Source organism: Terrapene carolina, unplaced genomic scaffold (genome assembly GCF_002925995.2).
Source record: "Terrapene carolina triunguis isolate 2854851 unplaced genomic scaffold, T_m_triunguis-2.0 Scaffold62, whole genome shotgun sequence".
Lineage (NCBI taxonomy): Eukaryota > Metazoa > Chordata > Testudines > Emydidae > Terrapene > Terrapene triunguis.
In genome coordinates this window covers 23,393,894-23,538,072 of record NW_020664413.1, presented here as the reverse complement: position 1 = coordinate 23,538,072, position 144,179 = coordinate 23,393,894, and positions in this window count along the sequence as shown.

Below are 144,179 nucleotides of genomic sequence, written 5' to 3'. Positions count from 1 at the left end.
CTGATAACAGTTGCATCCAATTCTGCATGCCTTGCACACCCTAGGTCCCACTGACTTCAATAGTTTAAGCTTAAAGGATGAAAGCATCTAAGAATACTGTGGACAAACAAAATAAATAATCAGTTGAAAAAATAGTATTGGTGGCAACTAGTTCATTTTGCTTTAATGAGCTGAATATCTTTCAAAATACTTTCTAAAGAATGTTTTACTTATTTCCAAATTTCATCACAGTTGAACCCCAATTATCTCTGTTGGCCACATTTAGATTGTCTTCTTACGTCCATTGGTTACATTAAAATCATCTTTACTTTATCTGAACTACCTATTTTCTTTAAAAAAACAAAACAACCCCACCCACCCCCTAAAACCACAAATCACATCCCCATTCCTTATGAAAGAACAGCATTCTCATCTGTTATTTTTCAGTACTTTGCCATTAGAACTTAAAGAAACTGATCAGAGTATGTGTAACTAGAAAATCATCTGGAATGTGATAGTTGATTATAGTCTAGACCTTATTTAGAATAGCCAAGGTTTTTTTATTAAGATGAATCTGATCTATAGAAGTGTATTAATAACAAGTCTGCCTGCTGCAGAGTGGTGAAATCTTAACTGTACCAGCAAACGTAATGAGGAATTAAAATAATAAATTCATTATTAAAATATTGCTAGTGTGCAACCATTTTGACATAGCAGTGGAAAATGAGATGATATAAATCAGAAGTACATTTGACATTAAGGAGGATACAAATAGACCGAATTTCATAAAGCACCTGATAAAAACTAGAGTTGCTAAAATATTACTCATGCTGAAAATGTGGATGATTCGGCAGCTTCCAGCCATCTGGTTATAGTCAAAACACCCATTTCCAAACCCTTTAGATTGAACAACTGGCTGGAAGGCTTGGAGACAGAATAAGGAGGTATGTTATGTTCAGATTCTTTCAGTTCTTACGTATATTTCCATAAACAAAATATTTTAAAAGAAATGCTGGGAATTACAACATTTTGCTATATTGCAAAATGTTAATGAGCTGGTTACTTTTAAAAAAAAAATTGGACAATACCTTATTTAGATATGTTTCTGAATCACTCAATAGCCTGTTAATATCACTTACAGCTGAGATTTTTCAAAGGCGGCTAGGGTACTTAGGTGCCCAAATTCTCTTGAAAGTCCATGGGAGTAGCCTGATTGCCTTAGGCTGCTTATGAAAATCCCAGAGTAGATTTTTACTATGTAGTTGGCAATATTATGACCTGGGGTATGCAGGTACCTATTACCATGTACCTTGCAAAAACAGTTAGCTTGCACATGAGCAGGTTTAAATATATAGGGCCTGATTCTGATCTTACGTTAGTTTAACTCTATTGACTGTGATGCAATTACTTCTTATTTTCAGGCCTTATTTACACCTGTTAGAGATCAGGCCTAACATGTTGTTCATCTGCGTTCAGAATGAACTCACCCTAGGTTAATAAATGTCTCATGAATAGAATTACCCATTAGAGAAAATAATACCTTTATTGTAACTTGCTTTAATGTTGAAAGCAATTTTAACACAATTTGTTACTGTAAACCAGTTTAACAATTAAAATGTACATACTCTGCCTGTCACCTGCTTTATAATGTATTTAACTCCTTTCTTGATTTCTCTAGACAAATGCAAAGTGACACTTAGAGGAAGAGCTGCTATTGGAAGCACTCAGGACTTAAGGGAGTGACCAGGTATGCCCTTGATGACCTTCGCAATATCAGACAGATTAGTAGTTCAGTGCATCTTTCTGTTCAGCTTTATTTCATTCTGGATATAGCTGTTGCATTTACACACCTTGCAATCTGCGAAGTTAAAATTAAACAGTTTGCCAACCTGTCTAGCAGTGAGAAACTGAAAATCACACCTTCTCTGTGCATCAGACAGTGTTTTGTATTGGTGTATATTTTTGATGAAGAAATTTTTAGTAGGAGAGTGAGACCCTTGAGAAGACAAACAAATTTAAGGAACTTCAAACTTATACTTTGTGAAAAGAGTTAACTGTAATGCCAAAGCAATAATTAGAAAACAGGATATGATACACATTACTTCAATACATCAACACAAACATTTCTGAAACTATGACTTCAAATGCTCCTGTGCCCCATAGTCATAATGGGACATGTGGAACAATCTAATGAATAAGACTCTTTCCAGTAATAAGTACAGCATCTTCCTTTTTAGGCCAATACTACAACTGAACTAATAGTTATCTCCTGCCAACAGCTTAAAAAGCTGCCTAGCTAATCTGCTTCTCTGCTTTCTGTGTCAAAGGTGAAATCTACCTTGACTTCTGCAGGAGTTTTTATGTTTGTCAAAGCATGTTGACCGCTGGCATTTCCTGCTGCAAAAGTACTCTAACTGAAAACTTCTCACCATGTTTCATTGTCGCATCAATTGGGCTGGAGCCTAAAAAGATGATAGGAGAAGAATCAGAGAAATAATACAAGAATGTTTCCTGCCCCATCATTCAAAGGGTCTAGCACAATAGATATTATTTCCTGTTGATCTCAGTATCAGATCTGGAATTTTTCTGTACTGTTTTTTACTACATGATGTTAAGAGGTGACATCAAATAAAAACATGTGTATGGGAAGCAAATTTAGTAGTACGGTGTCAGTCTTCTTTCCACCCTGCTGCCATGACTATTGTCACCAATGCGCTTCTTCTCTTCAAGGATTTCTTTTCTTCTTCCATATCAGATTTAAATTCATAATCCTCCCCTTCATAGTCTTGCACAACTCTGCCCTGCTCTCATTTTCTCTTGCTCTTCTCAGGCATCTTTAGTTTTACATCCTCTCTTTTGTCTGTTCTCACACTCTTAACATCACTCCTTCTGCGACCATACAATTTGGAATTGTCTCACACGTCTTGTGTGCCAAGCAATGTCCCTTTTCTTTTCTGAATCCCTCCTTAAAACTACAGAAGGGTGAATTCATTGGGGCTAATTTTGAATAATCAATTCAGCCATAATCGATTCAGGAGACTGGGGCCATGTCTACACTACCAATTTTTGTGAATAAAAGTGGTGATGACACCTGAAAGTCGACGTAATAAAAATTGGAATTTCATGTTCACACTTGCTCCCTCTGTCGGCAGATCGCGTACACTTTGGGGGCACCAATCATCAGTCCAGCTGTTTCGCAGCGCAAGCGCTGGGAGGGAGGGGGGAGAAGCAGGACGTGGCGGCCCGCTCAGGGGAGGAGGAGCAGAGGCAGAGGTGAGCTGGGGCGGGGCGGGGAGCTGCCGGAGGGTGCTCTGCACCCACCAATTTTTCCCTGTGGGTGCTCCAGCCCTGGAGTCGGCACCTATGGCAGAAGCTATAAAAGGTACTGGAAACCTCTCTATCTTGCCTCTTTCCTGCTCAAACCTCTGGACTATGGACTTATACTAATGGGAGCATTCTAACCAAGGGACTGAGGACCTTCCAATGATTTGGAAGCAACCAGAGACTTGACTTAAGCCAGCAGTTTATTCCATTACTGCTACAATAAATGCAAAGTTCTTGAATCAGGATTGTATGTATTTGATTCCTTTACCAATTTTAACTATTGTCTGTCTGTCTTTTAAATAAGCCTTTAGATTTTAGATACTAAAGGATTGGCAAAAGCATGCTTATTGGGTAAGATGTGAGTTGTATATTGACCTGGGTGTGTGGCTGGCCCTTCGGAATCAGAAGAACCTTTTATTTGATTAAATTAATTTTAAAGAACCACTCATCTTTAAGTCTAGTGTTTTTGGTGGTGATACAAGGACTGGAATGCCTAAGGAAACTGCTTTTCTGACTTCTTGTTCAACAGTGTGGTGAAACAGAAGCTTACTTCTGTTGCTGGTTTGGTACATCTTATGGGAGAATAACCACCAATTTTGGGGTGTGTCTGGCGTATTTCTCAGCAGTTTGTCCTGAATTTGGTATTCTCAGTTGTGACCCACGAAGGCACGGTTACACATGGATCCTGCACTGCTCTTCTATGCTCTGTTAACTGTCATGAAGACCTCAGGGATGGCAGTGCAGTTAATCATCAAGTTCCTAACTAAAGAAGACTCGCAGGCATCCAACATTTTGCATGATAAGGATAGGAGCAACTTTAGATTGCTTTTGGCATTCACAGAGCAGCTGCATAGGGTAGACCATAGCCTTTGGGCTCGGGAAACAAGCACTGAATGGTGTAATCGTATCATCATGAAGGTGTGGAATGAAGAGCAGTGGCTACAGAACTTTTGGATGCATAAAACCACCTGGATCTATGTGCGGAGCTCATCCCAGACCTGCGGCGCAAGGACACCAGAATGAGAGCTGCCCTCTCAGTAGAGAAGCGTGTGTGGAAGCTGGTGACTCCAGACTGCTAGTGGTCGGTCGTGAATTAATTTGGAGTGGGGAAGTCAACTGTTGAGGCTGTGTTAATGCAAGTGTGCAGGGCAATAAATCGCATCCTGCTACGAAGGACTGTGACTCTGGGAAATGTGCGTGAGATAGTGGACGGCTTTGCAGAAATGATGTTTCCTAACTGTGGAGGGGTGATAGATAGCACACACATTCCAATTTTGGCATCAGACCACCTTGCGACAGAGTACATTAATAGGAAGGGGTACTTCTTGGTGTTGCAGGCACTTGTGGATCATCGAGGGCGTTTCACTGACAGCAATGCTGGGTGGTCCGGGAAGGCTCCTGACACACGCTTCTTCAGGAACACCAGCCTGTACAGAAAGCTGCAAGAGGGGACTTTGTTTGCAAACCAGAAGATTACAATGGGGGGATTTTGAAATGCCCATAGTGATCCTGGGAGACCCGGCATATCCCTTACAGCTGTGACTCATGAAACCTTGCACAGGACACCTGGACAGAAGTAAGGAGCAGTTCAGCAACAGGCTGAGTGGGTGCTGGATGACAGTTGAATGTGCCTTTGGCAGATTAAATGTGCGCTGGCAATGCCTTTATGGCAGGGTAGACCTAATGAGGATAGTATTCCCATGGTCATAGCTGCGTGCTGTATGTTACATAATCTCTGTGAAGCTAAGGGTAAAAGGTTTGCTCAGGGGTGGAGTGTTGAAGCAGAGCGCTTGGCCACTGATTTTGGGCAGCCAGATACTATGGCTGTCAGAGGAGCTCAGAGGGGGGCAATTAGAATCAGGGAGGCTTTGAGGCAGCACTTTGACAATGAGCACCAGTGATATATATCTCTGTCACTGGTGTTAGTTTTCCTAGGATGCAGTGGTGTCATTTTGGGCCTTATATTCCTGTGAGACAATGATTAAAATGCCTGTGCATGTATTGGCAGTGCCTGCAATCTGAATTTGTAGGGAAAAAAATAAAAGTGATTCACCATTAAAAAACTTGTTGCTTTTATTGAGCAACAAACAGCACACACAAACACACAGATGCCTACTGGGAAAGGAGGAATCAGGAAAGGCCAGACTTTCACAACTATGTGTAGGTCCAGCTATCATTGTGACAGTTGTACGAGGGGTGGAATGAAGGGGAAACTGAGAAGTCCCAGAAAGTGGAAAGGAATGTGCGGGCGGAGTTTGGGGGGAGGGGGCATGGAAAAGTGTTCTGAATGTGCTGTAGGGGAGGGTGAGCATGGATCTGCTCAGTCTGCAGCACTATTAAGGACTGCAGTATCTGCATTTGCTCCTCAGTTACTTTAATCATCCTCTCAGTTGCGTCCTTAACAAATGCTTGATTCTCTTTTCTGTCCTGCCGTTCGGCTTCCCAGCACTCTTTACATTCCTTTTTTCTGCATTGGAGCACTACAGTACCTCCCGAAACATGTCGTCTTTGCCACGTGTTGGGTGCTTACTTACCTGGCAGAGATGCTCAGCAGTGGTGCGTGGGGTGTACCTGAAGGCCACATCTGGTGAAGCATAGGGGACAATGCACAGAAGTGGGATTGTTAAATTCACACACAGCATTGTAACATTTCAGTTAAATACACCTTTTGCAATCACCTTGCAATCACTTTCTCACTGAGCCTAGCCAGGCACACGTCTCCGCGAACAGCCAAAGCATGGTGAGTGCTCCACATGGGGAAAATAGAGCAGACTCTTTGCAAGGATCGTGGTGCAGCATTCTATGGAAACATTTTAAAATTCTCCCGCACTTTTCCACAGGTGGGGGTCATTCTAGCAGACATCTCACTGCTAAGTGTAAGCAGGGAAACAAGGGTACATCTACTCCATGCTTGTGGCTTCCGCCCTGCTCCCTATGCTGAACGCCTATGTGCCGCTTTGGTCCCTGCAGAATGAGTGATAGCAGAATGGTGCAGGAAAGTTTCCTACAGTGCGGGAAGGAACAAAGCAGCTCTGCCATGGAACCTTCATCAGAGGATTACCGAGTACCTCCAGGAAACTTTCCTGGAGATCTCTCTGGAGGATTCCCGTGAGATCTCGGCGTGCATCAACACCTTGTTCCACTGTACTGATTAGCTACACAGGGAAATGTCCACCTCACAGAAACACAGCCAGCCTCCCACATTTCCATACTCTGAACCCAGCTCCTCACTACACAAGGCACTTACCAGGAGTCTCATCTCATGCTTCTTGCTCCCCAGAGAGTGATGGCTGAGACTGGCTAGACACCTCTGGAGTGGAGAACAGTTCCTGGCTGCCTGCCCCAGCGGGCGACCCCGCCAGGAGCTGCACTTCCTCGTCTAACTCCACCTCTTCATCAATAACTTCATCCTCCAACTTAGGTCATCTTTCCGCCGCATCCGTTCCCTCTGAAGTAGCCACAGTGCTCTTGGCAATGGAGGTGGGGTTGCCACCGAGGATAGCATTCAGCTCCTTACAGAACCAGCAGGTCTTAGATGAAGCACCAGAGTGACGGTTTGCCTCCCTCGCTTTATGGTATGCCTGTCTCAGCTCCTTTTATCTTTGCTCTGCATTGCATGTCCCGATCATAACCCTTTTCGCACAAGCCTCAAGAAATGTTCCCGAGGTATCCCAATTCCTACGGGTGAAGCGCAGCTGGATCTGCACAGCCTTCTCTCCCCATATACAGATCAGATCCAAGAGCTCTGCAGTGGTCCAAGTGGGAGAGCATTTGGTGCAATAACCTGCCATGGTCACCTGGGAAGATGTGATGAGACACCTCTCCGAGCCAACAGGAAATGGAATTTCAAAAATTCCTGGGGCTTCTAAGGGGGAGGGCGGATGTTCCTTTACCTGGCTGCAAGGCCGTGGGGTTCAAACTGCTGACCAGAGATGGGCATTGTGGGACACCTCCTGGAATCCAATTAAAAGCAATGAAATCAAGAGTGGTGTCTACACTGGCACTTTGTTGAGAAAAATATAGAGGAAAAAAGACTTCTCTCATCGGGGTTAATGTATTTAGTCGCCAAAACCAGGCATCTTTCCTGACAAAAGTCGCATCGCAGTGTGTATGCATGCATTGTTTGGTCAACAAAAGGCAGTTTTTGGCGACAAAACCTGGTCGTGTAGACAAGGCCTTAGCTTCACTCCCCAATTTGAAACGCTTATCTTGTGTGACCTAGGGTAATTCTGTTTATGCCTTAGGTATCTAGCTGTAATATTAAGATAATGATTTTTTTCCTATGGTGCTTATTAAGGGTGTTGAGGATAAATATATTAATGTTTGAGTAAAGCTTTGTGAATAATGGATGTTTTGGTTTGCAGGCAATTTAAAAAAATCAAAAAGAAAACTCTTTTAGCATTGAACCAAAATCAATTTTTTTGGCAAATCAAAAATTTTAAATTAATTTTGGGTTGAACAGAATGTTTCTACCCAAAATGAAACAATCTGGTTTGAGCATTTTAAAATGTTTTTAATTTTTTTTTGATAAAATGAATGTAAATTTGAAAATGAAAAGTTGTTTTGAACTGAAATTAAAACATTTCATTTTGAAAATCTCAGTTTTGGAGAGGGGCTTTCAACTGAAACGATTAGGTGACAGCGAAACAAATTCATGAAACATGTTGCTATTGCTGGATCTGCATTTTTTTCTGGAAAAAAGTAGATGATGAAAACAATTGACCTGCTCTATTTGTGAGGCACTCGGATACTATGGTAATAGGGGGTTATAAAAATATGTAGATCGAGAAGTGGGAAAGAAGGGCAGAGTGAGTAGGCAGGGCCATGTTCTCATCGCCCACTCCAGTGAGCAGATTTGACCAGGAGAACTGCAAGAAGTGGGGAAGAAAAGCACTGCACTATAATAAGAGATAGTTCACTATGTACGTTCCAACTGTGCGCCTGAGGCATGATCCCTTTATAACTCCTGCTTAGTCAGTGCATCTCCATGTCATTCCTAGCAAAGAGCAGCGTGTATTTTACTTATTTTTTCCCTTTGCAGTGGCTTGCTTCTCTGGGGCAGTTCGCGGGATCAGTCCCCATGTTTTGCATGGACAAGGCACATACTAGTACTAGCTATTAAAATTTCTCTTGAAAATTTTGCAAGAGAGTCAGTTTAAGATTGTCTATCCACTATATTTTCCATCTTCTGCTAAGATTGATTTTGCCAGCTTTCTACATTTGTTTAAAATGTCCAAGTAAATGTGTCGTAGTTCAACTAATAGGTTGTTTTCAAAGGATCTGTAATACTATTCAGAACTTTTAACTAATCAACCCTGTTTTTTAATAAATCACTGAACACTTATCTGGGTGGTTCAAAAAAGCCCAAAAACAAAAACTCCAGAACCCCCAAAAACAAAACCCTGCCAGATGAGAAGTGGATCATGGAGATCACCATAATAATCAATTTTTGCATGACATAGTTCTAACTAAAACAAGGCCAAACATATTAATTAAATGTAGTAGTATGTTATTCAGACTACTATCTGCATGTGCCAGTGCTATCATGTTGTTTGTTGCCTTCTGAAGTCCGTTTCAGAGAGATGTTATGGCACCAACCACATGTTTACAGTACCATTGTTCCTAGAAGAACTACCTTCTGGAGATGATTTGGGGTATTTGGTGAATGGATATTTTGAATCTGAACTATTATGGGTGGGTCAGCAGGCATCACTTTATTTTAGTCAACTCCATCTATTAAGAAACAGGAGAGCAAGCAGATTCTACTGTTCAAAGTCTCTTGGGAAAGGTTCACAAAAGACTGTGCCTTATTTCTCAGGGCACAAACCCACATCCTTGACTTCTCCTAAACAAAACCTAAGGGGGTCATTTCCCCCCTCTCCGTCCTCCAGCTTTCAGGTAATAAAACCATTCCTCTTTCTTCAGAGAAGTGAAAATAAAGTTGCTTGTACTCCCATTGCTTCAGGAAGTATTTGACAGTCAGCTTTTTCACAGATGGATAAGTAAGAGCTGGTGCCTGATTTGGTTAGGTTCAAAAATGAAATGTTTACCATTATGGTTTGGTTCAGGAAATATTCTGCTATTTGCTTCAAAGCTCAACAAACCAAGTGTTCTGCAGGTGAGTGTGAGAAGAATTGTTATTACAATCTCGGCATAGACACTATGCTGATAATTACCTTTAAAAATACCAAACATAAGTAATCAGGAAGACTCTTCTGCCTTTTTCCATCTGCAAACCCATCTAGTTTATTTCCTCCCCTTCCTTCAAAACTGCTGTTTAGAATATCACAGCTAGAAGTTCTTATAGTATTAAACAGTCATAGAAATGTAGGGCTGGAAGGGATCTTGAGAGGTCATCTCATCCTACCCCCTGTGCTGAGGAAGGAGCAAATATACCTAGACCATCCCTGACTGGTGTTTGTCTAACCTGTTCTTAAAAACCTCCAGTGACAGGGATTCCACAGCCTACCTTGGAAGCCTATTCCAGAGCTTAACTGTCCTTACAGTTAGACAGTTTTTCCTAATATCAAACCTAAACCTCCCTTGTTACTGATTGCTTCTTATCCTACCTATATTTCTCCCCCTCACCCCCCATTGAAATGAGCTGGGTCTGGTTTATATAGGCCCAAACCACTCTTACTCCTACTCTTACTGATAGGACTGCTTAATGAGAGGCAGCTGCTTGTTTTTTTTTTTTCTTGCTCCCCTCCTCCCCCCAGTCATTGTCACATAGGCACTGTGTTTGTCCTTCTTCAGTAGGACCTCACCTGGGGAGGGATAGCTCAGTGGTTTGAGCATTGGCCTGCTAAACCCAGGGTTGTGAGTTCAATCCTTGAGGGGGGCCATTTAGGGAACTGGGGTAAAAAAATCTGTCTGGGGATTGGTCCTGCTTTGAGCAGGGGGTTGGACTAGATGACCTCCTAAGGTCCCTTCCAACCCTGATATTCTATGATGAGTTCGGGAAAATGGTGAGATTGGTTCTGAGCGCTGGTCTATACTTAGCTGCTAGTTCGGCGGCTGGAAATCGAACTTCCTGGTTCGATTTATCGCGTCTGGTCTGGACGCGATAAATCGAACCAGGAAGTGCTCGCTGTCGACTGCGGTACTCCAGCTCAACGAGAGGAGTACCGCGGAGTCGACGGGGGAGCCTGCCTGCCGCGTGTGGACCGCGTCTGAACCACGGTAAGTTCGAAGTAAGGTATGTCGACTTCAGCTACGTTATTCACGTAGCTGAAGTTGCGTACCTTACTTCGACTTGGGGGGTTAGTGTAGACCAGGCCTGAGATTGCTTCATTTAATTCTTTACATACTCCAGGATGAACTTCCTGAGGCCCTGCTGACTTGAATACATCTAACTTGCTGGTGCTAAACTGGGTGTCACTCCAGTCTCTTAGCCACTCAAACAATATCCTCAGAAGCTCTGCCAGACTCTACTAGCCTTGAAGGTTAACTTTAGGTGCATACCAATCCTCAAGCTCCCTTGAAGAGCATTCCCCTGTAGCATCCAGCCCCTTTTACTGGGAACTCACAGAAATTACCAAGTTTGCTGTCTCCATAGAGAAAGTGTACACTTCAGCATGTTTGGTTCAGCTGAGGAGTCATATTTTACTTAATAATACAGCACCAAGATGATTTTATAATAAAACCAAGAATAAGTTTATTAACAAAGAACAGAGAAATCAGGGATACAGAGTAAGGGTAGTGAGAACAGAATTGGTTACAAAAAAACCCAAAGCATACCATATTCCTAAGGCCTGATCTACACTACAGAGTGAGGTCGAATTTAGCAGCGTTAGGTCAATTTTAAAAATGACTGCGTCCACACAACCAACCCCGTTTCATTGACCTAAAGGGCTCTTAAAATCGACTTCTGTACTCCTCCCCGGCGAGGGGAGTAGTGCTAAAATCGACCGTGCTGGGTCGAATTTGGGGTAGTGTGGACACAAATCAACAGTATTGGCCTCCGGGAGCTATCCCAGAGTGCTCCATTGTGACCGCTCTGGACAGCACTCTGAACTCCGATGCACTAGCCAGGTACACAGGAAAAGCCCTGGGAACTTTTGAATTTCATTTCCTGTTTGGTCAGCATGGGGGCAGCACTGGTGACCATGCAGTCCCCCCAGAATCACAAACAAGCTCCATCATGGACCGAAAGGGAGACACTGGATCTGATTGCTGTATGGGGAGAAGCATCTGTGCAGGCCGAACTCCGATTAAAAAGAAGAAATGCAAATATATTTGCCAAAATCTCACAGGGCATGTTGGACAGAGGCTACAACAGGGACACACAGCAGTGCCATGTGAAAGTTAAGGAGCTCAGGCAAGCCTACCAAAAGACAAAGGAGGCAAAATGGTCGCTCCGGGTCAGAGCCCCATACATGCTGCTTCTATGACCAGTTGCATGGCATTCTAGGTGGGGACCCTACCACTATCCCACCACTGTCCGTGGACACCTGCAAGGGGGGAGTCTCACACAACACGGAGGAGGATTTTGCGGATGAGGAAGAGGAGGAGGAGGAGAATACGCAGCAGACAAGTGGTGAATCCGTTCTCCCCAGCAGCCAGGAACTTTTCTTCACCCTGGAGCCAATACCCTCCCAAAGCAGGATCCCCAACCCTGAAGCCAGAGAAGGCACCTCTGGTGAGTGCACACTTGTAACTACAGTACAGGGTTTAAAAGCAATAGTGTTTAATGTTTGATTTGCCCTCAAGAACTGGGATGCATTCGCGGCCAGTACAGATACTGGAAAGGTCTGTTCACATGTCTGGGGATGGAGCTGGAATCCTCCAGGGACATCTCCATTAAGCTCTCCTTTGCAGAAGGTTTCTGGGGAGGGCTGCCTTATTTTGTCCTTCACGGTAGGACACTTTACCACGCCAAGCCAGTAGCAAGTATTCTGGAACATTGCAACACAAAGCATGGCAGCATATGGTCCTGGGTTTTGGTCGTATTCAAGCAACATTCAGTCTATATCTTTCTGTGTTAGCCCCAGTAGAATGATATCATTCATGGTCACCTGGTTGAAATAGGGGAATTTTTGTAAGGGAACAGTAAAAGGACCCCGTTCATGCTGGGCTGTTTGCGCTTGGCTAAAAGGGATCATCCCAGAGAATAGCCATGCGGTGGGGTGGGGGTAGGTGTGTGCTGCACATCCACCCGAAAACCTCAGCCCCTCCTTTTAAATGTGAAACCCAACCCATTGCTTGCTCTGGGAAAGGGGGGCGCTGCAGTTTGAAAACATTCCCACATATTGTGAAGGCTTTAAAAGCCAAACCCACGTACCCTTTGGCTTACCATGGCTGCCTGGAAACTGAATTCTGTTGCCCAGCCGTGTGTGATGTGTCACCGTACCGGCAGGCGCTCAATATAAAAGGCAAAATGCGACCTAAAGCACATGTGCTGTCTGCTGTGAATTGCTTGATTCACTGTGAAAGAGCCTCCCTTTTGTTCTCAGAAATGTATCATCTTAAATTTTACTCTCCCTTTTTATCTCGCCCCCCCGGTGCAAATGTTTCTACACTCCCCCTATCATCTCCATCCCTGAGGTTATCGCAGATTAGAAGGCGAAAAAAAGGCACTCGCGATGACATGTTTTCCGAGCTCATGCAGTCCTCCCACACTGATAGGACACAGCTTAATGCATGGAGGCATTCAGTGGCAGAGGCCAGGAAAGAATTAAGTGAGCGCGAAGAGCGGAGGCAGGATGCGATGCTGAGGCTAATGGGGGAGCAAATGGACATGATTAAGCATCCCATACCTGTGCTTGTTTGTCTGGCCCAGAATTGGCATTCCACTGTATCAACCAGTCCCAGTGCCGCCATGATGTCCCAATTGCCACAGCCCGTGCTTTCAGGAACGTCTGTGTCCATGTCCTCATCAAAATCCTCCTCGTGCTGGGGTCAGTTAGCCCAGTTCTGAATATATTCAAGGATAATGCGCGAGGTGTTTACAATGCTCACAACAGCAGCGGTGACGGTGAGCTGAATGGGCTCCATGCTTGCTGTGGTATGGCATTTGCACGGGTAACCCAGGAAAAAAGGTGCAAAATGATTGTCTGACATTGCTTTCACAGAGGGAGGGGCAACTGACGACATGTACCCTAAACCACCCGCAACAATGTTTTTGCCCCATCAGGCACTGGGGGCTTAATCCAGAAATCCAATGGGCGACAGAGACTGCGGGAACTGTGGGAACCCACAGTGCACCGCTCCGTAAGTCGATGCTAGCCACGGTAGTGAGGACGCACTCTGTTGACTTAATGCGCTTAGTGTGGACATACGCAATCGACTGTATAAAATCGATTTCTAAAAATTGACTTCTATAAAATCGACCTAATTTCATATACCCAAAGAGAATAAATGTAACTTTAGCAGGATACAATTCTTGTTTGCAATGGCTTCTCACCCTCAAAGACTTTCTGCTGAGTTTGCTGGTTTTCAGTCAAAACCAGGATCCATAGCAGTCATGAATCACTCCAGTTTGCTAAGAGTGTCTCTCAGTGAAATAGATGACAAAAAATAATTTTGGTTCTCCTTATATTTTCCCAAAAGTCATTGTTTTGACCCTAGAGATGAGACAGCTCTCTCTGGTGTGTTCCCATGCTGAGTTCAGATCTCTTCTCTCCTCTTCCCCACTCCCCCATCAACCTGATTTTTCCTGTTGACTTAATATGCAAATGGAGCTTCCTTTGTGTTGGTTACACAATGCTTAATTTACAGTAGAGACAGTGTGGATAATTGATTCCACAACGCTTTGTCTGGCAAAAGCTGCTTGTCAATTCTGCCTGGGACACCAATTCTAAACGTATTTTTGGTACCTACATGCAACTTCTTAAATAACATCTGTACATATATCTCACAATGGTTATTGATGACTAGTGTGGTATAAGCTTTCTTTTGATGCCTGATGTGATGCTCTTAATAAATACTATGAGAGCAATGTGCTAGGTGTAGTGAGTTTATCCAGCCTGACAAGAGTTGCTAACAGAGTAGTGAACTACCAGTAGGCCTGTGTGTCAGTTGGTCTAGAGACCACTATGACATCAACCTCTGTTGTTTTCCCCTTTTATCTTCAGCCAGAGACTTCAACTGGTCTGATTTTCACTTCTTCTGGACCTCAGAACAAGTGTATATGCTCTTGATGTATAATGTAACACCTCCCCCCCTTTCCCCTGCCTTTCCTTCCTGAAAAAGCTATACTCATTGTGACAGAGTTCAGGGATTGACTATGTGACCTGCAACCTGATCACTTAGAGGCTAATTAGTGCCCCAGGAGAAGCTGATTGGGGATAATGACCTAATCAGGCTGGTGGGCTGGCTGGGGTCAGAACTCAATTGGTCCCATTATCCCAGGGCTGATAAGAGGCACAGGAAGGAAGTGCAAGGAGGAGAGATGAGAAGAACAGGGCTAGCCACACAGAGGGCTCAGAGTAGGGAGACTGTTATTCTCTTCAGGTCCTGTTGAGAGGGCCTAAACCTTGACAAACACTGTAAATAGGTGGGAGCACAGGGACAGTGGTGATATTGGTGAAGAGGACTTGAAATAAAGCTTCATTGAGAGTACACCTGGGGGACTGTGTGTGCAGTTTCTGTGGGGAAGAAGATGGGGGTGTAGCAGGGCCCTGTTACACCCTCTATGCCAATATTCCATTCATGGAATAGTTTATGTACTAATAATTGTGGTTCCTGTTTATTCACTATAATCCTTGCATTTGTATAGAAACATCTAAGAGGTCGAGTAGATTACCCCAGGGCTGCCCAGAGGATTCAGGGGGCCTGGGGCAAAGCAATTTCAGGGGCCCCTTCTATAAAAAAAGTTGCAATACTATAGAATACTATATTCTCATAGGGGCCCCTGCAGTGCCTGGGGCCTGGGGCAAATTGCCCCACTTGCCCCCCCCCGGGCGGCCCTGGATTACTCCCACTGTTTTCTGTTTTGTTGCTTCTATGATCCTGTTGTAATTTTTTCCCTCCCCACAACATCTAGTCCTCTATTAAGGTTGGGGTTTTTTTTATGCCTACCTGTGGGCTTTTGTCACCAGCCCCCTTTGAACCTAGTTTAAAATCCTTTTCACTAGGTTGGCAAATTGGTGTCTAGAAATGTTCTTCGCTTTCTTGGTCAGATGGACTCCATCTCTTCTGAGCAGTCCTCCTTCCCAGAAAAAGACACCATGGTTGAAAAAGCTAAAGTCCTTCCATCAACACCATCTGCACTGTCATGCATTCATCTCCAGGATGCACATGTCCCTGCCTGGGCCTGTACCTTCAACCAAATTGCCTCTAGCCTTGGCAGTTCAGACAGTTTGTGCAGGATCTTTTCCCTTCTTCCAGTGAATGATTTTAACCCTTAGTTTCCCCTGTTGGGTGTAGAGTTTGCATACCCCATCACATACCTACCTTTATTAATAATATGCATTTATTCAATTAACTGACTTTTCTTAAGTCAAATTATGAGCTGCAGTAAAAAGTTTCAAGGCAGCAGCCCTTTTGTTAAAAGCCTCAATCATATCAGGTGTTATTAAGGACAGTGATTACCTCTGGAATGTTAGAACATTTATTCTTCTTGGGAAATTTAGGTTAGGTTTTGCCACTGCAGTTCAGGTTTATCCTAAACTGTTTAGATTCAAAAACAAGTGAAAAGGCTAGGGATTAAATATGATTATTTGATTATTATTACTTGACTGTACATGCATATTATTACTCCAGATATTAAGCACTAGTAATTAAAAGAGAGGTATTAACATTTGAGTAACTAAATGCAATCCTTCTTATTCATAATTCAACACTGCAATGTGCAGCACAAATCTCCATAGTAAATAAGGATACTTTTTATTAGATATTTCATAATGCATACTATGGTGCTAAAAATAATTTAATATCTTGAAGTTGTTTTTGTTCCCTGATCAGCCAGCCACTCCATCTGTGTTCACTTTGGGTGAGCTAGTTCTCATTAACTGTTCAAGATCACCTGGCATTGTGTTCCTGGTTGTCATATCCATAAGTGCATGAGGTGGCACCTCTTTCCCCCCCCCCATTTTAAAATTTTTATATATACCTTCATTAAAAAGTCATGCTGTCTGCTTGTGACGATAACCTGAATATGAATTGATGCATTGCAATCTCTTACTGCTTTTGCATACATGCTGAAATAATAGCACCACAACAAATGAGCTGACCCCATTCATCTCAATGGGGTGTTATCTCTTCAGCTAAATTATGGCAATTTAAACATCAACAGAATAATTTTACTCCTGATCATTTCAGTAAAAGCATCCAGCTAATGTGCTTATCTTGTGTGACTGGATGTCCCACTTATCTGAAAAGACATTCCCCAGGAATAAGGCTGCAAGTTTTAAATTGGGATGGATTAGTAATCTAAGTATCAGGTTAGATTTCCTAGACTAATATCTAGACTCTCTGGAACCACAGTTTCAAATCCTGGCAGGCAATCCTGCCAAGTGTCATACTTTTCACTTGATGCTCATTTGCTTCTCAGTCTTTCACTCCTTCACAGCTCTGCTGACCTCGCCCATGTCTAGCAAGGAGTGAATAAGGTTTTGTCTGTAATTCCTCCCCTGGACACTAGGGTACACAATAATGGCTGTTGTGTAGGCAGCTGGAGCTGTCTCTTCTTCTACCCTTTCTCTGCTCCTGCACTCTCACTCTTACACCATAGGGAAAGCAGAGAGTGCAGACAGATGGAAGAGGCCAGAGTTGGTTCTCACTTGCCTGCCTCATGACCTCAGCAGTGACCACATCAACCTTCTCTGCAAGAGGAAAGAGGGCAGAGACATGACCAGTGGTAGAGCAGAGATGATGGGGATAGGTTAATAGTAGGGATTATGAAGGGTACAAAAGAGATTATGGGGGAAAGGAGCTGAAGGAGGAAAGGGAGGGAGAAATTGATCTGGGGAAATAAATGCTTAATAGGAAGGAACAATGGAAAAATGGAAGCAAAAGAGGTGAATAAAAAGAGTATGGAGAAAGGGAGGATAAGAGATGGGTAGTGAGAGGAGAAAAACCATTGAAGGTGAAAATCTGAAAGGGAATCAAGAAAAAAAATATGATTTGAAGAGGGAAAGGTTGAGAGGGGAAAAAGAACTAATTCAAGAAAGGATGAAGTGTCAGGGAAAATTACAGTGAGAGAAAACGGACAGTTGTTACCTCAGAACTGGATGCCTCAGGGTTTGGAACTGGAATACTGAGTTTTTCACTTAGTTACCAACTCAAATCCAGTCCAGTCATTAACCTCAGACAGTTGTTTGTTCACCTAAATAAGATTAGTTGGTGGTCTTGGTCTAGATCCTAAAGGCTAGGTTTCCACTTCAGAAAAAGCACCATCATAATTGGCACCCTTTTTGGCAATTTCAGCAAAAAGGATGAAGTGTGAATAGGCACATAGAGTGAACTAGTCTATCATCTCCAGAGGTGGTCCCTTCTGAGCAGGGATGAGGTGCGTTGGCAGAGAACAGTTGTATCCTGTTTAGTGAAAAGAGAGGACTTCTTGGGCTATTACAATGCCACATTTTATATGCAGTAAACTTAGTGATTAGTCTGTTTTATTTTGTACTTTAAAAAAGTAAATTGTGCTCTCATTAATAGGCACCTTGTGTGAAGAGGCGTAAGGATAGTATTGGCCTGCACCCTATATATGAAAGCTAACAGTATTTTGAGACTTGAGAGTATTTAGAGGATAGCAATGTATGTTTGTGTCTGCCTTGGTACCATTCCCACTCAATTGAATGGTCACATTCAATGCATTGAATTGCATATTAATTGAATATACTTGTGGGTACTGAGTTTGAGTACTGAACAGACAGGTTCCATATACACATTTTCATATATTGGATAGGTTAAGTTACTCACTTTCAGTGGGCATTTTGATGGTATGTGAAAAAGATGGATATTTTGACTTTTCCCTACCTCTAGTACTTTTAGTTGTAAAAATACCATTTGGTTAAGAAGTGAGATAAAAGAACACTTCAGAATCGTGACTTCAAACTGTCGCTCTCTTGAAAATAGTGAAAATTAAATTTAGAAATAACAATTCTATTTTATAATATTTCACATTTATACAGCAGCTGTGTATCCCAAAGGTGTCCAAAATGCCTCACAAACTATGTATGTACTGAAGTGCTGAAATGCAGCCACCTCTTAGTTCAAGTGTGGTAGCCAACGGGCATAAAACATGCTGTGTAATGATGAGTGGAGGAAGGCCAAAGACACCAGAGCACACTTGTACACAAAGTGCTGTGGGATCTTTAACATTCACACAGAATGGACAGGATTTTGTTGTTTAATTATACTCTAGAAGACTCCCACCTGGTAAGCAGCATGGTACTCGACTTCTGTACCTTGGATGGGTAAAGGGCTCAATGAATGGTGCTAAGATTTGAACTCGCATGTGGGAATAAATATCCCAAACCACATGCTGAGACTTCACATAGTCTGAAGCAAGCAATCACTATAGAAGGGATATTTGCTCTTGTTTATTGCCTCAACCATCTTGAGTTACAGAAGTACAAAGAAAATTTGCAAAGCAGCAGACCTTTAAAAATGCCTCATTTTAAGACCAGTGGCTTTGGCTCCTTTGCATATGACTTGGTTCCCAGTTCTACAACCCCATACTCACATGAATAATCTATAGTCAATTAAGTGGCCCCAGCTGATTTTTATTTTAAGTGTCTTGAGGGGGGTGATTGAAAGGCCCAGGATGAAAACCCTGGCCCACACACCCAGATGCCCTTGAAATCATTTACTATATGGATGTTGATCTCTAAGGAGCAACTTGTGAAGAAGGGCTGGGATGAAGCAGGGTGATGGTCCTGCCCTCCTGCGCAGGCCTGTGCAGGAGACAGGAGCAAATTGCGAACCCCTTGTCTACATGGAACAGCTCTGAGGCAGATTGTACTCTGCCCCTCATCCTACACAATCTAGCCCTCAGTGTTCAATCTACTGCTGTTTCAAACAACTCTACTCTGCCAGCTAAGAAATGTTGTCCCACAGGCGGTGGTTGAGTGGTGTAGGAGATTAGCATATGCATCCAGAACTGGACTGTGTGAAGGAAGAAGGGGTAATAGTGGATGGAAGTTTTCTGCTGAACAGTAGGCAGAGGAGTTTTTGCAGTAAATGGGGGAGACATCCTAGTTCCCAAAGAGTGCTCATGTTGTTGTTCCTATAGAGCTGTAGCAGCACAAAGCCAGTTGCTCATGGGCTACATGATGCAAGACAGGAATATGAGCGTAGACTGAGCTACCCTGTCTCCCTGTGCATCATAGAATGATCCTCCCTATGCAGCTGCAGATTTGTCCCCATTGTCTAAACTGGCCCTGCCTGGGTCCCTTGAAGATTGGAAGGAACTATGTCCATTTTTAAAATAAAGTTGTTGGGTTTTTTTGTGATGGTTTTTTTCTGTGTGGGAGGGTTTGTTATGAACTAAAACCCTGTTTGGTGGTTCCTTTTCCTGAGATAAATATCTGTTCTCAGTGCTACGCCAGCTGGCTACTCACATGCAGTTCTGTGTTTTAGTTTTTGCATGTGCTGTTAACTTTGAAAAGTTTGTTGTTTTATTAAGACATCATATTTTTCCAGACAGAGCTAGTTACCTGAAGTTGAATAGCTTCATTTCTCTTTGTACATGGTTTGAAGCAAAATCATTGCTTATAAAAAAGCAATTTTATCTTTTTATTAATACGGTAACACAAGACTTTTAGTTTGTTATTTTTTTTAAACTTTACTAAAGAGAAAATTAAGCTTCATCCTTTCTTGAGTCAGTTGGCATGAAAATAAAAATCCAAAGAGAAAAAATTAAAACTGTTAAGAGATGTAAGAACATAAGGAACAAGACCTTTTAGAAGAGATTAAAGTGTGTGACAAGCATTAGTAATTCAAGGTGATTGTAGTGATCTACTCATGGATTGATGTGGCTAAAAATGAGATGAGGCACATTAAAAGCAGAGATCATTCAAGCCCGAAAGAAACTGAATATGAGCAATTATGAAATAGTTAAGCTATGAAATAAAATGGATAATTTTGTGAACCTGGAGTATATAAGACACCTTTTGTGTGACCAAGTGCTCAATCACTAAGCCTTCCTCTTGAAATATAAACATTAGGAAATAGTGTTTAGTGTGAAAACTAGGATGTTTAAAAAGAAACAGTACCTATTTTGTGCAGCAGTCTATCACTTCATTTGGTGAGAAGCATTACTCATTGTGAATAAAACATTACATTCAAGTGTTTAACTTTAGCATTTTTGTTAGCTGTAGCCATTGGAAAGTAACATCATTGGCATAGGCAGTATAGGAGCTGTAGTGTAAGACTGTAAAGTAGCCTCTGTCATGCTTATATAATTCTAAATACTTGTATCTGCAGACTCCATTAGGAGGCTTTTTCTGTGCTAAAGAGACTGATTCCTTCTGGTTAAAGCTATTAAAGCAGAATCCTCTTAGGATCCAACCAAAGAGTTTGCCTTAACTGGGATACCATATTGGGCAGCCTATCATCCCAGTTCAGTGGTTGTGCCAATTAAGAAAAAAGGTCCTTCCAAAAAGCCCATTCTCAATAGTCTTCTAAAATGAAATATTGACTAGAAATGATTAAAGGGGAGAATAATGTCTCATCCTTATTTATAACTTTTCCAAAATAAATACAGAAAAAAACTAAAGTGTTATGAAGGACCTGATGATCTCTCTCACCAGTTGAGTGATTCTGCTTCGACTGAACTCAATAGAAGTTTTGCCATTGAGTTGAGCAGGCTTCAACACCATAAAATCCTATGCCCCCATTAAAAAGAGACAAATCCACACATGAAAAGAAATGTTAGAAAAGGTGCTTCAGGCCATTAAAACTTCTATTATTTCAGCACAGTAACATCCAGTGGCCAAATATAGTGAATAAAATATTTTCACAATCAGTAAAATATATGCTTATTAATTCAGAATTTCAAAATCCAAAACTATAGCTTCAGGTTATGTTTTAATTGCAAAAAAAAACCCCACAACCCCTATCTTGATATAAAATCCTAGAGGAGATAAGGCACTGGTTGTTTTTACCTCCAAGTAGCTAGTCAAGGTAAACCCAAAGTGTGTAGGAATATGTAGTTTACCTTGACTAGTTATATAGAGGTAAAAGCTACCTGTACCTCTACTAGGATTTTGCATTTGGGTAGCTATCTTGATGTAAAAAAGGTGTGTACTTTTGCAGTGAAGACAAATCCTCAATCTTCATATCCACAAGAGAAATCACTTCTGCAAGCCCTCTTGACTTCAGTGGTGATCTGCATAGGCTTCTTGTGCCCCTACACCTTTCTAAACCACTTTTAAAAAATGAACCTAATTTTTATGATATGTAAAGGGCCAAGTCCTCAGCTGAAATAAATCAGCATAGCTACACAGAAATCAATAGGGCTGATTTACATCAGTGGAGGTCCTACTGTAATGTTTTCAGTAGATCTAGATTCAAAAAATGTTTGATTTTTATGGGCTACATGGCACCATGATAAAGAAGTTTAATTTCAGCTTTTATAGTTTTGACTTTGAAAACTAAAGAGAATTTCTTCTTTTCACTTTAACTGGTAACTTCTGCATTAAAAGTCCAGAACTAAGTATCTTATACCTGGTTAAGCATCACATAACCCATTGACCTGGTAAAATGTATCCCATTAAATGGAATGTATGCTTATTCTGTTCTGACTAAGCAGCAGTCATTACCACTCACTATCATTAGCTAACTCCAGTTCTCTTACACATCCCAATGCAGTGACCGCTGTGATTAAGTGGAGTATACCACATAAACACTGTTTTTGTGGTACATTTTTTTAACATGCTCTAAATATAGTGGAACTAGTTTCATCTGAGTTTCTTGCACTGAAACTTTATCTTAATCTTTCAGGGTTGACAACGTTATTTGACTGCTGACATTAGCATCTTGTGCGTGAATCTAGCCAAGGTTTGGTCCCCTCTCTCAATATTCATTTTTGTTAGTTCTTTGTGTTTATCAGATTTAAGTTAGACCATAATATTTGTTTCCACTAATAAGTATGATTTAAATTTGTTGTTAACAGATACTTACTTAAAATGCCCACACTCAAGTTGTGGCCATCAAACCAAAACTCTGGATATGTAATCAGGGTAATGGAGTTAACTCAGAGTCTCCTGTAGACTTCTGATCAGTTGCCCTAGATGTTTGTTCTTGTTGCAAGTTGTGGATCAGCTGATCTATACAACTTTATATCCTGTGTCTATATACTTACACCATTTACCCTGCAGATCACAGTACGTGGTCAGTTGAATTCATTGTTTTCAGATGGTATAAGCAACACAAACAGCAATCATATGTCCCTTGTGGTTCATGCATGACACAGTGTTTCCTGTTCTTACTTATTTTAAGCAATATATAAGTTCAATGGTTTACTTTATTAGATTCTAAATCCCCATGCAGAGCATGATTTCTTGCTGCAGAAGAAGGGAAGCCATATTTTGAGATACTGGTATTTCTTCCACTGATGGTCCTACAACATTCTTGTCATGTTGTGTACTGAACTCTCATTTCAGGCCCTCAAACTATACTCCCCTTGCAATTGCAGGTGTTCAGGGTTTGTGGTCTTGTGTCTAGAAATCTTTAATCCTGTGACAATGTCACATGTTGACTTGGGTGTATTGAGGGCTTGGATAGAGATAATATCTTCTACTACAGATGCAGAGCTTTTTAAAATAAAGCCTACTGTTGGGTGACCAGATAGCCTAGGGGATTGGTAATAGGATACAGAGCCTTTCATCTCTAGATCATCCATTCAAATGCATCACACATTGATAGTGTCTGAAAGTTGTTACTATCTGATGACCGTTTATGGCTTTAATCCATTTCAAAGTGTTCACACACAACAACCACCATTAAAATTGGGAGTCTCAGCAGAGAGAACCAGGACTGAACGTAGGTGAAGATTAAGCTACTCCTCACCAGTAGATAGAGTCCTCTGTTATGGTTGGAGTGCTTTGATGGAACAGTATGGAGCTTTCACTGCTATGGGCAGTTCTGAACCTGCTCTGGACACAGGACTTCGGACTCCAGGGTCGCTATTCTGACAACTTTTATGAATACCAAATTCATATAGAGTTGTATTAAACATCACCAAAGCCCATTGCTGAGTGAATATGTACCAACTCTTGAGTTCCTAATGGTGAGATCTAGTGTAATAAGAAAAGACTACATAGGTAATATATGAATGATAAAATTTCACAGTGAAGAAGTATAGTAAAAGAAAATATGACCAGAGAAACTGGAAAAATAACAATGACAAAAAGTTTGGATCAAGAGGAAACCAGAAAAGTTTCTGAAGCTTAGTGTAGCAGGCATCACTGACCTCATTTTTCACAATAGTAAGGATAAATATAAAGAAAAGAACGTAATTAAAAAAAAAATACATTATTTTAAATTTCAGATTGTCTACCCCCAACATTCATTTTTCTAACAAACTGGAAGGAAAGGTGGTATAGGTAGAAGAAAGGCAGCATTTGCCCAAATGCAAACATTTCAATCCCTGCCTTCATCCTCCTTCTCCAGGCACCCTCACAGTGGAGAGTTCCTGTTGTCATAGGATTTATTCTAGGGTGCCAGTAGTCCTCTAAGGAGGTAACATTAAATTTGTAATAACCACAGGGAGACAGAACATGCAGTTCTCCATTTTACTCCTTGTGAATGAGGGTGGGTGGAGGCAGCCCATTCCTCTGAAGATCTTTTCTATTGATAGTTGGGTCTGGTTCTCTGGAGAGTTCAGGTACAAAGAGTGTGAGAGCTGGCCAGCTGATCTCAGTACACACTGATAGGTAGGAATGGGAGTGAGAGGAGTATAGACTACTGGACCTTCCTATCCCATCTTCCCAAAAATGTCTTAATGGGTGTCCCAGAGTCCCAAAGTTATCCCCTGGAGGAAAAGAGACAGCATAGATGTCACAGAAGTTCCTGAACCACATTGTTGAGGGTAATGTGTATAGTGGGTGAGGCATAGCCATGGGGACTGTTAGGAAGGGAGAGGAGAGAGAGTAATTAAATATACCATTACTTTGTAACTGGTAAGGTTCACATGGAATTTCATTAGGAGTTTTTGGATTCATGTCAGTGTGAGACTCCTAGCAAAATTCAGGGGTCATGCACCCGGCTGCACTGAAATTGCATGAACAACAATTGGCAGCTTTTACACCGTTCTCGTTCTAAAACTTTGCTATAGTGATGATAGTAACATTTCTTCCAACATGTTTGCCTGAAGAAACAGTCAAAATCTTGTATGGAAAGTATTTGAGAGCAAGGTTGTCTTCAGCAGGCTCTGCTTCCAGTGTGGACGGGGCCAAAACTTCAGCTTCTGTATTTTTGTTGGCAGTCTCTGATAAGTATGGTATGTTGGATCAGGGACAATGGGAACACAGCGCTTCTTGACTCATTTAGAATCTACAGTGGAGTCTGAGAAGTTCTTTTTTACTCTTACATCATTAAAGTCACACTGAAATCAATTTATTGTAATGTAGATTATTGCCTTCATATGATGGAAGATAGTTCAAGGTAAAGAGGAACTTGTAATGTCCCTTTAGGTCAGTGGTTTTCAACCTTTTTTCATTTACAGACCCCCTAATAAATGTCAAATGGAGGTGCAGGCCCCTTTAGAAATCTTAAACATAGTCTGCAGACCCCCAGGGGTCTGCGGACCACAGGTTGAAAAACACTGTATTAATGGTATTTTTGAAGGATGCATAATATGAGTGTTAAAAGTATATTTAAAATACCAAAATGCTTAGAATTACACATTAATTCTATATTAGTAACTGAAGCATGGGAGTGCCTGTTCCAAAAAAAGTAAAATGTTAAAGTGAAGAAGGAACAGAAAACAAAATTAGCACCTTTTAAAATAACTTTTCCTCTTTAAAAAGTAGTTTGTCATTGGCAATTTTAGGTGTGTGGCTAATGTTCATGGGGAAATATTTTTATGTCAGTAGGCCAAATAATTGAAAGATATTGGGTAGCATTTAATAATATAATCAGTGGTTTTAGCTTTGCAGATAACCTGTTGGGGTCGGTGACCTAAGTAGGAAACACACACACATGCCTGAGGAAAATAAAGTATTTATTTCTGGTGTGGTAGGGACTTTTGGTTTTTTGAGCTGAGTAGCTCTGGAGTATTTTTTTGGATCTCAGCCTATTAGATTCCCCAGTGACCTAAAATAAAAATGCAGGGTTCACTTTCAAAGTGGCATTTTGGAATTCACTGTATAACTTGTAAATGAGAATCATGCCCCAAAACTCTATCACTCATATCCCTGAAGCTAAAAAATATTGTGAATCTCAGGCCGTTCATCTAGTGTTAACCTCTCCTTTCTCACATTCTGTTACAACTTATTGAGTCCCTCTATATTTCAGAAGAAGAGAGAAAACCAGGAGCACTCTGAGCCTGTCTGGGTCTTCAGTTGTACTAGAAATTATTTTTGAGAATCCAGAGCTTAATGTGGGAAGCATGTTGCTGTAAAGGCTCTTGCTGTTTCTGAACCAACCAATACCTTTTAGCACAAGCTGTCAAATTGGTATGTGCTGTTAAATATCAAGCACCCAGTCTTTCCAATCATTCAGTGTTGCTTTCAGGCAGATTACTGAGGAGATCCCCCATCAACAAGTGTGAGATGTTTATCTCGTGTGTGTGTGTGCGTGTGTGTGTTTAAATCCAAACCTCTATTGAGCTGTTGCAGACTGTTCTGCTGAAATATCTGTCCATGGGGGGGGGGGGGAGAGGCGGGGAATCACACTTGTAGGTCTGAAGCCTAAGCACTTGCTGGTTTAAAAAAAAGAAGTCCTTGGCACAGAATTTTATTGATTTTTAAAGTACATATCAGTATCTTGGTTTCTGATTTGATTGGGGAATGTGTATCTATTTATATTCAGGTATTTACATATATTGCTTTAATAAAGCACACATACACTTGGTTCCTGAAGTTTCTGTTGGATCCAAATATGGAATCAAGCCATAAAATTCAGAAGCAGATCCAAATTTCAAACACTGCCAAGTCCAGGGTGCTAGCATCTGGGTTTTGGCGTGGTTCCTAGTTGATTCTAATAAACCCAGAATTGGAGCAACAAAAATGAAATTTGTTCATGTTAAACTATTTTGCTGACTTTCAGACTTCCCACTGATTTCAGTGGGAATCAGATGCCTATATACCTTTTAAAAACCTGGCCCTTAAGGGATGTCTAAACTGCAATTGGACACCTGTGACTGACTCGCGCTCGCAGGGATTGGGCTAAGAGCCTGTTTGATTTTGGTGTAGACATTTTGACTACGGCTGCACCAAGCTCTGGGACCCTCCAACCTTGCAGGATCCTTGAGCCTGGGCTCCAGTCCATGGCCAAATGTCTACACCGCAATTAAACAGTCCTTAGCCCCAGTCAGCTGGCATGGGCCAACCGCAGGTTTTTAATTGAAGTGTAGACATACCTTTAGTGACTTCGGCATGTAAGTCTCATTGGAAGTCAATGGAACTTGGACTCTTAAATGCCTTTAGTGCCGTTAGAAAATAGGACTTGGGCACTTTTGAAAATTTTACCCAAGTGTTATACTGAACTTCTAAAGAAGCCCTTTCTGTGAGGTCATTGGCAGCATGGCTCCCCTAAATATATGTTAACTGTTCTAAGCGAACATGAAAATATGAAAGTCTGCAAAGTATTTTAACTTGAACAGTGGGCTGACCTGAACCTTTGTTGGTTTAGTTATTCTTTCATACTTGTTTATCACAGTTCACTTTTGGTACAGAATGACTACAGTACAATATAAATAACAATTATAATGAAGTATTAGTTCAAGCTCAGACATAGGGGTAAACTTCTAGAATGTCCAGCCAAGACTCCAATTTTGCAAGCACAGTTTTAGGCCACAGTTAGTTGTAGCTGCAAATTCTAGCATGTATTCCTATGCCTAAATTCCTGGCATAAGATTGCACCCATGATAATGGAGTCTGTTTTGCATCATCAAGCCCATCATGTTTTTGTTAAATTGAAAATACATAAAACTGAAACTATTGGGTTCAATAAAAATGCTATTGATTTGCACTGAAATTAAGTGTATTTGTAATATGTAGTTGGTATAGAATTCAATAGTAATCCTTGAGAGATTGCTATGGAACTTTCAGACTGACATGTTATAATTAGATACATGTCTCTTATAATTAGACAAAACATAAAATATCAGACATGTAAGGAATTGTTCTCTGTGCATGTGCCATGCTCCTAGACATACCTACCTCCCACCTTGAGCACTACTATTGGAAATGTTGCTTCTCAAGTGACTTACTTTACAAAATAATGGTGGGTGAGGTCATATCTTTTATTGAACCAACTTCTGCTGGTGAAAGACAAGCATTTGAGCCACACAGAGCTCTTCTTCAGACTGAGGGCTAGTCTACACTGGCAACGCTAAAGCGCTGCCATGGCAGGGCTTTATTGTGGCTTGTGTGGTCCTGGCAAAACCACCTCAACGAGAGGTGTAGCTACCAGCGCTGGTGCACTGTTTATACTGGCACTTTACAGCGCTGAAACTTGCTGCGCTCAGGGGGGTGTTTTTTCACACCCCTGAGCGAGAAAGTTGCAGCGCTGTAAATTGCCAGTGTAGACAAGCCCTGACAGGGCTACAACCACGCTGCATACAAAAATATTGGTGTGGCATTCTTGTTTGTCTCTTTGTTTTGTTTTTTGAAATTATTATAAACCACCTTAAATGCTGTGTAACAGATGTTCTATAAGAACAGATTGTATTGTCTGCCCTGTGGAACTCCCTTTTTATGAAGTAATTCATTCTTCACTAACCAGCCACTTTGATGCAATTGGAGGTTGCACACTGCTGTGCGTTGAGAGGTTGGGACTTTCTGCCTACCTATACATGACATTTGCTTATAATATAGCTCATTATAAGCAGGATCTAACTTTGTTATATAGAACAGTGTGTGAGCATTATTCGTTTAGAAGGTTGGTCAATTTATTAGGATTCCAGAAACAGTGGTTCAATCCAGAATGGGTTGTATACTGATCATGGCAAACATTTATTGATCCTGATTAAATATGCATTTGTATGTATTTTAATAATATATACATTTCTGAATATATGTGTTTGGGAGAAGGAGGAGAGAGGCTTTACTGTGTGATTTCTCTCCTCTCAGGTATGCAGCATATATTGCTGCTACTTTGGGATTTTTCTGGTAGCTTTAAAAAAGCAAATCCTCATAAGATGGTCTGCACTCTGCATGGGCTTGATCTGGTACCCACTGAAGTCAGTGGCAAAGCTCTCATTGACTTTATGGGGGAAGGGTTGACTTTATGAGAAATTTGAGGGGAAAATGATTTAAATTTATAAAATATTGCCTTATATGTTCCATGAAATATATGGAAATATCAATTTCAAAAAAATTAATGTAGCTCTCTTACTTTTAGGGCCAAATCCTAGTTCTGTTGAATTAATTGGCAAAATTCCCATTCACTACAATTGGATCAGGAATAAGCCCTTATTAGAATATCTAAACATGTATGGTGAAAACGAGTTTGTAAGAGAAATTGAGTAGATATTAGCAAGGTGACCCTGAAGTCCTTGATTTAACAGAGATTACCTTTAAAGTTAATCATATATGTAACACAAATGAAGAAAAATCACCCCATAAAATGTAAAAGACTAATATACTTAAAGTAACATTTATTCATTGAAAAGTAAGATGGACAGTTGTCACCCCTTGAGGGTCGTAATCTGTAATGTCATTCTTGTTCCAGAAAGTATGGCAGGATCTTAAATCAAGGACCTCAGGGCTGTCTCACTAATGCCTATTTAAATTTCCGTGTCAATACTTTTTCTCTGAAAACAATACATTATTCAGTGAAACCATCAGTTTTTAATGAATCCATTACATTTCTGATGGAGACAACGTATATACTGTATTCTGGCACCAAAGTCAGTGTACTTCTATGAAAATTAAAATATTTCCTTAATCCAATATATATATATATATTGGATCTAGCATCTAGCAATTATATATGCTAGATGCGTTTTTGATTTCCCTCAAACAATTCTGTTATGATGATTGTTGGGTTAAACATCATTGAAGCTGGTGGGCCACCCTTCTTTGATGATAAATATAAGGAACAATTAAGCTCCTTTTTGGAATAAAAAGATGAAACAATAGTAGCTGCTGCCCAAAACTGAGGCTGTGCAGGGGTGGTCAGAAACTGAGCTAGGTGGGCAGAGGGTTTTCGATGGGTGTGTGTGTGTGTGTACAGAGAGGAGGAGATATAGGCCTGGTGTACATGACAAAGGCAGGTAGACATAAGTCACTTTGCATCGACTTATTTGTGCATAGGTCTACACTCAAATTTGTCTCTCACAGACATAAGCACTCCATTACGGTGATGCAGTAACACCACCTCCCCAAAAGGCATGGAGCCATGGTCAATGTACTGCGGTCAATGCAGGACCTAACAGTCCTCCAGCAGCTTTCCTACTATGCTCAACAGTGGCTGCTCTGGTCACATATATAAACTCCACAGCCATACTCCCCATGACTCCAGCTGCAGAATGGTACTGTGTAGCGGTACTCTAAAGCTGAAGTGTCAATAAGCATGTCTTATTTAAAACTCTTATGGGAATAAGGGAAAGGAGTTCTGAAACTTATCTTTCATTTTCCATTGTGACTGTAAATATGATACACCTGTCTGTTTTACCTGGAGCTGCTGCCATTGCAGTCTTGAGGGCTGCTCCCTCTACATCCACAGAATGCCTGACCCTGATGAGGAGGGGAAAGAAGTGGACTAGGGAGGACATTTTTGCTGAGATCCTGCAAGCCAGTGCTGCACTGGACTGTAAACAGAAGGGCTGGAGGGTGAATATAGCAGACAGACTGGTGAAGGAGGGAGCAGACAGGAGATATGCCCAGGAATCCCAGCAGGAACAGGAGAAGGAGATGCACAAGGACATAATGGGGCTTCTCAGACAGCCAACACAAATGCTGTAGACCTACAAGTCCAATAATCACAGGCTCACTTCCCTTTGAAGTCAATGGTGAATTCCATTTCAGCAGCTCCCTAACATTCCACTTGGCATCCTGGGCTGCATCCCCACCCCTACCACTGCATGCCAGGGGTCATTAAAGAAAACCACAGCTTCATATATGCTGACCTGTGAGAGGCCCAGTTGGAGTATGTTTGGCAGAAATGGACTGAAATAGATACAAATATTTTCTACCATTCTAATTTTAAAGTTCTGTTATATTAATTTATTTTATAAGTTTGCACTGTATTGTTTTTAATTGTGCATTAATGTTTGGCATCGCTTTTGGTATGCAATACATTTTTATTTATTGGAAATAAATTACTTCACAATACATTGCAAAATGCCTAGTGGTACTCAAAGCACACATTACTTGTAATAGAACTCATAGGTTCAGTGAAAAACACAGTGTAATAAGTATAGATATAAAGCAAGGACCACATAATTCATAAGTTCATTAAAAAAACATGTGAAATTCATAAATGTACATTAAGCCCTACAACTTCCTAACAGCCTCCAGAATTTTAGGGCCAAGTACAGCAGTCTAACATGCCACATTACTGTACCAGATTGTTAAAGTGCTCTTTCAATGGATTCCTCGGCTGCATAGTTCTGCGTTGAACTCTACTAAGGGCCTTGGGTCTGGCTGTTCAAAGTCACCAGACAGCCATTCTACCTCCTCCCTCATAACTATGGTAATATGTATATCACGAGCCTCATTTTACTGGTGGAGAAACTGAGGCACAGATCAGTGAACGAGTTACCCAAGACCACACAGCGAGTCAGTGTCAGAGCAGGAATTTATGTCTCAGACCACTGGACAATGCCCCACCAACACATACATAACCATGGCAAAGTAGCCCTTTCTGTTGATATACTCTGTGGCAAGATGGTCTGGTGCCAGAAGAGGGAGATGCCTGCTGGCTATTACCCCACCACAGTTCAGGAACCCCCATGGCTGCAAATCCATCCACAATGTTGTGTACATTGCCTAGAGTCACAGTCTGGCTTAGCAGGATACAATTAATGGCCCTATACACTTGCATGACAGCAGCCCCCACTGTGGATTTTCCAACTCCAAAATGATTTCCCACTGACTGATAGCAATCTGGCATTGCAAGCTTTGACAGTGCAATTGCCACTCGGTTCTCAACTGTAAATGCAGCTCTCCTTCTGGTGTCCATGCGCTGGTGAGCTGGTTTGAGCTTGGCACACAGATCCAGGTGTGTGGTCTTTCACATCCAAAAGTTGTGCAGCCAGTGCTCATCATCCCAAAGGAGCAGCACTCCACCATCTGCATCTGCTCTGTGAATGCCAACAACAATCTTGAATTGTTTTTTGCTATGTCCCTTAGCAATCTGTTCTCAAAGGGCTGGTCCACACTACCCGCCTAATTCGGCGGGTAGAGATCGATCTTCTGGGATTGATTTATCGCGTCTCATCTGGACGCGATAGATCGATCCCAGAAGCGCTCCCCCGTCGACTGCGGAACTCCTGCTCACCGAGAGGAGGAAGCGCTGTCGACGGGGGAGCCTGCCTGCGCCGCATGGACCCGAAGTAAGCACTTTTAGTTCGATATAGGAAACGTCGACTTCAGCTACGCTATTCTCGTAGCTGAAGTTGCGTTTCCTATATCGATCCCCCGCCCCAGTGTGGACCAGCCCAAAGAAATCATCATGTCCCCTATTGTGGTACTTCCTGCGGCTCTGCAAATACCAGAGGATCGTTAATTCTGTGTTTGCAACGTTCATGACAATAGTGCAGAGTTGTTCAGGCTCTATGCTTCTGTCAGAGATGGCAGGCAGAAACAAGTGCAGTGACAGTTTGTGGGATTTTAAAAAAAAGGTATGAAAATTATGGGACAGGGATGGCATTATGGGATGAAAAAAGTTGCATGATGGGAACTTGACCCATTGCTCCCTCGCTCCGACATGACTCATATGGGCTCCACAATGCATTATGAAAATTCTCCAAAAGGCATTGTGCTATAGGGTGGCACGCAGCACATCCACCCTGGTGCACCTCAATGTGCATTGACACAAGCACTCCTTGTGAATATGTGCAGCAATGACACAAGTATTCATGTGCACAAGTGATACGCTAACTACAACAGCTTTATGCCAGCATAACTTGCATCAAACAAAGTTTGTAGTATAGCCATGGCCATACACAGGGAAGACAAAGAAGGCAGCAAGGAAGCACCAGCCACAGCCACAGCAGTACTGGTAGCATGACCCTGAGAAAAACAGGAGAGAGCGCCCGGGCTAAGAGCTGGCTGGAAAGGGGCTTGGAACTGGGAACAAAGGATTGTCTCCTGAAGTTTGATTCCTACCGTGTTCAAGGAAACAGGACTTTATAAATAAACAAGATTGCATCGTAGAAATACCTGACTCCATCATCAGTTTTCCCCCCTAATGGAAACAATCTGCAAGACCCTGAATTTTGGCTATCTGCAAGGGTCAAAAGCGGTAACAGTATATTTCTTATGCAGATACATTTATATGACTCAGTCCATTTTAGTAACATGGGTAGACTGTATCATTTAGGCATAACCTTAATTAAGAGTCAGGGTGGAGTTGCATAGCTCCAGCAAGAGCACTATGGATGATTATGCCTCTGAAGCACTATCCTCCTCTCAGCTGTCCAGTTAATTTCTGTGGAAGTGAAAATCTATGCTGTTTCTTGAGATTGTGAAGTCTGCTCCCCCAGGTGTTCCTGTCCTGCCTTACGTGATCCTGCCTCTTCTGTCCCTTTTTGGCATAATGTGTGCTCTGGATATAGTTGGAGAGAATAATTCCTGCACACTCTTGACTTCAGGAACTACGATAGTTCCTCATCTGTGTGGGCTTTTTGCCATCTTCTTGCAGAAACTGCAAGGAAAATCTTGTGTGTAGCACTCAGTTCTGATTCCACTGATGTCAAGGGCAAAACTATTAACGTAAATGGGAGCTGAACAGAGCCCATAAGAAGTAGGGTTGGGCCTCTTTCATTAATGGGAACCATTACCCTTTGAATAGGGTTGCCAACTTTTCTGATTGCAGAAAACCGAACACCTTTGCCTCAGCCCTGCCCTTCTCTGAGGCCCTGTGCCCTGCTCACTCCATCCCCTCTCCCTTGGTCTCTCGCTCTCCCCCACCCTCGCTCACTCACTTATTTTCATTGGGCTGGGGCAGGGGTTTGGGGTGCGGGAGGTGTGGGAGTGCAGGCTCTTGGATGGGGCCAGAAATGAGGCGTTTGAAGTGTTGGAGGGGGCTCTGGGCTGGGGCAGGGGATTTGGGTGCGGGAGGGGGGGTGAGGGCTATGGCTGGGGTGCAGGCTCTGGTGTGGGGCCGAGGATGATGGGTTTGGGCTGCAGGAGGGGGCTCTTGGCTGGAGCCGAGGGGTTTGGCGTGCAGGATGGAGGGCGGACTCTAGGAGAGAGTTTGGGTGTGGGAGTGGGTTCTGATCTGGGATAGGGGGTTGGGGTGTGGGCTCTGGGCAGTGCTTACCTCAGGCGGCTCCCCGAAGCAGCTGGCATGTCCAGCTCCTAGGCGGAGAGGCTAAGGGGCTCAGCGTGCTGCCCTCACCTGTAGGTGCCATCCCCGCAGCTCCCATTGGCTGGGAACCATGGCCAATGGGAGCTGTCGCTCGGGGCGGAGGTAGCACACAAGCCTCCCTGGCCACACCTCTGCCTAGGAGCCAGACATGCTGGCCACTTCCTGGGAGCCACACAGAGCCAGGGCAGGCAGGAAGCCTGACTTAGCCCCACTATGCTGCCTACTGGACTTTTAGTGGCCTGGTCAGCAGTGCTGACCACAGCTGCCAGGGTCCCTTTTTGATCAGGCATTCTGGTCGAAACCTGGACGCCTGGCAACCCTAACTTTGAAGTCTATGGGGTTTTGCCTGAGTAAGGAGTGTAGGATCAGACCCTTATCTGCTTATAATAGCAAAACTGAAAAACTTGAGATTTTCATTTTGGTTATTCCCTGTATTCTCTTACTTTAAATGATTCCACATAACTGTGGATTACAAGAGCTCAAGAACCGTCTTCTTTGCATCCTGCTTAATCAGGCTACAGCTCTGTTTTGCTCCTCTTTTCTAGCCAATGTTATTTGCACAGCTACAGAGCTAAAAGTTTTGAGATTTTAGACACAGGCCTGAGAAATCCCACAAGATTCCAATTCTCAGTCTTAAAGCCTGAAATTAGGCAGATCAGATTAACTTTAACAACTCATTTTTTCCAGATATCACTTTTTCCCCTTTAAAGTTGCAATTATTTTGAAATGAAGAGAAACAAATGGACTTTTATTTAAAACCAATGCACATATGTTACAGTATAAACAATTTGGACTGAAACTTCTCTGTGTTTTGAAAGCCAATACATTTTCCTAACCAGTTTATTTCAACTGAAAGTGATGTTTGCTGAAACCATTTGAACACTCTAGGCAAGATCCTTAGTTGGTGTAAATGGGTGCAGTTCTGTTTATGTCACTATTAGAGGATCTGGCCCTCTATCTCTAGTGGGAAGGCTTTTCAACTGAGGGCCCCTTCAGAATTTGCTCCCTGGATCTCTATATTGCATTGAATGTTCCCAGTAGACCCATTGGATTTCAGTGTGGAGCAGCCACAGAGGGGCCCAGTGAATATTGGTGTGACATCTTCAGAAGAGGAGAGGAACCAACAGACTTGCACAGATTTAGGAGCTGAAAATGAAAAAGCGGAGAAACAATGTGTTTTGAGTACAGGCAGTGCTCAGACTTACAACACAATTGGTTCCTGAAAATTGCATTGTAAGTCGAAACGTGTAACTCGGAACCGCAATCCACTCCATTGCAGGACCAAGTGCCGTAAAGTTGAAACCGATTGTCATAAGTCGAATCAGGGTGTCAATTCAGAAATGTCGTAAGTGCCGTTCGTTGTAAGTTGAATGTTGTCAAGTCGAGGACTGCCTGTAATCTGAACATCTGAGTGTTTTGGGTTCACTAATGCTTGTTAACAGGTAACACTTGCATTTTTTCCATTTTATTTTTATCTTTATTTTTGCACATGTAAAATATTTGCTGAGGTAGTTTCTGACTTCTGTCCTTATTAGCAATGGTGAAGGATAAGCCTTAATACCAGTTTCAATGAATATAGCCCAACACTTCCGTATTTTTACTCAGTGGCTTTGGGCAGCTTGAGCCTTTCTTAATTAAAACATCACTGGCTTTTTGTGAGGGGAAAAAAAAAACAAAAAATGTAAGTAAGAGTATAGATCAATAGTTTTTTCCACAAGATGATAAGAAATTGTTGGGAAATTAAGCATTGGTTTGGAAACCTTGTGATAATCCTATTGACTTAAGATCATGTGCTTAAAGTTAAGCATGTGCTTAAATATCTTCCTGAATCAGGGTCTCAGAAACTGAGATATGGAATGAAAAAAACAACACCCCTCTCCTCATCTCCTCTGAGTCCCCTTGGATTCATTGACTGGCACTGAAGTAAAAAATCTACAGTTAAATACGTCGAACCTGGTAAGCTGAACACCATAGTAAGAGGCAGGAAAAGTGAAACATTTATTGACATCACCATTTAGAAGAGGAGGAAAAATATGTAAAAGCTTTATCAGAAAAAATAGTGCACACTGAAGAGAAATTTCAGGGATCAGTAATTTTTGAATAGGTATGGTAGAGGAGTATGTCACAGTAGAGACACCTCAGGCATTTTATATTACATCCCAGAGATAAATTATTTTAAGGACACAACTGATCTGGTGCCTATGTATTTCTATCTTTTCTTTTTGAATTAGCATTCGTCCCCTACAAATGCCATTTTTAGAGTCTATGCTGTTCACACAGTATCAAGAAAGAGAGAGGAAATACATTATTTATAAGGGATTTCATCTATAATGATTATCTGAAGAAGACATTAACACAGTAGGAGGTACTGAAGGCACTGGGTCATGGAAAGATCAAAATAAATGATGGAGTGAAATTCCACCTGAATGTTGTAGAACATAGATTTAAAGTTACTTAACTATAACTTTAGTAAGAGCAATAAATAATTGGTTACAAAACAAACAATTCCTACTCCCTGAAAATTGCTGTTATTCTCCTCTTGTACCCAGAGATGTGCCCAGTGGCAAATACTACCTGCTTCAACCAATGCTGATTACTAATAAGAAAAAGATTAAATATAAAAAACCCCTTAACCTCAGCTTTTTGCAGATAGCAATCAATGTTATATTGCAGAATAATAGCTACTGCTATTTATAAAGGGCCAAATTCTCTGTTGATGTAAATTGGCAACATAGTCAATTTATACCAGCAGAGAAGTTGGCCCATAGATTAAACATTTACTTTACTTTTTAAAAATATTTTAAATTTGCACTTGAGAAGTTTCTGTCTTTAATGATTTTTTTATTGCAAAAAACATTCTGTGACATATATCACAGAGATACATTTGACATATCACTGGTGTGATGCATCACTAGAGATGTAGGAACCTAATGTGACTAATGTCAGTGTATGAGCTGTTTCATTTCTATATTATCAGTGTAGTGAAGATTAAAGAAATATAGTAGTTAAAAAGTCAGATAAAAAGGGTCCTTTGTTAAAAACACACACAGAAATTCTTTTATCCTCAGGTAGAAGAGTCTAATTTTTGTGATTTTTACCATTGAAGAAATTTAATTTTTATTTTTTTGTTGCCAACTCTCTGTTACATGTCCAGTTTAATGTTGTTTTACATTTAAAAAAATGACTAGGTTTGGAAATACCTGATTTGCCCCAGGGTATTATTGGTAATCTTACCTGGCAACTTGGGGTTTACTCAAACACGATACCTATAAAAAACATCAGAGATTAAGAAAGATATTGAAAGGGCAAGAGACTTCCTAACCTTTAAAAAATGACAGACTCCATTGCACAATATTCACTAGTTCTACTTTTAAATGGCACAGATAATGTTAAGAAAAATATACCTTAAGACAAACTGCATTTATTTTTTGGATGTTTTATATTACATATCCTCTTCTGGAAGTTGATTGATACAATGTATGAACATTTCTCAGGGTCTGACTGTATTTCTAGCAATTTGGATTATATCTTCCCTCTCCCCCTGCTTTAATTTTCTCTATTCCCCAACCCCTTTCATCCCTTTCCATTTTGGGAGAATAGGGTCAGGCAAACAGGCAGATATTGATTGTGCAGGACTGCAGGCCAGAAGTGTATTTTGAGGAGGGATTTGAAAGAGGAAAGTTGAGGATGCAGGCCACACTGGATTAGCAGGGTTGTTCCATGCTTGGCAGAAAGGCACAGGCATTAGTATGAAGGATAGGGTTGCCAGGTGTCCAGTTTTTGACTGGAACAGCTAGTCGAAAAGGGACCTTGGCGGCTCTGGTCAGCACTGCTGACCGGGCTGTTAAAAGTCTTGTTGGCGTGGGGCTGGCAGGCTCCCTACCTGGCTCCGACATGTGCCCGGAAGCAGCGACATGTGCCTTGGCTCCTAGACAGAGGGATGGCCAGGGGGGCTCCGGGCGCTGCCCCCGCCCCAAGCACTGGCTCTGCAGTGGCTCCCATTGGCCAGGAACCACGGCCAATGGGAGCCATGGGGGCAGTGCCTGCGGGCAGAGGAAGTGTGCATTCCATAGAACCGCCTGGCCGCCCCTGCGCCTAGGAGCTGAGAAACATGTTGCCGCTTCTGGGAGCCACCCGAGGTAATTGCCGCCTGGAGCCTGCACCCCACACCTCCTCCCACACCGCAACCCCCTGCCTCAGCCATGAGCCCCCTCCCACACCCAAACTCCCTCTTGGAGCCCACACCCCCTCCTGCATGCCAACCCTCTGCTCCAGCCCTCAGCCCCCTCCTGCACCCCAAACCCCTCATCCCCAGCCACACCCCAGAGTCTGCACCGCCAGCGGGAGCCCTCACACTCCCCCCATGCCCCAACCCCCTGTGCCAATCTGGAGCCCCCTCCTGCACCCTGAACCCCTCATTTCTGGCCCCACCCCAGAGCCCGCACCCCCAGACCAGAGCCCGTACCCCTTCTCACATCTGAACCCCCTGCCTCAGCCCGGAGCCTCCTCCCACAGTCTGAACACCTGGGACCCAACTCCCAGTCCAGAGCCCCCTCCTGCTCCCCGGCCTGACCCCAGAGCCCACACCACCAGCCAGAGACCTCAGCCCCCCGCAACGCTTTGCCCCAGCCTGGAGCCCCCTCCTGTATCCCAAAACCCTCATCCCCACCCCCAGCCCAGAGCCCATACTCCCTCCTGCACCCTACCCTCTGCCCCAGCACAGTGAAAATGAGCGATTGAGGGTGGGGGAGAGCGAGTGACATTGGGATGGTGGATGGAGTGAGCAGGGGCAGGGCCTCAGAGAAGGAGCGGAGTCTCGGGGCAGGGCAAAGGTGTTCGGTTTTGTGTGATTAGAAAGTTGGCAGCCCTAATGAAGGACTTGACCCAAAGCCCATTGAAATCAATGTGCTCTAAATCAGACCTAAAGGTAGCAGTAGGGCAAGAAGAATTAGGAGAGCCTAAGGTTTTAAGAAGGGAAGTAGAAGGAGACAAGGAAAGAGATATAAGATGGGGCAGTGTTCTAAAGCATTTTAACAGTAAAGACATGGGGTGAAACCCTGCCCCACTGAATTTTGCTATTGACTTCAAATTTCCAGTGAATATCTTGTTATTGATTCAGTTCAAATTTAATAACAAGGAATATAATAACAAGTTCAAATGGTATCAAAGGCAAAGAAAACTACATCACCAGCTCTGTGACATTTATAGTATAGTCTATATTTGTCTTGGCCCACCTTCCAAAGCTACTTCAGTGGTAATGTCACCATTTTAGTGTTTCACTATTTCTGTTATAAACATTTGTTTTATTTTCTGTAACTTAAATGTAAGGTATCTTTAATTGCCATTAACTTGCCATTACACTTATTGTGGAAGGTATATTTGTGGTATTCACTTCCATTCTTACTCAATCTGTCTAAGATGCAAACAACAGATAAATTAGAGATGAATGTGTTTACCAAACAAGGAAACTAAATTTCTTCTTCTGTGTTGCATCATTCCTTTCAGGTGCTTGTAATTGTAAACATCCCGTGTTTTTAATTCCTTGTCCGCTTAATCTCATTAGGAGAATATCAGACGTTAAATCTTTTAAGTAGCATTAGAGTATGTGTTCATCCATAACATATGAGGATGCTAGTTAGTTCTTATCACTTAGATTTTACATAGGGCATGCTGTTCTGTGAGTTACTGTGTTGAAAACAGAGGTTTGCTTCCATGAAGATTTTGCTGGCAATGAGTGCTGTGAATTAAAATATCAGTGTTACAAATCAAACTGACAGTACAAATTACAGAGAGTAAGATGGGTGTTGGGGGGGGGAAAGAGGGAGAGACAATCTGACACTGCTGGATTATCAGCCTTGACAATGAGAGAACTTCAATACAAGGCTAAAGTCTTGTATGCAGAAATGGGCGTCACAATGCAACTGCTGTGATCAGTTGATACAATTACTCTTGTGTACAAGGTCATAGGCTATAAGAGATAAACGTACAAGGGGAAGCTATAAAACCTCTTCTCTAAATGGTCTGCTTTTGGAGCATCATATAGCTTTCAATGGAACACATAATCCACATATACTGTAACTTGGGAAACATCTCAATTCCTAGTAATGTCAGTTTTGACTAATTTTAGCAAAAAGGTTTAATATACTGCCCTCCATGCTCTTTATCCTTCCCACCCTTCTTTCTTCCTCCCTTCCTCCCTTTCGCTGTCTGGCACTTGTTTGCTCACCCATTCGTGGCATCTTACACCATCCAGCCTATAGCATAAACATAAATGCAAACTAATTAATAATTTTAGAAGACATGGAACAAACAAGTGATGGGCCCATTATCCCCCTGACTCCTTTGCCTGCATGATGTGCCCTCTTTCCCCACCATCCTTCATCTGATTTTTGCCTTTTAAGATTGTAATCTTTTTTGGGACAGGGTCCATATATTCATACATGAGTTTGTTCAGCATCTAATATGATGATTGAAGCCTGTGGGTACAACTGCAGTATAATTTTATGTGGGGTCTCAGTAGTCTATGGATAACAAAAAACACAAAAATGCAGAGGATCAGATTCTGAGGCTACTGGCCAGCCCTCATTCCTTGACCAACAAGGACTGGGAATGCTGTCTTACCTATTAATAATTAATTGTCTTTGGACCTAGGAGCCCTAGTCATGGACCAGGACCATGTTGTGCTAGGTGCGATATAAATACAGAACAAAAAGACAGTCTTTGTTCTAAAGATCTTGCAATCTAAGTTATTGCCTGGAAAGAGAGACAGTACCTCTATATTGCTCTGCTGTGATCTGTGTTAGCTTTAGTACATTGGTGATGGGGTCTTTAGGGGTCATGTCCAACTTTCCTTAGCTAAAGATAGAACAGCACAAGATCTTGAGAGTGAGAAGAGTCAAGGAAAACCATTGGTGGAGCTCTGAGGACTTTCTGAAACTTCTTGAAAGAAAACTTGCCATTGTAGTGTTAGCTGTGTCCATCAAGGTAGAGAACAGATATGGATATAAAAGAGATTGTTTATTAAAATCAGTGGGCACAGTCCAGAGAGGGAATGCAGTTGTGTTTGGCTCTTTTGCTCCCTAACTAACTAAATGCCTCCTGTGCTGTGTAATGTCTCCTTAAATCCTGGCCTGGATTAAGCATTCTGGAAGGGACTGCTGACTACAGTGATACTGATTTTTTTTCTACAAATATTAAAGTAAATAATTCTTCTTAGAAAGGACAAGAATGGACAGTGTATGCTCTGATCAGTCTGTAGATCCCCTGATGTAAACTTAATTTTATCCACAAATCTATGGAGGTATCTGCGACATTTTGTTCTCTGTAGATGCAGTTAATCTACAGTTCATTTTACTATTGTGCACACTTTTCCATGGTAACCTGGGAAGCTGGACTTGTGTTGCCTACTTCATTTGAAATAATAAACTGCACTTTTGTTAAGAACACAGATAAGGCACAAATTGTGTTTCATGTGCATGAAGACCAAAGTTCTATTTTGTAAAATCTCCTGGCTGTTGGTGAAAGCTATCATGAACCTTTTTTTTTGTCCTACCATCCAAATGTGGCTAAAATATCTGTTCAGCAAAACACCTTTTTTTCTGTCTGATAATCCTAACATTTATAGATGGCTGATTTGTCTATTGCAAGTACTGTGAAACCGTGTTTAAAGATTTTAGGATCTTTTTAATCCCTTCCCTGATAAGAAACCCTTGCCTGAAAGCTGGGGGGGAAAGGTCCATCTGTCTTGCACCATATGTGTGTACACTGTAAAACCAGCAAACACAGCACAGTTTGCTGATAGTAATGAGTTCAATTTAGTCATACATTGGGATACACAGTATTGCTATTGTTATAGAGCTTTCACACATCTGAGAGGCAGGTATTGCTAGTTACCTATTAGAGGAAAATCTGTGGGTCAAAAACAAATAAAAGAAACACTTTGAAGAAGTTCAGTGTAACGCTTTCAAACTGTTCTGAAAAGGTAATATAAAAATTTATGTGATGAATATAGAGAAGTATCATTTAGCACATTGCTTGTATGTTTTCCTGTTTTGAACATAATGGCCATGATTCCCTTCTCACTTTGCACCATTATGCATTATGAGTAAATCCATTGAAGTCAATGGATATACACCCATGTAGAGGAGATTCAGGCTCTGTATTTTGAATTCAGTCTGGTACAATATGCTAATATATCACTAATCTGTTTCTCCTTGGTGGGGGATAAAATCAGTACCCCAAGGATACTAGAAGAAAATGTTGCTTATCTATGTATATGTGACTAGCCACTTTGGTTGTAGCTCCTACTAAACCCATATGAAAAAGTTTACTTGAATTGCAAAAGTAATCATAGCCAACCCGAAATAATTCTTTCACAATATTTTGTCATAAACTGTCCTTTGACATTTTTGGTCAACTCTATGTTCGTTTTTCTGACTATCTCGCAGCAGCTGGTAAATTCCGAGTTTTAACAATGCTTGCCTGGAAAAGTCAGATGGTGCAAATCACATTATATTTTCAGTGTGATCTCTTCTGTTCCACTTTAGTTAATCTGCATGAACTGGTTGTAAATCTATAGTCAAGATTCAACCAAGGGAAAGTCAGTATCATTCAAAACTAAATTTTTTCAAATGACAAACTTGAAGCTAAAGCACAGTGTCAAAGCTGGGTTGTAGGCAGCCATACCTAGTGGTCAAAGCTGGAGTCCACAGTCAGGAGTCAAGCATCAGCTAGGTCAGGATACTGGGAGATCAGCAGCAGGAGACAAACTTGGAATCGGAAGCGCAAGTTCGTAAGCAGAGTCAGGCCAGGTCAGGAAATCAGGGAGTCAGAGGCAGGAGACTAACTGGAGATCAGAACCACAAGTCAGAGGTCAGAAGCCAAGCTGGGTCAGTATGCCAGGAAATCAAATTGGGGGGAACAGGAGTGGGAGGGTATGCAGTCCAGAGCAGAGTGGATCTCTGTTGTTCAGACAGCTTCCTGTTCCTGTTGCTGGTTTAAATAGGGCCAGCAGGCCAATCGGCTGCTTTAGGACTTTGCTAATAGGACATCAGGGCAGAGCCTCAAATGGGCTGGGTTTCATGAGTCCTGGGTCAGCAGGCTGCCAAGTGGAGGGTTGAAGAGTGGCTGCTCCTGTGGACCTGGGTTCGAGGCCTAAGACTCATAACATCACCACCTCCCCTAGAGGAGCCCTCTGGGCAACATGGGTCCAGCGTTTTCAGGGTGACTTCTATGGAAGGCCTGAACCAAGCCAGTGAATGTTCTCCACTGGCTTCCACATGCATTCCTCTGGGCTGTAACCTTCCCAGTCAATCAGGTACCACAATTTGCCCCACTTGACCTTGGAACTGAGGACTTTGTGGATAATGTATTCCTCCTGACCTTGTACTTGCATTGGTGAGGGCAGTGATTGGACTCTATGGGGAAATGTGTTCTTAGTGTAGGGCTTAGGAGTGAGACGTGGAATATAGGATGGACTCTGAAGGAACTGGAGCTTGAAAGTGACTGGGTTGATTTGTCACCAAATCCAATACGGGCCAAAGAACTGGTAGTTTAGTTTCCAGGAGGGTCTGTCTATGCAGAGGGGTTCTGTATAAAGCCATAGTTTTTGTCCTACAGAATAGGCTGGACCTTGATGCCTATGCTTGTCTGCATGCATTTTGTAGTCCTCCTTTGCTTTCCCAAGGTGTCCCTTTACCTCTTCTTGGGTGTGATGGATGCATTGTACTAGGTCCAAGGCTGATGGGTTGGGGGAGGATGTTGGTAGTTGTGGTGAAATCGGGAGTGGTAGTTAATAAAGAAGGTGCTGTGGCTTGTGAATGCACGATCTGCATTATAATATGAGAACTCAGCATATGGTAATAGTGCAGACCAGTCATCCTGGTGATGGTTGGTGTAGCATTGTAGGTACTAGTCTAGGATGTGTTTGATTCTTTCTGTTTGGCCATTTGACTGAGGATGGTGTAAATGGTGAATTCTTTGTAACTTGAAGTCTTTAAACCATGATTTTGGTAACTCAGCCAGAGGTTAGGGGTCTATTACAGGAGTGGGTGGGTGAGGTTCTGTTGCCTGCAATGTGCAGGAGGACAGACTAGATGATCACAGTAGTCCCTTCTGACCTTAAAGTCTATGAGTCTATGATAGGCAGATGACAGGTGCATGGAGACCCTTAATAGACACAGGGCCTCATGCCAGAAGCTGGCAGTGAACTGGGGTCTCTGGTCGGAGGTGATATGAAACAGGAGGCCATGAAGATGCTCTACATTGTTTATCTACAGCCAGGCGGTTTCCCCTGTGGAGGGTAGACCCATGCAAGGAATGAAGTGGGCCATTTTTGAAAAGAGATCCAACGCTATCAGGATGCTCATGAAACCACTGGATTCTGGTAGTTCCACCACAAAGTCCAAAGAAATGGCCTCCCTGGGCTGACATGGGGCATCCAGGGGTTGGAGGATGCCACAGGGTTTCTGGCATGGGATCTTGGTGCAAGCACACTCCTGGCAGGAAGCAACAGAGATCTTTATTGTGGAGCATATAGAGGGCCACCAGGAGTACCAGGACGTTAATCGTTGGGTTTTATATTGCCCCAAGTGTCCTGCCAGGGTGGAGTTGTGGCATAATTGAAGAACTGCTACTCTTACAGGTCAGGGGGTAACATAGATGCGGTCCCTTACGAATGTGATCCCCTCCCAGGTGTCATGTGGTTCTTGCTTGATAATGGCTCTCTTCTCAGGTGGAATTCCAGAGGCAGAGGTGATGAGCGTAAAGAGGTCCCAGTGGTGGATCACACTGAGGAAGTTATGGGACTTGAGAACATGGGCTGATTCCAGACTGAAACATGGTTGTTCCTGTGGACTTGGGTTCAACACCTGAAGGTCATGATGCACAGGGGTTGAGCACTGGGTTCTATTCCAGGCTCTCCAATAGACTTCTTTTGTGATGTAAGACAAGTCACTTAACCTCTCAGTGCATCAATGTTCATACCTGTAAAATTGGTATAATACTTAATTATCCACCTCAGAGAGGTGTTGTGAGGCTAAATTTATTAATATTTGTAAATCATATTGAGATTCTCAGGCAGAATGTACAAAAGTTGAACAAAGCACCCACGAGCAAGATTTTTATGCTATGAAATACAACATTTTTGGGTAGAAAAGAATGGACACTCAGAATGGATAGTAATTCTGAGGTAGTACTAAGAAATCTGGAAACTTTTTAATTGTGTGCACAGAGGGACCAAAGAGTGAATGGGGATTATACTCCTACTCTAAGAAGCGGTCTCTTCACTTCATGGCTAAGACATGGGGAGTGTAAGGACCCTCATATTGCCACTGTCCATACTGCACTTGTTCTATGAGTAGAAAGAGGACATGAGCTTTCAGGGATGTATATCTGGCATCTGTCAGAAGCACTCAATTTTTTTTCTCTCTCTCTGACATGCACGCTGGTCTCTTGTTTGTTAGCTTTTGCATTAGTGAATTCTGGTGGGTCTAACTTTGAAAATTCATAGAATCATAGAATCATAGAATATCAGGGTTGGAAGGGACCTCAGGAGGTCATCTAGTCCAACCCCCTGCTCAAAGCAGGACCAATTCCCAACTAAATCATCCCAGCCAGGGCTTTGTCAAGCCGGGCCTTAAAAACCTCCAAGGAAGGAGACTCCACCACCTCCCTAGGTAACGCATTCCAGTGCTTCACCACCCTCCTAGTGAAATAGTGTTTCCTAATATCCAACCTAGACCTCCCCCACTGCAACTTGAGACCATTGCTCCTTGTTCTGTCATCTGCCACCATTGAGAACAGCCGAGTTCCATCCTCTTTGGAACCCCCCTTCAGGTAGTTGTAGGCTGCTATCAAATCCCCCCCCCCCCATTCTTCTCTTCTGGAGACTAAACAATCCCAGTTCCCTCAGCCTCTCCTCATAAGTCATGTGCTCCAGACCCCTAATCATTTTTGTTGCCCTCCGCTGGACTCTTTCCAATTTTTCCACATCCTTCTTGTAGTGTGGGGCCCAAAACTGGACACAGTACTCCAGATGAGGCCTCACCAATGTCGAATAAAGGGGAACGATCACGTCCCTCGATCTGCTGGCTATGCCCCTACTTATACAGCCCAAAATGCCGTTAGCCTTCTTGGCAACAAGAGCACACTGTTGACTCATATCCAGCTTCTCGTCCACTGTGACCCCTAGGTCCTTTTCTGCAGAACTGCTACCTAGCCATTCGGTCCCTAGTCTGTAGCTGTGCATGGGATTGTTCTGTCCTAAGTGCAGGACTCTGCACTTGTCCTTGTTGAACCTCATCAGGTTTCTTTTGGCCCAATCCTCTAATTTGTCTAGGTCCCTCTGTATCCGATCCCTACCCTCTAGTGTATCTACCACGCCTCCTAGTTTAGTGTCATCGGCAAACTTGCTGAGAGTGCAGTCCACTCCATCCTCCAGATCATTAATAAAGATATTAAACAAAACCGGCCCCAGGACCGACCCTTGGGGCACTCCGCTTGAAACTGGCTGCCAACTAGACATGGAGCCATTGATCACTACCCGTTGAGCCCGACGATCTAGCCAGCTTTCTATCCACCTTACAGTCCATTCATCCAGCCCATACTTCTTTAACTTGGCAGCAAGAATACTGTGGGAGACCGTATCAAAAGCTTTGCTAAAGTCAAGGAATAACATATCCACTGCTTTCCCCTCATCCACAGAGCCCGTTATCTCATCATAGAAGGCAATTAGGTTAGTCAGGCACGACTTCCCCTTGGTGAATCCATGCTGACTGTTCCTGATCACTTTCCTCTCCTCTAAGTGTTTCATAATTGATTCCTTGAGGACCTGCTCCATGATTTTTCCAGGGACTGAGGTGAGGCTGACTGGCCTGTAGTTCCCCGGATCCTCCTTCTTCCCTTTTTTAAAGATGGGCACTACATTAGCCTTTTTCCAGTCATCCGGGACCTCCCCCGATCGCCATGAGTTTTCAAAAATAATGGCTAATGGCTCTGCAATCTCATCCACCAACTCCTTTAGCACCCTCGGATGCAGCGCATCCGGCCCCATGGACTTGTGCACGTCCAGTTTTTCTAAATAGTCCCGAACCACTTCTTTCTCCACAGAGGGCTGGTCACCTTCTCCCCATATTGTGCTGCCCAGTGCAGCAGTCTGGGAGCTGACCTTGTTTGTGAAGACAGAGGCAAAAAAATCATTGAGTACATTAGCTTTTTCCACATCCTCAGTCACTAGGTTGCCTCCCTCGTTCAGTAAGGGTCCCACACTTTCCTTGACTTTCTTCTTGTTGCTAACATACACTTGCCGTCTGTGATGGGCCACAGCCTCTCCATACTGGCTGACAACTACTTAGTGGTACTAATGTTCTACAATGACCTTTTCACTCTTCAATCTCTTCTCAGAAAGTCCCTTGTTACAAGGGAAGCCACGCTGAATTTCTTCAGAATCACTCGACTGGATGGGGGTTCTCAGAAGTGCTTTTATAGCACTGAACCCCCTGGATATTTTTGGGGCAGAGTTGTGTTTATGGATATTTGAGAGAAAAAAATATGTAAATCCTAGAGTAACTGGGTGATTTGCCCCTTTAACAGCCTGGGAGTGGGACAGGGAATAGCTGACCCTACCCCAGAGAGAAGCCCAACAGACAGGTGCTGGGAATCCGCTGACACTGTGGGCCTCATGACTGGCCTATACTCTCAGCTGGAATATAAAGGAGAGCTCAGACATGAAGATGGGGGAGGGGAAGTCAGGAGAGAGGATACTCTCTGGCAAATGGAGAGGGAGGCTGCAGGCAGGCAGGCCATGTGGAGTCTCCCCTCCCCGCAAGGTCTGGAAAGGGCCCTACCTGGTAGTTGCTAGAGGACCCCAGTTCAAACTCTCTACCAGGTGGTTGTTAGCGTTTGCCAACTGTCTAATCACACAAACCCAAACACCCTTGCCCCGAGGCCTTGCTCCTGCCCCGTCCCTTCTCCGAGGCCCCGCCCCGCTCACTCCATCCACCCTACCTGTGTCACTCGCTGTCCCTCACCCTCACTAGACTGGCAAATAAAGAGATAATTATCTTCAAAGGAGGGGTGGTGTGGAGAACTCAGTTAATTACAGGAGAAGAGGAAGTTAGAGTACTGAGGAATAGAAGTTGTTTCTGATTTATTGAGATATAAAACAAATAGCTTCTCTTTATCACCATTGTTTTTGGTTCGATATTTCATGATATCAGAAGGTGTTTTGTTTAAAAAGAACCACCCAAAATTATGAATTAAACTCTAGTCTTGCACTGAGACCCTCCAGTGCCTATGTGGAATCCCACTTCAATGGCACAGCTCATGGGTCCAGAGGTCCCTGCCAGAGGTCCCTGCCAATGCAGGATCAGGAACTAAGTTAGACAGCAGCATTTGTCTAGAAATAACAGAGTTAGTGAAAGATCAACTCAGACCTCACAAGTTCTTTTAAAAAAAATTGTGGTATTATTTTTTTAATCTCTTTCCAAGAGGGTCATGAATCCTGTTTCCCATTGAATAAAGTTTATTCTCTCTGTATCTCTCTCTGTCTTGTGCTTATATACCTCCCATTACCATTGTATATTAGCACCTCACAATCTTTAATGTATTTGTCCTCACAACACCCCTGTGAGCTAGGGAAGCACTGTGATTCCCATTTTACAGATTGGCAACTGAGGCACAAAGAGGCTAAGTGTCTTGATCATGAACATAGTATCTGCGTACATAAACATCCTTGGTCATTGCACTGTCGTGGTTGCCCCAGAGATTTTAGAAGAAAATGATAGTTTGAGGTTTTTTCCTTCATGTTTTAAATCATGACTGGACTCATTATACATAACAGCATTCAATAAAGGTTGTAGTCACCCTATCAGTGTTAAGACGTCTTAGATCTCATTGTAGGTTACACATTGCATAGTAAAGGGCATCATGGAGGAATAGTTGTCTGATTTGGATGTTTCTTCATCCCTGACAGTATTTTATAAACATGTTTTGTAGAAAACTGTATTTTCTTGCAATTTTTGAACTACAAATTTGTAAATAATTAAAACAAAACCCAACCCCCACAACAACAGATGAAGATTGTGTGTGACACGTGACCTTTTAAAGGATCTAGCTACATAGGTACAAGGGTGAAATCCTGGCCCTATTGAAGCCAATGGGAGTTTTCCCATTGACTTCTGTGAGCCCTGGATTGCATCCAATATTCTCTCAACAGCACTGGATATTTAGAGAATGGAAACCCTTTTGCCCCAGGGCAAAATATGGTTCTGGGAGCAGGTTTTGGCTGATCTGCTCTGATCTTTCATCTTTCATATCAGTTAGAAGCAACAGATGATGAGAGAGACCCGGGTGTACTGGTCAATTACAGGATGACTATGAGCTGCAATGTGGTTATGAAAAAGGCTAAAGCGATCCTAGGATACATCAGACAAGATATTGCTAGTAAAGACAGGGAAATGTTAATGCCATTATACAATACACCGGTGAGACCTTATCTGGAATATTGTGTGCAATTCTGGTCTCCTATGTTTAAGAAAGACGAATTCAAACGGAAATAGGTGCAGAGAAGGGCTACTAGGATGATCAGAGGAACAGAGAACCTATATTATGAGCAGAAATTTAAAGCTTGACTTGTTTATCTTAACAAAACAAAGGCTGAGGGGAGATATGATTACTGTCTATAAATACATCAGAGAGATGAGTTTTCTGATGCTGGAGCAAGGCATAACTCTGGAATTTGCATAAAGGATAATTAAACTCACTCTAAAGGGAGTGCACCTCATTTTAACTGACCTTAGCTCCACCCACACAGAGAGCCCTAACTCCCATTTCAGGAACAATAACACTTATGAGTAACTTCAGAGTTACCAGGTGAAAGGCATATGCCTGAGGAGGAAAATAAAATTCATATTCTCTGGGGAGAAGAATCCTAGCAAGTTCCTAGCAAATCCTAGCAAGTTCCTCTCTCTCCACCTAATATATAGGGGGAGAGGGTGTGAGTGTGCAGGGGATGCAGTGTGATCCAGAGTATAGGAGATGTGGGTTCTGTTCCCAACCCTGCCACTGGCTTGGTAGATGACATTGGGCAATCACGTCACTTCACCTCTCTGTCCCTGATTTTCCTCACCTATAAAATATGACAAGGCCACTTACCTTCTTTGTGAAGCACTTTGAGTTCTATGGAAGAATAGAACATACGGCAATTGGTGAGCAGTTACTCAGGAGCAGTACTGTTGACTTTACTAGGAACTGGTTAACCTTCTGAATAAGGGGTTTGCAGTCTGGTCCATAGCAAGCAGAAAAATTACTTTCTTATAGCATGTGGTGGTAAGTACATTATTTATTTGTTGCGTGTACCTGTGTTGTGAAAATGTCTTAGTTTACAAGTCAGTAATGAGAAGAATATTCATACTGTTTGCTAAAGTTATTTTAATTTTAAGAAAACAACAAGGAGTCTGGTGGCACTTTAAAGACTAACAGATTTATTTGGGCATAAGCTTTCGTGGGTAAAAACCTCACTTCTTCAGATGCATATGAAGAAGTGAGGTTTTTACCCACGAAAGCTTATGCTCAAATAAATCTGTTAGTCTTTAAGGTGCCACCAGACTCCTTGTTGTTTTTGTAGATACAGACTAACACGGCTACCCCCTGATACTTTAATTTTAAGAAGTATAATATTACCAAATCTCACTAGCAGTGCATGTCATAGTTTGGAAACATGTTATGAAATTCACACTGAAATCACTGGGACAGTTTACAGAAAATGGAACATTGCATCTTGACAAAGGAAGTGGGTGGAGTAGAAATCTAACTTACCTTGGGGCATAACAAGCCACAGTTATGGTTCAAGTAACACAGATTTTTTTTAAATAAAGCTATGCACAATATGTACTGAATTTTCAATGATGTTATGTAAATCAGCAACAATTGCAATAGAAAGAAAAATAAGGTTAAAAATCCAGGTATGACAAGGACCATGACTTTACTCTGCTAAAGAGTATTGAATAAAAATGACAACACTTCAAGAGGTGGCCACATGTTTAAAGAAGAAAAATTGTATGAAAATTCTCTTTCTCAGAAAAAAACATCCTATTTCTCTTTTGCTTTTCTTTCTTATCTTTCCCCTCTCCTTCCCCCTGCCCCAACTTATTTCTGAATCGAGGTCTGTGAGGAGGGTGATTTTTCACCTTTATACAAGGTAAATTTCTTGCCCAAGGGATAATCACAATGATTTGACAGGATGAATTCTGCATAATCTATGTACTTTTTTGTAAGGTATTGGATAGTTTCCAAGCACTGAACTACATTTTGCTTTAGCCAACCATCACAAGCATAAAAATCAAATGTGACTGGGTGACAACTTCGCTGAAGAAAAAAATGGAGAAAAATATCCCCACAATTTTTTGTGTGAGCCAGACTGTTTGCTCACATCATTAGTTAAAGATCTCAGGGTTTCTATCTTTAGCAATGTGTTCAAAGTGAATTTGTAGTTAGTTAGTTAGTACTTTACTGTTATTATTTAAATAGAGGAACAGATAATGGCCAGCCTGATGCATGTGCATGTGTGGAAGAAAGAGCACAAGGAGTCTTTCCTTACTTCCTTGCTCTCCTGTATAGGAGCCCCACCACAACATAGTTGCAAGGGTGAAGGCAATACACGTGGCTAGAGCCACAAGCAGCATTATCCTCCCCAAAAAGTGGAGGCGTGAGTAGGGCCATATGACTGACTCAGCGAGACATGCTGCTGGGAGGGGTTGCAGTGCTGATCATCCCCAGTGTGAATAGTGCCTTTAAACTTTAATCCAACCCAGAGACGTTTGAAATTAGGACATTACAGTGACTTCAGTGGATAAAAATCTACCAAAAGATCCTGGAGGTCTTTATTATACAGGAGCTAGGGAACAGTAAAAAAATCTAATTCAGCAGAGACAAACTGCACGAATACTTTCTGTTGATCAGTAACTGGCTTGTGCTACTAACCAGGCTGTATTACACTCTGTCTTTCTCAGAGTCATTGGGGAGTAAAGGTTAGATAAGCTTTAGGCCTCTGAGAACTTTACGGTAACTAAACATAAAGAAAATGTGCACCAATTAATGATTTTGTAGTAGAGTACTGTAGGTTTGCTTTGTGAATATGAACTAGGAGAATTATTATAATAATCAAAATGTAAACAGCTTCTGTAAAAAGAAATCATATTAGCTGACACAATATTTCCCAACATGATATTTGCTATGTCTAATATATTAAACTATGGGCTGGATGCTGCATTCCATGCATCCCCCAAACAATGGGAGTTTTGGGTACATGTGGAGTGGAACCGACTGATACTTTGTAAGAGAAGTCAGTATCAATATTATTAACTTCTATCACTCATTGTACAGAACAGAGCTTGCAGGTTAGTCAGATGAACACTTTAAAACTAGGCATGCTCCAATATGTGCAAAATATTGACTGCAATTGGTTGGTGGTAAATTTCATCCCGTAATGCAGAGTATGATAATTAGTATGAATGTCATGATCTTAAATTGTCTGGGTTTTTTGTTTTTGTTAGATAACCATAATGCACAGAAAATAAGCAAATACATTGTTTCATTTTATTATAATTTTTTTTAGTCTAGGTATGGAAACAGGATGTTTTATTTGATACGTGTTAAGGTAAGGTTAATAAAAAGGAAATTCAATAGATACATTAAAATGTCTGAGATGGTGGCTAAACATACAAGTGAGTTAGACCATTGACCTCAATGCACTTAAAGGCTGTGAGTCAGACTCCTGACGCCATAAGACAGTGAGGCTGAGTGTTTGTATATGTGTTTGGGGAATTTGGAAAGATTTCTATTACCCAGAACCTTTGGGTCTTCTGGTACACTGAAAACAATTTAAAGCAGTTCTTAAATACATTCATTCACACTATAAATCTGAGGTGAATTTGATTCAAAATCTTTGCCAATTGTATATAAATTCTGTATACAGTACCATGAAGGAAAATACCTTTGTAATCACAATTATTTTCAGTGCTCTGAGATACAAATGCTGAACAAGTTTATTTGCATTTTATTATTGATGGACTGTTGCTATACTTATCTATTAGCATGAGATTAGCATTATGGTTTAGTACAGAACAGTCAGTGACAGGTACCAGGCTTGAATAGTGAAGAAACTCTTCCCCAAGCAGAGGACAATATTGGAAAAAGCACATAAAGGTTAGCTAGTGCAAAGAGAGTTGGAAATAGCCATGCTAGTGACTTCCCTATCTCCAGTTCCTCAGATGATTGTTAGGCCTCTGACTCATAAGGTAGATATAACAGTGATCACTTAAAAAATTGGACAATTTTGTTGGTTGAAGAATTACACTTCAGTAGTGTTTGCTTTTTTCTCTGACTTAAGTTGAGATCTAGTGATCAATATAATACAGGTTTTCAGTATTTTCCATACAAACTGTGCCCCCAAATAGTTTGTGGAACCATGCAAGACAATATATGTTATAAATTGCAGAAAAATAGAGGTCTTGATTCTCCACTCCATCCGAGCTCTGGGAAGGGGACTGTGGAATACAGATTGTCACTCCCTGACCGAGGGATGCCTGCCACAGGAGTGGCTCTAATTTATGCCAGTGGAGGACTGAGTGCAGTGGAGATCAGCCCCACCCACATTCCACCTGCAGGCTTTTACTTATGCTAGTGGTGGTAGGGGTAGCTGGCAAAGGAGGTGGTGGTACCGCCTCTGCCAGCTTTCCACCAGCAGACGGGTCCTGGAACAATTTTTACAGTGGGGGTGCTGAGAGCCATTCAACCAAATTATAAACCCTGTATATAATGGAAACCACTTCAAGCCAGGGGATGCGGCAGCACCCTTAGTTCCAGCACCTATGCCAGCAGAGTTCCCCAGTGCAGGAGGAATTTTTTCCTGGATGTCTCTGGCTTCTTTAATGCCACTTCATGCTGCATAAATAATCTTATGGACCACATAGTCTAGTCTAGAAATTTTAAGTTATATAAAAGGTATTATATACTATAAAAAGGAATATCTTGACAAAGAGTTTAAACCATTGCAGACCATCTCTTCTAAAGGGTATACTTCTAGTGCATAACAAAGAGAATCAACATACTTTGGGCCATATTCAAGATCTTGTGAAAGTGGGTGCAGCCTGATTGACTTCAACACATAAGAGTCTTATACAAGCAACAGTAAAATTGTGGAAAGGAACAGAGAGCAGGCAGGTTCTAGATGAGCAGGAAGAAAATGAGAGAGAAATTCTCTGAGAATATCTGGGCAAAGAAAGTAAATAATGTTTGCAAAATTATATAAAAACATGCAGTGTTGTCATATTCAAGGCCACAATTTTTGAAAATTCTCATGAAGATGTGGCATTTACATTACAGCATTAAAAAAATTCCCAACATTTCATGTTTTGAGGCAAAAAATAAAAGTATTTAGAAATACAGCTGATTGAAACGTTCTGACTGAAAAACGTTCTCATGGGAAAATGGGGTTTTATCAAAAACATTTCTGTATGGAAAATTTATTTTTCCTTTTTTAAAATTTATTTTAATGGGAAATTTCAAAACATTTTTTGATTTCATTTTGAACAGAAATTTTCATTTTAGTTTTAGAGAATCAATTTTTTTTTAAATTACAAAATTTGGGATTTGTGTTTTCTTCTTTCACCTTTTTTTTCCAACTGAATATAATATAATGAACACCATCTGTTTCTTTCTTCCTTTTTGCACTCAGTAACTGTTCAAAATGTCTCCAGTTTTGGAAAAAATCAAGAATGGCAAAGGGGAAAAGAAACACTAACTTTGCCACTTCAACCTTTCAAAAGTTGAGGAAACTTTGAAAAGTTAGAGTACAAAAATGGGAAAACAAATTAAAAGTAAGCCGCATTCATTCTATTGGATTCAATACCAAAAAAGAAACAAGGAAAAAATGGAAAAAGGAGAAAAATAAGTTTGGAATTTGGAAAATTTTCAGTCTTGAAAACCAAAACAAAAATGTTGATTCAAATTGAAATGAAAATTTTGTTTTGTTTTGAAAATTCCTATACCAAATTTCAAATGAAAGATTTTGATTCAAAAATTTTCATGGGGAAAATTTTTTTCCCCAACAAACTGTACTTAAAACTTAATGTTTTTCATCCATAAATTTAAAAAATGCTTTATAAAGTGTTGTAAGTATTATTATCCCCATTTCATACATGGGGTAACTAAAACAATGACTTACCCAGTGCCACACAACAAGTTAGTTGAGATTAGAATCCAAGTTTCCTGACTCACAGGCTTGTGCTCTACATGCTAGACCACAACTGCTGATTTCCATCTACCTACTCCTGCACAAACTGATCTTCATCAGAAAAAAGTTTTGAAATTTCAAAAATGTTTAGGGTTTTCCCTGCCTCAAAAATAGGGCCAATTTTGTGAAAAGAAAGGGAGAAAATTGTAAAATCTTTGCAAAATTAATGCATTTTTGCAATCAAATGTATTCTTCCCTCTCCCCTCAATTTCTAGGTTTTTGAGTCTAGTTTATTTCATACTAACCTACACATGAAGTAGCTACAGACTACAGCAAATGCAGCGAGGAGTATGAAAACAAAATAAGCAGTTTTTAACTGGATCCTGAAATGGATGTGGGGAGTCTATGAGGAGCCAGTGGAGGTCTTGGAGAATGGGAAAAATTTGGCCCTGGTCCTAATGTGAATGGGTGGATTGGGAAGGAGTAGGGATCATGACAATAGTGGATTCAGAGGCGATGGGGTGACTTCCCTCTTTCTTTGCTCCTGCCCCCAAGCTGCATCTCAAAATACAGCAGGAAGTGGAACAGTACGGCAGCAAAATGCTGCACACTCTTTCCACCTTGCATATGAAGCACAAATGCACCACCCCTTCATTTTCTCAAAAATCGCAGTGCGGATTGCAGCATGTCACTAGTGCCGCTTCCTCTCCAGACTCTGGGAGAGGGGTGAGAGAAGATGTGTCACCCATTGGTGTGCCACAGAGCCCAACTTCCCCGCCTATGCTATGCCAGTACAGAGAAAGTGAGTCATGGAGGTGATGGGGTTCCTCTCCCCCTCTCTAGGCCCACAGGGGAATGGGTGGGATAACAAACAAGCCTTTCTCTAGCAGTCACAGCAGGGACTCAATGGAGTGGGGAGAAAGTGCTTGGGAACCCCTCTCTAGCATGGTCAGTGGAATTGGAGTCAGAGGGTCCATGTTCTCTGGAGGCACTATTAAGGGGCCATGAGGAAAACGGAATAGCATGGGCCCTCTGACTCCAATGAATTCAGCTTTACTTTTTGCTAATGCAACAGTCTCCCCTTTTCCTTAAGGAGCATGGGAGTGAGGTTATTCCTCACTGCTGTGCCAAATTGACTTTTGTGAGATCAGGGAATTTGCACAAAGTGTCTCTAAAGGGAGGCCCACACACAGAACCTCAAGAGTATTGCCTGCTGAACTAGCTGCTCAAACAGATGAGAACTGTTACAGAAAGGGGAAAAAAGTCTTTTAGAATGTGATGGCTTGGTAGGAAGTACATTGGTACATTAACAAATATGGAATTTGCACTAAAAATAAAAAAAATTGCAATTCTGCCACTGGTCTTTTAGGACTCGATACTGCAAGCTGCTGAGGAGACTCTTGCTGCGTTCCAGCACAGCACATAAGAATGTGCATAGTTAAATTGACTTCAGTGGGACCACTCACATTTTTATAGTTAAGCATGTACTTACTTGGGTGTTTTGCTGGATCTGGGCCATAGTACTTAGCACCTTTCAGGTTTAACACCTACATGCTGGAATAAAGGCTTTGCAGAGGTCATCAGAGGGAGCTAAAGTAGTCATTTGCCTGAACACTAAACTCTCCCAAATTAAAGAAACTCTTAAAAAAAAATAAACAAGAAAAGTCTGGGAAATAACCTCCAGAAGAGCTCTGCGGAACTCAAAACTTGTCTCTTTCATCAACAGAAGTTGGTACAATAAAAGCTATTACCTCACCCACCGTGTCTCTCTGGGAAATAATGGCATTCTTGGTGTTTTGTTTCTTTATCAGTATGAAGCTGCTCCCATAGAAAATCTGTAAAATATGATTACAAAAGTAAGGAAGAGGATAAATGTAAAACCTCAGCTATATCTGGAGCTGTGAATGCATGGAGTATTTGTAGTTGAATATCTCTTAAAAATCCAATGCAGGGTAATTCACTGTTGAATAAGAATCCAAATAATGTTTCGAATATTTTTACAATTGCAGGAACACATATCTTGGCCTGCTGCTTGACATAGTAAATAATCACCAGGACAACAGCAAAACCATAATTATTTGTGATTTTTTTTAAGTTCTAGCCATCATAATAATCATTCAAGGGGGGGGGGGAGGGAATCCAAACTGTTTATTTGCATCTTCCTGGTTCCCTGTCTACCCTCTTAGAGGTTCATGAGAGAGGCACAGAACATGACAGATCTTTTTTTTCAACATGGCTACCAGTAATAGGCTAAAAATAACTGTCTTATGATTAAACTGTTAAGTGCTGAATTGATTATTTTCATTAGCATTTGCAGCAATTGGAACATAGCTTCATGAAAAACTCCCTTGCAAACCCCAAATGTTTACAAGGATACAAACTTCTTAATGGGATTGTTGAACTTCAGTAATAATAAAAATCATGGAAATTATTTAACATCATCTACCAATTGCCTAAAGTTGTTTTTCAGTATTTCAAAACATAATGAAGCTCTCAAGAGGATCAGCCTTTGAAGATATTGGGTTGTAAGCTCTTTGTGGCAGAGATCGTCTTTTTGTTATGTGTTTGTACAGTGTCTAGCACAATGAGGTCACTGCAATACAATAAATAATAATGCTGACAGTGGGCCAGATTTACTACACAGGGCCCTTGTGTGCCAATCAATTGGTGTAAAGGGACTCTAATTTGCCAGAGGGGAACTTCCTGCTGGCGTATCTGTGTAACAGCTCAGCCCTGCATCCTGTCCCAGCTTAGGGGACATGTTCTTGAGGGAGGTGGTGTGTCAGGGCTGCAGTGGAGATGCCTTAATGGATCTTACATTTCTCATGCAATTTAGAGCTGTGTGGCAGCTGCTGTAAGATGCATCAGGATGGGGGCTTGACATGACAATGAGATTCAGGGGGCTGTAACTGGCTCCCTCACATAACTCCACCTCTCTGGCACATAAGTAAAACTAGACTTACTTTCTTTGCAACAAATCCAAAACACATCTCTGCACCTCTTCTGCTCCCCAAATCCCCTTCCATACTACTGCATGTGGAATCCCTATGGAGCACTGAACTGCCAGCTCTCCCCAGACTATCATTAGTCCACAGACCACAGTTTGGAAACTATTGCTGTAGTTGGTATCTACTGCATTCCATGAGACTAGCACAGTGAAACCTGATTATAATGGAATGAAACTTTACTATAACTCAAGTGATGTTTCTCTGGAAAGGAAGTAGAATATACTGAAACAGTTCAGGATTTTCATTTCACTATCAAAGGAATTTTACTTTTGCTGAGTTCACTATAAGCAAATTCTATTACATGTAAAATCCATTTTAAATTACCAACTAATCCAATGTTGTGAATTGTCTCCTACCTCCCGCTTTGAACTTAGCTGCAGTAGCGCTTGTTCATAAAAAATTAAATAGCTTAAATAGAAAGCTTCCTCAGAAGCAGCAGAGACACTGGGGGCTAGATTTTCAAAAGCATTGATGCACCTAAAGAAGCAGATTGGCGCCTAGTGCTGTTTTCAAAAGCAGCTAAGCAGATTAGGCCCAGGGTACTGGAACAATTTTTATAGTGAGGGTGCTGAGAGCCATTGAACTAAACTGTAAACCCTGTATATGATGGAAATCACTTAAAGCCAGAGGGTGCGGGACCACCCCCCGCACCTCTAGTTCCAGCACCTATGGATTAGGCACTTAAGAATCCCAATGTGGACACTTAGGCACTTTTGAAAACTCTACTAGGTGTCTATCTGCATCTTTAGGTGTCTAAATACCTTTGAAAATCTGGTCCTGTTTGTCATCAGGCTGGATTTTGACTGGCCTACCTTTATATGATGCTGATCACATGACAAGTGAGCCCTTACATTCCATCATTTCCCAACTCCCACCACTCTCTGTCCTTAGGGACATCAGAGGTTTTATGGGCAGAAGGATAGTAGTGTTGTGGGAAGGGCATATGAATGGATAGGGAAAAGAGGAACTCTTCTTTCCCATGCTCTTCTTCATTCTTCTCCTGTCCAATTAGCTAGATCTACGAAAGCCCAAGAACTGTCTCAAGAAAAGAAAAGTGCAGTCCAAAGTACAATCAAACCAAAAGAAAGGAAGGAGAGGCTTTACATAATAGTTCTTAAAGATCCTATTTTATGACCAAGAAGTTGTTTTGACAGGGACTGTATGCAGATAATAATCCCAAAACAAATTCGCTGTTTAATCAGAGTGGGCAGTGACATAAAAGAGAAAGAAAGGTTATAACTAGAGTTGGTTAATGTAATGAAGTTGCACTGCCTTTGTAGAGAAGTGCTAGCTAAGAAATGAAGCCTGATTTTGAAAAGGGAGATAGAATAATTTGGCAAAACAAGGTATCTGGTTGCAAAATAGAAGCTCTTTAATGAGCAATAAAAAAGAAAGATATATATTATACAAAGAGAATGTTTTAGGTATGAGGCAGAGGAGATATGCTCTGGGAGTACTGTTACTTTTGTTGTTCTTTTTTAAACTGCTTAGAAGATACCATCCAGATAAGGCACAGAGCCAGTCAAAAGTAAACATGGGTGCCTAAATCAAAAAATAAAACTGACAAATAGTATTTCTTCAAACCTTGGCCTCCTGCTGACTACATGGCACCATCTTGTGTCCCAGCAGCTCCCTCTTAAGTCACATTCACAGTGGAGGGAAATTCTGTATGTGGGTTCTCCAGTGCCTAATGGGACTCCCAACAGACTCTTTTTCTCTCTAGAAAACAAAACTGAAGGACCCTCCTGAGCACTAAACTACAACATTCATTGGCAGAGTCTCCTAATCCATATACTGGAGTGAGAAGGGTATACTGTGGAAGTCCCTAATGTGGAGTACTTTCTGCTGAAGATAATATAGTAACTCCTCGCTCAACTTTGTAGTTATGTTCCTGAAAACTGCGACTTTAAGCAAAATGATGTTAAGCTAATCCAATTTCCCCATAAGAATTAATGTAAATGGGAGGGTTAGGTTCCAGGGAAATTTTTTTCACCAGACAAAAGTATATATATATATATATATATATATAAACACACACACAGTATAAGTTTTAAACAAACAATTTAATACTGGTACACAGCGATGATGATTGTGAAGCTTGGTTGAGGTAATAAAGTCAGATGGTGGGAGGGATAGCTCAGTTGTTTGAGCATTTGCTTGTTAAACCCAGCGTTGTGAGTTCAATCCTTGAGGGGGCCACTTAGGGATCTGGGGCAAAATCAGTACTTAGTTCTGCTAGTGAAGGCAGGGGGCTGGACTCGATGACCTTTCAAGGTCCCTTCCAGTTCTAGGAGATAGGATATCTCCATTTATTTATTTCCAGGGAATGCCATACTGCTAAATGATGAACTAGCAATCGGCTGAGCCCTCAAGGGTTAAAACATTGTTGTTAATGTAGCCTCACACTCTGCAAGGCAGCATGAATGGAGGGAGGGGAGATAGCATGGCAGACAGAGACAGAGATACACACACCACGTGTGTGAGAGAGAGATGTGCATTACCCCTTTAAGTACGCTGACTCCACTCTTAAGTACACTGCCTTTTTAAATAGATCAGCAAGTTGAGACAGCAGCTCCTGCCAGCAAGCTTCCTCCATCCTGAGCCCTGTCGTGTGTGTCCCCTGCTCTATGGAAATGGGGTAAGCGGGGTGCAGGAGCAGGGGGGAGGGGGACACCCTGACATTAGCCCCCCCTATCCCCTCCCCCCCTTGCACAGCAAGCAGGAGGCTCCGAAGAGCAGCTCCAAGGCAGAGGGCATGAGCAGCACATGGCAGTGGGGGGAGGGACAGCTGAACTGCCAGCAATTGATAGTCTGCTGGGCGGCTGCCTCACAGGGAACTTAGGGGAACGGGGAGCTGCCAGTCCACCCTAGTTCCAAGCCCCCACCAGCTAGCTCCAATGGGCTGCTCTTCCTGCAAGCAGTGGACAAAGCAGGCAGCTGCCAAACAACGTTATAAGGGAGCATTGTGCAACTTTAAACGAGCATGTTCTCTAATTGTTCAGCAACGTAACAACGAAACAACGTTAACCGGGACGAGTTTAAGTGAGGAGTTACTGTATAAGGGAAGGCAATCTGCTTGTAGATCACCAAAGTGAATACTCAGAAAAGCAAATCTGGTGTAAAAATGTTAGATATTCTGATGTCCTACAAGACAGGCAGAATCATGATCTGTTTATCTTTTGGGGACATTGAATCCCCATGTACAGTACTTAATAGGAATGGACTCCTCCATTTAGAGCCTTATCCAGGAAGATGATGAGGGTATCCAACAAGGTGTTGGGTATCTTAATGATCAGTGAAGTCAGCTGGAACTGAGGACACAGAGATGTGGTTGGTAGCTCACAGATTGGGCTCATTTAAGGTCTGATCCAAAGCCCATTGAAGCTGATCACGATCTTTATTCTCACTGACTAGTATGGGTTTTGGATTCCCCACAGGGCACACCTTCGTACTATCCTTAAGGAAATCAAGAACCAAAGGAAAATCCAGGAGTACTATTGTGGTAATTCTTACCTCTTCCAAGGGACTAGGACTGAATTCATGAAACCATCAGTCTTTGGAAAACTCCAGTTAGTACAGGACACTGCAGCACATCTTCTCAGCAACACAGGGAAGCACATCAGATCTGTTTTTCACTCTTTACACTGACTTCCCACAGAATATCAATGCAAGTTTAAGTCTCTCGATGGCATGGATGAGAGAGGGGCAGAGAGAACAAACTGCACCTGACATGTCACTTAATGCAGTACTGGAAGGTACTCACATACTACGGAGATGAGGATGGTATAAGTACCTATATATAGCAGAATAGACTATGTAAAGCTCCGTTTGCAAGCTGAGAAAATAACCAGGTGGAGGTGCCCCCCATAAATGTTTGTAGTACATGTAGGGGAGTGGCAATCTAGTGTCCTTTGAATGCGCTTAGACAGAAAGGAGACGCCCACACCAGTACATACAGGGCAGGCCCAATGCCGCCTGCTGATAACATATCTTATTAAGAGGTGGTGTATGGAGATAGAGATTAGAGGGTATTTTTCTGCACAAACCTGAGCCTCTATGTGAGCCTGCAGGTGTCTGGTTTATGGACATCTCAGTCCTCTTCATGTAATTTACACAAATTGGATCCAGCAGAGTCCACGCAGCCCTATCTGTTCATGCCCACTGAGTGAGAACAAAGAGGAAGGACTCTGTATTGCATAACGGAGGTGATCTGTCATGTTGATTAAATAGACCTGATGTGGTCAACACAGTTTTCCTGGCATGCATGAAGTTTGTTGGGATGCTCAGTTTTGCAAATGAAGTGGGTCTAAGATGAGATAAAAAGTTTTACTGTAAGAATTGTGCCACTGCTGTAGCCCTGCAGACACTAGCTATTGTTTTTATTCAATATAATAATAGATACTGTGTGTGAAATCTGCTAACTTGTCAGGGCCTATACATGCTGCCTTGGGGCAAAATAACTTGTGTGTACTTCCTTTTTAAAAAATTCTATAACTTTTTGACCTCCAAGCCAGTCTTAAAGCCTTGAAGTTTCTTTGATTTTTTCTCTTTTATCCCATGCTCTGACAACTTGCGACATGCCTAACTTAACAGGGCTAGAAGTGCCTTCCCTCTGTAGCTCCTAAACTAGCCAGAAGTGTGGCTTCAAAATGCCATAAGGCACTCCCTCTTCTCAAGGTCTGTTTGGCCTGCCTCTGCAGCATGATGAGCTTGGTTGAAAAGGACCAAGTTCAAATCTGATTCATATAACTCATATAGTAGCAAATTATGCTACCCCTAGACAGGTTTCTCAAGTTTTTAATTACTATATATGTGATGCATCACTATGCTGCACACATACCAGGTCATTTATTTTGTCCCCTATTTGTAGAGCTGTGAATTCCTTTGTTACACAATTGGGAAGTAAATTGCCTCTTTTGTTCAGAATACATTGTTGAATATATTATGTAAATAATTCATGCAGAAGTCATGGAAAAAAACCTGTTATTTGTAACACGGTACATGCACAAGTAACCCTTAGCCTCAAATAACATTAGACAACTGTACCATAGATTGAATAAATCGTATGTGATATTTTTACGATAAAATGCTGTCTTCATACAGAGGAGACAGGAATATAAAATTAACGTATGTACTTTCCTCACTGTTCTGTAATCCATTTTTTTAATATGAGATCATATAGTTCATCATCAGCCAAAAGAAGAGCATGTATACTGCCAATTTTTCACCTGATTGATATTAGATTGTAAACTCTTTAGAACAGGGACAAGGATCTGATGTTGCCAACCCTGCTGATGAGGTTTGTGGAGGGTCAATATGTTTTGATCTGATGGAATGTCTGGTTTTACAGTTTACTTTTTTAAAAAACATAGGAATTTATATATAACCCACCCTTATGTTTAAAGAACATTAATTTGACCCCTTTGTCTGTATGCATTATGATACAGGCTTTAATTACATGATCACATGCTATTTTTTCCACAGAACATCTACCTCAATTAGTATGAAAGAGAGACAGTGCTCGCTGGGTGGGTAGGTATTTAATATTTTGGTTTAATCTTATCATTCATTGTGGGGCAACAGGCCTTATTCACTGCATACCATCCAAACCCTACACTGAATTAAAAATATTAATTTCCTCATGGGGTTTTCTATGGTGTTCTCACCATGGTATCTGAGTGCTTCACAATGCCTCTGTGAGATTAGGTGGTATCATTGTCATCATTGCACAGATGGGGCACAGAGATTAAGGCAAAAATAGTCAAATGTCCACAGCTTTGGGGTGCCCAACTTGAGACAATTAGAGGCTGATTTTTCAGAGCACTTAGCATTTTTACAGCACTTTATATGTTCAAATTTCAAGTCCCCGCTAAAAAGCATGGAGGTGCTAGGGCTTCTCAACAAAATGGTTGTAAGAATTCTTTAAAACGGGCAATACAAAATATTTTCCACTAACAGTCTTAGAAATGGCTGGAGCATTTTAGCTGAAAGTTTAAAATATTTTTCAGCTTCAGGCAGACACTTGTCATGGGAAATTTCAGCCAGAACAGTTAAAGTTTGACAAAAAGTTATAAGCGACTGAAAACAGGGAGATAAAATTTTCAAAAACTCCTAAGTGACTTAGGTGCCTATGTGCTATTTTCAAAAGTAGATCAATAGGGTTAATTGGGTTTAGGCTCCTAGGTTCCCAACTCACTTTTGAGAAAATGGGACTTAGGCACCTAACTCACTTAGTCATCTTTGAAAATTTTACTCATGATTTTATAATGGAAAGTGTTAGGCAAATTAAGTAAAGGCAGCCCTGCCAACTCTGCGTATAATTAGAAACAAACAACAACCATCCCATAAAATTATTTTAAGCGAATAAATCTGCAAAATAAGGAAAATTATTACAAGAATCCCTTGAACCTTGGATAATATTCTAATCAGTAAATATTTCTAAATATACATGACTGTGGTTTTTTTTTCCTATTTCAGTTTCTGTTAAGTAAGATCTAAGAAGTCGTTTCCTGGTGCACTTTTGCTGCGGCTATGGCTTGCTTGTTCTATCAAAAATAAATTGAATTAAAACATGATAAAAGGGACTTTTGACCTGAGGCCTAGTTTCTGCAAATGTAATACTGATTTTTGTTGTTGAACCTTTAAGATTCCTTTCTTTTGCTTTAAAGTCCTGAATAGTATTTAAACATCAGTAAGCAACCTGTGGGAATATCCAAGGAGAAAAGTACCTTGGGAAACAGCCAGGAGCAGGGCTGCCGGGGGGGGGGGGAGGCAAATGGGGCAATTCGCCCCAGGCCCCGGGCCCCGCAGTGGCCCCCACGAGAATATAGTATTCTATGGTATTGCAACTTTTTTTATGGAAGGGGCCCCCAAAATTGCTTTGCCCCAGGCCCCCTGAATCCTCTGGGCCGCCCTGGCCAGGAGTGTTTCCCTCGCTGCTGTTTGCCGTAGCCTGCTGTTCAGTCAGCGGGGTGCTCAGATTTACTGGGTGTGAAGTTGTTCATTCTGTTTTTACCTTTAGAGGCCTTTATCAAGAACAGCTATATTGGCACATGAAAAAGATTTGATTTAGACAATGACATGTTCTTTAACAGAAGTGCAGACAGAGAAAAAAATGCCTTTCTGGCAAAGATAATACTTTAATGACGTTTACTGATATAGAGTGTGGAGTTTTATTCAAATGTGACCTTTGCAGAAATCAAAGCCTAGCAAAAAAGGCTTAAATGCCACTTTATTATAGCAGTGCCCGCTAGTGTCGCTATATTTTAGGGTCTGTCAGCATTTCCATTATAAACCTTCAGGGGGTTATAATTTAACTCTGCAATAAAATCTGCTCTGGGTTTGAAACATACCCTACAAGGTCTCAGCTTGGGATCAGGTTTTACTTTCAAGAAATATAGTGGCAAATCTGTTTTCTCCAATGTCTCTGCTACAGGATTCTCAAAATAAAAAATAATTACTGAAATAAGACACCATTAAACATCCTTTAAACAGCTTTGGTTTTAGCACTCTTTTTAGAATATGTAAGCAGCTAGCTTGTAATCAAGGTTATGCCCTTTCCCATTCAAATAGGAGGGATGGTTCTGTGAGGATTTCCTTCCAAAATCCCATCTCTTTCTTGCCTCTTCTTTCATGGCACCATATCTTACCAATCTTCCTGTGGCTATCAAGGATTTTATGGGGACTCATCCAGGACCGGTGCAAGGATATTTTGCGTCCTAGGCGAAACTTCCACCTTGCGCCCACCTCCCCCCACCCATCCCCCCGGAGTATCACTTATTATAAACTTTCAAAAATGAATACTGCATAATATGGCATTGTTCATTAGAATTAATACACGTTCGGCTTGAAAATTTATTAATTTCATTATTTAGTCTACATATTTAATAAAAATAAATGAATAACCTGACAGTGTTGACATTGTTATTGTTTTCACTTTGCACAACATAGCATGGATCTTAAAATAAATCATACATTATACACAATACACTGTCACTTCCTTCCTTCATTCTTTCATATCAAAATCTACTACATTTTATTCTACCTTTATAATATCCAATTATTGTTATTAATAAAATTAGAGCCTTGCATGGTGTCAAATATCAGGGGGTAGCCGTTAGTCTGTATTCACAAAAGCAACAAGGAGTCTGCCAGCAACTACACACCACACCACAGAAACACTAACCCAGGAACCAATCTCTGTAGCAAACCTCGTTGCCTACTCTATTCCCATATCTACTCTAGCGACACCATCAGAGGACCCAATCACATCAGCCACACCATCAAGGGCTCATTCACCTGCATGTCTACTAATGTTATATATGCCATCATGTGCCAGCAATGCCCCTCTGCCAGGTACATTGGCCAAATTGGACAGTCTCTACTTAAAAGAATAAATGGACACAAGTTGGACATCAGGAATGGTAACATACAAAAGCCAGTAGGTGAACACTTCAAACCCCTTGGACATTCTATAACAGATTTAAAAGTCACCATTCTTGAACAAAAGAACTTCAGAAACAAACTTCGAAGAGAAACAGCAGAACTAAAATTCATTTGCAAATTTAACACCGTTAATTTGGGCTTGAATAGGGACTGGGAATAGCTGGCTCATTACAAAAGCAGCTTTGCCTCTCCTGGAACTGCCACCTCCTCATCTATTATTGGGAGTGGACTATATCCACCCTGATTGAATTGGCCCTGTCAACACTGGTTCTTTACTTGTGAGGTACTCCCTTCTCTTCATGTGTCATTATATAAGGCCTGCATCTGTAACTTTCAGTCCATGCATCTGAAGAAGTGGGTTTTTTATCCACGAAAGCTTACGCCTAAATAAATCTGTTAGTCTTTAAGGTGCCAGCGGACTCCTTGTTGTTTTTATAAAATTAGAATGGCGGACACACCATCATACTGGGGGATCGGGTTTGGTGGGGAAGGGAAGCAGACTGGGTTCAGTCAGTGGGGGTTCAGGTTTGGCTGGGGAGTGCAAGGGGAGCAGACCAGGTTCGGTCACTGGGAGAATCGGGTTTGGCTGAGGAGGGGAAGGGAAGCAGACCCGATTCAGTCAGTGACAGTGACAGTTCGAGTTTGGCCGGGAGGTGAAGGAAGCAGACTGGGTTCGGGTCAGTGGGGGATTGGGTTTGGCTGGGGAGCGGAAGGGAAGCAGACCGGGTTGAGTCAGTGGGGTATCGGGTTAGGTGGGGAAGGGAAGCATACTGGGTTCGATTGGAGAGGGAATTGGGTTTGATAGGGAAGGGAAGCAGACTGGGTTCGGTCACTGGGAGGATCAGGTTTGGCTGGGGAGGGGAAGGGAAGCAGACCGGGTTTCGGTGTGGAGGGGGGAGAGGGCGCAATCTGGGTTTGGCCTGGGGGCGGCGGGCGGGGTAGGATTCAAAGAGCTGCAAGGTGAAATGGGCGCTCTCCAGTCCCTGACATGCAGCAGCGGGCCAAGAGCAATTGCAACAGGGCAATGGGAGCGTGTCGCCTGCTTTGCCTTTCGAGTTGGTCCTGCGCCTGGGCTGGGGAGTTGAATGCTGGGCTCTCGCTCCAGCAGGGGGGCGTGGGGCAGGCAGGACTGTGAAGACAGAGAGTGCGCAGCCCTCACACCAAAGCAGGGTCGGGAGGGTAGAAAGCTGGGGCGCAGAGAGGCGGGTTAAAGTGGCTTAGCCGCCCCTGCAGCCGCAGCATCCCTCCCTTCTCTCCCCAGGGAGCAGAGCCTCCTCTGCCTGCAAATCCTGCAGCCCGCTCTCTGAGCGGAGCATGCCATGCAAGCCGGCCCCCCCACTGACAGCACACAGCTCAGCCCCAGCAGGGAACTTACACTTTGCCACAAGCTGCTCCACTCTCCTTCTGGCTGCTGTGCAATCTACAAGACAAAGGAGCTATTACTGTGTAAATGTACCTATCTGTATCGATTCACAATCAAAGGACTTCGCTGGCTTTCTAAATGGCAGAAGACCAATTCATTGGGAGCGTGGTTCTTATCAGATACGTCCGCCCTCCCTACAGTCCGCGATCTGCAGCCAGCGTCTTGATTGGCGGCGGCGCCCCCAAATCTTGGCGCCCTAGGCAGCCGCCTAGTTTGCCTAGTGGTTGCACCAGCCCTGGACTCATCATTATCATGTTTCCTTTTGTACTGTGATAGTTCCCAGAGCCCCCAGTGAAGACCAGAGCCCCCTTGTGCTGGGTGCCAAATACACGTGAAAACATAGTTCCTTTCCCTAAAACAGTGGTTCCCAAACTTGTTCCGCTTCTTGTGCAGGGAAAGCCACTGGCGGGCCGGGCCGGTTTGTGTACCTGCTGCGTCCGCAGGTTCGGCCGATCGCGGCTCCCAGTGGCCGCGGTTTGCTGCTCCATGCCAATGGGAGCGTCTGGAAGCGGCGCGGGCCAAGGGATGTACTGGCCGCTGCTTCCAGCAGCTCCTATTGGCCTGGAGCAGTGAACCACGGCCAGTGGGAGCCGTGATTGGCCGGACCTGCGGATGCGGCAGGTACACAAACCGGCCCGGCCCGCCCAGGGGCTTTCCCTGCACAAGTGGCGGAACAAGTTTGGGAACCACTGCCCTAGAACTTAAAATCTAATTACATAATAACCTGTGATTCTTAGGATGCTATACTTCTCACTCAGCTCTTATATTTATGGTCCTTATAAATTATATTATTAGAGATGAGTGAATAATTCATAGTGAATCCTCTCTTTGACAAAATTAGATTTCTTTTCTGCTCATGAATTATCCACGAACTGTTTACAATTTTGTAGAATTGATTTTCTATTCAAAGTTATTCTCAAAAGAATTTCTGTGACTAATTCTTCATCTGTAGTTTGTTCAAAACTATGCTGTCATCCACATTACGATTGTCTTTATTATCTACATAGAACATAACTTTGTCTTTTTGACAGAATCGCTTTCTGCTTCCACTGATGCTGTCACTACCTCATTTCTTCATACGATTAGCCTTTTGTGATATCCAGATATATCAATATTGGCTGATAGTGTTAATTGTACATGCAATGGGTAAAATCTGTCCTTGGTGAAAATTCCATTAGAATTAGGATGAATATACCCTAATATTAGCAAAGCCACATAGAACGAAATGCCTTCTCCCATATTCTAGCACAAATAGTCTACTTTTCTATTTATATAAGAATGCAAGGGTGAGCCATTGTTATATTCAGAGTTTAGGACTAGACCTAGCTAAATCGACTATTCTCCAAATGCCTCTTCAGTTCTATTTCATCTCTTTTTCACACTGTTCATGCCTATTTAAAATTAGCCAATGCTAAAGCATTCTACTAAGAATGCAAACATAAGACATTCCAATCAGAGTTCCAGAGAAGGAAATCTGCAGACAGTGTTAGGTCATGAATTAGGTGTTTGTATCTTACAAACTGAGGTGCAAAACTATAATGTTAAAGGCAGATTTTAAAAAAATATGGTATTTAAAAGACTCATATTTTATACTGAGTTTTATTCTGAATGCTTGTCCTATGAGTCACCCTGAAGTATTTCAAGAAAATAACTTCCATTCCTATTAACAGTACAGGCAATCTACTTGCCTCATTTAGATGTTTTCTTTCTTTCTTTGCTATGGCTCTTGATCCAATTTCTTCTGCTGTTTTTTTAAAATTAAGTATTATTGTTATTATCTTGGCACCTATGCAGCAGATTTCTAATCTTGGTCTTAGCAATTGGTGGCAACGTAAACCAGTTTGACTAGGTTGCTTACTTTTTGATGTCCTATCATTGTTTAAAATATGTTTCAAATAAATCATGAAGTAGTCAGTGTTGCAATAACTTCTTAGCTCCTCCATACATATGCCCACCATCGCAATAGTTTTGTATCAAATTTCCTTTAAAAAAAAAAGTGAATATCTGTTCATACCAGACATTCTGCAGTAGAATGGAGTTGACTGTTTCATAGCTGTATTTGGTATGTCATTCAACAGAGAAGGAATTAAATTCTTACTGCAGGATAGAGTATGCTGTTCCAATTTGTTATAAAGATCTAGTTTTTTCTTTGCAAATATAGTTATTTAAATAAATAACTTTCATTCCCCCCACTCAATTTTCATAAATAAAAGTAACAATAAACAATTTATTGACAACATACGAATTATATTTACTTACTGTTATTCTTAATTTTTAATACTTTATAAAAGTATGATAAATTAACTACATTTAGGTATCTATTCCCCTTTCAGTGCTAATGAATGCTAATGGGATTTATAGAAGAAAAGACCCCTTAGCATTTTAGTATTAAGTTGGCACAACAGTCCTCTCTGAATTAAATGTGATTACTTCATATGAGATTTTGCAATAATAGTCACACAACTACCCATTTTTTCTTTTAATTACCTCTCTCATCCTTACATTAGGTACATATACAAAGAGGTAAATTATTTGTTAAATTATCTCTGTTGAAATACAGGGCAGGGAACCCAGTCTGTATTAGTCCTGTAACGGAGTTGCAAGATGTATTAAAGTATGCAACAATAAAGGAGTCAATTTTGGGGTATATACAGTGCCACCAAAACTTCATGTGTAAAGAGCCATTAGCCCTCTTAACTGTCAGTGTAAAGAGAATTACATGGAAAGCTGCACCCTTAAATAACTAGCTTGTCACAGTTGCACCTAGCTATGAATGATATTTAATCACCTACAGTAACAATGAGAAATCCAGTGGCACCTTAAAGACTAACAGATTTATTTGGTCATAAGCTTTCGTGGGTAAAAACTCACTTCTTCAGATGCATGGAGTGAAAATTACAGATGCCGGCATAAATATACTGACACATGAAGAGAAAGGAGTTACCTTACAAGTGGAGAACCAGTGTTGACAGGGCCAATTCAATCAGGGTGGATGTGGTCCACTACCAATAATTGATGAGGAGGTGTCAATACCAGAGACAAACACCTACGAGATCTTTATCAAGCATTCTTAAAACTACTGTACCTATCTGGGGAAGTGAGGAAACAGATTGACAGAGCGAGACGGGTACCCAGAAATCACCTACTACAGGACAGGCTCAACAAGGAAAATAACAGAACACCACTGGCCATCACGTACAGCCCCCAGCTAAAACCTCTCCAGCACATCATCAACGATCTACAACCGATCCTGGAAAACGATCCCTCACTCTCACTGACCTTGGAAGGCAGGCCAGTCCTCGCTTACAGACAGCCCCCCAACCTGAAGCAAATACTCACCAGCAACTACACACCACACCACAGAAACACTAACCCAGGAACCAATCCCTGTAACAAACCTCGTTGCCTACTCTGTCCCCATATCTACTCTAGCAACACCATCAGAGGACCCAACCACATCAGTCACACCATCAAGGGCTCATTCACCTGCACCTCTACTAATGTTATATATGCCATCATGTGCCAGCAGTGCCCCTCTGCCATGTACATTGGCCAAACTGGACAGTCCCTACGTAAAAGAATAAATGGACACAAACTGGACATCAGGAATGGTAAAATACAAAAGTCAGTAGGAGAACACTTCAATCTCCCTGGGCATTCTATAACAGATTTAAAAGTAGCCATGCTTCAACAAAAAACTTGAAAAACAGACTTCAAAGAGAAACTGAAGAGCTACAATTCATTTGCAAATTTAACACCATCAATTTGGGCTTGAATGGGGACTGGGAGTGGCTGGCTCACTACAAAAGCAATTTTCCCTCTCTTGGTATTGACACCTCCTCATCAATTATTGGGAGTGGACCACATCCACCCTGATTGAATTGGCCCTGTCAACATAGGTTCTCCACTTGTAAGGTAATTCCCTTCGCTTCATGTGCTAGTATATTTATGCCTGCATCTGTAATTTTCACTCCATGCATTTGAAGAACTGGGTTTTTTTACCCACGAAAGCTTATGCCCAAATAAATCTGTTAGTCTTTATGGTACTACCGGACTCCTCGTTGTTTTTGTGGATACTGACAACACAGCTACTCCTCTGATACTAATCACCTACAGTATAAAGCATACAGAGTTCTGTTTTGATCTTCAGAAATCTAAGTCCACAAGTGACAGTGAAGGTCTAGATAATCATCATTTGGTGAACTTCTGAACAGTTTATTATACTCCTCCTATTAAAATCAAATGTAAAGATATATCTTTTGCATCCATTACATCTTAGCCTTGCTGGTTTTGAGCATTGCAGGATTCATTAGCGCAAATGGTGCTGCATGGATTCATCAGTGCCAAAAATTATCAGGCCCTCCATTAAGGGCTGCATGTTAATCTGTCAAAAAGTTGGATTTTCAATAGTGTCACAACAAAAAGCTTTAAATTAAATCTTATACAGTTAAGTTTACAATGGAAATTATTGTATGATGGACTGTCCTTTTTGTGTATATGCATATGTCTGTGTATGTTTGCAAGTGCATGTGCAAACTTTTGCTTTACAATGTACACTGGACATTGTACATATTTGGGCCAAGTTTCATGCTGGAAGTTGTGTCACGCCTGACTAGCTGCAATAGCCCTCTGCCTTTCAAAAAAGCAATAGAACTAATGTGTTAAATATACATAAATGCTCATTTATGATGATTATATTTTTGTTAATATGGAGTACTGGAATTTTGTTTCTTGCTGCAGCAAATGACATACTCTATATGCTTCAAAAATGTCCGTCTAGTTTTGTATTTATTGATCCATTTATTGAACTAGCTTAGTATAAAATGATTTAGTTATTTTGCATATTTACAGAAGCCAGCTGAAAACTGGCTTATAACAACAAATGTAATTTTCAAGGGCTGCACTAGTCTTCAAGACCATAGCAATGGGGTGTAGATTCTAGTATTGTTATATGGTTATATAGTTCATATATAGATGTGACTGGGGTCCCAGTGGGGGCCAGCTGAGGTCACTCAATTAGGGTGAACCACAAAGAATGGGGCATATAATCCCCTTAGCTGGTGGATATTTTTAATACTTAGATTTAGCAAGCCAGCATAAAACAGCTTCTTTATTACCTCACTGGTCACCCAGAAACCATCAATACAGGTCCCTTAAAGTAACCCAGCCTCAGGCTTCCATCCAGGTACTCAAGTCAAATATGATGAAGATTTCTGAAAATCTTATTTCATCATATAAAAGAAAAGGTTCTACCAGTGCCAAAGGATCAGACACATTATCTCCCAGGTTACTGAATATTCCAGATCTTGCCCAAATACACACATACCGCCTATTCTTATTAACTAAACTAAGAGAGAGAGTATGGTTAAAAGATCAGTATACATACAGACATAAGTTAAATTCTTGAGGTTCAGATTCATAACAGAGATGGTGAGCTTTGTAGTTGCAAAGAGTTCTTTCAGAAATAGTCCATAGATTATAGTCCAAAGTTTATATTTCAGGGTGGTCCAGTCAAAACTGGGATCTCAGTCCATGTGGCTTAGGCTTCCCCTGCATGAAACCTCAAGCAGATCTGAGATAAATAGGATCAAGACCCAAGGGTCTTTTTATACAGTGTTCTGGCATCCACTTGGCCATACAGTCCTGGGTAAACAATAGGCTTTTGATGTAACCTTCTGTTTTCTAAATACCACCGGTAATTAGTTACACAAATTAATATTGGGCAATTTATCCATTAGACAGTCTATCACAAACATCAAAGAGACATATAGACAATGACATTATTTCACCCAAGATTCATCTAAATGTTAATATTCCCTTTTGATCTCTGAATTAGTAGCTATAGTGGAACTAAACAGGAACTGTCTGTTTACATGGGTAGCATCTAAGAGATACACAATTAGTATCATTTCTAACTTCTAACAATATAGGTTTGCATTTCAAAGTTCTAGCCTACCTAGCCATAGAATGTCCCTAATTACCATTTCTAACATGTCTTTAAAGGTCGGCTTTGCATTAGTTAGCCCGCAAGTTGTTTAACCCTTTCTGGCCATGAGTTATATTTTGTATAAGATTCTTTGCAATTATATAACAGTGATTTGCATGGTTATATTTTAATTAGACAACCTCAGAAGAGATAAACAGAGAAATGAAGTGCCTTTTATACTGTATATTTTACTGCTGGTTGCTTACAGATTCTTACAGAGACTTTTCACTTTGTTATAGTCATTCCTAATGCTTATCTTTCACTTCTCTCTAGCCCATAATTATGTTTCTAAATATTATCAAAATTGTCTCCAAGCATCTAAACTTTAAGTGAGATTGTAACTTTTCCATTTGGGGCTTGTTTCATAAAACAAATATGTGGGTAAGTGCTACAGATACTACTTATGTAGGAGCTGGATTTTGTATTGTGTTTAAAACTAAAAGGAAAATTTCAACACTTTACTGGACATGTCGAGAAAGAAAATAGTTGAATGTCAGTGTCAAATACGGGCCTGGGAAAATGTTCCTTTTTATCTATAAATGCAGTGACAGTCAACAGCTGGATTGGATGCAGGTCTTTATAGTCAGATTTTCCCAGTTTAATGTACATTGCCAGCAGTGCTTATCGTTGTAACGGCCAGCATTGAAAAATTAAGATCCATCATTTTGGCTATGTTTCTAGAGTAGCAAAAATCTGATTGCACAACAGGAAATGTACACATACAGTCACACCCATTACACAGATCTTCTCTTCCTCCAAAAGTTATTTTTCAAAGACAAGGGGAAGGAAGCCAGTAGTTTATGACCTCCTATGCCTGACAGTTATTTACTCTACCTTACAGAAGTGAAATCCATGAACTTCTGTATTGTATCTGTTGGAAATTATGAATCCTCCATAGCTGCAGTTGGAGCCTTTGGTGTGTAGGGGTGTAGGATGTTCACATTTTTTGTCAAGTTGCATGCAGACACAGCAGTTGGAATCCTTTGCAGGCATGTAGTTTGCAGTCCACAAGCAATTAGTCAAAAAGCAGAGCTGTAAAAGCCTCACTAGCAAAGGTTACTGAGATTTGACAGATTTTGTTTTAGCTTGTGGTTATTTCTTAACATAGTCTGAAGTCATTGGTCATAAGGACACTGAAACATTTAACTAATTTAGAAGTCAGGCAGAAAATAGTTTGAATCATTTTACATAGGAAAACAGAAAGACTCACTCATATTTCCTGTTTTTCATTCTGTATTGAGTGGGATTATGCTCACATCACAGGTTCACTGATCTATATCAAAATATATCTTGCTGAATATTGATACAATCCAAATTCTTCTGCAGCGTAGCACATTAACTTATTACTTCTAGTTGTGGGTTACCCACAAATGCTAATACAGCCTTTTCTTCCTGCAGACATAGTAAAAATAACTTGAAAGTAAGTTGATTTACAAATGGCTTAAAAACAATGACATCCTCAAGTATGTCACTTATATTGACACCACAAAGGGATAAATTCCTGCCTTCATTTACAGTCATGCAATCCTTTTGAAGCTAATGAGTTGCAATGGTGTCAATGAGGGCATAACTTAATAAAAAAAACTATTTAAATATTGCAGTTACACATTTGACTTCAGCCCCTAAGGAAATTCTTATTGACAGTTATCATAGAATCTAGAATGAAGCATTGTTCTAGCACATATGGTATGTGATCCTCTTTCACCATGTTTCAGAAAAGCAGGTAATTGTGTGTACATTAGGCCATATCTTTTATGCTGGTATGATTACATTAAAGAGAGTGAGCCTAAGCCTGATGTAAATCCAGAGTAACTCCATTGAACTCAGTAGGGTTATTGTGGATTTACTCTGAGTTAAATGAGAGTGGAATCTGGCCACTGGGGTTACCCCTTTCTGTCTGCAGCATTGACTTCCAGGCCCAATTCTTCAGCCCCTTCCATGGTGCAAAGAAGATGGAAAGCTGCCCTAATTGGGCAGCCGAGGATTCTCCTTGTCGGTTGACATAACTTAGTCACCACCAGCGTAGAGTGTGTATGGTGAGTAGGAGGGGGAAAATTGGGGGCAAGGTCAGAACACCTAGTTCTCTGGTGATCCTGGGCCCGGGGTGTGGCCCACAAGAGCTCATGAATGCTGGCATAAGTTAGAGCAGGCCTAAATTCAGAGTTAGAGCAGCCCCTGGCCTGAATTGGTCCCCAGCTCTCTCCAGGATTGGCAAGGGGAGGAGAAGGCAAAGGGACACATAAAAAGGGACTATAAGCCACTTTTGCTACTCCCCATTGGGTCCTGTGCTAAGCACAGCTTCTCTGGAGCCAGAGAGCCATCTTCTGATATTCTGGAAAGCCTAACCACCACAAGGCAAATTTAAAAATACTATGACAGTTAACTCAGAATTTTGTAGCTTTTTTTGGCTTTCTATCAAATCATTAATATTATTTTAACATAGCATTTCTCTGCCATTGTGTAAAAATGAAAATTTACCACATGTTGAAACAGACTGATATTTACATTTTCTTGGGAATCTCTATAGATTTGCATTTAAATTGTTTTCCCATCTTAATTTCACATTGTAGTGAATTTATCCTAGGGGTTTTAATGAATAGCTTTAACAGTGTTATCATTTAGGAGGAAAATATTTCTTAACACTTTCCAAAGAAAACATTACCTGAAATACAGTACACGTCTCACAGTACATTAATCTCTAATGCTTTCAAAGTAGGTTTATTCATATTGAACTTCAATTTGCATAATGCTTTGAGAATGGAAAATCTTTATTATGTGAGAGGACTCCATCCCACTGAATGACCCTGTAGCATTTCTAGTTTTCTAATATGAGGAGGCAGCAAAAATGACTCTTCTCCACATCCTCCCCCCCACCAAAAGAATGAGATCCACATTATGTGAGTTAGTGGTGCCACTGACTGGGGGCACTTGCCTCTAACTAGGTGCCCGATTGGGCTAAAAAACAGCCAATGGGTCAGTGTTGTCATTTGATCATGCCTCTTCCACAAGAGTCTCACAACACGGTCTATATTAGTTTGCATAAAAATAGTCCCCTGTTAAAAATCTTAGAATAGAATGTCAGCTGTATGGAGTTGTTCTCGGCTTCTTTTGAACTTGCCATGAGATGTGACTTTTGCTAAGCAGTTTGTATCTGCTTTTGCACTGACTGTAAGCTGTGTGCCTTGGCGGTTCTCCATGCCATCTCTTCAGACTTGTTTGCTGTTTGCTCTACCATCATTCCATTTTCTCTTTTTACATGTTATTCATTCTAACACTCATACTTTCAACTCATCCTCAAGGGGAGTTAGAGGCTTGTAGTTTATGTTATCCAGAGGATTTCTTTCAGCATGCTTCCAATAGTTGGCTCACTTTCCTCGTTCTCCTTGTCACTATTTTCAGAAAGGGCTGCAGACTATTTAGGTGCACAGTGAAAATTATTGTGCTTGCCTGGACAACGCACAAAGTAGAAATGGAAAATAGTCACTGTTTGAGTGCCCTAAGTTATTGTTTAAAGCAGAGTTTGTTGCTTTGAAAGCAGAGCTTCCCAAGTTGACAGCCACTCTGTTTCCTGCTAGTCGCTGAGACCTAGGCCTTACTTTATGTGAACCTTTTCTAAGGTGCTCACTGTTCCTATCAATATGTAATTTGTTATAACAAAAAGACTTGTGAAGAGTAAATTTAAGGCATGCTGTTTATTTCATAAGCAGAAACATTGGCAATTTTTAAAAATCCCTTTTTCAAAACACAAAAGTGTCTCAACACTAAGAATTAATTAGTTCTACACAACGAATCTTGAAAACTTGGTCAAAGTCTAACGTCAGTACCGGGCAAATTAGTTGAAACAATAGTAAAGAATAAAATTGTCAGACACATAGAAGAACATAAATTGTTGGGCAAAAGTCAACATGGTTTCTGTAAAGGGAAATCATGTCTTACTAATCTATTAGAGTTCTTCGAAGGGGTCAACAAACCTGTGGACAAGGGGGATCCAGTGGACATAGTGTACTTAGATTTTCAGAAAGCCTTTGACAAGGTCCCTCACCAAAAGCTCTTACGTAAATTAAGTTGTCATGGGATAAGAGGGAAGATCCTTTCATGGATTGAGAACTGGTTAAAAGACAGGGAACATAGGGTAGGAATAAATGGTAAATTTTCAGAATGGAGGGGGTTAACTAGTGGTGTTTCCCAAGGACCAATCCTAGGACCAATCCTATTCAACTTATTCATAAAAGATCTGGAGAAAGGGGTAAACAGTGAGGTGGCAAAGTTTGCAGATGATACTAAACTGCTCAAGATAGTTAAGACCAAAGCAGACTGTGAAGAACTTCAAAAAGATCTCACAAAACTAAGTGATTGGGCAAGAAAATGGCAAATGAAATTTAATGTGGATAAATGTAAAGTAATGCACATTGGAAAAAATAACCCCAACTATACAATCAATATGATGGGGGCTAATTTAGCTACAACTAATCAGGAAAGAGATCTTGGAGTCATTGTGGATAGTTCTCTGAAGACGTCCATGTAGTATGAAGCGACAGTCAAAAAAGCAAACAGGATGTTAGGAATCATTAAAAAAGGGATAGAGAATAAGACGGAGAATATCTTATTGCCCTTATATAAATCCACGGTACGCCCACATCTTGAATACTGCATACAGATGTGGTCTCCTCATCTCAAAAAAGATATACTGGCACTAGAAAAGGTTCAGAGAAGGGCAACTAAAATGATTAGGGGTTTGGAACGGGTCCCATATGAGGAGAGATTAAAGAGGCTAGGACTTTTCAGCTTGGAAAAGAGGAGACTAAGGGAGGATATGACAGAGGTATATAAAATCATGAGTGATGTGGAGAAAGTGGATAAGGAAAAGTTATTTACTTGTTCCCATAATACAAGAACTAGGAGCCACCAAATGAAATTAATGGGCAGCAGGTTTAAAACAAATAAAAGGAAGTTCTTCTTCACACAGCACAGAGTCAACCAGTGGAACTCCTTGCCTGAGGAGGTTGTGAAGGCTAGGACTATAACAGGGTTTAAAAGAGAACTGGATAAATTCATGGAGGTTAAGTCCATTAATGGCTATTAGTCAGGATGGTAAGGAATGGTGTCCCTAGCCTCTGTTTGTCAGAGGGTGGAGATGGATGGCAGGAGAGAGATCACTTGATCATTACCTGTTAGGTTCACTCTCTCTGGGGCACCTGGCATTGGCCACTGTTGGTAGACAGGATACTGGGCTGGATGGACCTTTGGTCTGACCAAGTATGGCCTTATGTTCTTAAAGTTTGATCAAATGTGCCTTAAATTACAAAGTGAAAATGATATGGTTGCTGTTCTGACACATGTTTTAATGAATTCAAACAATATGTGGGGAAAACATTTGGACTGATAATTTGTATACAAAGTGATATCCTGATGTCCTTTGAAGTGGTGGGATATTTGTTTCTGACTTTCTAAGTTTATAACAAAGCTTTAATTACAGCATTACATTGTACAGCAGCAAGTGCAGACATACATACAAGTTGCGGGCCAGATCATGTAAGTGCTATACATGTGGAACTTAGGGTTGCCAGGCGTCCGATTTTCAACTGGAATGTCCGGTCAAAAAGGGACCCTGGTGGCTCTGGTCAGCACTGCTGACTGGGCTGCTAAAAGTCCAGTCGGTGGCACAGCGGGGCTTAGGCAGGCTCCCTACCTGCCCTGGCTCTGTGCGGCTCCCGGAAGTGGCTGGCGTGTCCGGCTCCCATGGTGCAGGGTGGATATGAGAGCACCAACTCTGCAGCTCCCATTGGCCGGGAACCACCTAGGAGCCAGAGGGACATGCTGGCTGCTTCCGGGAGCTGCCTGAGGTAAGTGCCACCCAGAGCCCGCACCCCGAACCTCTTCCCACACCTCAACCCTCTGCCCCAGGTGAGAATCCCCTCCCGCACCCAAATTCCCTCCTGGAGCCTGCACCCCATACTCCCTCCCGCACCCCAACCCCCTGCTCTGAGTCCCCTCCCACACCCAGACTCCCTCCCAGAGCCTGCACACCTTCCTCCACCCCAACCCCCAGCCCTGAGCCCCTTCCTTTATCCCAACCCCCTCAGCCCCAGCCCCTTCCTGCACCCCAAACCCATTATCCCCGGCCCCACCCCAGAGCTCACACCACCAGCCAGAGCCCTCAACCCCTCCTGCACCTCAACCCCCTGCCCCAGCGTGGTGAAAGTGAGTGAGGATGGTGGAGAGCAAGTGACGGAGGGAGGGAGGATGGAGTGAGCGGGGGTGAGGCCTTGGAGAAGGGGTGGGGCAGGGGTGGGCCCTTGGGGAAGGGCGAGGGGCGATATTTGGTTTTGTGCGATTAGAAAGTTGGCAAACCTAGTCTAACTCACTGAAATCAATAAGAGTTCTGCACACAGAGTACTACAGGATCAGCCTGTGTGTGTGTCCACTGTTCTGGTAGTTGCACATACCCTACACCTTATTATCTAGTAGTTTAAAGAAGCTGAAATTTAAGATAAAACAAAACTTACTACCAAGTGCAGTCCATCTTTTAGCCTTTATCAACACTAACTTTGAATATTTTTACAGCTTCTTTGGTGCAAATGTCTTTGTTTAACTAACACTCTATTTTATTACATTCAAAAATGTACTTGTGAAAAAGAAAGTGTGTTGTGTTGCCGTTGTAGCTCAAATAATTCCATTATTTAGCACTTTTCAGTGGCTGATTTTCTTTTTACATTTAATACAGTTCTGTCTCCTAGTTACAAGTATTTCAAGAGCATAAACACCAGAGGAGAGGAGCTATATGCAATGGTCCTATGCGGGTATATAGCTGGAAGTGATGGGATGAAGACGGGCAAAGAAAACATTTCCTAACAGTACACTGATGTGTGGAAGAGTCTGAAGGGAACTGGTCCCGTTGTTTGAGTCATCTAAAATTATACTAGAGAAAATGCTAGGGAATTACACCATATTGCAGGGAACAGTCCTGCATTGGTAGGAAGCTGGCCAAAATAACTTAATAGGTGTTTCCTGGGTTTGTTTTCTGTGATTCTCTGAGGGGTTTATAAAATAGTTACCTACATGTCGTAAACTGTTTTCCCTCTCTCAAAGTCAGTTGCAGAAAGAGTTGACTTGGTGGGTATATTTAGGGTCTGCCCTTTGTTTGCTTTGTGATTTTTAGCCTATGGGATAGATGCCCAGAGAACTGGATGGACCCCTATAGAATTTTAGAAATTTTAAGAAATACATATACTCTAGAATTGTGTATGCTAGTACTAGTTATGAAGCATCTTAGTAATATTTTTCTCAATATTTCTCTTGTAATTTTAATGGTAGCACAATTGTATACAATTATATATATATATGTAGAGACTTGGGGAATCAGTTCAGGGACTCCATAGACATTGTGGGTTTTTGTATCAGAATTACTGTATAAAGGGAACTGTATTTCTTTTTTGATTAATCCAGCTGCAGTTGCTTCAAGATATTCAAAGATACCTACCTCTAAGTGAACTTTGGGAAAATATATAGAAGATGTGACATATAGTCTTGTAAAGTAATATTGAAGTTCAGATGTCATGTGAGAGTGGAAAAAATGTCATTTGAAGCAACTGTAAAGCCTGCAGCAAGAAACTAGTTTACTGATGAAATCAAACAGCTGAGAGCAGCTGTGGGATACTACACTAGATCTTAAGGTTTAAATACTTTTATTAATTCTGTAGAAATATTTTGCTAACCGTTACAAACTAGAAAATTTTATAAGTCATCAGTTTATACTAATTTTTTAATTACAGAAATCCAAGTTTTTAAAGAAGCCTTTTATTTTACAGAACACATTTGGATGGTACAAACAGTGTCTCTTCCAACTGTTACAGCCCATTTGGAGACATACTAGCCAATATGCATGTCAACTTTGGGAGGTCTCAGTGATCCCCTTGTTCACACTTGGCTGCAGTGGCCCCAAGGGCCTATTCGTGTAGCTGAGAATAGCTGGAATGCAACAGCACTATGGCCATGCCCTCTCCTCTGACCATGGTTTCTGTAACAGAAACTATGGGGGAGGTTTTGCAGAATAACTTTGACAGTTCTGTGCCAGCGGGGGAACCACCTTATGCTGAAGTGATTCTTTGGGGTTCAGTTCCATCAGCTTTATGGTCCCTTTATATTGCTGGAGCCGTGTGAAGGGAATGGAATGGAGAATCAGGCCCATAATTTTAATTTATTTGTGAATTATGTGCATGACGATCAGTCCCTAAAACATGATGGAGCTACATGCTTGATCCCCATTATGAAAAGAAAATTTAAGTGAATGGGAAAAAATTAATTGAAAACTGTTACTGTTATTTACATAGTCCACACTGAGGGGATGCTTCTTTTGTCCATAGAAAACCTGTGCCCATATTTTAAGCTGAGTTTCCTAGGGGATTAATCAGAAAGGCACTGTACTTTAAAAGAAACTGATATTTTGCTACATTCTGACAGCCAAGAGGAAGTGTCTGCAGAGAAGAAAATTGTGCTATAGCAAACACATTCCAACCATTCCTTCACCCACCATTCTCCTGTTTCATGGAGTGAACTAAAAGAGAGCAAAGGAATAAAATATGTTTAGAGGAGACAGTGCCAACAGAGTTCACATCACGACACGTTTGCAGTGCAATGGAAACAGTGGCAAAATGTTGTGCTGTTCTATCAAGCTGGGGGGACGGGACGGGGTATCTTCATTCTGCAAATTAGCCTTTGGGTTAGTCCTCCAAGTCCATAAAGACCACAGATATTGACTCCACAGCAAATGGAAGAAATAATCTCCTTGCCTCCCATTCTGCACAGCTCCCTTTTCTGACCCCTTCTTGCTCTCCTCTGCTGAGGCAACACAGTCCAAAGGAACTTTGGTTCCAAGAGCAGAGGTGCTAGAACGTGACCTGGAGGTGAGGCAACTTCCTCCATCACTAAGGAGTCCTTGCATTGCTTTTTGGAGGATGAGGGAACTTTAGAATTCTTCTTCAGTTGATAATACTATTCAGCCAGGAAAGAATCCCCAGATATACCCTTTAGCCTGACTGCTGTTTGTATGACAATCAGGCTGTGTGGACCTGTTGAAGGGGTAGTGGGTGACAGCAAAAAGCCAGGTCTGATGTTTCACACTGCTAGCAAGGGAGAACTTCCTTTCTGCAGAGAAAAACAGCTTCCAATAGCTTTATTTCCCAGGACTGTAATGGTGATTCCAAGAGTCAGCACCTGCAGAAGCATCTTCTATTTGAAAAGTGTCCTGTCAATGACAATTTTCCATAATACCTGCTGAATGTAAGTGCATTTTTTGTTTTTGGACAGCAAGAAGCAGTATTCATGGGTGAAAACTCTTACTCACTTACACTAATGCAAACACATACAAAACCAAATGCTAAAATGTGATTTGTTTTTAGTTTTCTCAAAACCAGGCTTAAACCTATAATTTCCAGTTTTGCTGCTGGTGCAGAGAAATCAGACTGTTACAGTTCAGTGTCTCGCACGTGTTCTTAGGTGGATTCATAATGAGGCTGTTCTGTATATATAAAGCAAACATTTTTACTGAATCTTGTGAAATATAGCAGATTGCAAAGGAACATGGCTCAGCAGGAGAATGGGGAAAGACTAACTTGCATTTATTTATACACCCTTTCAAACTACTTTGTCACTTTCTTGTCTTTGTACAGTTTCCTATGTTGCAGTGGTGAGATAGACATCTGTTTGTGGGTGAAATGAGTAAGCAGAGTGTGGACTTTACTCATTTGCTCTTTTTTTTTTTTTTACAAAGTGCTGCCTGCAGAATTGCTTCTTGTAGGTAAACCATATTTACTTTTTGTCTCTCCCTACCCCAAGTTGGGGCCTTCCCCTCCCCACATTCTTGTTTTCAACTATGCTGTATTTAAGTAAAAGGATGCTCTGTTGGATGACTACTCCTGGTGACAGTTGTGAAGGTTTCAAGCATTTTACCACGTGGTATCATTCTCATAGTTGTCATTGCTGTCTTGGAATTTATTTTCAGTGCTGAGAGGGTTTTAGCCATGTGACAGGCAGCACTTTTACAGAAATTGCTAAAGCATGAGTTTTGTATTCAGTTTTCCTCTGCACTCTGATAGAGACATGACAACATGTTCTGTCTTTTCAAACCTAACAGGGGCTTTCTTTACCCAGTGAATTCAGAGGCAGTCACTGTAGGGGCGTATGGATATATGCTTCACTTTTGACAACTCTGAGGTACTATATTAAGGAGAACAGATTTTTCTGGTTAGAAAATTGCCTTTGAGAGCAGTCAGATCTAGATAGCAGAAGATGGCAACTTTTCAGATTCCTCGTTCTTTTAGAGAAGACCATCTATGCTGGGGTATTCAGTCCTCTCAGGATGTAGCTCTGCACAGTGAATCAGAACAGTATCACTGCATACCTTTGAAAAACAATGCTAAAAATTGTCTTTAATTCTGCAATTTCCTCACATGGGCCAGGATGTTTGATCACCATATGCAACAGTGAAATTACTCTGCTTTTAAAAGACATGGGCCCAGATTCTTCTGTGACTTACACTTGTATTATGCAAATATAACTTCGCTGAGTTCAATGTAGTTAATCCTGGTTTACCTCAATGTAAGACAGAAGAAACTCAAACCCATTATAAGCCACATAAAAAGGGTTACTTTTCTATCCAGATATAGTAGTTTTACTCAAGTTCCTCTTTTTCAATGCTGAGCAGAGTCCTCTTCAGTAAGACTATTTCATAGTCATTGGAGCTCTGTTCAGGGGTCCAGAATTCAATTATTTAATCACTATGTCTCACATTCTGGATTTTCTGGAAGGACTCTCAGTGAAAGGTAGGAAACAGTGGTGATTTTAAATCCTTTTCTTTTGTTCACCTTCTCTTTTCCCCTAGAATTTTAAGGAGCATTATTTCATTCTGCTGGGCACTGGTACTACATGCATGTCATACAAATTTCTCCTGAGCCTCATGTTGGTATGGTAACTTGGACCTTAATTTGTCTTCCAAAGTCTGTTATTTGTGATCAGTTGGATTATGTGTATTTTTTCTTTTCTCCTGGCCTTTTATAGTGCTGTTGAAAGGACTTAGATGAAGGACTTAAAGCCCCTTCATTCCATCCCTGTTGTAGAATAAGTTCTCTCTTGTCTTAAGGAACTGATTTGTATGATTTATTTTCCCTCAGGAAATCCTCCATAGTTTCCTAAAGCAAGGTAATATTTTCTTTGATGTACAGTACTGTGTAGGATAGAATTACACAACATAAATTTATTGCTTAGTTGCTGGAGGGAATTTAGTAACCAATTATTCTCAAAAATGCAGTATGCATGTTTGTTAGTGCAATCTCAGTTTAACTCAAATTTCATTTTTTCTTGACTACTAAATCCTAGTATCATTCCAATTCAGGGATAATAAGCTAATTAATAGGTGCAGTTACCTTTGAGAAATTAGCCCAGCACTTACATGCAACTTGTGATTTATTCTCTATTCCTATGAAGTAGACATTTACGTAATAGTGCATGTAAACATTCACAATACTTCTATAATATCTACAATACAAGGTACATTTCCTAAGTACATGAAGGAAGGGGATGTGAAGGCAGCCTAGCCTAGGGTCCATGCATAGGATGTGTAATCAGACTCGCTGTGTGAACTTGGGCAAGCTATTTAACTTCCCTGTGCCTGGGTTTACCTGTTTGTAAAATGGAGATAACACTGATCTACCTCACAGTGTGTTTTGAAACTTACAAGGATACTGCTAATCAGTTAAATGTAATTTTTGTAGTTTTATTGTGACATTTCCTGTTTTTTAAAAATTGTTTTTTACTCTTATGTTGCTGAGTGAAGGACACACACAAGTAGGGGGAACTGGCTAAATAAGGGATAGAATCTAGTGACACAGAGGCCCAGTGGTGGTTCACTACTCTGTATTAGCAACTTTTGTCAGACCTGACATACTCACTACGCCTAATGCACTGGTCTCATAATGTGTATCTAAAAGGTGTCATGTAAGGTATCATATACAAACTGGTAACACACTGGTCCCAAAAATCATGGTGTGGTGTATGTACAGAGTGTGTATAAAGGTTTATAAATATGTGCTAGAAGTGTGTTATTAAAATGTGTGCCTGGTAGAACATAAGGCACCCCACCCTAGACAAAGGAATGTGCTTCTGCCTGCTTGAACGTATTTCTGATGTAAGTTAGGCAAGGTGTAACTAAAGGCAAAGTAAAGCACATAGACATGCAAGGTAAACAATGCCATTAGGTGGGAAGTGGGGAAGGATGAATACTTAATCTCAACAGGGGATGAAGACTGCACCCTCAACGAACCTTCCTGCCTCTTGAAGCAGGCTCAATGAACTTTGAGACAACAGCATGGCATCTATACCCCAGCAGGAGAGAGAAGCTTGGTCTGGGCTTACTTTTCAAATACATCTCTACCCTGATATAACGTGACCCGATATAACATGAATTCGGATATAACATGGTAAAGCAGTGCTCCGGGGGGGCGGGGCTGCACACTCTGGCGGATCAAAGCAAGTTCGATATAACGCGGTTTCACCTATAACGCGGTAAGATTTTTTGGCTCCCGAGGGCAGCGTTATATCGGGGTAGAGGTGTAGTAAATTTCAGAGGTTTCCTGGGCTATAAAGGCAAGGGATCTGAACCTCAAATGATAAGCAATTGAATCAACTGACTGTATAAAATATAACTGTATTATAAAAGTGTATTAAGTAAGGTTTTGTATGAAAGTCTGTGACATGCTGCTAATGAATATCATTGTGAAATGTATGCATTAACACTGTACGAGGAATTGTGGATACTTACTGATAATATGCTGTAAAGTCACAGGGAGAAACAGATTAACTACCTGTCTCCAATGTAAACAAAGCATTATGCAGGGGGGTGGGAAGTCAACAGGAAGGGAAGAACAGCAGGAAGCCTCCCTGCCTCCTATAACAGGGTCAGTGAACTTTGGGAGATATAAGCAGACACAGAAAGCCATTTTGGTATCCATCACTTCAGATATTAAAGGGGCCAGAGCTCTTGAAATCACAGAATATTGGATCCTTCAACTAAGTGGGGTTGAACTGAGTTTAGGTAAGAAACCTGCTTAGGCAAAAATTGTAATTTGCTGAAATTAAGTTTTTGTCTTAGAAGTATATTTTCTATCTTTATTCCTTATTCTTGACAGCACCTAATCCTTTGCCTTTTGTTAAATAAATCTGTTTTACTTTCACTATAAACCAATACAGTGCTGGTTGAAATAAGAGTGTTAGTCAAATCCCAGCTAAATTAGTGAGCTGCAGTGTAGTGTCTCTTTAAAGGAACAATGAATTTAACTTCTGTAAGTGGTCAGTGAGAGGGCTGGACCCTGCAGGGAGATGGTTTTCGTGAAATTCGAGTGGGGTTTTTGGGGCCACCCTGCAAAAAGTAACTGGGAAGAGGAAGTCAAGGTGTGACCTGCATGCTTGTACGCTTGCTGCTGTGTCAGGACGGTGAGCTACAGCAGCATAGCATTGAAGGCATCCAGAGTTGCAGGGCAGGCAGTGACACAATCCCTTCAGTGGTCTGTGCTGAATCCTAAAGCATCCCAATTTTACCACCATTACTCACTTTGAGTAGCATCTCACTCCTCAAGCAATGCAGCTGAACCGACTGGAACTATCTGAGGTGTAAGGAACTACCCAGTCAGAGTGAAGATGACAGAATTTGACCCTGACTGACTTTGTGAAGAAAACAGAACTACATTCCTCCGATGGTTAGAAACCTTTGTCTAATTTCAAGCCTAAAGTTGTTGATGGCCACTTTATATCCATTTGTCTTGTGTCCACATTGGCACTTAACTTAAATAACTCCTTTCCCTCCCTGGTATTTATCTCTCTGATGTATTTATAGAGAACAACCGTATCTACCCTCAGCCTTCTTTTGGTTAGGTTTAACAAGCCAAGCTTTTTGAATCTCCTCTCATAAGGTAGGTTTTCAGTTCCTTGATCATCCAAATAGCCCTTCTCTGCACCTGTTCCAGTTTGAATTCATCTTTCTGAAACACGGGAAACCAGAATTGCACACAGTATTCCAGATGAGGTCTTGCCAGTGCCCGGTATAATGGTACTAGCACTTCCCTATCTCTACTGGAAATACCTCACCTGATGCATCCTAGGACTGTATTAGGCTTTTTCATGGCTACATCACATTGACAGCTCATAGTCATCCTGTGATCAATATCATAAACCTAGGTCTTTCTCCTCCTCTGTCTTTTCCAACTGATAAGTCCCTAGCTTATAGCTAAAATTCTTGTTGTTAGTCCCTAAGTGCATGACCTTGCACTTTGCACTATTAAATTTCATCTCATTTCTATTACTCCAGTTTTCAAGGTTGTCTGGATCTGCTTATATGATATTCTGGTCCTCATCTGTATTGGGAATACCTCCGAACTTTGTGTCATCTGCAAATTTTATTAGCACACTTCCACTTTTTGTGCCAAGGTCAGTAATAAAAATGTTGAATAAGACTGGTCCCAAGACTGATCCCTGAAGAACTCCATTGATAGTCTTCCTCCAGCCTGACAGTTCACTTTGCAGTATGACCCATTGTAGTCTCCCCTTTAACCAGTTCCATATCCACCCTTCAATTTGCATATTAATCCCCATCTTCTCCAATTTAACTAATAATTTCCCATGTGGAACTGTATAAAATGTTTTACTGAAATCCCTGAAAGGTTGCCTAATCCTATTAAATTAACATCTAGTCTGTCTACCAATGTGATAGTGCTTGGAAAATATATATGCACACTCCCAAATTCATGAATAGACAAGGGCATCATATGTATATGATTTTATATATAAGATGCCTTTATCTAGCTCCCAGTTTGAGAAGGCATGAAAGATATGAGCTGTAGAAATAGGTTGCGTGAAACTATAGAGTACATTTAGGCAAAAATTTTCAGAAGTGGGTACCAAAAGCTAGGCTGGTAAGTAAATGATTTGATTTCAAAGGTGGTGAACAATTCATATTAACTTCACTGGAAACACCATTAAAATTGGTGCTTCAATATGAATTTAGGAGCATAATTTGATATATCCACTATTGAAAATTTTGGGCTTGGTGAGATTCCTTCTGGAATTTTCTGCAGTTTTGCTTGACCTGTTTTTGCTCCCATAACATTTCAAGGAAAAGGTAATTTGGCTGTGAAAAAATGCAAATTGCTCTTAAAAACAACCCAGTGAAATCAATTTCACGCACAATTGGGCTTGTTTTAGCAAAAATATTTTATGGAAGTTTCACCACTCATAGATTCACAATGAAATGTGCAAATTCTTTAAAGCTCAAGTATTTTAAATTTCATTCTAAATATTTCACACATCTCTAGACAGAGCTTTATCCAGTTGAATCTTGTGCGCACTATTGTAGAATGTTGGGGTAAGCAGGACATGTTTGGGGGCGTGTGTGTAAATCTTTAGAAAGATTGTGACGTGGTTGTTCAGAAGATTTAAATTTAGCCAGGAAGGCTAAGGAGTTCTACAGGCCACTGGAGGAATACTAAGTGTGTGTGTCATTAATACTTTCTTGTGTTCATGAGCAGATTATAGCTATGTGAACACTCTCTAGATATGATGAATTGCCATTCTAGTGTTTGATTGGGAGTTTCTGCCAAGCTATATTGTCTGGGGGAATGGAAAATGATGAGGTGGTATCACTTAGTGTCAACTAGGCTGTATGTGTGAAAGTGTTTGCCAAAGTTGGATGCACTTTTGGTTCACTTGGGATGGAGAAAACAATTTGGCACTGCTAAATTCATTGACGTAATTGGAATCAAGAAAAATATATGCACATGTAAGGAGTCTTTCATAAGATTGTTAGTTTGGTCTGTAACTGGCTGAGTAGCGTCTAAAAATATCTGTTCGCTGTACCATGCAATGACTTTTTTCTTTAAACACTTGGGTTTTAGATGAACTTGAAGGGTTTTAAGAGTATGTAAGTTAGATGGTAAACAAAGCTAGCAAGCTATCAAAATTTCAATGTATTGCTGAATGTCTTTTTGGGGCCTGAAGCAGGGTATTGTAGCAAGCATGAATCATAAAGGCTGTACGTTGGATCAGAAGGGAAATCCGTGGAGAAATTGCTAACTTTATGAGTTTCAGAGGTGGTTTTGTGGTCAGCCCTGACGCAATGGATACTGAGTGTTCAGCGTTATATTAGCCAGATGATGTACTTGTACGAGACATACTGTAAGTAGTTGTAACCTTAAGCCATATAGAGGTGCAGAAAGTAGTGGAAGTTTTTGTTTAATAGGTCAGTGGTAGGGAGATGTGACCAAGTAAGGAATTCTGCCTGTGGAGCTCAGACCTCACCAGAAATAATCGCGGAACGGGGTGTTACCCCTGTTTGGACAACTCAGGAAAAATCCTTCTGTGCAGCTGGATTGATCTCATTCTTAGCCATACATGCCTGAGAGCACTGAGTAATCTTCTATATGAACTAGGATTTTATTCCCAATGGGATATTATTTCTCCAATCAAAACAGATGTGTTCACTAGTTAAGCCACTGATAATAATTTTATTTAACCCCATGCCTTGGTCTTTAGCTATGGGATCCCAGTAGAGTTAACAATATATTGGTCACTATATACATATGTTGGTTGTGGGCCAGATTACCAAAGAAACAGTTGTGTGTTCACATTGGGATACTAAAGTGCACACTAACATGCTCACTCAGAGAAAACTAATTTCAAAGACCTTGTGTAAAAATCTGAAAATATTTTTAAAAAAGCATGTATGCACTTTCTCACAGGCCTTAGATGCAGGACAATAGGAGGTGTCCACATATTGCTACACACGGTTATCCAATTGGGATGAGGGCAGTCTAGCCTAATGGTCAGAGCATGCATCAGGCACCAAGGACTAGGGTCAGAGCTAGAATCAGTGGTTGGAAGCCAGAGCTAAAGGTCAGACCAGAGGACAGGAACTGGATACCAGAACGAAGGATCAAGCCACAGTTATTTGTCAGAAGCCAAAGCCACAGGCCAAGCCAGAGGTCAGGAACTGGAGCAAGCAGGATATCAGGCAAGCAGAGGTTCAAGATAAGAGGGCGAGACCGGAACACAGCAACGCTATAGCAAACACACTAGTAGGCACAAGCATTAGGCAGCCAGCAAACTGCTTGTTTAAGAGCCAGCCTGCTGGCTCCTCCAGCCAGTCAGGAAGTCTGCTGCAGGCCAGCTGTACTGATGCATTTGCCTGGAGGTTAGCTCTGTAGCAGGCCCTGATTCCTAAGACTCATGTTATGCTGGATGTCTGCAGGTCTTGTGCTATGTTTGGTTGTTGCTCCACTTGATTGCGAGGTGCATTAATTGTACTAGATGCTTGCAAGGTTTGTGCTGTGATATTGGCTGCACAACCAGTTTTATAGCACAAACTCTGCAGACACCTAGTACAATGCAGGCATTTATCAGCTTGCAGGCACCTAAAATCCCCCTGGCTATAATTCATATGTGTGGCAGTTAGGGGCACACATGGGCAAGTTAATGCCTTATAGTAGGCCTAATGAGTACTTTCCACACCTGAGTGCCTATCATCTTAGGTTCACAGGAGCTTGTGGCAATTCCATTATTATTTTTATTACAGTAATGTCAGAGGCTTCACACAAGAAGCCTCTGGGTTCTATTGTGCTAGGTGCTGTACAAATACAGAGTAAAAGATGGTTTGTGGTACAGTGTGTTAGCATACAATAACTCGTCATCGAAAGTTAACTATGTAATACGTATCCAGCATGTATAGGAGGAAGTCAAGCTGCAGGAGTCTGACCACACTGGCAAAGTGACAGGATGGCATCTTCTACTGCCGTTGGACCTATGGTGGTGAGGAGAGAGCAGTATGGTAAGGGAGATCCCAAGAAGCAGCCACATTTCAGTGATGAATACATTGACAAGTAAATGGTCTTGATGATGTCTCACCCTAGCAAAGCTAATATAATAATTAGTTCTCCTGAGCAGGGCAACTAGGAGTTAATCTCTATATGTGGATATGGCTGACTGTAACAATGTCTTCCATGTTTCCCTGGAATTCTCATGTGGGCTGGACCCCCATGTCTGGGGAGACCTTGACTGCTATAGGCAGAACATACCTCAGCTGGCTCTGTCTGTACTGGTCCCCTAGCAGGTCCTCACAGAGGTGATGGATCATGTGCGACTATCCAGGCTGTACCTCTGGAATACCAGCATCTTTAATATGTTCATGTAACTAACGCATGGTCTGTTAGCTTTGTTCCCAGGCTACAAGAATTTCCTTTTCCTCCTCTGAATCAGTGCGAACAGATGTAGCATTTTGGCTTGTAGCAATGACTGCTCACTTTCTGCTCCTTCTCTTCTGGTTCTTCACCCTCTCTTCTTCCTATTCTCCCCAGCTCTTCTGTCCACTCCCCACCCCCGTCTCCTCTCCCTCTCCACCAAATTCAAATAGCATATGAGTCTCATCTCAGATGATGCCACCTATGTATGTCAGTGGCTGACCAGGCAGCCTATAGGAGGCTCACACTAACAAACTCCACCTAGCCTACCTCCACTGTATGTATATATATACATACTGTGTGCTACATCAGGTGCATGTGCCTGTCTTTTAGGCCATCCTTGGAATGTATCCCATACACTTGTGCTCAACTTTCTCACACTTGTGTTTTGGGCATCTCTAAACTTCCCTTCTTAATATTGTGTGTGCATGCCTTCTCTTTATGCACCCATTTCCCCATGTGCAGCTGGATTTGTACATGTAAGATAAATGAGCTTCCAGGGTAGTGTTGAGGTCATTTTTAATGGAATTTGGAAGGGAGGGACTTACTCCTTTACTGCCGGTGCACTCTGCTATTTTTGATAAACTGTGCTAAAAAGAACTTTAGCCATATTTACAGACCCACAAATTAAATAGCATGAAATACTGGAAATTGGAGATGGGAGAGAAAAACAGGAAGGAAATTTGAGAACTTGGAGGCTAATCTTTTGGTTACAGTGGCATTAATACAAGAACAGAAAGGGAAGTTTGGCCATAAAAATGTTTTTTTTTAGGTGGGAGGGGGTTGTTAGTCTGTCACATTCTTTCTTTGTGGGAATCCCCAGTGACTTGACTTCCTGGACTGAAAATAGTAGTTAATATTCTTGGTGGTGGAAAGCTGGTATTTGTCCTTAAGGTGGATTATACCATTACAGGCTTAAAGCCATGTGAAATGAGATGATGGACCTCAGTGTAAAATCACGAACTTCTTCTAAAAAAGTATAATGATTTATGCTTATTTCCAACTCTCAAAGGGCTCAATCCAACTCCCATTAAACTACATAGAAAGACCCCCCCTTGATTTCAATGTGATTTGGATCAGATCCAGAGTCACTGTAAGTCATGTAGTTGCTTTCCCAGCTGAAATAATATTTCAGTAAATGTCAGCAAAGGGATGGCTTGCTGGCATCTAAAGAACTAGTGGATACAATGGTCTGTTTCTGAAATTTCTCTGTCTCTCAAACAATGTGTTTAAGTTTATCTAACATGCACATGCACTACAGGCTACAGGGCCACTTGTTGTTTGTCTTTAATTAAAAAAATTACACACATGTGCTATCATCTCAGTGTAACATTTTCCATTAAGACTTCACTTAACAATGGATTTTATAATCCTGGCAGGAAAATCACAGTAAAACATCTCACATATTGAGGGTATTGTTATCTCTAACACCAGATGTCCTCTAAAACAGTTCATATACAATTAAATCTGCTCTACAAAGAGGGTTTCAGCAGCCTTCAGAGTAAGTTCAATGAAATCGCAAGACCCCTAATCTTTAGTGAACAGAATTAGTATACATAGGGCTTGTTCATGGAGCAACACGGTCATATACTTCCTATCTTTCTTTGCCCAAAATACTACTTTTACTGTGGTTCACACGGACTGCTCTGCTCTAAAAAGCTTTTTATAGTCATTCCAAATATCTCAGAAGTGAAAACTGACAGTAACATTCTTACAAGCCTAAACCAGAACCCCCTTGAGAAACAAAATTTCACTTAACAGCAGCCTATAAAACACCATATGATGGCATCAACCATCCGTCATCTAGATGGGATCCTGTTTCAGAAACAGTTTAATCTCTTAGAAATGAGATCCATTCCATCTCTACCCTTAATCTTCCACCTAATGGATAGCTGTGACCTCCAATGGATACATGGCATAGCAAAGAATTAAAATTCATAGCAATCATTTTTGCTGTGTATGCCAGCAGTATATGCACAGGTATGAGATTATTTATTAATAGATATAAGAAAATCATTTAAATATTTCAAACAAAAATTAACATTTTAAAAATGCATGAAAAGTGATTACAGTGTTTAATCTTACCATAGGCATTTAGTTACAAGTATAAAAAGGTCTTTTTCTCTTGACTCTCTGAAGGTACTATATTTCTAAAAGGCAGCTCATTTTACTAAGATGGAAATAAAATACTGGGCCAAATCCTGCAGCCCTTTCTTAGTTTTTATTTCAATGGGAATTTTGCTTGATTGCCAAGTACATGGGCATTTGCACTGTCTCTAGAATTTTTTCAATCTTGAAGGATACAGGGCCTGTGAAATCCATCCTTTAATAACTTCTTATTTTGGGGAAAAATCTATCAATATAAAGGATAATCTCATCTAATAGTTAAATAGTAAGATTCTAGCCCTTTCCTTGAGAAGATAGTGTTGAAAATGGAAACTAATCACTACTGTTGAAAGCGTGTCACTGATTTTGCAGGAAGTATTGCCAGGCTAATTTGTTTCTGGAAAAGGTGGTAGAGTTGGGTGGGGTCATTGTGTTGTTCCAGATCCACTAACTATGATACTGTAGCCTTGGCTCTGCTTTTGGAGATGCTGATCTTACAAAAGGTGTGGTGATGTATAGTCTACCTATATTTAAATCTCTCTTGTGCTATATCACAGTGGTGTCTAGGTTGGGTGTATCACAGAGCAAGACTGTATTCCAGGAGTCTGTTTCCAAGCACCAGTGGTTTATTTTTTATTTGCATTTCAGTAGTGCCAAATACACCATCAGTATCAGGGATTGTGCTAGGTACTGGACAAACACATAGGAAGACATAGCCCTTGCCCCTAAGAGATTACACTCCAATCTAAAACAAGTTGCCATGAATGAGTATAACAAAAAATAAGAGGGAAGTGAGGTAGAGGATGAAGGCAATGCTAATCTGATTGCAGTTATGTAGGTTAGGTAACATGACAATCTGATGGCTCTAAATAATTTTAAGGGCTGTCGCTGCTTTTGCCTCTGACCTGTCAGTCATTGGCTGATTTCTTGTAGGCATCACATCAGCAGTGGGTCTTGAGGAGGGATTTGAAGGAGATGTAGCTTGAGTCCTTAAGGTCTATATGTTTGTTGTGACATCTTAAGAGCATTTTTTTTGTTTCTTTCAATTTGGCAATTCAGAAGTAAAGCCATCTGCAAAGAGAAAAAGGACAGAAAATTCACATCAGAGAATATTATTCACTTCAGTTAGGCACAGCTGGCAGACTCTGCTCAGGAGGTTTAGCAGAGAGATTCGGTAATAATCTATCATATTTGGAGATCTCCTCATATCAGGCCAGGAGGGAACAACTTTCCTCATGACTACCTACACATAACCTGTCTGCCGGCAGTATGTTTCAGTATTTTCATTCCTTTAAACAACATGGGCAAGCTCATGCCTTTTAACTGAAGGAGCTGTATGGGCAGAGGTGCTTGCATGGTACCAAAGGTGCTTGAGACCTGCAGTATAGTGAAGGGGACAGAGGTATGTCTTGTTGCCAGAGGTTCTCTTGTGTTACAGCAGACAGGATGCAGAAAGAGAGACGTATCAGAGATTCCCAGGGGCTGAGTTACAGTGCAGAGAATGTCTCAGTGCTAGAGATCCTGGAGTGGTGCCAGCAAGATGTCCAGTTACAGGCTTACATGGCTTAAGGCAAGCCCTGGCATCAGACTGTGAGGTGCTCTTTGCTGTTGCTCTAAAGTGGATAAGTATGTTCCCTAGCTGGCTGAAGCAGAGTCACTAGCTGGCAGACCATGTCTCCTTCTAGATTTGATGCATGATCCAGCATGGGAGCTGGTCTCCCCTCATTCCATTTCTAGAGAGTTTGCCTGCATGAGAGTGAGAGGAGAGGCTCACTCAATTTTCTGACTCCAAAACTGTCAGTGCAGCACAAGGAAGGATATAGCCCAGCAAATAAATTCCTGTTTCACAGAGAACTTTACATACTGTGGCCTGGTTATCAGGGCTTGGGCTGATTTTGAAAGTGTGACTAGAGATAAAACTCTACTTCTTAATATTTTCATGTTTTTAAACCTGTATCAGGTGGTTGGAATATTATCTAGCCAATCCCTGACACCCCTGTACATACTGGTGGTTTGTTTAAAGCAACAAGAATGGCAGTTATAACTAGTTATTATATTTCCCCACATTTGAGAGTTGGACACAAGTGTAGAAAAAGCCCACCCCATAATCCTGTAAATCATAGACTTCTTGGAGTTTAAGGCCAGAAGGGACCATTGGACCCTCTTGTATAACGCAGGCCATTATATTTCAACCACATATCCTTCTATTGAGTCCAATTACTGAATTAGACAAAAGCAATTCAGTCTTTAGGAGATTAAACTGCTGTGTGCCACAAGCTGAGAACAGGAGAGATTGAAATGCACTAGTGCTCAGGGCCCCTGCAATGGCATGAAACTGATTAGGTGAGATATGTCCAGATGATCCTAACATGCACCCCACAACCCATGCTGCAGAGGAAGGTAGAAAAACCCATGGTCTCTACTAGTCTGACCTGGGGAAAAATTCCTTCATGACCCCAAATCTAGCAATCAGCTTGACCCTGAGCACGTGAACAAGAACCAGCCAGGTATCTAAGAAAGAGGATTGTCCATACCACCTCAGAGTACTGGTCCACACCATCTGGTGTCCATTTTCCAGCTGTGGCCCATCTCTGATTCTTCAGAAAGAGGAGGGGAAAAACCAGAATACATCTGGCCAATTTTGCACTGGAGAAAAAAATTCGTTCCTGACCCCTGCAGGCACCTGGATGAATCCCTTGAGCATGAGATTTGATTATAGTCATTGTTTTAATGCAGAGCTGCGAATGTTATAGTGTATGGAAAGCAATACTTTTCTCCCCTAGCCCATGAATAAAGAGGATAACAGGCAGACTCAGATTCACAGATTCCAAAGCCTGAAGGGATCACTCATGACCATCCAGCTCAGTCCCCACCCTTGGCTACAGAATTTCCCCCAGAAGCTGGATTAAAGATATTTAATCTCATTTTTAAAGACTACAAGTGATAGTGAGTCCACCACCTCCCCCAGTAAGCTGTTTTAATGTTTAATTACCATGACTGCTAGGAAATTTGCTACTTATTTCAAAGTTGAATTTGTCCAACTTCAACTTCCACCCATTGGATCTTGTTATGCCTATGTCAGCAAGACTGAAAAGCACCCACTATCAAATATCTTTTCCGTGCATAAGTGCCTATACACAGTGATAACGTCACTTCAAAACCTTCTTTTTGATAAACTGAATAAGCTGAGCTCCTCAAGCCTCACATCAAACCCTGGATCATTTTTTATGGTCCGTGTGGCGGGGTGACAACTCACCAGCGCAGCACCCCCTGCTGGTCATCCTGGGAATTAGCTCTTCCAGCCCAGACCATCCTCTACAGGCCGGTGTCTCACCTGCCGCTGGCCCCCGTGTCCCTCCCGGGCCCCGATGCCCCTCTACATCAGGGTTCTGCCCCAGCAGTAACCCACAATCTGGGTCTCCCCACCCAGGGGAACCCCCAACCCTCTATCCCATCCTTGCCTCAGTGGCTACTGCCAGTCATCGTCTAGCCCCCGCTCACTGGGGCAGACTGCAGTCTGTAAACCAATCATCATTGGAAAGGGGGTTAGGACCTCCTACCTTTGCCTATCTCGGGGCTGCCCCTCTGAAGCCCCAGTACCCTTTCATAGGCCCTTTTCAAGGCCTGCAGCCTAGGCTGGAGCTCCCCAGCTCCCTCTGCCCTTCCCCAGCACTGCTCCACCCAGGTACCCTTCTCAGCTCCCAGGCAGCCCAGTATTTCTCTCAGAAGCTAGAGAGTGATTCTTTCTGGCTTCTGGCACACATCCCTCTTATAAGGGTCAGCTGGGCCCTGATTAACCTGGCCACAGCTGTGGCTGCTTTCCCAACCAGTCTACCTTTCACAGCTGCAGCCTTCTCCAGGGCTGCTTTTAACCCCTTTTCTTCAGGCGTGGCGCAGCCACCCCACCACAGTCCTCCTTTGAACTCTCTTCAGTATTTTCCACATCCTTCTTGAAGTGTGGATACCAGAACTGACACATATGCTCTTAGCAGTCTTATCAATGCTGTATAAAGAGGCAAAATCACTTTCTTACTTCTATTTGATATTCCCCTTTTTATACATCTAAGGATCACTTTAGACCTGTTTACCAAAGCATTGCACTGAAGGCTCAAGTTAAGGACCCTTAAGTCCTTCTCAGAGTCACTGCTTTCCAAGGCTAGGTCCACACTACCCGCTCGATTCGGCGGGTAGAGATCGATCTTCTGGGATCGATTTATCGCGTCTCATCTGGACGCGATAAATCGATCCCAGAAGCGCTCCCCCGTCGACTGCGGAACTCCTGCTCGCCGAGAGGAGGAAGCGCTGTCGACGGGGGAGCTTGCCTGCTCCGCATGGACCCGCAGTAAGTAAACTTAGTTCGATCTAGGAAACGTCGACTTCAGCTACGCTATTCTCGTAGCTGAAGTTGCGTTTCCTAGATCGATCCCCCGCCCCAGTGTGGACCAGCCCCAAGACAGGCTGTCATCCTGTAGGTATAACCTGCATTCTTTGTTTCCAGATGTATTACCCTGCATTTGACTGTTTTAAAACACATTTTGTTGGTCTGTGTCCATTTAACCAGGTGATTCAGATCACTCTGAAACAGTAACCTGTCCTCCTCGTTATTTACTACCCTACAAGTCTGTGTCATCTATAAACTTTACCAGCAAAGGTTTTGTATAATCATTTAGATTGTTGGGGAAAAAGTTAAATAACATTGGACCAATAACTGATCCCTGGAGGACTTTGCTAGAAATGGTCCCACTCATCGATATCTCCCCATTAACAACTACATTTTGAGATCTTCAGTGAGTCAGTTTTTAATCCATCCAATATGTGCCTTATTAATTTGACATAATGCAAGTTTTTTAAACAAAATGTCATGTGATACTAAGTCAAATGCCTTGGAGAAATCCAAGTATACTTTCTCAATACAGCTGCCTTATCGACTAGACCCATAATCCTGTAAAAAAAGACAACATCAACTTTCTATAAAATTATTCTGACTAGCATTAATTATATTTTTAGCCTCTAATTCTTTGTTGATAGTCTCTAATTAACTGTTCCATTACTTTATCCAGGATCTAAGTAAGGCTAACTGGTCTGTAGTTCCCTCAGTCATCCCTTTCACCTCTTTTAAATATTGGAACTACATTGGTGGTGCTCCAATCCTTGGAATTTCTCTTGTATTCCAAGATTTGTTTAAAATTAACATGGAAGAGCTCCTCAGATAACTCCTTTGGGACTCTTGGATATAAGTTAACTAGGCCTATTGATTTGAAAATTTTAAATTTTAACAGATGCTGCCTCACCCCCTCTATTGTTACAAATGGTCAAATTTCTTTTCCTTCACACCATCAGATGAGATGGATACATTTTCCTGCTTAATTCCATATATAGAACAGAAATGTGTGTGGAATATTTCTGCCTTTTCTACATCACTATTTACAAGTTTACTATCTGCGTTCAGCAGTAGACCTATATTTGACCTAGGCCTTTTTTGTTCCTAATATGTTTTTAAAATGCCTTCTTATTGTCTTTAATAATTGGGCACTTATATTTTATTGATTCTGTTAGCTTCCCTTATCAGTCACCTACATTTTTTAACTTGTAACTTATATTCATTGCCATTTACATCCCCCTTTTTCCATCCATATTGATTCTTTTATGTTTTAGTACCTCTTCTACATCTCTTTTTAACCAGGATCTTTTCTTGCCTACTGTAACTATTTTCACGTCTGTGGAATCATCGCTTTTGGACGTCCCTGACCACAACAGTTCTGGTTAAAATTTCCCCCTTTAAATTTATGTTCCCAGTCAGTTATGACAACAGTTGCTTTAAGCTGTTGAAAATTGATCCTGTTAAAGTTCCAAATATACATATTACTGGCTGGTGCCATATTCTGTTTTCACAAAGTAAATGTAACTAGAACTTGATCACTGATACCAAGGCAGCTGCCAACTTTTAGGTCGGCAGTTAACTCCTTGTTGTCTGTTAGAATTTTCTTGTCCTCTCTCCTCAGTTTGCCACTCTCTCTCTCTGGCACTCAGCACCACCTGTGAGGATATTCCCATTAATACATCTCCATTCATTATATGTCCAGAGTTACTCATACAGAACTATCAGAATCCTCCTCCTGCAAAACACAAATAATTTATTTCTGAGATGGCCTGAAGAATAAGTCTCAGGGTCTCAAATGCACAGAAGGGATGGGAGTATAAGTGTGAATAAAATAACTGACCCAAACCTTCACCCAAATCTTGAAAAGAGCCGGACCCAAGTATTCTTTGAACTTTGGATAACTTAATTTCTTCTAATATTCTTAATTATTGTTTGGGATTCTGCAGTTCCTTTTTCCAGATGGGTCTAGAATCCGGAACATCACATATAGTGAAGGATATCTTCTGCCTGCATGGAAGAGGGAGTGGATAGCAGCCTTTGATGAGAGCTTGTTCTTGTGAGCATTCCGTCCTTTCTTCCTTCTGGTTTCATGCACATAGGCATACACAGGGCCGGCTCCAGGCACCAGCCCATCAAGCTTGTGCTTGGGGCGGCACCTGGAGGGGGGCGGCGCGGCGCGGTGCTCCGGCTCTGGCCGCCGGGGAGAGTGGAGCCCCGGCCGGGCTCTCCGCCCTCCTCCCAGCGCTCTGGCCGCCGGGGAGAGCAGAGCCCCGGCCAGCTCGCCGCCCTCCCCCTGGCACTCTGGCCGCCGGGGAGAGCGGAGCCCCGGCCGGGCTCTCTGCCCTACTCCCAGCGCTCTGGACGCTGGGGAGAGCGGAGCCCCGGCCGGGCTCTCTGCCCTACTCCCGGGGCTCTGGCCGCCAGCGGAACCGCGGCGGGCTCGCCGCCCTCCCCCCGGCACTCCGGCCGGTCAGGGAGAGTGGCCCGCGGCCGGGCTCGGCGCCCTCCCCTGCCGCGCTCCGGGGGGGAGGGGCGGCAGGAGGCTTTTTTGCCTGGGGTGGCAAAAAAGCCAGAGCTGGCCCTGGGCATACAGAGCAGAAGTAAGGGACAGGTTGTGTGGGATGGGGAGAGGGAAAGAAAGAGAGAGAGGAGGTGATGATGAACATGGGGTCTGAAATGAATGAGGAGGAAGGAGAAGGGATGAGGCAGCAGACAGAATGAAGGAATGGACAGAGTGGAATTAAAAAGGAATAGGGGAAACTGCACTGACAGGTTTTAAGCTTCAGCTCAGCCAGTAATTTATTTTGTACACAGAAAGAGAGAAGGAAGGAGAAAGACAGAGACAGGGGAGGGAAAGAGGGATGAGAAGTAGCTCTTTCCCCAGTGGCTAGGAAAAGAGTGGGTGAGAATGGGAAGACGCTGAAGAGCCCTGGCTGCAGTAGCAGGAAAAGAACTATGCAAGTCCTCCTTCTGACCAGAAGGCAGGAAGCTGGCCTGCACAGGAAGTTGGCTCACAGTGGCCCTGCTCTGTATGCCATCTGGAAAAAGAGTGGAGAAGTTTATTGTTTACACCGCAGATAAAATCATTCAAATTTGGATGGAGCTTTCTAAGTCTGTGGACAATGGAGAATATCTTGAAGGGACAAACACAGCTCCATCTCTGCTTGAATTTTAGTTGGTGACTCTGAATGGAGATGGTGGCTTCAGGCCACCACCTGTACACTGGACTGCTATCGTTCTTGGCTAGCGTTGGGACAATGGGCCCATTGTTGATGGAGATAATTGATGCTTCTTTGTCTGAGGGTAGGATGCCAGGTTTTCTCAAAGAGGTGTTGGCAATGTACCTCCTCAAGAAATATCTCTGGCTGTTGATGACCAAAAAAATATAGACCAGTATCATATCTCATAATCTGGGAAAATCATTCAGAAGGTTTGGTCGAACAGCTTTGGTAATATTTGCCGTCTTTACATTTCCTTGCTCTTTGTTGCTCTGGGTTTTGATCTGGCTATGGGAGTGAAAATGCACTAATACCGTTAATCAGTAATATTCTCCAAGTTATGGACAAAGACAATATGTCCATTCTGATCTTGTTAAATTTGCCTTCTTTTTTCATGAAATTGAACATGAGGCATTATTGACATATCTTCAGTTCCTTTTAGCAGTGAATGGAACTGTTTTGAAGGGACTTTTCTCCTTCTGGTACAAGAGGACTCAAAGGGTGGTTTTTTAGACAAGTATTCATGCACCTCTAGGCATTATTATATAGTGTACTGCAGCATTCTACCTGAGATATGGGATATAGCACCTTCAATATGTGGCTGGTACTTGTTGTATATCTCCGTTATGACTGATCCTGTTGGTATGTGGAGCTGACAGCCGTGTTTGTTAGAGACTGGGTGATCAAAGTCACCTGGCTGAGGCTCCATCCAGCTAAGACTGAGATTGTTAGTAAGTTTTGGGAAGAAACCAGAAGAATTACTAAGAGTTACATCAGTCATGACATTGATGATAGATGTGTGTTATTTGGAAGTCATGTTTGCAGCTTAGGGGTCTGTGGCAGTTGCAGTGAAGAGCACACTTTTCTGACTGCTCCTACAGAGGCAAAAGCAACTGGTTTTTTTGCAAGGCAGATCTTATTGTACTTGTACATGCCCTTATTACCTCTAGATGGGACTAACTGTTTGGAGCTGCATGTAGGGACCATTTGGAATATAAAGTTGGTTCAGGATTCAGAACTTGCTTATTAAGGATAATTTTTTGTTAACTTATAACACCTGTGCTCCACAAGCTGCACTAATAGCCTGTAGGATGGTGGGTGCAACTCAAGATGGTGTCTATTACCTTTAAAGCACTAAATGGTTTGGATCTGGGTTACCTAAGTGATTGCCTCTCTTTATTCCATGCTACCACAGTTGCAATCAACAGAAGTGCAAACAGAGTGGAATACAGAAGCAAGGGAGCTACCATATTTACCTGTGGGAGCTCCTCTCCTCTGGAATGTGCTCCCTGCTCTTGTCTGCCAGAATCTGGAACTGTTAACTTTCCAGACACTTGGCAAGGCTCCTTCTTTTTAATGCGAATTTGGGAAGGAGATAGGATCAGGATAGGTGTCAATTTGTTAATGGTATTATATTAGATTTATGTGGTGTAAGTAACCCTGCTAATTTAGGCATAATCAATACAATATTATGAATGTTGGTGGTAGCAGGTGACCCATCTACACATGGGCGTCGAAGCCACTAACACAAGTATACAGTGCCTAAGGGTCCAGTCCTACAGACCTGATGTAGGAGTAGTTTGCGTGGACTTCAATGTGAGTTTTACCTGCAGAAGGGCTTCTGCATTAGGACAGATCCCAAATTCAGATTTTTACCTTTTTTTATAACTTTCAGTTGAATTTCACAGTATCCTTAATTCTGCTATAGGAAATTATCTCTACTGCAGAATAAGCACTGACCATTTTCAGAACTTCAGTACTATTGCAGCAAACTTGCCTTTTGCCAAAAATATTGCTTATATGATTTTGTTTGTCTCCAAAAAATATGAAGAAGGACTTTGTGGGGATGTCTAAGGGCAAGTCTACACTACAAAATTAAGTCGATTTAAGTTACGTTGACATACAGCCACTGCAGTAATTGAACTGCTTTTGCATGTCCACACTACGCTCCTTGTGCCAGCAGTACACATCCTCACCAGGAGCGCTTGCACCAATTTATTTGTTAGAGCAGGGCATTGTGGGACAGCTTCTGAAAGGCAGCAACAGTTGATGTAAGCCCTGGCGGCAGGAATACAGCTGTCAGCCCTGGGCAGCAGGGCTCCAACTGCCAGTCCCGGGTGGTGGGGCTCCAGCTGTCAGCCCGGCAGGGCTCCATCTGCCAGCCCGGGCAGCAGGGCTCTGGATATCAGCCTGGCAGTCCGGATGGCAACAGGTGATATAAGCAACACAGTGGTTATGCGGACACAGTGTCAACTATATCAACTTACCCGCTACACCTCTCATGGAGGTGGAGTTATTAAGTCAGTGTAGTGGATGACTTATATAGGCGGGAGCAACACTGTAGTGTAGATACTTAGGGTACGTCTACACTACCTGCCAGATCGGCGAGTAGCGATCGATCTATCGGGGATCGATTTATTGCGTGTAGTGTAGATGCGGTAAATCGATCCCCGATCGCTCTCCCGTCGACTGCTGAACTCCAGCTCGGCGAGAGGTGGAAGCAAAGTTGACGGGGGAGCAGCGGCCGTCGATCCTGCATCGCGAGGATGCGAAGTAAGTGATTCTAAGTCGATCTAAGATACGTCGACTTCAGCTACGCTATTCTCGTAGCTGAAGTTGCGTATCTTAGATCGATCCCCTCCCCAGTTTAGACCAGGCCTTACAGAGTTAGGTCAATGTAAGCTGTCTTATGTCGTCCTAACTCTGTAGTGTAGACCAGGGCTAAGAGTCAAAGAAGTTCTTGCTGTCATCACACAAGCCATAAGTAGAGTGCTTCTTTCATCAGTACACTATTGCTAGGCGTGAAATGGGCTGTTTAGAATTTTAAGAGCCAAATGTAAATGTGCTTAATGAGCCACAAGGGAACTGTGGCATGGCTGGAGAAAAAAGGCTTTTAGCAGCAGATGCAGACAAAAGTATTGGATTTCAGTCTACAGAAAAGTCAAAGACAAAGAAAAAAGGAGGTTGTGGCCCCATATGGGGGAGGTCTCAGAATTTAGAAATCTAAACAGCTGTAGCCTGTTTATGTACTTTAATGCATTATTTGAGAAGAATAAATTGAACAAAAATAACCAAAGGCATATATAATAAATTCTTTAAAAAATCAGTAACTGTCCAAGAGTCTCTGAGAAAAGAGACAAGAGAACTTTGTGGTAGTTTAGGTCCTAAACTTTAGGATTACAAGACATTTAAAAAAATGTTTTTAAAATGTATTGAAAAGATTCAGTATAGTCAGCATGGTAGGAAAGTTCTCTTCACCATTCAAGAAATGTTCTTTAGCTCTCTCCTCATAAAGATGAGGGCTAGTTCCGACATTTTAAGACATCAGAAATCTGGGTGAAATTTACTATGCCATTGCTCAGAGCCTGAATCTGGGAGACTTCCTGCTATTGACAACTATTTCAATTACTGATCTTGCTGGTTGGGTCAGCACTTTTTTTGTTAGAGTGGTAAAAAGTGGCATGTTTCTGAATTTTAACAATGTTGGTATTTGCTATTGACAGAAAGGGAAGTGAAAAATGACCCATATAATGTTTTTTTTATTGCCTTCACTAAGTCAACAACTCTGTGCAATTCAGATGGTTTAAATTCTGCAACAGCTGAATTTCCAGTGCTGGTGATCCACCTTTAAGAAGGGATGTAAATCTGAGGTCCTTCTGACTGATCATATTTATTAAAGATTCCAAAGCAATTTTGTAATATGTTAGCCCCAGTATTCTCTTGTCCAAATTCCACTACAGGCAATTATGTCATGCCCGTCTAAAATTTCTCTCATAGATTCCACTGGATAAATTACTTTTCTTTCTCAAATTATTTTGTAGAGCTGATGGTAAAATGTGTATTTCTATCTACCTCAGAGTGGCTACATTCCAGTGTTGGAGTGAATTTATGTTGATGAGCCAGGCCCAAATTATATTTTCATTGTTATTTGAATTATTATTCATATTTGGGTAGCACCAAGAGACCCCAGTGAGTATTCTCTCCCTCCCACCTCTCATTGTTCTAGGCACTGTATAAACCCACAGAAATTCATGGTTCCTTTACCAAAGAACTCACAGTATACCTTGAAACAAAAGAGAACAAGCGAAAATGACAAACCAAAAGAAGGGGATGTTAGGATGAGGGTAAAAAGTAAAGAGATCACACAGTTATATAGCTTACTATGCACATCTTCACTGGTTCAAGTTATTTGATTTTTTTTATATTAAAAATATCAGCTATGCCCAGCTGATGCTCAATCTAGTCATTGTTGGTTGACTTCCTTCTGGTAGGGCTCACAGCAGAAGTGGATTTTAAGAGTGACTTGAAGCAGAGGATAGTGGCTGTATGGATTACTTCAGGGAGAACATTCCATGCAGGAGGGTGAATGTAAAAAAAATCTCCACAATATTTATGGAAAAGTAAGGGATGAGAGTGGGGACAAGTGATATCCAGAGGTAGTGGGGGGAATATAGTCACTGGAGAAAGTGGAGGGATTAGAAGAAGGAAACAGGTAAAGAATCTTGTTGTGACAGAAAAAGGGTGGTGGTGGTGGTGGTGGTGAGTAGGTTTTAGAACGAAGTCAAAGGTGGGGAATAGATGGCTGTGAATGTGGGTGTCAATGAGAATAGAGATGCTTGATCAGAAAGATAATATAACTGGAGGGGAACACATTTATAGTAAAATCCATGTGTCCATGAGGTTTTCTCCAAAGGTGTTTAGCTTCACATTAACAGGCATGCAAGAAGCAGATATTGAGGTAAGCAGAGTTTAGGGTTGTTGGAACAGACTTTATGGGGGAACCAAGGGAAATAGGAGTCCAAGGTGGCAGAGAGAGTGGAATGGAATAAATTTTCAATTGAATCTATAGAGGAGATGACAGTGGGGAGGCTAATAATGGCAGAAAAGCTGACGCCATTGAGGAATGGAGACCATAGAACGGTTGAGTGGTGGGTTGTATGTGAGCAAAGCCTGAAGCAGGTGAGGTAGTGGCTGTTACATCAGCTCTTAACAGTGGTCACATAGGTTATGTCTAAACTGCAATTAAAAGCCCGTGGCTGGCCTGTGCCAGCTGACTCCGGTTCGTGAGGTTTGGGCTTAGGGGCTGTTTAATTGAAGTGTAAACTTTTGAGCTCAGGCTGGAGCCCGGGCTGCAGGACCCTGTAAGGTGTGAGAGTCCCACCGATCAGGCTGGAGCCTGGGTCCGAATGTCTACCCTGCAATTAAGCAGCCCCTTAGCCCGAGCCCCACAAGCCCAACCCACAGGTGTCTAATTGCAGTGTAGACATACCCAGAGAGAAAGCAGTGTTTAGTGAAGACAAGGCCAAATGAATGGCCATAATACTGAGTGAGAGAACTGATTCAGGGCTGAACAGCAAAATGAGGAGGTAAGTAGAGCTGGGTAAAGTTTTTTGACCAAAACTTTTTTTTGGTGAAAAAATGCAGTTTTGGGCCAACAGAAACATTGTGTGAATTCATGTTGAATTCACTGAATTGTTTCAGTTGAAAAATCAAAATCACTAAAAAAAATTCAGAAAAAAATCAAAACATTTTATTTTTGAAACAAAACATTTGGATTTTTCATTTTGAAATGACTTATTGCTTTGAAATTCCTTCAGTTTTATTTTTTAAAAAGTTTAAAAATTGCTCAAAATCAAAATGAAACATTTCATTTGACCTCAAACAAATTTTATTTCTGATTTTTTTTTAATTGCCAGCAAACTGAAAAAAATCTGTTATTCATACAGCTGTAGCAGCTAAGGGCAGGCTGGATAGGATGTGGATGTGGAAGCTGAATTGACGTATATGTAATATAGTATTATTACTGGTAATGACGGTCCATGTGAGTTTGATTTGAATGGAGTAAAGGTATCATGATAAAAAGAATAATAAAAATCTGCAGTGACTTTATATACTTACTCTTTACTCAAAGCTACCAGCCATTAGCATTTTTCAGGAAGCTTTTAGGACCTGACTCCTTTTAGAGAGAGGGGAGGGTTAAGAGATCTCACTCCTGCTTTTGTCTTATTTTCTTTCTCTGAGCCTGATGTGAAATTCAGAAAATCAGTATTTCCTTTTCTGCTTGGAGAGCCTGATCCAAAATCTATTGAAGTCAACGGAAAGACTTCCTTTGGCTTTGTTGGGCTTTGGATCAGACACATAAAGGGTAAATCATATACAGGGGTGTGGAGTAACACTTTGTAATGAGGCCAATGGGACAGACATAGAGCAGGAAGGAAAACTTTATTAGGGAGAAATGTACTCCTTTCCTTCACTTCCCACAGTCTCTGCACTCTCAGTGCAAAAGCCTTCTCCTTTGCTGTGCCTGCTATATGAAATAGCCTCTTTATATCTCTTCTGCCTCATCGACTCAGGCTGTTCAAATCATACCTAAACATCTATGTCCTCTGTTACTGCACCTTTAAATTTATGTCTCTTTTATTCACTTGGACTCTGTATTCCCAAAATGCTTTGCAAAGTTAAATAATATAATTGGAGTTTTCATGAAAGATGTTATATGAAATAAAGCTTTATTTTGTAAAAATCCAAATGGAGATCAATTACCTGTGAAAATATAGAGTTTTAGCTTTAGTCACCACATATTTCTTTGGCTTAATGCCATATGTTTTTATGTCTGCCTATCTTTGTGTTTTCTATAGGGCCCACTGCCATAGTAGCTAAGCCTTTACTAAGGTAAGAGTTTCAAGCTTTCATTATCATTAGTGTGGCTATTCTTCCTTCACTTCAAGCTTGATTAATGTGCCAGTTTGTGACATTAACAGAATTGATTAAATTCTGGGTAGCTATGTGAATATAACATCTATTGGTAAGAAATTATAGGTGAACAAGCTCTTTTCCATGTATACTTATGTCAGTTGCTTTTTTTAAAAAAAGCAAACAAACAACTGCATTATTGCTGTGAGATAAATAATATATGGAGATGACAATGCCAGGCAAATGTGACTAGTTTAGACACAGTGAGCCTGATTCACCATTGTGTTACTTCATTTTTATTCTGGTTTAAATATGGAGAGCCCATTGGTGTAAAATTGGAGTAACACAGGAGTCAGTCAGGCCTCTTGCCTTTTGCAAAAATTATTGCTTATTGTTTTGTGAAGTCATGGTAATACTATAGCCCAGTAGCAGAAGTGTTAGATAGCATCCAGCAGTTATTGTTTATTCAATTTTCAGAAATGAAACTTATATAAATATTGTTCCTTTTGTGTCTATGTAGATAAAATCTTTAGGGCAGAACCCTTGTTTCCCTGTATATCTGTAAAATGCCTTGCATACTGTTAGACCATACAAATAATAAAGGGCATTAATTAGGGTTGCTAGGTGTCCGGTTTTTGACCGGAACGCCCAGTCGAAAAGGGACCCTGGTGGCTCTGGTCAGCACTGCTGACCAGGCCATTAAAAGTCTGGTTGGCGGCGCAGCAGGGCTAAGGCAGTCTCCCTGCCTGCCGTGGCTCCGTGTGGCTCCCAGAAGCAGCGACATGTCCCTGCGGACCCTAGGCACAGAGGTAGCCAGGGGGCTCTGTGCGCCAAATCCGCAGCTTCTATTGGTGTGGAAGCACTGCTTCCGGGAGCTGCCTGAGGTAAGCGCCACCCGGAGCCTGCACCTCTCATCCCCTTCCCTGCCCCAACCTCCTGCCCCAGCCCTGATCCCCTCCTGCTCTCCGAACCCCTCAGTCCCAGCCCAGAGCACCTTCCTGAACCCCAAACCTCTCATCCCTGGCCCCACCCCAGAGCCTGCACCCCCAGCCAGAACCCTCACCCACCCCCTGTTCCCCAGCCCCCTGCCCAAGCCCTGATCCCCCTCTTGCCCTCTGAAACCCTTGGTCTCAGCCCGGAGTCCCCTCCTGCACCCCAATCCTCTCATCCCCGGCCATACCCCAGAGCCTGCACCCCCGCCGGAGCCCTCACCCCCTGAGCCAGCCCGGTGAAAATGAGCGAGTGATTGAGGGTGGGGAGAGCGAGCAACAGAGGGAGGGGGGATGGAGTGAGTGGGGGCGGGGCCTCAGAGAATGGGCGGGGCCTCAGAGGCTGGGCAGGGGTCGGGGCAAGGGTAGAATTTGTGCGAGTAGAAATTTGCCAATCCTAGCATTAATATAACCTGATAGGCCTTATGGGCCATATTCTTTTTGGAATACTTATGTAGTGGAAAGGGAACAATCTGTCTCTAGGCTCCTTGTTAGGGATGGAGCATGTGGGCATCCCCAGGAAACATAGTGCCAGGGTAGCTGGCTCCTACTCCATTCTCTCCACAGCCCTAATACAGGATGTGTGTCAGAGATAAGTAGGAGGAGTGGCCGGAGTGTCTGGTGGTCTGACTGCTCAGATAGTGGACTGTCCTTTAGAGACAGTAGCTGGCCCAGTGGGCACAAATTACAACAACCCCCAGGCTGCTCTAACCTCTGCCAGAGCCAGTTGTGTGGCAGAGAATGAGGGAGACATAACAGAGTAATGCCCTTCCCCTCCCTGTGCTGAGAGAATGCTGAACATAACAGAAACTGTGGTGCTCCATTTGTTAATTTTGAACAGGAAAATGCACTTCTGCAAAACATAACGTTTTAAACCTGTCAGAAAAACCTCTGACTATTGTCTTTCTAACAGATGGATTGGAAATTATATTTGTTGTTTATTTCCTCAACATATCAATATGTGAGAAGCCAGTATAAATTACGATTTGACTGCAAATAAACAAACCCACGCCTAAGCAATAGGGTAAACATTGTTGCTTTTTCTTTCGCGTATGATATTATGTGAATTTAGATGACTGATGTTTCTATTTCCACCAATTATCTTTAAATAACTGAATTCCAAGCATCGTGCTACAGTACATTTATGCTTATGGCTTAAAAGGTGCTGTTGAACAACTTTAGTAATGGCATTTATGTACCAGTAACTATTCAGATCACTTTGTCATAGAAATATTGTTTCTACTATTAAAGTCTACCATTTTCAGAACTATTAAAGTTCTTTCAAGTATGAAGACACAAAAGCATCTGTAAAACTGTCTCCATTCATATTCTTTGAAATAAAACATGGTGAACTCAGACCACAAGAAATGTAAGTGGTGCCATTTTATGTTTGTAACAAGTTAGCCCTCATATCAGCAGAACCATTATTCTTCTTTTCAGATGGGCAAGTTAATTAGGACACAGGGCTTCGTGATCAAGATCCATTTTTCTAGACTCTAATCATGACCAGCCTTATGCATGTGCTACAGTTTCTCAATATCAAGCCTTGTTAAAATGAGAACAGGAGAAACAAGAGAATGTAAAAACATTAATTGAATACACTCCCAAGAATTGCTCATTTAACCTAGTATAGTGCATTTTATCAATGTGATGTTTATATTTGGTTCTGTTTCAATACTAAGAGCTGGAATTTGTCTGGCGAGACAGCAAGTCTCTGTGAGCCCTCTTAACCATTCATACCGTAAAGGCACATGCACTTGTCCTTGTAGGGTTTTAAGCTGAGGGATCCCATCTCTCGCCTCTTCTTCCTTCCACTGATGCTCTCTCCAGGTCCTCCTAGTTCTTTCTAGTTTCTGAATAAGTCCTCCCCCATATCTTATCAGGCAGAGTTGCCTGCTGTTGCTGGCTACTGACTTTTGAGCATGCAGTAGCTGCCTAGCTCTGTTACCCATCATCCTCTGTCCATGGCTGCAGATGCGTTACTAAGTCAATTGTCCACTTCTACTTCCTAGAATGATGAAGAGGGTGGAGTAGTGGAGGCTGGACAAGCCTCTTAGGAAGCTCAGGGTTGGCTCACGTGTTCTTATCCCCAGTAGCTGCAAACTGTGTATTTTCCTTCCTCTCTATTGCCAAGTGCCACATGCAAACCCATTGAAACTGGATAGTCCAGTGCAGTTTTAAGTGTTACTATGGACAAATACAAGATCTGGTTAGAAACAATAGGTTCTTATTTCAGCCTGTTTGGTCAGGACTTTTAAGATTAAGTAGGCACACTGCTTTCTTAAGAAACTGCCTACAAAGTTGATAAAAACCAGGCTCAGTTTGGGCCATCAGGAAATAGGGCATTTTCTTGGTTGATCAGTCTCTGGAATGGGCTGCAGGAATCAGACACAATCCAAGCCAGCAGACCTGGTGCTGACTAACAGAATGCAAGGAAATGAGCAGAGCCTACACAGGCAGTGCCCCCTTTCCTCCAGTTGACTCGTCTGCTTTAAGCCACCACCAAGGACAGACTCTAATGGCATCTCCTCTCCCACCTCTCATGGAGTTATACTTTGTGTAAAGGGGAGGAGATGCCCATGTGATAAATTGTAGACCATGTTTTAAAATGATTTTATCATGCACCTTTGACCACCTCCTCATCCCTTTCTCTACCAGTGCATCTCCTTTGGCACTACTTCTAGCATTCCAGCCTTTTGAAAAGCTTCTAACAGCTGCTGTTTAAATCAAAACCTGATAGAAACATGTTTGCTCTTCCCCCCCTGAAATATGGAATTGCCCCTCTGAAATGTCACTTGTCTGAAATGCAAGATAGGCAATATTCAGTCCTTCACCAGTGACATGTCCCAGGTGTAATAGCAGGATACTGAAGATTTGTACCACTGGAATTGTGGAAATTCACAGCTTATAAATGGGAGACATAGCACTTGCTTCTAGGTCTGGAATGTCTCAAGATATTGGACTTCAAAGCGATGACATTTTTATGTCCAGAAAGCTATTTTGGGTCACATGTTTTAAATGAATTCATGTTATTTTTTTCTCTCTCCTAATTTCCATACTGTTGGACTCATGCTACCTAGGGGCCTGTTATTTTAGAGAAGTTGATGCCCCACAGCTGCTGTTGACTTCACTTGGCATTCTGGTTGCTCAGCACTTCTAAAAATCAGTATACAAGGCATGTCACTCTACCAGTGGAGGAATGACAAAATAGTCCCAATAAAAATTGTTAAAACTTTCTATAACATTCCTAAAAAAGTTATTCTCTGAGATATGTAGCACATACCGGACACACATGATACTGTAGTGCGATATAGAGGCTTGTATGGATGCTCATTTGAGATGACCTGCATAACTCACTCATGGCTTCACCGCATATGAATATTGTGGTCATTCTAGACTCATGCCAATAAAATGTCTGTGCCACACAACTGTGTGCGCGCATGTATATGTACAGGGCCGGCTCCAGCGTTTTTGCCGCCCCAAGCGGTGAAAAAAAATAAAATAAAAAAAATATGCCGTGATCGGCTCTACCGCCACCGCTTCATTGTTCGGCGGCGATTCGGCGGCAGGCCCAAGAGGGACCGAGGGACCCGCCAATGAATTGCTGCCGAAGACCCGGATGTGCCGCTCCTTTGCGTTGGCCGCTCCAAGCACCCGCTTGCTGCGCTGGTGCCTGGAGCTAGCCCTCTGTATGTATATATACACACAGAGACAGTGGTGCTGGAACAATTTTTATAGTGGGGATGCTGAAGGCAGAAACCATGTGTTTGGGATGTTATTACTACTTCAAGCCTGGGGGTGTGGCAGCACCCCTAGTTCTAGCACCTATGCACACACTGCACAACCTTTACAAGAATATGAGTTTGTTTTGGCACCTATCAGTCAAAATCCTGTTGGGCTGATTTCAGAAAAGTTATGTGGCTTCTATAGTGGAAAACTTTGAAAAATTCTGCTTCCATTGTGCTAAGTCAGCTGTGGTGATTTGTTTTTGCTTTTGCTGTATTGGGCCCCTAGGAAACAGTAGTGTTGTCAAGCATGAGTAATGGACCCCCAAAATCAAGTACCAATAACTTAATTTCCAAATACAAATCAGTTTATTCAAGTTAATTCAACATCTCTCTGACAGCTGAAGAGTTTGAGCAAGTCTTGGGGAGAAGACTGTTGTGCTGAAACCAGAAGTTGATGTTATTTTCCATGATCACATGCTAACATCTAGTTATAACCAGGATAGATTTATGTTTTCTAAAGTAGTATTTTGAAACTGTTTTGTTTTAGAATATATCACTACAGCTGTTGTCAGATAAGTCTGAATTCTGGTAATTGGTTTGCGCCAAAGAGAAGTGGACAGTTATTTCAAAGCTTTTCTGTTCAGACTATTACATTGCTAGAAATAACAATTGCTGCAAACTGACACATAATTTAGTAAGTATGCCATGTATACTTTTAATTGAACAAAAATCCCATTAAGAAATATTAAAAAGACACAGGTTTGAATCCAGCAGAGAACAAAAATTGACTGATTTAATATAGAGAACTGTGAATGATATATATGTTCACACTAGAAAAAGTTGGATTATTCCCATTTGAAATATTGCTGTAAATGTAACTAATTAGTCTCTTGTCAGATGAGGGAGACGGTTCAGCAAAAAACGTTAAAGCTTGCCCATTTCAGAATTGTTAAAGAGTTCTTTCAGGCAAGAAGACACAAGGGCAACCGTAAAGCTGTCTCCATTCATAGCCTTTGAAATATAAACCTGAATTCAGACCACCAAGAAATGTCAGGCATGCCAACTGATGTTTACAGCAACTTAGCGTACATGTACTTCACATATGACTTTGTGATATTTTATGAAATAGCTGTCAAGTATCATGGTTCACTGTGATATTACACATATGAATTCATTATTTTTAACTTCTGTTCCACTGTTTAAATAGGCAAGTAATACAAATAATTGTTTGCATGCTTGATTCACACCTCAGGGATGTAGTGCTAAGGTCTTTATTATTAAGGAAGAGTGTTTTCTTTCTCTCTAATAGTATAAAATCTAAAAAAGTAAAGAACAAATTAAAGAGACTGTTTATTATTTTGTTCCATAGTATATTTTATCAACTGCGAGATATGTATTTTCCTTCAAATTTCTAGCAGATTTTGAAGAAGAAAAAAATAAACATTCTGTGGACCGAATTCCCATTTGTATTGCAAACCATTTTGGGGGGAAATATTTGTGTCATGGCTGTGGACACAGCAATCCCTGCACATGTTGCTGTATTAGAATAACATGGGCACTACCATAAGCGCATACCATATTGCACAGTTTCTGACACAAAGCAGGTGCAGGTGCTTGGAAAATTGTCAGAAGAACACAGTAGGTCTTGAAACATAATTTGGTGTGATTTAATACATAAAATGACATTTTTGTATTAAATTACAAGAGCAACAAAAATTTACACTTTGTCTCCATAGTGGAATGTCAGGTTTGTTTGTGATGTTATTTAAGATATTTTGTGTATCTAGATACATCTCATTTACAATATGAAGTTCCAATGATTTGTTCTAATAATTGGGTCTGTTCTGAGAGAGGATTCATACGTGTCTCCTTATGTTTCTGGAAATGCCCTGGCGGACTATAGCAATAGTGCACCTCTGTGCCTGTTTCTGGTTTCAGAATCCTGGCATTTATTATGGTGAGCACCATCATTACAAGGGAGCAGTGCCGGATGAAGTAAGTCACTTCTTTGTTATTGTTTTATGTAACTGACAAATGTTATTAATTTTTATTATGCGTTGCAGGTTCAATCCTGAAGTGATCGCTCAGATCAAACAGCTATTGATGCCAGTGGAACTGCAGCTCTGTTTTTAGGGTAAGTTGTAGTTTTCTTCTCTCCCCTGTATTCTTCCCCCAGGACCATCCGATAGGTATTTTCCAAGCCTGGGTATGGAGGGAGCAGTGCCTCTGGAGCTTTGGCTTCACTGACCCAAAAAAAAAAAAAAAAAGAAGTGTTTTTACCACGGGATAAAAACTGGCACTGGTCTAGGACTTAAGAGACCTGGATTCTATTCCTAGCTCTGTTACTGGCTTACTGGGTGACCTTAGAAAAGTCATTTTCTCTCTGTGCCTCAGTTTCCCCTTATGTATAACGGGGATAATATCTCCATTTGAAAAGTACTTTGAGAGCTAGTGATGAAAAGTGCTATATAAGTGCTAGATATTATATTATTTAAAGAGTTTAAGCTCTTTGGGGATTGGAATGTGACTTCCTTTGTGACTGTAGAGCACGTCTAGCACATTATGGGCCCTATAAGGAACAACAACAAAAAATAATAATAGTGGAGATGGGAGGTTGAGCCGTACCAGAAAAGCAGCAACAACTGTGGATTTCCACCCAAACTAGCAGAATGCACTGGTTAGAGCTAGCCAAAAGAGTTCAGTTTGCAAAAACAAAACAAACAACCCTCCCCCCCCCATATTTGGAAGGATTTAAAAACTGTTGAAACATTAAAAATTCCTAATAACATTTTCTGAAAAGTTTCACTTGGAATAAACCTCACTGTTTTGTTTTTTTCCCCTCACCGGAAAAAGGGCAAGAAAGTATAAAAATGAGAAGGGGCAGGGGGCAGAGCTAACTCATCCTTATATTTCATTTGTAAATAAGCATAATACTAATCCCACAGGCTTCTGAGCCTCCTAGTGTATGTCCACAGTGCAGCTGAGAGTGAGCCTCCCAGCCCTGGTAGACAGACTGGCACGAGTGGGGCTCGAGGTAAAAAATAGCACTGTGGACCTTGCAGCTTGGAATGTTGGGATTCATCAAGAAAGGGATAGATAATAAGACAGAAAATATTATATTGCCTCTATATAAATCCATGGTATGCCCACACCTTGAATTCTGCATGCAGATGTGGTCGCCCCATCTCAAAAAAGATATATTGGAATTGGAAAAGGTTCAGAAAAGGGCAGGGGTATAGAACGGCTTCCGTATGAGGAGAGATTAATAAGACTGGGACTTTTCAGCTTGGAAAAGAGGCGACTAAGGAGGGTTATGATACAAGTCTATAAAATCATGAGTGGCATAGAGAAAGTAAATAAGGAAGTGTTATTTACTCCTTCTCATAATACAAGAACGAGGGGCCACCAAATGAAATTAATAGGTAGCAGGTTTAAAACAAACACAAGAATGTATTTTTTCACACAACGCACTGTCAACCTCTGGAACTCCTTGCCTGAGGGTGTTGTGAAGGCCAATACTATAACGGGGTTCAAAAGGGAGCTAGATAGATTAATGGAAGATAGGTCCATCAATGGCTATTAGCCAGGATGGGCAGGAATGGTGTCCCTAGCATCTGTTTGCCAGAAGCTGGGATTGGGGGACAGGGCATGGATCACTTGATGATAACCTGTCTGTTCATTCCCTTTGGGGCACCTGCCATTGGCCACTGTCAGAGGACAGGATACTGGGCTTGATGGACCTTTGGTCTGACCCAGAATGGCCATTTTTATGTTATGTTCTTATGTTCTTATGGCAGCTCAAGCTCTCAAGCCCACCCTTGGGTCTGAGTGTGGGTGGCTAGTCCGAGTCTCTGACAGAGCTGCAACAACCACTCTTCTATTTTTAGCGTGTTAGCTTGAGCTCCGCTAGCATCGGTCAGTCTACCCAAGCTGGAAGGCTTGCTTCCAACTGCAGCATAGACATATCCCTAGACTCCTCAATGAAGTGTTTGTATTCAGAGGATTTAATTCAGGCTTTCTGGGAAGGAGGTGGAGATGCGAGTTCTTCAGTCCCCGACAAATAAATTTGCAAAAAACATGAGCCTCCTCTATATTTTCTATTATATAGGAGAGCAACCAATAGTCTAGGTACAGAGAGCTGCACCCATATCCTGTACATTCAGGATGGAGTCTAATGAGCCACACCTGCCACAATGAGCCAGCTGTAATTAACCTGCAGCACTGCAACACCTGTTAAGAGAGCTGGGCTCACAGGAGAATCATGACACTCTGCTACATGAATGTATAAAGTTATGCACATGCACGTGGAGGCTAAGCTGAGATGATGGAAAATGCGATCCAAAATCTTCAAACAACCTTTAATGAATTCTGTGAGTTTCATCATCATCGTTGCCTCCCATACATGCCCTCTCTTAACTTTGTGTCGTTTGGGTATTGATATTGGCCATATTATTGTGTGCATATTTATAATTTAAAAAGCAACACATTTTAAGTGGTATACTACATATCATGTAAATATGTTTCATATGCACATTGTTTAATTAATTAGTGCTGACGCTAAAATGTTCTCCCTTCTCCAGCTGCAACTAATGTTGCTGTTAGAATTTGGGATTGGATGTTGTGCAAGCTGCTTAATAGTTCTTCATGATCTTTATGCCACATGAGCTGGATAAAACAGGATCTCCATATTAGCTCTTGAATATGCAAAAAGCTTGTCTCTTGGATATAGTACCTCCTGAAGGCCTGTATAGAAAATATATATTACATTAACTGCAATGGAATCAAATATAATGTATGTGGTTATACTTTGCAATCATTTTAGATAGACAAGATTCAGAATCCCCAGACCATTGTCTATAACTATCATTTAAGTTTTGTCAATGTTTCTGTGTATGGCTGACCAGTTTTTTTATACACCTGCCCTTCCCTTTGTAACACAATCAATTTGCTTCTCGTTTTGTTCTCCTGTAACTAATGACCATAGTTACATTGGTAGGTGCCTGTCTGGCCTTGATACGTGTAACAAAGAGTAAGATTAAAGGGCTAGATTTTTAAAGGTATTTAGACTCCTAAAGATGCAACTAAGCACCAAGTGGGATTTCCAAGAATAACTAGGCACCTAAGTCCCATTAATCAATTCCCAGTAGGCACCTGTCTGCATTTTTAGATATCTAAATATCTTTAAAAATGTGTCCCTAAGAATAGGGGCAAGGAGAAGGCAAAAGGGGTGGCTAAAAGCAAAAGCAAAGACATCTAGAGTGATTACACAGCTACGCAAGGAGATTTGTGGGCTGATTAGTCTGTACATGTCTGTCAACGATAAGGGGTGGGAGTGAAATTACAGTAGTTCTAGACAAGTCTTGAGTAGGCAGGTATGACTGATAAGAATCTTTTCTAGTGAGGTCTGGTAGATGATTACACATCTGGGTCTGTTAGTGCTCGGGAGAAATCTTTGAAAGAAGGCTGTCTGGTATCCTGATATTGAGCTATCCAAATGCAAAGGAACCTCTGGGGGAAGGAAATCTGCTTGGGAAGGCTTGTCAACATGTACCATATTGTGCAGACTGTCCACATATGCTTGATACCTCAGTTTTGCCAACTCATGATTTTATTGTGATAATAAATATTTGGTATTTTTCTTAAAGTCCCAGTTCCCAGTCATGTTGTGCAAGAATTTCAGCTTTCCTTTAAACAAACAAAAAAAGTTTCTAGCCCTCAAGGTTACAGAGAAAAACTTGAAAATGTGAGCCTTAAAGGTCCAAAAAACCAAAAGGCAAATAAAAAAACCCAATATTTATTATAATTCCCTCACTTGTAAGCCAGTCTCATGACTTTTGGGGGCTCAGCTTATGATTTTTGAATGTTGAAGGTTGGTAACAGAGGATGTGCAGAGGATGGAAATTCTGTTTCATGAAGGATTTCTAATTTGGCTTCATTCTGAATCTGAGCAAAAACCGAAAACACTGAAGTTCTCAAAGGAAAATTTGGGGAGAAGGGGAGATTTGGATTGTTCAATACAAAATAAGAAAATTCAAAACAAAAAAATCAGCATCTAAGGCCAGAAGAGACCATTAGACCATCTAGTCTGATCTCCTATATATCACAAGCCCAGTTAAATTGCACCCAGTTATCCCAAATTGAGTCCAATAACCAGTAAGGCATTCAATCTTGATGTGTAGAAATCCACACTTTGGTTAGTAGTTTGTTTCCAATGGTTAATCACCCACACTGTTAAAAATGTATACCTTATTTCCAATTTGAATTTGTCTGACTTCAGCTTCCAGTCAATGGTTCTTGTTATGTCTTTTTCTGCTAGATTATAGCCCTTTAATTCTCAGTAGTGTTTCATTCAGAAAATGTCAGAATAGGTGTCAAGTTGTCTAGAGTAGCTCATGAACATGAGTACTAACCTCAGGGCAGACTGTTACAAACAGAGGCGTAGCGAGCACCCTCCGTACCCTCCGACCGGAGGGGGCCCCGCAAGGAAGGGGGCCCCTAAAAGTGGCAAAATAAATACCACATTCCAGTTTCTGCATTGTAAGGGGCCCCGCCCGGACATATGTTCGGAGGGGGCCACCGTTCGGAGGGGGCCACGTTCTTTGTTGCTACGGCCCTGGTTACAAACCAGGGCACAAACCCCAAACTGCTTCTGTGTTCTATAGTTAGATTTCACCAACCATCAAGTGGGAACTAAGGGTACGTCTTCACTACCTGCCGTATCGGCGGGTAGCAATCGATTTATTCGGGATCGATATATCGCGTCTCATTAAGATATATCGATCCCCGAACGCGCTCACCGTTGACTCCGGAACTCCACCAGAGCAAGCGGCGGTAGCGCAGTCGACGGGGGAGCCGCGGCTGTCGATCCCGCGCCGTCTGGACCCCAGGTAATTCGATCCAAGATACGCAACTTCCGGGTAGTTCATACCAAAGCTGAAGTTGGGTATCTTGGGTCGTTTTCCCCCCCCCCCCCAGTGTAGACCAGCCCTAAGGCTGATTCTCTGTAAATGTATTTGTCTCCATTCATTGCTATGGCTCATACTGCTGATACAGCAGGATGGTCAGTTACCTTTATCCTGTTAAGCGGGATGTCCACCTGGAAAAAACAATAAGCTAAAACTAGCCTGAAGCAGTTAACTAATCAATTGCCAATCAGAGGTGTGAAACCATTCTGCTGGTTGTTAGACATTAATCATGTCTAACAACATGCATCCTATTCAGTGCCCAAACTATCAGCAACTGAAGCCCCCAGGATAAAAGCTTGAGTTTTCTTCTAGTATTCACAATTAAGATTCCAACTGTGATTAAAATACAAAACAAACTTTCCCTCACAGAGAATGTCAGAGTCCTGGAGGCACTGAAAAACCTATGGCATGCATACAGGAGAGCAAGAGAGAGAGAGAAAATCTCTACCATCTACTGCACTATCTGTCCCCCAATAAAAAGGTGCCAAAATTTCATGCTGCAGTAACAACTATTGGGGGAGGGAGGGGGGAGAGAGGGAAGGGTAGGAAGAAGTAGAAATCCTTAAAACCACAAAGGAGGCAAATGTCAAGTTACTGTAACTTTCAGACCTAACAATTCTACTAGCACCCTTGTAATTATTTAAGTGTAATTTGTGTGCGTGTTTGTTTAGAAATAAATATATTCCAGGAGATTATCTGGCATTTACTAGAGGAAAGCATTCCAGTCTCAGGTAATATGTATTTTAAAATTGCCCCCAAAGCATGCATATTATAACTTTGCCAGGATAGAACTATCTAATCTCTTAGGTAAATAAATGTATCTTTCCATAGCTTAGGTCCTGATCCCTCAAATTCTTACACACATGAGTAGTTTCACTGGAGTTAAGGCTTGGTGAGGTCTTATTTACTTATACTTAAGATAGTAGATTCTGTAAAGAACTAAATTAAAACCATTTTTAACTGTATGAGCAAAGAGTTTTTAAATAAGTGACTGTATAGGCTTGACTGTTCCAAAATAATAGTTCATTATTATATTTTATACATTTTGAAAACTTTTTTTGAAATTGAAAATTTAAACCATTTTGAACTTCTATTTGACGCCAAAGCTTGTAGGTCAAATTTCAACTCAGGCAAATATTTATAATCAACCCCCTGACCCAGAATTCAGTGCTGGTGTAAACAGATGCAGTTTCTTTGTAGTCAATGGATCTAATCCCATTTTAGTAAGAGTTGAGAAATTTGGTGTCTCAGAGAAAAAAGCTCAGTGAAGTTTGTAATCAAATGTGCTCATCTTACTGATGCAAATACTCTCTCATGATTTGGTTCCAGGGCTGAAATTTGTGCTCTAGCCCTAGTTTTCTGAACTTTTAAGGATTAACATTTTACAGAATCAGGTACTTGGGTATCATTCCTTCAAGTCCCAAAATGTTTTTGATTAGGAGCTTGATCCTAAAAACACTTTTTTATCCAAGTGTTGTTAGCAGTCCCACTGAAGTTAAACACTGCCTCTGGTAGTCTGTATTTATGAGATCAGTCCCTTAGCCAGAAATGGACTGATCTTATTCTATATTGTCAATTTTTTAAAAAAGGTTTCAAATGTTTGCTTACAAATCCTTAGATTTTCTTTTATAATAAAATATGGTAGCTGAAGTTAATGGGGAAATGCTGACAAACTAACTGCTGGTCATAGCTGTACCAACAGATTTAAATGTTATTGCAAAGATGGAATTTGAATTTCCACTTATCTACAATTGTTTTGCAATAAAACAATTTTATTTGTATTTAAAACAAAAAACAAACTGAAAACCTCAAATTTTGTACTCAGTGACAGCATTCTGAAAGGGAAACTTCTAAATTCAGCATAAATTGTTTTAAAAACACAACTGCATTTGACAGGAATGTTTAGTGAATTTTAGAGAGGACAAAAGTATAAGACTCTGACCCCGCAAAGCCTTACACAGATGCTAACTTTATGCATTGTGAGCAGTCCTACTGAAGTCAATGGAACTATTTGCAATGCTTAAAGTCAAGCACATGTGTAGATCTCTGCAGGATCAGGGCCCAAGTAATTTTTCAGTTTGGCTCCAATTACATTTTTTCAAATTATATACAGTAAATAATAAAATTGTTGCTCAGAATTAAGGCAAGGAAGCCTTTAAGGCTTAGAAGCATTGAAGAACCAGAGGAGGAACTGCCAGGCAATTCTCCCCTTCTCCTCCACAAACCATCCAACAAAAAACCCAGTGTGGTTCCCTAATAGACAATCCTCAAAATGAGGTAATCCCTAATCCACCCAAATCACCTAATCCACCCAAATCACCCCACCTTTGTCCTTTCCTTTTCTGAGGGATGACGAGAGGTGCTGCTTTCTGCACCAGACACCAGACACTCAGGCATCCTCTCCTTGTCCTGCAATGACTTTAAAGACCTCACAGGGGATAGTAGTTTCACAGTTGTAACAGATGGCATTTAAACATTCAAATACATCACTCCATCCCTTCTCCCCAGCCAGACTTCTTACATGCTCGATGAACTTATGTCCGATCACAAGCAGGGTTCCATTGGAACCCTTCCTGGTTTCCTGCCAGCTCACCTGGCTGTCTTCTGGGAGCTGGAGCTTCCAGGGACCATGGCTCCGGGGCAGCCCTATCATGCCATAACATCTGGACCACCTGCCATGGAGACAGGAGCCTTGACACCCTGGGGGCTCTCAGCTCCCTTTCAAGGAGCTGGAACCCCTGGGCACCCTGGCTTTAGCCTGGACTTGGCTTCTGGCTCCATTGCCAGGAGTCTGGAAGTTTGGAAAAACTTGGCTTGAACCAGGGTTTCAAGGTCCCTGCCATGGAACCAAGACCCAGGAAGTCCTAGGACAGGGTTCCAGGGTCCATGGCTCTGGGGCATCCCCACCACATGGACTTACTGTGGTACTGGGGACTTCAGGACTTTCAGACTCCCAGGGCAACTAGGTCCCTGGGCTGGCTGGGGAGTCTGGAGGTCCTGGGGGCCCCAGCCCTGTGGCAGTCTTCAGAGACCCACATTTGTAAAAATCATAGAGGAATCTTGGACAGTAGCAGGCTGGGCCAAGGAGACAATATTTTCTGGAAACCCCCTTAAAAATCATGATTTTTGACACTGAAGTCATGGCTGTGACAAACATACAGACTTGTTCATGATTCATGCACTCCACTCAAAATGGGAAGTATCAGAGTAGCATTATTTAGTAACTTTTCTTTAGTTCCCCCTAGTTCCACATTCCTAATTTAACAAGTCTCCTTCAAAGGAAAATTTCTATAATTCAAAAATATAATTGTTTGTCTGTATCTAACATTTTACTTTTGATGGTTCTATCATTTGCTGCCCCTTGGGTATAAGATACATCAGTTTCCTATAATATTGCCAAATAGGGAGGAAAATCTTTTTTATATATATAAAAAATCTTCAGCAATCACAAAAATTCATTTATAATCTTAGATCTATCACATATACTGTGCATCTCTCCCATCACATCATAGCACTGTGTACTTATACCTTTTACTGCAAAATGGGACTAACCTAATTTCACTCTTTCTTCTGTTGGCAGTCTCAAAGTTACATAAATGTAATCTCGCTCACTCTCGCCATTCCAAAATGATATAAGGCAACCAATCTGTCAAGAGTAACAAGATTGTCTTTAAACGCAGTGTCTTACTTTCATTTGCCCATCCACCAGCAGTTATAAAGTGATATCATAAATTTCAAATTGCATTCAATCCAGGGTCTCAATGTACTCATATTTCCGCCTCACTAGTAACAGAATGTACTGAGGTTTGACTCCATTAGTTCTTGCTTTCCAAAAGTTTTACCATGCAGTCTTACACATCCATGATTCTAGTCTGGAGTTGCAGTAGATTCACAGTCCTACCATGTATGCTCCATATCTTCCAGCCCGTACTGCTGGGGCTATTGAGGTGAAGAGTAATCTAAAAGCTGCTGCTGTCATTTGCCTTGCTGAACTGGATGGACTGGACAGTGGATTGTAACCCACCGTCCCGTGTAAGGGGCAGTGTAAAGCTGCACCCCCTCAAGAAGAGCACTGGACAAATGGGGCCAGGATTTTACACAGTTAAAATCAGTGGCAAAACTCCTTTTGACTTATATAGGGCCAAAATGTTAATCCCTGTGCCGCAGGCAGGCACAGTGTCTCTGGGCCTGCTCCTTTCTTATGCAAGTGAACAGTCTAAGAAGATGGAGCCGATTTGCTCCCTCGTTGTGTGCTGGGCTCTGCACTGGCCTGTAGAACAGGAAATAGATGTGTGCGAGATTGTCAGAGCCTCATCCCCTTTTGACATTCTTCTCCACCTCCTTTTTGGCATTCTTCTCTGCAGGGAGAGCAGGAGTGAGCAGTCCCTCATGCGTTTATTGCATTTTACAATGTGTGTTTTAAATGTTAGTGTATTTTACTTCTTGTCATGCATCAGCCCAAGTGCTGGGATGCTTCAGAAATAGAACTCATATAACTGACCCTATTAACTAATTTTCTCTTTCCCCAAGAGGTCTACTCCCTATTCAGTCCATACACCCCAGCAGTGCATCTTATCTATTTTTTGGCCTCCGTTGTTCTTTTGCAACTTAAAAATATTTCAACATTTTTCTAAAAAGCCAAAGATTGCCTTCCTACATATTATATTCTTCTCTAAAGATATGCTTTTCATGCACATTTAAGAAGGTAATCTCAGTGGGGTTTCATGCAATTAAATTCAAAGTAGCAGTGGGGATCTTTTAGTGAAAATATATTTTACCATGAAATCAAGTAGCCTAACCAAATCATTTAATAGGAACAGTCACTGTTCTCATTCTGTTGATGTTAACTAATATGTATTTTGAAGTTGGGAGGTTCCTTTTCCATGTAAACTAATGTTCATTAGAGAGTTACAAAATGAAACATATTCCTGGTTAATAATTGGTAACCTTCATTTAAAAATCCTATGTTATTAAGGCCAACAGTTTAAGTTAACAATATTGCTCCTCCTGTATGCTGAATAGGCCAAAGTGTTACAATTGCATCTTTCTTTTGGAGAAATCTGAGTACAATAAATGAAAATATGCCTGATTTTAAATAATGATTAAATTCCATTGAGCTTTGCTTGTAAATTGTTTTGCAAAGTCTGACTTATTTTGATTCTTTGCCAAAACTAAATTGTATCCAAATCTATTAGTGGTAACACTGCAGTGAGCATAATAGTGCTAATCATAAAAGGCTAATCTAAGCAAGGACTAATTGATGTATCAATGGAATATTTATTAATTGGGCCAAATTTTGTTCTCACTTACAAGGTGCAGCTCCATTGAAATCAACAGACTTGCACATCAGAGTAGACTTTGGGCAACTCTAGATAACTAATCTGTTAGATTCATATAAACAGGCAGTAGAATAAATATTTTTGGTAGTTACATTTGGTAGGGAGTAAAATAATGTTACACCTTTTTGATCTGAATGACTAGCCAACTAGTGAGAGTCAAGTATTGGATGTAGTTTTGTTTATTTACAAGGAATATGCAAATTCCTGTTTCCCTGAACACAGAAAGAATCAAACAGTGGAAGATAGTGCCCTTGCTTGCAGGTCCAAACCTCTTTCAGTGGGTATCCTGACCCAAAACTTCTCTCTTGCCATCTCCCAGGGCCAAAGCCATGCACAGTGCTTCCAGGCTGTGTATGGTGCTCTCTTTTATTTCTGTCTGCTTGTGTGGTGCTTGTTTCATGCACATACCCTTATTCAAACAATGCCCAACCAGACCCATGCTCACATTGTTCAAATTCCTGAGTGGCCTTGGATATACTTTTGTTTTGGTCAGAGACATGAACCTGTGCTTAGGGTGTAGGTCACTTAACTGCTTCAGCTACCTGATTAAACTGGCTTCCTTACATTTATCCGGACCTATAACAACCAGGCTTAACCCAGCCCATAGCAATGAACAATGTGCAAAAGAGGATGTAAGAAAGTCACTCCTGACAATGACAGACTGATTTTTTTCAGCCTGTTCTATGGGGTTCAGGCCTTTGCATTTTCAGTGCAGTGCCATAACCTGCCTGCACTTTGCAGCGTTCCATCTGCTGAAAGTTTCTTTTGGAAGGATGTTTTGACCCTTGATGCCTTATTAGGAGATTGATACTCTTGCCCTCCCTTACTACATGTAGTTTCCAGTGTGAGAAGACTCCTGCCTCCTGCTTTTTCATTTGGATCTGGAGTCTAAAGCTGCCTGGTTTTAGTGCCGTGTGAAATAGTCAGTCGAAAACTCATAACGCTCAATTTGACTATCTTTCAAATTCTGTGCAGCTTTGCAAACATTCATATAAAGCTTTTTCACGTCAGATGACTAGTTGAAAAGGCAAATTTCAAACAACTACTTGTATTGTGTTAAGATTCAAGCTGGGAGTGGCCCTTATATGGAGGAAGTAGAATGGCTGAGGTTACATGACATTTCTCAAGGCTGAACTTTACTCCATTTGTTCAGGAGTAATTTTAATATGTTTTCTCAGAGGGGTGTAGCTTAATTGAGTGTGCTCTCTTTAAGCCAGTGAGAAAAAAAATTAGGGCAAAAATGACTGCAGGCACAACTATTTCTGCCTTGTAGTGTAGCATCTATCTAAGGACGATACATGTCTGCAATGAGTATATCTGTATCAAAGCTGGGTAATGTGTAACTTAGTGGTTTGGCCAGGAGGCCCAGGGCCGGCTCCAGGCACCAGCTTAACAAGCAGGTGCTTGGGGTGGCCAAGGGAGAGGGGCGGCACCTGCGGCAATTCGGGGGCGGCAGGTCCCTCACTCCCTCTAGGAGCGAAGGACCTGCCGCTGAACTGCCGCCACCAATCGCGGCTTTTTTTCTTTTTCAACTGCCGATCGCGATTGCGATCGTGGCAGAAATGCTGGAGCCGGCCCTGAGGAGGCCTAAGAACTGTGGGCTTTGTATACTTTGAGATGAATTCTTACTGCTGCTATAGCCCCTTAACTAGTGGGGGGAGAACTTCCCTGGTGCTGGCACTGGATAGATGTGACTCAGAGGCCCCTTGGTAAAGGGTCCCCTGTTCTTTGCATATAACTCTTGTTTCAGACCTGACAAACTCACTACACCAAACACATGTCCTGCAGGGTATTTATCCATAGGGATTACATGAAGTTATCTACAGAAAGCTCATAACTTATCAAGACTCATAGTCATTGTGAGGTGTGTGTAAGAGTAATATTACAGAAATAATGTAACTATGTCGAAAGTATGCTGTATGGTCTTGGAGTACAACTTAGTTAGCAGGAGATATTATGTCTCGGTGATGGCCCACTCAAGCAGGAGGGAGTTGTCACCCTTCCCTGCTTACCAGTGATGTAATGCAAGAGTCAGTCATCTAGCCTTGCTCTACCCCAAGACTAGCAATGGAAAACCATCAGAGACAACTGTATACAATCAAAACCACTTGGGTAAAAAAGAAACATTACAACAGACAGGGGCTGGCCCTTTCTATGACTAGAGACAACAGACTGTTACAATATAACACAGAGTGAGGAGAGGCACTGTGTATCCATTCACTGAGGAAACATCTTGTGATGTGGGAGTGTTTTCATGAAAGTTTGGATGTTGTGAAGCCAGACTGCTCTGCCAAAGACTGACGTTTTTTGGGAAAACCTACTTTATCAGATAGGAAAGTTAACTATAAGTGTAGGCCTTAGTTTGCATTTTATGATTTTGTTTTATATTGTAACCATTTGTTTTCATCACTCTCTCTTGGTTTTAGTCAAATCGCTCTTCTTTCTTAAATAAACGTTCTCTTGTTTTATTACAAGTTCTGTGTATTATCCAGGAGAGGTGGTTTAAGGTAAAACTGGTAAACTGGAGTACACTGCTCCTTTGGGGGCAGAGTATCTGGGATTTCGGTGAGTACTCTGTGTTAGAGGCTGGATGGGCTTTGGAGCTCTGCTCCGGCTCCGCTCCAGCTCCAGGCAAAAACCTGCAGCTCCCCTGCTCCGGAGCTGCTCTGCGCTACAGCTCCGGGCTCTGCTCCAATGCCCTGCTGGATATCACAGGGGAATGCTTCAAAGGGACTCAGTGATTGGGGTACACCCATTGTTAACTTGCCAGAGAAGGGTGCTTGTGTGGCTAACAGGCTGGTGGTGTTAGCTCCCTAACACCCACCCACCATGGGAAAGGCTACCTCTTGCTAGAGACAAAGAGTAACAAGGTGGCTTATGGTGCTGGGTATCTTGAGAAGTATCACAATAGGATACAGCAGTAGGTTGTCCTGTGCAGGCCCTCTCATATGCACTGAATTAGAGGTGGACTTGAGACAGGAGGGTTTGGGTGGTACGGAGATTCTGGGCAGATTGTGGAGCTATGAGTCAGAGATACCCAGTCAGGGCTCCTTTAATTTAAAATAGCTCCCTGGTCTGCTTACGTTATGGTGGAGGCTGTATTAGCTCTGCAATGAACCTAGAATTCTGAGGTGACAAAAGCGGCATACAGCCACATTTGCTTCCTTTCTCCTTGTGCTCCATCTGTGCATGCTGTACCTTGTGGCACAGCACAAAGCCTCGCGCTTTGGATTTTGATGTGGAAAACTGGAATTTAAGAAGCCTGCAGCCATACTATGGTTTATATAGCATGTCATATGTAATCCAAACTTTGAGAGGGTATGAGGCTTAACATATTCTCCTTAAGAGTCTGGTCAACCACTGCAATTATTAAAAGATTACAATGGTTATTCCATTTCTAATGCCTGTCATGAGGACACTATATTTGGAAGGGGGTGGACTAGGTATTCAATGTCTGTGTGAAATGTAAAATGAGATGGTGGTGGTGTTTCCTTTGTGGAGCATGAATTGGAGGATTGGTTGTAATCATGAAAGTAGAACATATGAAACATATTAGTCACATGTACTAGAATTATATGGCATAATAGAGGTATGTGGCATGTGACATCTGTTTTTTAACTGGATGGTATGCAGGCATAAGATTTAGCATGCCCACCTTTGTTTTCAACCTCTCATAATGATTTTGTGTGGAAGGAGAGATGGGAGTAGGGTTGTTTGAGGCACCTTAACCCTGCATTTCCAATCTTTCCTGCATTCGATTAGAATTTGCAACATGTTTGGGTAAACTACAAGGCCTTTCCCTGGTCGTCTTGTTTTACATTATGGATACATATGGTCTATCTTAATGCCACCACAGTAAAGTTTTTGGCTTGGAATTTCCTGAGATTCTGGAAAAATTTAAGATGACCTCCATCCAACTGTGATGCATATTGCTGCTTTGTAAAGCTTGTGTATGTTTGCCTGTTCTTTTGTGGATTGTTAGATTCTAAATACAGTGACCTCAATTTTCAAAAATAACTTCTGCTTTTTGGTGCCTTGATTTTTTTTTGGGTGCCTACCTTCACACCTTTGCGGACCCCAGTTTTCAGAGTGCTCAGCACTTTTTCAACATCAGGCCCCTTTAAGTTGTGTCAAACTGAACAACCAAAATCCTTATCAATTTTGAAACTTTAGGCCAATAAGTGACTCAGCAAGAACAAGGTATTGTATTCAATTTTAATTCATATACCTTTCCTCTCCTAGTAGTGATATGTATCGAAAAGCAAATACATGCTGTATATCATTCTTGACATTGCAAGTGGATAATATGGATTTTGCAATAAATATGCTAAAATCACAATGGATTTGATCAAATACCTTCTTTCCCTCTGTAAACAGAGAAGAAGGAATGCCGATGCTTCTCCTCTTCCTTTGTTTTTGTTGATGGGAGAGATCTTTCCTTTTTCTTCCTTCACTCTTCTCCCTACTTCCTGGCTGCTTTGAGGTACAAAGAAGGATCTCCATAGCTTCTGCTTATTTGCTCAAAACTCCCTGCATAGCTTTACAGACATTGTGCACTGTGTGGAGTGTTTTTGTGATTGGTATTCAGCTCGTTCTGCCTGATCCAGAGGTAAAGAGAAGAACTCAGAACAACTTGTGGACTCCAGTAGAACTACATGGAGCTCTAGAGCATCATACTGAGTATTACTGACAGCAAGAAAAAAAAGGTATTTTAAAATGCTGCATTATAAGTCAGACATCATGTGTCAGGCTATAATAACCTGAATATAGTGAGCATCAATAAGACTAGTCATTCTTAATAGTGCACATAAAATGTGTCTAATTCTCCCTCGCTAGTCAAAGCTTAATAGGCTAAAGTAAATATACAAGCATTAAATGTTACTAATAATTTGTAATGCTATTTAGAATCCAGCTGAAGTCAATAGTGATGGAAAGTCTGCAATTTTGAGAGGAAGAGGAACAGTGTGAAAATTATAGGCACAGACCCCTCCCCAAAATGTAATCTGTGCTTCTGAATGAAATTTGAGACACTAGATAATTTACCCAGTGCAATGCATAAAGCTTACTAATGGTTATTCTCATGGATTTGCAAAATACAAAAGGCTTTAGGTTAAAGGAATGGTAATGAATCATTTATGAGATACTATCTACTGAGATGGATTGGTTCCATCTGTTATTATACAAATAATAATGCTCAGCAATTACATATATGCTTTACAGTTTTTCAGTGTGCTGCAGAAACATTAATCTAGAACCTAGCCTATAATACAATTTGAAAGAGTTTGTAACGTGGTTTGGGCTCATCCATATCAGTTTAAATAATTTTAGCAGGAAATATGTTGCAACAGTTTTTAAACTGGTTCAGCAAATTTCTTCCAGCCTAATGGAGACAGATCCTTTGTGAAGACAGTCACAGAATGAGTTTTCTTTTTTCTGATGTTAATTAAAAAATTGTTTCAAGTGTTGGTGGAAAATATAGATGTAAAGGTAGGTGTTAATTACCATATGAATAATAGGTATCTTTCTTGGTACAGTACAAACTAGTTTTAACCTCACTCATCTGGTGTGATAGTGTTCTGTGTTTTACAAGCAACTCATTGATTGAAGTCCAATATGCTTCCAACTTGTCTTGGGATATTGTAATACAAATTGTTTTCTGATCCATATCTGTTAGATTTCCCTAGCTGTAGGGTCATGTTACCTGAGAAAGAATAATTTTTCTCTCTGTCCAGAATGAAATTGAATCTGTGAAGCAGTCAACCATTCTTTCATAAGGGATGCCTCAGACACAGGCCAGCCCACCTGATTTAATGAGCTCATAGTTTTCAGTTTCAGTATTTCATTGAACAATTTTTGAAAAAACTGAGAAATATTTTCAATTTCCCTTTAATGCCAATTAGCTTTTATTTATTTGTTTGTTTATTTTTGAATTGCTGGAAAGTGACCATTTCACCTCCACTCTACCCAAAGTCTTATGATAAATGTGGTTTATTAAATGGCTATCACCACCATTTCATTTTGTGTATGTCTGTAGATCATATAAGTGTGTGTATATCAAATTTATATTAGTTATTACATATTGGTGTGCATATAGACATATTATATATAATACATAACAGGTGTGTTTTTGTGCACATATGTATGTAGTAAAGTCTTGTGGTTTTTTTTGCATTGTAATATGTGTCTTTGAAAGTATGCTACTGCTTTGTAAACCTGTTTATCTGCATACGTCATAGATTAGACATGGGGTTTACAGTAGGACCTGATTTAAGCAAGTGACATTAATTCCATTAATTTATGTGCCCATGAAGTAGCATATGCATTGCCATATTGAATGGGACAGGCTGCATCTTTTGCACTACAAAATATTTGATTTGGAAATGTTTCATTCATTAACCTGTTATTTCATAAAAGAAAGGTTTGAATACAACTAGAAGATCTCCTCTGCCAAAGCAAGGTACAATTTCCATGAATGATAGTTTTTATATAATGATCTGTTAGTTAAGCAGAGAGAAAGCAAACAAAAAAACCCCCAATCTTCCAAAGTAAAAGGTGGATGCCACTAAGGGTATATCTACACTAGAAACCTGAGTCGACCTATGTTAGATCGACTTACAGCCACTGCAATGAGTACAGAGGTGGTGCATGTCCACACTACCCTCCTTGGGTCGGTTGTGTGCGTCCTCACCAGGAGCACTTCCACTGACCTAAGAGGGCAGTGTGGGGAGCTGAGAGCTGGTCTCTCTGCTCTGCTGGCAGCTCCCTGCCAGGAGCCTGGCTGCCTCACAGGCTCCTGGGCTCCTGGCAGGCTGCCCCCCCCCGCTCCCCTCCCCCTTGCCGGAAGCAGGGGGAAGCTGCCGGGGCTTCTCCCCCCCGTTTCCTGCTGTGAGAAGGAGGAAGCCACCAGGGGCTTCTCGCCACTAGGAAGCAAGAAATTGAGCCATGAAATTGACAAGGCTGCCTGACTCCTGATGGGGAGCAGGTAGGGGGCCACTCAGGCTTCTCATCCCAGCTCTCAGCTGGGAACGGGATCCGAAGTCGACCCCGCTTCTCGCTCAGGGTCCCAGCTGAGAGTCGGGTCCAAAGCTGCCTGCGCTTTGGCTCCTGTTTGGGCATTGGGGGGGATGCCCCCGGGGCTTCTCAATCCAGCTCCCAGTTGGGAGCAGGGTCCAACCTGGAGTGGGGACTTTCTTGTCAATTTCATGGCTCCTGCTGTGAAATTGACAAGACAGATGATGCAGGGGATGCAGGTCTACACAGATGCTGCATTGCCCTAACTACACTGAGATAAGCCTTACACCTCTCATGGAGGAGGAGTTATGTCAATGTAGTAGGGCACTTACGTCGGTGGGAAGAAGTCTGGTAGTGTAGACACTGACATAATTAGGTCAACATAAGCTGCCCTATGTTGGCCTAACTGTGTAGACCAGCCCTAATACTCAAACACTGCTAATTGCTATGAAACAGAGCAACAAGTTCAGGTTTTTCATCAGTTCTGACTCCACCCGTTTAATCATTTATGGCCTGGAAAGTAGCTATCTAGTGACATTATCCCAAGAATTTGTTTTAGTGTTATAATTTACTTGTAGAGAGAGATTAACACTTTTGAATTGATATACTTTGCAACTTCCTCATGTTCCTTGGCTGGCTGTCAGGTGTGGAAGTAGAGAAAGAACTGACAGGGATTTGAAGCCATGCTTAATCCTGTTCAACCCTGACTACTGCTCTGATGTCATTGCTACCACTCTGCTGCTCCCTGCTAGTTCTCTCTTCATTGCTGCTGTATTGTCTTCATGTAACTTTCTACTTTGTTGATGTCTTCAATGGCTGCTCCTCTGATTTATGGTATAGGGCAGATGCAGTGTAACAAAATTAATGTAACTCTACTTATATATGCCAGTAGAACCACTCAATGGCAGAGGCCTTAAATGTTAGTTTATTATTTGTTAGGCTGCAGTGTCTCTGTCTATTCTCAGATGCTAAATTGCTGTGTGGAAGGAAATATTTCCCACAAGACTTTTTCCCCCTCAAAAGCACGATCTGAGCTACAGACATCTCTAACTAAGTATGGATAGACACCAGACATTGGCTTCCTAAACTATAGGTGGCTGATGACAAGCATCTTAACCGCTAGAGGCAGCAGTGGAAAACGAATAGAACTCTACATAGGGAGCCATGTGAAGAAGGAGAAAGCCCCTACCTCTTGAAAATCTTCATAATTTTTGTGGCATTAGATAATTTAACTCTTGTTTATTGAGATGTTGATCCTTGTTTGGGATTTCATTTCATGCAAAATACATGCAATAAAACTATGGGTGCTTCAGCAGTTTGAGCCTGGTTGATTCAGATAAATATGATACAAGTAGTTGGAGTATTTTTTTGTGCTTTAAACATACACCAAAGGTGAGCAGAGTGGAGAAGATTCTTCCACATGGCTGAATGCCAGAAAAACTCAGAGCAGTCATTTCTGTGTCAACATTCAACTGGATGAATGCCGCTTACAGTTTACAGGGCAAGGGCACTTCTCATCATAGGCATGAACCATGCTGAGAAATTCTAAACAACAGAAATGAGACATCTTCCAGGACAATCCTATCTTAATATTTCCTGATGTAATAAGGCAGACATGGAGTCGATGACAGAGATTTTGTCTTTCCAGGGAGAAATTTACCAAGACTGGATCTATAACAGCTTTCATTTTTGCTTAATAAATTCTAGCTATTTCAAAATATGTATTTACTAGTTATGAAGAAGGAAAAAGCCAACAGTGGTTTCTTTGGCATCCATACCAAATACTTAAGTATTGAATTAGACCTTGATTTAGCAAGATACTTAGGCATCTGCTTAACGTTAAGCATATGTTGGTCCTATCAGTGGGAGAACTCACATGCTTAAAGTACCTTGCTAAATTGGGAATTTAGACTTTACAAAGAATTATTTTACATCTCATCTGGAATGAATTATACTTTTTTTTTAGGTTTAAGGTTTCTAACAAATGAGAACTTTTAACTAGAATTAATCCCATCTCTGAATGGTCTTGTAAATTTGGCAGCAATAACTGCATACAAACTCAAAAGGAACAAGCAGCTTGGCTCCATTTCTGTAATAGGAGGTTGGAAGATGGAACAGGAAACCAAAGACACTCTCCACCAACCCCTTCCAAACACAGAAACTTCTGAAAAGTTAGTTAGCCACAGGAATCATTTTGTTAATTCTCTCCAAAACTGGTAGGCTGGACCTATGTATAGAGGTGTGATAACTGGATCCAAGAATCAGTAAAATTTGGGAGCTAGGAGGGAAGAGAGAGGGCAAAAAATTGAAAAACGCTAAGGCCAACTCTGAGCCCATATCCTCGTGATGGAAACAAAGCACCACATCCTTCTGAGCAGATACAAGACTACTGCCAGCTCAGCCATACTGAAATAGCCATCTTTCAGTTTCCTTTCTATCATATATTAGAGCTGGAATATTACTAGTATTTTGAGGGACAGCAAGAGATGTTTCCTCCTTTCTTGAATTACTTTGAGACATCAGTCTGATGAGTGGAGATAGATTCCAGGGCAATTATCCATATTTGTTTAATGGCTGGAGCATTCAGTTATTCTATGTAATTTTAAAGGACAACCGGTTTTATTTCATAAGAAAAAAAATCAAGGCAGACCCTCTAGTTTTATAAGACACTCTGTACTACAAAGGACAATAGTGTAGTGTTGTCTGAAATGTGCCTAACACATTTAGTGCTACATAAATACGTAATAGCAGTCCATGGCATCATGGTATTTTCATTCAAGCAAAGTGTTCCAAAGGGCCATACGTGCTGCCCAACCTTGTTACAGAATTTTGTTGCTTTTCTCTCCAAATGTCTTGCCTAAGCTCCAGTTTGCTAAGCTTCATTTTTGTGTGGCTTCTATAGAAAAGTGTTGAAAAGGCACGTTTTGCTCTGTCCTGGCAGATACATTTAAGTTCTAGTAGCTGGCAGCACCAGGTTTGCTAAGATTCTTTTACATAATTTTTTTCTGCCTTGCTGAACTGGGAGGTATTTGTACTCCATCTTGTGGTATACAGGAAGTGTCCTTTAAAAGGAAGGTTTGTACTCTAGGGCCAGAATTTTCAAAATGTAAGTACTTAAAACTAGGCACTTAAATCTATATTCAACCCCCTAAACAACTGACTTGATTTTCAGAGTGGCTGAACATTCCATAGGAATTGTGAGTGCTCTTTGCCTCCTTTAAAAACTTCTCCTTAAGCTTGAAAACTTTGGCCCCGAGTTCTACAGTGCCCGGCCCCATCTCTTTCTGAGGAAATGGTCCTGGACTCTTGCTTCTCAGCTGGGATCTGAGCAAGTTCCAGAGCTTCATAATATTACTAATATTAATGAAGTACTCAATACAAATGCTGTTTGTGTAGAATACTTAAGTAACCGGCTGTGTAATATAACAGGAAGAGATCCCGAGCTGAGAAGCAGCAGAGCATAATAAATTAGGTTGTTTGTCTTGCAATAATGGAATGATAATTGTGATAATTTCAGAAGTCACTATCATTCTGCAGCATGAAGCCTTCTGTTAGCATCCTATTGTTTAAATATGTATGTGATATCTGAGAGTGACTTCTTGCTGAGCAAAACTAAGCACAGCTCCTGGCAGTGCTAGTTGGAAACTCCTTTACTACACCCAATGAAACTAAAAAACCCAAATGCTTGGATTAAGTCTCACCTGTTACGGGGCCGCATGTTGTTCATGCGGCAAGTCTTGTCATGGGGAGGGGAAAGTCTGTTAATAGATGAAACCTTTTCAGAGTGTTTGGTCTGGGTTGGCAGACATGGGGCCTTTTGGAGTTTGTGTTTTTAATGACTTGTAAAGTATCTAGTAAAATAGTTATAGAAATATAAACATAGTTAATGACTAATGAGAAAATAATCTGAGGTTGCCATGGCTTTTCCCTTTCTATAGTCCTCTGGCATGAGCACAGAGTATGATTTAATTGGATTATCTAATTTTGGCTTATTAACCACCCCACACTGTTCTGTCATAGGAGTTTTGCTTCACCTGTTCCCATTATCACTGAACGATAGCAGATATAATACACATGCCTTGAGGCTCCTTGTCTGCAAATGGGAAAGTGCCTAAGTGACTTAGGCTTTTTCTAAGTGTTATTTTCTAGAGCGACTTAGATGGTTTTGAAAACTCTAAATAAGTAAGAGTCTTGAAATTACACCTTTTTAAACAGTGAAACAGTATATGTGGACTTTCCCAAGTTGGGATTGATTCCAAATTAAAGCAGAGTTTAGCTATGAGGTTGCTGGGTGCAACATAAAAAAAACAAGTTGACTAATCAGTACCTGACCTGAAGGCAATAAACAAAAACCTGCATTGAGTCTGTTAGTATTTATTAGGATTAGGGCTGTCAAGCAATTAAAAAAAATTAATCGCGATTAATTGTGCTATTAACCAACAATAAAGTACCATTTATTTTAAATATTTTTGGAAGTTTACTACATTTTCAAATATATTGATTTCAATTACAGCACAGAATACAAAGTGTACAGTGCTCACTTTATATTCATTTCTGATTACAAATATTTGCATTGTAAAAAACAAAAAAATTGTATGAGGTGAATTGAAAAATACAAGTACTATAGTGTAATCTCTTTATCATGAAAGTTGAACTTACAAATGTAGAATTATGTACAAAAAACACTGCATTCAAAAATAAAACAATGTAAAACTTTAGCACCTACAAGTCCACTCAGTCCTGTTTTTGGTCAGCCAATCACTCAGATAAACAAGGTTGGTTATAATTTGCAGGAGATAATGCTGCCTGCTTCTTATTTACAATGTCACCTGAAAGTGAGAACAGGCGTTCGCATGGCACTGTTGTAGCCGGCGTTGCAAGATATTTACATGTCAGATGTGCTAAAGTTTCATATGTCCCTTCATGCTTCAACCACCATTCCAAGGACATGCTTCCATGCTGATGATGGGTTCTACTTGATAACGATCCAAAGCAGTGCAGACTGATGCATGTTCATTTTCATCATCTGAGTCAGATGCCACCAGCTGAAGGTTCATTTTCTTTTTTGGTGGTTCGGGTTCTGTAGTTTCCGCATCAGAGTGTTGCTTGTACATGATTTATCTTGTACAAAATGCATCATAATTATGTCATAATCATATCATAATAATATCACTGTGAATAATATAGGGTGCAGTGTTACATGCATAACAGACTGCTCATCCAAGTGTAATTATCATACACTCCACCAGCCTTGTTTAAACTCCAAGCTTACAGACAACTTCCTCCCAGTTAAACCTAGCAGGCAAAAACTAAAATACCAGTGATCAGTTTGTTCATCTCATTCTGGATGCTATACATTTCTTATTGTTGCCAATAATTGATTAGATGAATAGAGAGCACTTTCCCCTTGTTTGATAATCATTTGCAAGCCTGTACAAAGTTCTGTGAATATATACAGTGTTCGCTTAATAATTCAGGCAAACAAATTTCAGCCTGGGGTTTGTCCTCTTTGACTCTTCTGTGCTACATGACCAGTCACACATCTCACGTAGTATTGGTTCTGCTACCTAGCTGGATGTCTGTATCTTTTAAAATGAGTGACTAAAGAATAGTAAATACTCTTGCACGCACACAAACAAGAATATTCATACACAAACAATGTGGGTGTTTATACAAAGAATAGCCAAAAACCTGTTTGTGTGAATGTTTGTCAATCATTATTAATAAGGAGTACAAACATGTTGAAGTGAATGTGAGTTTGGAATTTGAAGAAGAAGAAGAAAAGCCCAGACACTGATTGTACAGCGTTCAACAAGCCTGAATACCTTTTGGCTGCCTACTCTGAGCTGCCATAGCTATTGCTGGCATACTGTAACTGCCTCAAGCCATGACAACCAATGATGATAGACTAGCTAGCGGAGTATCTTTAAACAAATCATCTGTTAATGATGATCCCCAGGGAAAATTGTATAATGAGAGAAAATGCTTTCCTTTGAACAGTTTTCCTTGAACCAGTTGTTTCTGAAAGCTTTTTGCAGATGCTTGGATCATGCTTTTTCAGGAATTAGAGACAGAGGAGAAAAGGGGCAGGCCTGTTTCCAGAATTTGTTTGTGATTAGCAAGACTGAAAGGAAAGTTAGCTTTAGAAGTGCATCAACTGCGGCAGCAACTATGTGACTTCAGCATGCTGATAAAAATCATGGCAGTCTGCAATGGACACTAAACCCAGGAATTATCCCAGTAATCTGGCTGCCTCGCACTCTTTCACTGCCTTTTTCTAATTTTTTTACAATGTTGCCTGACACTTTTATTACAAATGTAACAGATTTTATTTGGAAACAAACAATTTACAAAATACAGTGTTCACCCCGACATTCATATGACATATGCTGTGACCTTCAGTGCGGATCTATTAGATTAGGACACAACAAAGGCATCTTTCTTGTGTTTGTCTGAGATCACTTGAATGAGTTTTCTCTGGAGGGGAAATCCCAAAGTTCTACAGGTCCTGGGCAGAAGCTCTTATCTCATTTCCTGCAAAAGAGCCAATGAATACGACAAGAGTTATTCTCTGGAGAGCAGGCTGTAGTAATTTCTCTCTTGATAACAGTCAATGATAGTGCTGAGTATAGATAAAATAGATGTTCCACAGTATGTTTAGGTTCAAAAGAGTATTAAGACAGCTGCTTGAGGTAATTAGAAAGTTGCATTAGTGCTACTAAAAGAATCAACTGAAAGAATCAAGAATGAAACATCCCTAGGAGAGCACACATCAGTGAGGATAACTGGAAAGTCTGATGAAAGAAAGCAGATATCCCTAAGAGAATTGCTCTAGATATGTAAAAAATAGAAGCCCATGTTGAATTCTATTTGAGTTATAAGTTGTCAAATAACTGTATATCCAACATGAGACCATAGGACACGGACATGAGTATAAAAACTTCACACTTAATAGTATCCCATGAAAGGATTTCAGTGCATACCCTGCCTTAAGAGGGCTTGGCTAATTTTGCACCTAAACTCTGCAAGAGCAATAATTAGTTTTTATTGCAGTATTTTTTCATTACCATTCTGAAAGGATTATCTAACTAGAATATTAAATAATATTTTTGTGATGTGTAATTAAAATAAATCATCATAGTTTGCAAATGGCTTAATAGCAATTTTCATACCATTTTAATTGATATTACAATTGAATCATTAAGATAACTATGAATAAAACAGCACTTTTATGGATTAAATTGGATTAAATCCCATTTGGGGGAGTTCTAGTTTCCATGAAAGACTTTTTAGAGGCAGCTGCAGTGTAGGCAGGTGCTGAGTAAGCTTCGCCATACAGGTCTGCCAACAGATCTCTCTTCAGACCTGTAACCAACTTGCTATTCAAGTCTTGGGTCTCTCTTGAACTGAAGCTGCCAACTGTAATAAATTCTGTTGTGATTTTATGATATGGACAAATATGTAATGGACACTCTAAACTGAGAATGCTAAGCTCATTTCATTTGTGAGAAGCCTGATTTGAACCAGGTCCTTGAGTAGTGAGAGACTAGTGAGGGAATTCTTAGCATTGCATTGTGCATTTTACCTGCTTTAATTTCTATAAAATAGACTTCCTTCTGCACGGATTAAAAAGAAATGATAAAGGTTCATTAGCTTTTACATTGCTGAGAGAGGGAGAGTTTTGCAACCAGAAACTGAACACATGACTAAGTAAAAGTCCTGCTAACATGTATGGCAGATTTATCTACTAGATATTTTCTATCAGGTCATACAGCATGCATTGTTATGTGTCACCAGACTATTGCTGAAAATTAGAAATTCTAAAAAACAAATCTAAAAAGCAGATTCTTACATGGTTAGGAAAAGAAAATCTAGACATGCCTGGTCCTTCATGGTATCCTCTGTTTATTCTGGACAAAATGCCCCCAAACAATGCATATATTACAAAGAACACACTCTTGCTCCTTCTGATGGCTGCTGACCATATTATCCTGTCCTATATAAATGAGGAATGTTGTCTATTACATGTTCAGGTAAATTGGCCTTCTCTACATCCTTGCACCATGTATTAGCATACAGAGGTCTACTTTTGCTGTGAGTATCATCTCTGTCACAGTGAACCTTGTTGTTTCAGGTCTCTTGTGATGTTGAAGTAATGGAGAGAGAAAAAAGGTAAATCAGAAGGATGATGCTCATTATTGCCTTCAGGATTCTCTCACATCCATTTCAAAACAATGCTGGCTAAGTACCGCTGCTTTCTCATTTATATGAAGAATTCTGTGTCAGAGTTGTGCTTAATGACACAAAGATTCAAAGAATCAGAAAGTCAGAGTGGGCAATGTCATTAGAATAAGTAATAAGGGGGTTCATTAATAAGGCAATTTAGGAAGAGTAAGGTAAAGGGAGACTTAATGGATGTTAAGTATAGTGAGGCAAGGACTAATATACCTAGTCAGGTAATAGTCACACACACACACAGAGTGATGGAGATAAAAGAGAGAGAGTGAAATTGGAAAAATGGAGAGGGAGAAAGAGAAAAAGATATTAACAATGAAGAAATACAGGCAAGGTGGAAAGGAAGGACGTGCTCAGAGAAAGCAATTTCTTGGCAAGTTTTTTTTGGAAATAAAAACATGTTGCATAAGACCAGGACATGATCTATCTCCTCTGCAGGGCCGGCGCAATCGGGCGCTTCAATTTGGGGGGCGGCGACCGTGGCGGTATTTCGGTGGTGGAACCTTCTGCCGCCTCTGTGGGGGGCAGCATTTCGGGGCGGGACCTTCCGCCACCTAGGGCGGCAGAAAAGCTGGCGGCGCTCCTGCTCCTCTGCCATTCAATTCAGCTTGCAAACTGACTCTACATTGATGTAAATTAACACATTTTATTTTATTTCACCAAATGTTTTTAAACAGCATCTGTCTTATGGTCAGAACTACTTATATACAAACATTTAAAATCTACACAGCCAGAACAAAAAAATCTAAAATATGATGACAGGCCTGAGAGAATGAACCCCTAAGTCACAAAATATAAATTGCCCAACCAGATAACCTCCATCTGAATACCCCAAATCCCTTAGCCTACCACTTCAGCAAAAGCCTAGGGAAACTGATATGCCTTGCAGGATTTTTTTGTTTTGTTTTTAGGTCAATGAATTTGGGATGTGCTGGCCAGTGGCCAGTCAGTGGGAAAGCTACTCTCTGGCACTTCTTAGGCAGGAAGGCTCCTCTGCCCATTGTGAGTGACTGCAGGTGTGTCACTGGGCCTCATGGCTATGATATTGAAGGCATTTGCTAGATCTAAAAGAATCACCATGGACTCTTAATCCTCATCCATCACTAGGAGGAGATCACATGCCACATTTGGTCAGTTTATTGCATGACATTGGCAATAATCAACAAACGTCTCAAAATCACTGGCTCCAAATGTGTGCACGTCTCCTATCAGATATGCCCATTAAAACATATAAATCCTTACCAAATGCTAACATTTATAATGGAGCAAAGCTCCAAACCCTAGTTACAGACAAAGCAAATTATCCCTTCCTGTACAGGTAAGGAAACCAGATCCTATACTTAGCTCCCATCCACAGTCAGGACTCTACGCACCTCCTCCTACACAATCATGGTCCCTAACATAGTTTCTCCCTATGATTAACTTTTTCTCCCCCTTTCTGCATTTCCTTCTCAATTCTACTCCCTCCATTCTCTGCCATTCTTTGTCCTTCAATTCCTTTTGTGATGGGTCAAGTATCAGAGGGGTAGCCGTGTTAGTCTGGATCTGTAAAAAGCAACAGAGAGTCCTGTGTCACCTTTAAGACTAACAGATGTATTGGAGCATAAGCCTTCGTGTGTGAATACCCACTTCGTCAGATGCATGTCACATGCGTCTGACGAAGTGGGTATTCACCCACGAAAGCTTATGCTCCAATACATCTGTTAGTCTTAAAGGTGCCACAGGACTCTCTGTTGCTTTTTGTGATGAGGTGTCATATCTTCCCTTTTCCCTCCAGGTGGTGGGAGGGTAGGAGGAGAGGAAGGTGGAGAGGGGATTCCTGACCGGATACCTCTTTTCACATCAGGTACTACTGCTCCTGCCCTGCCTGGCCTCAAAATTCCCCAGATTCACTTGCTTGGTGAGTCCTCATTTCACGATTCATTGAGAAGAGAGGAGGAAGAGGGGGTGGGGATGGGTTCATCCTTAAGCTGTAAGGAGGAGACATGTTCTCTCTCCTCCTAACAGAGCAGGGAAAGCTGTACTGCCTGTGATCTAAACTTTAACTCTGATATTATGGGTTAAAAATAGCATAATGGGAAAAACTGAAGAGAGTTTGAGAAGTGTCCATTGGGAATTTTTGCAGCAGGAACAAAGTAGGAAATGAGCCTGTGTTTGAAGAGGTGTGGTTTTTGTTTACACACTCAAGGATTAGATGAAGGACCCAGTACATCAGTGCTTCAATTAGTCTACTTCTGTTAACTTCCCCACTGACTTCACTGTCAAATGCATTTATTTTATAATCCAGGACCACAGCCAGTCTTAGTCAATTCAGAGCTCTTCCTTTTCTTCCACACAAGCTTTGCAAGAGCTGATCTTTCAGCTGTCTGTTCGCTGATGGTCTGCTGGTGCTGTGCCAAATAGTCTGTGAGGCGTCTTCCTGTTCTTCTTATGCATGAAGCATCATAGCTCTTCTGAGGCCAAATAAATTTTTATAATGAATCAGTCTCTAAAATCTTAGCAATCTATGAATGTAAATGATTTCTTTGGAGGTGCACAGTCAAGGTGTGTATGTTTTGTTAATTATGTTGGGATTCAATTAAGCATCTTCCCAGGCTGATGCAACAGGGGAGGGAAGATGGAGGCACACCTTTGAGCATCACTACCTGGAGATGCAATACCTTTGGAAGGAATATTGTCTCCTGAATTGCTGGGAGAGAAAGCATTTGCAAAGTAGATTTTGCTGCACCTTGAAAAAGGTGTATCAAGTGTTTACTCTCCCCCCCCCCCCCCCCCCCCATCTCCCATTCACAGTGTAGGCATTCTGGCATGCAGGGAGTAGGGCCATGCCAAAAATGGGAGCACTGCGCGCACAGCTAACTAGCCCCCTACTTTGCACATCAACGTTCTAGAAAACAGATCATGTCTGATACCTGCATACATCTGTGGGCCAAGTACTTGGTGCCAGTACAGTACACTATGCAGGGGCAGCACGCAGTAATTAGCCCTTAATGTGTTGGTCTGTTTGGAATATTTTATTTACAGTCTGAAAAACCCATTATTTTCCCTACTGATGTTTCCCCTTTGGCAAGCTTCACTATTTCTTTCTGTTTCGAAAAGAGCTTGAAATTAAAATAGCCGTTTTGTTTTGTTTACTTCAGTGTTTCTTCACCAGCATGGGCACAGCTTTTGGAACACAACCTGTTTAACTGCTGCAAGGCAACACAGGGAACATGTGAGCATAAAATATTTGTTTTGTGGAGGTCTTA